This window comes from Dendropsophus ebraccatus, chromosome 1, assembly GCF_027789765.1.
Source record: "Dendropsophus ebraccatus isolate aDenEbr1 chromosome 1, aDenEbr1.pat, whole genome shotgun sequence".
In the NCBI taxonomy this organism is placed as follows: Eukaryota; Metazoa; Chordata; class Amphibia; order Anura; family Hylidae; genus Dendropsophus; species Dendropsophus ebraccatus.
Genome location: NC_091454.1, coordinates 97069440 through 97213618, shown reverse-complemented (window position 1 = coordinate 97213618; position 144179 = coordinate 97069440). Strand labels below are relative to the sequence as shown.

General features: G+C 42.6%; 4 protein-coding genes across 8 annotated transcripts; 3 read left to right on the top strand and 1 right to left on the bottom strand.

Annotated features, from left to right (window-relative positions):
• Positions 1–63662: 63662 nt before the first annotated feature.
• Positions 63663–65666, top strand: LOC138775587 (G-protein coupled receptor 61-like). The gene has a single exon (XM_069955978.1). It carries the CDS (start codon positions 63877–63879, stop codon positions 65302–65304), a length of 1428 nt encoding a protein of 475 aa, XP_069812079.1. The 5' UTR covers positions 63663–63876; the 3' UTR covers positions 65305–65666.
• A 5024-nt stretch (positions 65667–70690) lies between these two features.
• Positions 70691–123615, bottom strand: RPAP3 (RNA polymerase II associated protein 3). 3 transcript variants are annotated; one of them, XM_069975837.1, is made up of 17 exons: positions 123480–123615; positions 106290–106455; positions 104264–104407; positions 102368–102493; positions 99318–99445; positions 99107–99228; positions 96198–96268; positions 94866–95012; positions 92031–92158; positions 89435–89556; positions 85038–85108; positions 84457–84570; positions 81004–81233; positions 75558–75738; positions 73800–73897; positions 71969–72069; positions 70691–70985 (listed from the first exon to the last, which is right to left on the bottom strand). In XM_069975837.1, the coding sequence occupies exons 1-17, from the start codon at positions 123536–123538 to the stop codon at positions 70900–70902; spliced, it is 2094 nt and encodes a 697-aa protein (XP_069831938.1). In that variant the 5' UTR covers positions 123539–123615; the 3' UTR covers positions 70691–70899. The 3 variants fall into 3 exon arrangements, with proteins under 3 accessions (XP_069831938.1, XP_069831959.1, XP_069831950.1); XM_069975858.1 differs by lacking the exon at positions 123480–123615 and adding an exon at positions 108617–108707; XM_069975849.1 differs by lacking the exon at positions 123480–123615 and adding an exon at positions 107554–107641.
• LOC138796018 (mitochondrial inner membrane protease ATP23 homolog) lies at positions 107748–113199 on the top strand. Of its 2 annotated transcripts, none has more exons than XM_069975901.1 (6): positions 107748–107836; positions 108371–108416; positions 108646–108727; positions 110208–110345; positions 111566–111649; positions 112834–113199. In XM_069975901.1, the coding sequence occupies exons 1-6, from the start codon at positions 107803–107805 to the stop codon at positions 113035–113037; spliced, it is 588 nt and encodes a 195-aa protein (XP_069832002.1). In that variant the 5' UTR covers positions 107748–107802; the 3' UTR covers positions 113038–113199. The 2 variants fall into 2 exon arrangements, with proteins under 2 accessions (XP_069832002.1, XP_069831995.1); XM_069975894.1 differs by lacking the exon at positions 107748–107836 and adding an exon at positions 107955–108178.
• Positions 123616–134367: 10752 nt separating the features above from the next.
• LOC138796011 (mitochondrial inner membrane protease ATP23 homolog) lies at positions 134368–143688 on the top strand. Of its 2 annotated transcripts, XM_069975871.1 has the most exons (7): positions 134368–134697; positions 136511–136556; positions 137686–137767; positions 139413–139550; positions 140611–140694; positions 141301–141324; positions 143463–143688. In XM_069975871.1, the coding sequence occupies exons 1-7, from the start codon at positions 134547–134549 to the stop codon at positions 143664–143666; spliced, it is 729 nt and encodes a 242-aa protein (XP_069831972.1). In that variant the 5' UTR covers positions 134368–134546; the 3' UTR covers positions 143667–143688. The 2 variants fall into 2 exon arrangements, with proteins under 2 accessions (XP_069831972.1, XP_069831983.1); XM_069975882.1 differs by lacking the exon at positions 141301–141324 and having other exon boundaries at positions 134371–134697.
• The last annotated feature ends 491 nt before the right edge of the window (positions 143689–144179 follow it).

Below are 144179 nucleotides of genomic sequence, written 5' to 3'. Positions count from 1 at the left end.
GCCAATTAGCATTTTCAGTGCAGATTTTTACGAAGAAGTTTCTGAGTGCCAGGTGCGTTTGCAGAGCCCCTGTAGTGTCAGAAGAATAGAACCCCAGCAAAAGTCACCCCATTTAGGAAAGTACACCCCTGAAAGAATTCATCTTGGGGTGCAGTGAGCGGTTTGACCCCACAGGTATTAGAGGAAAGTATTCAAAATAAGACAGTAAAAATGAAAAACTCGAATTTTTCCAATAATATGTTTGTTTAGTTAAAAATGTCTTAATTTCACGAGGAACAGGAGAGAAAACGTACCCCAAAATCTGTAACGCAGGTTCTCCTGAGTACAACGGTACCCCATATGTGGGCATAAACCACTGTATGGGCACACAGCAGGGCTCAGAAGGAAGGGAGCGCCAATTTGCTGGAGCAAAACCGCAGCTAGTAATAGTTATTAGAATAGCGCAGTTACTAAAATACAATAAAAAATGAGATTACAGGTAATGTGGGGTGGTCACGGGCAACCTGGGGTGGTCACGGGCAACCTGGGGTGGTCACGGGCAACCTGGGGTGGTTATGGGCAACCTGGGGTGGTTATGGGCAACCTGGGGTGGTTACAGAGAATCTGGGGTGGTTACGGGCAACGTGGGGTGGTTACGGGCAACGCGGGGTGGTTATGGGCAACGTGGGGTGGTAACGGGCAAAGTGGGGTGGTAACGGATAAACTGAAGTGCTTATAGGTAATCTGGGATGGATACCTGTAATTTGGGGTCGTTACAGGCAATCTGGCGTGGTTACGGGCAATCTGGAGAGGGTCACTGGCAATTTGGGGTGGTTAGAGGCAACGTGCGGTGGTTATAGGCAATGTGCGGTGGTTATAGGCAACGTGCGGTGGTTAGGGGCAACGTGTGGTGGTCAGGGGCAACTTGCCGTGGTCAGGGGCAACTTGCCGTGGTCAGGGGCAACGTGCGGTGGTCAGGGGCAACGTGCGGTGGTCAGGGGCAACGTGCGGTGGTCAGGGGCAACGTGCGGTGGTCAGGGGCAACGTGCGGTGGTTAAGGGCAACGTGCGGTGGTTAGGGGCAACGTGCGGTGGTCAGGGGCAACGTGCGGTGGTCAGGGGCAACCTGCGGTGGTCAGGGGCAACGTGCGGTGGTTAGAGGCAACGTGCGGTGGTTAGGGGCAACGTGCGGTGGTTAGGGGCAACGTGCGGTGGTTAGAGGCAGCGTGCGGTGGTCAGAGGCAGCGTGCGGTGGTTAGAGGCAACGTGCGGTGGTCAGAGGCAGCGTGTGGTGGTCAATGGCAACGTGCGGTGGTCAGAGGCAGCGTGCGGTGGTCAGGGGCAACGTGCCGTGGTCAGAGGCAACGTGCGGTGGTCAGAGGCAACGTGCGGTGGTCAGAGGCAGCGTGCGGTAGTTACGGGCAATCTGGAGGGGGTCACTGGCAATTTGGGGTGGTTACGGTCAAGATGTGGTGGTTATGGGCAACGTGCGGTGGTTACATGTAATCTGGCGTGTTTACGGGCTACCTGCAGCGGTTACGGGCAAACTGGGGCGGATACGGGCAACCTGCGGTGGTTACGGTTAATCTGGGAGTAAACCGCAATTATTACTATAATAAAAAGTGTTTTATTTTGTTTGTATGTTTTTCACTTTTTCACATTTACACTTTTTCACTTGTTCTTTTTTCACTTTCATTTTCACTGTATTACTATGATTACTGTGATATTTTCTATCACAGTAATCATAGTTTAGTGACAGAGACCAAATTGGTCTCTGTCACTTTAAATTTTCAGAGCTAACTGCTTCTGACGTGCATGCGCACATCAGAAGCAGTCAGGACTTCGAGGAGGACGGAGCTCCAGGATCCGGTGAGTATATGGGGAAGGGGGGGTGACTGGGGGACGGGGGTGACTGGGGGGGTGGGGGGGAACTTGGGGGGGGGGCACGGTGACACTTTTTATCCCCTGTCACCAATGATTTATGGTGACAGGGGATAAAAAGTGCCGGGCAGCACTGGGAACAGGCGATCGGCGGTATATAGTATATACCGCCGATCGCCTGCTCCGGGACCACACGGGGGGGTCCCCGATCACTGCCCCATGCTCTCCGCTACCTCCGGTGGCGGAGAGCATGGGGCTTTGATCATTATTTTATATCCATCCCTGTGAACAAACATCGCAGGGATGGGGGCGGCCATCTTGGATCTGATGGCCGCCCGGGTACGGGGATCTGGGGTCTGATCGGGGGGCTGATCTGGGGTCTGAGGGGACATTTTTCATCTCCCCCCACCGTGGATTCACGGTGGGGGGAGATGAAAGCTCTCGGCGGCGCCGGTAATTCCCGGTACCGGAGATCACCGCTATAACGGTAATAGCGGTGATCTCCGGTATCGGGGGACAAGGGGAGGGGGCCGGGGGACATACTAGTTGTGGCGGTGGGGGGAGGCAACGTGCTGCAGCCTCCCCCCGCCGCCCGATCGCCCGATCTCCCCATAGACGCTGCGGTCGCATTGACCGCGGCGTTTATGGGGTTAACTGCCCGGGGGGAGCGCGGCTCCCCTCCGGGCAGAGGCAGCAGGGGGATGCTGTGTGACATAGCATCCTCCTGCTGCCCGATCTTCTATAGGGACAGCGGGGGGAGGCAGGGAAGCCATGACGTTCCTGGAACGTCATGTTGCGGGAACTACCTGCTTTACATGACGTTCCAGGAACGTCATTTTGCGGCAAGGGGTTAAGAGTGACTTGGGTACCGACCCCTTTAAGAGCGGCTTGGGTACTGTCCCTTTAAAAGCGACTTGGGTACCACCCCTTTAAGAGCAGCTTGGGTACCGTCCCTTTAAGAGCGGCTTGGGTACTGTCCCCTCAGCTCTGCTACTTTACTGACTGAACACTGCTTCTTATAATGGTAAAGATCATTGCTCAGTTACCATGACAATCTTACTCATGTCAGTGAGACAAAATCGTTAAGGACCTTCCATCTTCTACATCTTCTATTGGCCAATAGTGGACATGTGACTGTGTGAATGTTGTGATACAGTAAATTGCCTGACAAGACCTTAGAGTTCCTATTGGCTGCTATATTTCAGCTATTTGCATATGTGCTGTGATTGGCTGTCAGTGTTTAGAGTGTGGCCATTATTTCCAATGGGCCATTATTTTCTATGGGAAATAAGAGGTCTTTAAACGTACATTTCTTAAAAACAACAAATACGATCGAAACGAAAAGTAGATAGCACACCTCACACCACCGAGGGCTTTAAAACGCAGTTTGAACGGAGTCTGTGCGGTTTGGGCTGTATTAATCGCAGAAAAATGGCTGGAAGAAGAAACGGAAGAAGAATACGGATTACAATATAGTGCTTTTTCAAGCACTATAATTATGTTGAGTTGAGAACGCCCCTTTAAAGGAACCAAAAACCAATCACAGGATATGCCATTATATGTTGATGAACAGATACCAAAGCTAAATTGTAGCTTATCAGCATTTTAAATATTTCAATATTTTAGAATATTTTACATGACTTTTGCTTAAATATAATGGAACGTTAGACTGTAAATTTGTTATTTTTGCCATTTTTTATACTAAAGAGAACCAATCATGGCCAATTTTACTTATTTATTTTTTTAAATTCCTCCATTTCATTTAAATCTCAATTTTATTATTATTTGTAAATATAGTTAATTAATTTTGTGGCCCCGTTAATTTATTCACCTTTCCTTTACTGTCTTGCGCTGGCTCTTTTCAAAAGAGTCGGTGCGAGACAGGAAACTCCCGAGATCACTGTGTATTATCTATTGTCCCCGTTCTTCTTATCTATTCATGAAGATATAGACTGCCTTTCCAGTCTGTATCTTATACTTTACTTAATCCTCTGTTTTGGTGAAGTGAGGCCGGGCGCCACCATCTTGATGGCGTCATTTGTGTTCCAGTTCTGCAATGCAAGTGACATCACCAAGATAGCGACGCCCAGCCATACTGCACCGAAACAGAGGATTAAGTAAAGTATAAGATACAGACTGAAAAGGCAGTCTGTATCTTAATGAAGTCTATTTATGAAGATAAAGACTGTCTTAGCAGTCTGTATCTTATGCGTTACCTAATCCTCTGTGACGTTACAGTTAGGCTGGGCACCACTATCTTGATGACGTCACTTGCATTCCAGCGCTGGAACGCAAGTGACGTCATCAAGATGGTGGCGCCTGGCCTTACTGTGCCAGTACAGAGGGTTAGGTAAAGTAAAAGATACAGACTGCCTCTTCGTGAACAGACTTAGGGAGAGATAAACTTTTATAATAGGGACAGTCAAATTTAGATGATAGGTTCTCTTTGGGGGAGATTTATCAAAGGGTGTAAAATTTGACTGGTGCAAACTGCCCACAGCAACCAATCACAGCTCAGCTTCCAGTTCTGGTGAAAGGAAATCTGAGCTGTGATTGGTTGCTGTGGGCAGTTTGCACCAGTCTAAATTTTATACCCTTTGATAAATCTCCCCCTTTAAGTATAATCTTTAAGTACAATCAATACCAACATTTTCCACGTTTACTAAGCAGCTTTTAAATGATGTGGTAAGTATGTGCACCATCCTGACAGATGCTGAAGCTTGAGGAGAGCAGCCATACCAACCTAAACTAGTCATAGTATAATGAAAATACAAGATGAGGAAACAATTAATGAAGAATACATTTAGCTATTGCTTCATACATCGAAAGTAGCATTAGCAATTAACTGAAGACCTTGCATGTGCATTCTGTAATTACTTTTTCCATCTTAGTGACCTGCTGTGTGGAGGAATAATTTAGGTGAGAATGAATAATGCATGTTATAGCTAATGCGTTTACACAAAAAATAGACATATAGTAATAATGCCATGTAGCACAACACAATAAAGCACAAAATAAACAAATCTGTAGGTACAGCATTTTTAAAGATTAGTCATACACTAGCCTGGTGATCTCTATGGGTTTAGCTTTTGAACCACTGGCAGCTGCAGTAAGAATATAACATTAGATGGTCATCCATTCAGTTAAAATGCTAACTATCTCATACTATCTCTAATGGTCCTTTTACCTGGCCCGACATGGGACTATGCAAGTACACAAACAAGATCGTCACTCTTGCAGTGCCTTACATGACACAATCAAGGAGTCAGGCCATTCAAATGATCCTTGTATCGTTAATGCAGCCATGGAAACTGACAGAACTGATATGCATATATCTGTGCTGTCAGTATCCAAATCCCTTAAGCAGTGCATACGGTACATACCTAGTGCACTGCTGTGTGATGGCAGCCTCCAGCTGGGACGGGACAGTGGGATGTCGGATCACACAGCAGAGCACTAGGTAAGTATGCACTGCACGATTGATCTGGAAACTCAGATATGTCTTAGCCAATTACTGACTGAGACAGGCCAGCACCGCTGCCAGTGATTGGCTTGGCAGGCTGCCACTCCCCAGACAAGTGGAACTGCCTGGTCAGCCAATCAGTGATTGACCGAGACGAGACAGCGCCACAGACAGCCAATAAATTATTTTGGCACATAATGGGGCTTGGAAATGTGCAGTTATTGCTGCCCAGCACCAGGTGAGAGATTTGATAAAGCCCCTCTTTGCTTTAGTGGTTTCCCATATTTAGGCTAGGTTCATGTTTAATAATAATGGCCGTTGTTTGCACAATAAGGCTGGGTTCACACTACGTATATTTCAGTCAGTATTGTGGTCCTCATATTGCAACCAAAACCAGGAGTGGATTAAAAACACAAAAAGGATCTGTTCCCACAATGGTGAAATTGAGTGGATGGCCGCCATATAACAGTAAATAACTGCCATTATTTCAATATAACAGCCGTTATTTTAAAATAACAGCAAATATTTGCCATTAAATGGCGGCCATCCACTCAATTTCAACATTGTGTGAACAGATCCTTTCTGTGTTTTTAATCCACTCCTGGTTTTGGTTGCAATATGAGGACCACAATACTGACTGAAATATACGTAGTGTGAACACAGCCTAATGGCGGTTTTTATGAAATATGGCAGTTGTTTTTTTATATAGTGTGAACCTAGCTTTAAAATGTACATGTTGTTTCAGGTGACTTCTTAGGATAAGTTGCCGTGTGTACATGAAAAGCAGCACCATCTAACCATAATTAATCCTGTAGATGACATTGTTCTGCAGATTTATATCTGTAGTTTTCAGTACCATCAGAAATAGTGGGCAGAGCCTAATCAGGTGTCAGGTGTGTACTTTATAACAAGAGAAGGAGCCTTGAGATTGGGGTAGATAAGTACTCACCCTGAAGATGGTACAAGGTTTAATGATATTGCGGGCCGGGCTGTAGTCTTTTTTTTTTTAGCCCTTTGCTGCCATCATTTGTCTGCCACACATCTCCTTTTATGCCAGCTCCCTGTTTTTATCATCTTCTGTTTCAATAATTACTGCCCTTTATTTTTCACTTATGTAACCCACTCAGTAGAGATTAGCGAACCTCGAGCATGCTCGGGTCCATCCGAACTCGCTTTGTATATTTTTTTTCCGGAGACTTCCTGCATGTATTCTTCATGAGTTTGTTCTACCCTATGTCCAGGCTGGACCTGAGTAATCAGAGACACAGTAAGGACCCAAGAAAGGTGCCTGATATTGGTGAAGCATAGTTCGGATGTCTAGTCATTTGCTGGCACTGTTATGCTAACAAAACGGCAGACTGCTTTGGTAATTGTCTGACTTTATAGACCTGTGGCAATGGGACTGAATAAAATATCTGAATTTAATAAGGAGATTTGTTCCAATACGTTTTCTATATAGTATATGTTGGCTTTATCCTAAATTCTTATGTTGTTTCCAATTTTTGTGTTTTGTCTTCATTTTATATAATTGGACATAAATCCTCTTGCCACCCTACCTTTGCATAATGAATGCACAAATCATATGCAATCTCAGTCCAATTACGTGGAGGCAATATTTAATATCATGTTGAAGATAAAACTAACTCTGTGATGCAAAAAAAGAGAAATGAAAATAAAAACATACAGGCTTTGAATGATTTAGACCCAACATGACTTTTATCCTGCGACATTTCCCAGTGCCCTATAATGTCTAAATAATTTGATGTATTTTGGGAATATCAGCTAAATTGGTCAAATATAAATACACAGGAGACACAGAAAGCCTCAGATAAATATAGAGATTTAAAGACATTTATTTGACCTGTGACTAAAAAAGATTCGAACTAGAAGACAATTTATCATTCAGTTGACATAATTCTCTTTAATTTTAAAAATGTCGCTTTGTAATATTTCCCTTATCAGACATATCTATTATAGCAGCCACATTGCCCATAGGAATTTGTAGACTGTAAATTACTCAGTGTTGGACTAGGGTACCTAGGGCCCACCAATAGGATTCTTTTAACAGCAGCTCAAATAAGATGTCTTCCCCGATAAGCACGTACAGAAAAAAAGATTAAAAGTAAAGAAAAGAAAGTAAACTCAACTTACAATGAAACAAAAAAAAAAAAACACATGCATTGTATCTGGTTTAAATTAGTAAAAAATATATAAATGATACTTTCGGTTAAAGTCTGTGGTCGGTGAAATGTTATGTATTATCTTCTAGGTTACCTTTAGTAGATTTTATATACTAGCAATTTAATTATACTTGAATGTAAAAGACTGCCTCAGAAAATGTGTTTTCCTGTTAACTATAATAGGATCATTATTCATTTTATTGTATATTATGTGACATTTAATATAGATGAGAGTTTTTAAGCTCTTATAATAAATGATTTGTCTTAGTTCCTCATGAATACATTACATTACAAAGTAATACATGGTCTAAATAAAAATCTATCTTAGTAATTGCAATAGTATGCAATGTTGCACTTGATAGGTTAGTACTGATGCAAGATTTTCAAATTCATCCTTTCTCATCTTTTCGACTCAAAGTAGAGGTTACCAGAGGTAAAAAGGACCAGGGAGTGGTAAGTTTTTTTTCTTTGTTTTCTCTTTGTTTTGCTCTGGTTTGACGTCTGGATTTGTTTATGGTCTCAGGCCTCCTTTTTTGGGGGGGAGGGAGGATGTAAGAGGGTTTGGGGCTGGTATGTATATTTTGTTTTTGGTGTGTTGTTTGCATGTATTTTGGGGTTTGGTCTAGGGTCTGTATTTATTTGTCTGGTCTGGTGTCTGAATTATTTTTGGCACCTGATCTGGGGTTTGAATCCAGACCTGACTGGGGGCGGGGGTATGTCTGAATTTACATCGCCATCTAGTCAAAGGTATGAATTAATGTTCTGGTCTGGGGCTGCTCTGAAAACTGACTGTGCCACTGTGCACCCTCCTTGTTAGATTCCACACATTATTAGATAGAAGGAGAATACACAAACCGTAGCCACCAATCTGGATTGGAAAAGACTGGGAATCTACCAGCTATTAGAGGAAGAATGCCAATAAAAGACCCTCCTTCACCAAATTTATGGGTGGTAGTTTTAGCAATAAAGTCACATTCTTGACTTTTTATCTAAATACAACTCTGATCTAGTAAATTCTAATAGGATCTGTAGAAGTTTCAATAGTTGAGTAGCTTTGTCTCTAGCTTTTTATTTGTTTTACTAATTATATAGTAGTTTTACTAATTTTACTAATTTGGAATCACAGAAGAATCATAAAATGACAACAAGACAGGGCAGATTATACAGAAAGGAAAATGGGCAGCCAAACAGATTAAAACTGTAATAGAAATTTGCATATTACTAACTATGATTGGGTGTAGCAGGTAATAAATATTATATCTATGTATACATGTAGCAAACAAAAATTTTTGTTGTTGTTTTTAATATGCAATCTGGAGGAACACAGGGATGCATTCTGTTTTGAAAAAAAATAGCAGAATATTGTTACTTGTCTCTTTCCCCTACTGTTACGATCAAAAGTGTGCATACATTTAAATTTCTACATACAATGAGAACATGAACGAGGCTAACAGGAAACAGAAGGCAGTAAATAAAGGTATTTACACCATGGGGCAAATTTATCAAACTTGCGCTAGTGGTGTACCCCACGGAAAAGGTGCTGAATCTTACCTTATCTATGGCGTATGCCAGTTGTAACCCCCCTTGTCTGATGGGCAGGTAGGTGGGGCATGGGAAGGCAGCTAGGAGACATGGCCTCTCTTCCCACATAATTTATCAAGGTTTTGCAGGTGTAAACCATGCAAAAATCTACACCTTCTCCATAGCAGGTATAGATTTTTATGCAAGCCCTGCAACAGAAGCAAGGCTTGGCCAGCTTTACTCAAAGATGTGCGTTATTGTTGAGCTGACTCGTAGATATTCGTGTTTGTTTATTTAGTTTGAATGTGAAAAAGAAAAATACAGTGAAATACATGGGAATACATGGGAACCTGAACTTTAGGACACAAACATGGCTGTAAAATGGGTTTAGAAAGGCTGCAAATGCATCCAAAATGTGGGTTAACAGAAATAGCTAATTAATATTAAATTTAAACTTTAAACTGACATCTTTATTCAATTTTTCAGCAGTTTCTGACTGTAATTTTTTAGTTTACTTTAAAATAAATTATGAAATTTACATTGAAATTGAATTTGAGGTTTGATGGGACAATGAGCACCTGGGTGTTCATATGCCTACTGTACGTCCTCCTCTGACTTGCTGCCCTAACAACAACCTCACTGAGTGACAACTGTTCTTACAGGTAACTGGGATAGGAGGCCAGGAATCCTGGATAAAGAGGGCCTAATGCACACCCTCAGAAACATTATGGTTAGGGCCTGGTGGTGAACCTTCTTATAATTCATGGTGAGGACTTGTTGGTGAACCTCCTCATTATTCATGACGAGAGCCTGGTGTCATCCTCTTAAATTCTTGGGGATAGGGATGAATAAATAACAATACAGTCTTCCTAAGAACACACTTTCAATCTTTTAACCATATACCAGTATCCATGAGAGGGCAAGTATGCCAGTGAAAACTTGGAACTAAAAGTCAATATCCATGCAAAATATGATAAATATTTGTGAAGGATCCAAAGAAGTTTGATGGCAGATTATTATTTTTTTTTAAATGTCAAATTGTATTCAAATTCCAATTTTCGTTTTTTTACAACCTTAATTTAAGATATGGGGGGAAGATTTATCAAACGTGGTGTAAAGTGAAACTGGCTCAGTTGCCCCTAGCAACCAATCAGATTCCACCTAAAGAGTCTGTGAGGAATGAAAGGTGGAATCTGATTGGTTGCTAGGGGCAACTGAGCCAGTTTCACTTTACACCATGTTTGATAAATCTCCCCCATAGTTTTAAAATGGAACCTCTTAAATATGGAGCATAGAAGAAAACTGAAAAAGACCAATATAAAAATACTTCTTGTCAGCCTTGGCAGGCAAGCCAGGCCCTAGAGAAAACCCTCCCCCAGAGGAGACACTTATATGAGGGGGGATAACATTAAAGCCCCTTTAAGAAGTGTTACAGACACTCCAGTTGTTCGATGCAGAAAACAAGTAACATCATCTTCTGCCATTAAAATGCTTAGACACATTTATCTTAAATCTCAAATGGAATTGATGTGGCAATACTGTCAAGTGGTAGACACATAATAAAAAGAGAAAAATATCTAGATATAAGACATCAATTCAGCCAAGACAGATACAAGTTTGTCGTCACAAATTTATATAAACTCTGGTTCCCTTAATGTAAGAAAGACTGTTCTGTGTTATTAATAATCTAGCCAAGGCTTAGAAAAGTTTGAGGTCACTAGCCAAATTAGACAAGTGGGTCCCACCTCTTTGTCATTAGCTCAGCTGTGTATTCTTGCGCAATATACTGTTTATTTGTAATAAACATGACAAGAATATGTAAGTGGCTCCCAACTGTTTTCCGTCAGCCCAGCTGTGTTAAAGTTATGCAGCATAGACTTTTTTTGGCAATACACTTAAAAAAAATTATTACTGGCCCCTGACTATTGACAATAAGCACAATTGTGGTTCGATTTAAAAAAGAACCCTTTCATTTTTTTGTAAACTGAGAACCAAATAATGTTACTGCCCTCCAACCTTTAACAATAAGTGCAATTTTGTTTCAATTTACAATGTTGCATGGCTGGGATTGCCAGGGCAAAGGTAAGGCGTACAATCTTGCTGTCAGCTCAGCAGCCTTTCAATAAACTTTATTTCTGAACAACGAACAGATGCATGAATAGACTTGTTACTGTTTGTGTATCAGTTTGTGTGCATGAACATGTGATTTTGTGTAGAAACTCGAACTTGCCAGTTTGAGTTTGCTCATCTCTAGTGTGTGCCTCTTATTAATCTGTAAATCTTGCCAGGTAAATGGGACGGGGCTTTATTTAAGACTAGGGTATAAGTACAAAAGTCTTAATAAATCTCCCCCTATATGAATGAAAGTATTTTCAGTTTCATTGCCACAGGTGTAAGAAAATCAAGCAGATACCAATGCCGCCTTGTTAGCGCTCGCAAGGTAAGTGCTCTTTAGCATGAAACAGTTGTCACTGGATGATGTGCTGGCATCTGCAGCAGTAACTGTGTAGGTGTATGCTCCATGAACAATAAAAACAATATTTTATCTAAATGCTGAGTGCCCCTCATTTTTTTCCTACCTTAGCATTTACAAGCATTTGTGAAGGAATTGATTATTCTTGGAGGTCTCTGAATTTAAGCGTAGTACTGTAATAGAATAGAACCACTGTAACAAGTCAGTTCCTGAAATGTCATTCCTCATTAATCGTCCACCATCACCTGTGAGTGGTATTATGGAAAGTGGAAGCATTTAGGAAATACCACAACTTCACGTTACAGTAACAGTCAGTGCCAAACAGTCAGCTTGTGAATTGTATTCTAGTCAAGAAAATTCCAGTAATATAACACCTTTACAGCTTGCTACACAAAGCTTTAAAAGACAATAAAGACTGTCAAGATAGGGTCTTAGATAAATACGCAGTGGGTGTAAGTCTCGATCAGATTTTATAGCTAGAGCATTGTCTCCAGAAACCAATGTTCTTCTTGTCTGTAAAAGTTTGTAATGTGCTTTTCATCTATTATTGCTTTTATTGAGATCCATTACATCTAAACCTCCAAAATCACAGAGGCTAAGTTTAGTTTAAAGTTTTGTTTGAATAAAATCAATTCTTGACTCTGAATTACCTTATTTTCCATTATAAAACTCCATGTGTAATGATTGCATATTATGGCAGAATCAGCTTCTAAGAGCTTGTCGGCCTCGAAATAAAGGTGGGATGAAGTCCAGGCAAATTCTTCTCTCAATTTCTTAGCAAACGTTACTATATACCTGGTAATATATGTGAATATAACACTATGGGGGACATTTATTAAGCAAAAAATGCATATTTTTCGGCGGAAAATGGCCATATGCGAATAAATTTATTCACAAATGGCCGTTTTCCGAATACATATTCACATCTGGCCCTTTTCCACCCGGTATGTGGGGGGGGGGGGGGGGTGTTACAGGGGCGTGGACTGAGGGTCTGCTTAATTCATCATGTTTTTTTGCAAAAAAATTATCAGAAAACTTACTCCAGCTCTGAGCTGGCGTAGGTTTCCTCAGCACACACACTGGTGCGCACTGGATTTATGTGGAGGCAGTGCGCCTCTACATAAATCTCAGTACTGTCAGAGCTGCGGGGACATTTTTAAGTTCTGCACAGAATACGCTGGACTAAAAAATGTCATCTATGTTCAAAACACTAATACTCCATATTAACTGCCTTGTAGGTTTGTACCCCTTAGGCCAGGTTTCTACATATGCGTTCTAAATGCAATCTGAGCATCACATTCTAAACCCATATTAAACAGATTAAGCGCTGCGGAATCTGTTGGCGCTATACAAATAAATTTATTATTATTATTATATATGGACACTAAAGAAAAACGTCACCCAAACTGAGTGCTATTTATTACTGAACGCTTAGAACTGACCACCCTCTCCATATTAGTGTGTATACAGATAACTGTCAAGCACAGTAGCACTATCTGCAGGACTCTGAAACCAAGGTTAGGCTATGTTCACCCAACGTTTTTCCAGCTCCATTTAAAATGACGTCCGTTATTTTGAGTAAAAAATAACGAACGTCATTTAGCTGTCTGGCCTCCACTTAGTGCAATGACTGGTGTTTGCTCATTATTTACTTTGGAGTTACTAATTGGACTTTGAGTGTGTCTTAATTGAAAAGTCCATTGAATTTAATAGTAAAAACGGAGAAAGAACGGTGGAAAAAAAGTGTGTGTGAACAACTAATAAAAAACGTCCACTGTTTGCAAAAGACGTCTGAAAATAATGATCATGTTTATTATTTTGACATCCGCGGCAAAAACGTCCGTTATTTAATACATTGTGTGCATTGGACGTCCGTCTTTCCATTGATTTCACTGCATTACCATTGCTGTCAGTTTAAATCGCAGCAAAAACAGACATTATTTTAAATATCAAAATCGGCCACCTTTTCTCTATTTTTGACGTTGTGTGAACATAGCAATAAGCAGGAATGTAAATAAATTAAATGGTATACTGAATCTTGTTTCACAAAACGTTACTGAATAATATCTGTTTAGCCCCTGCTCAATAGCATGTTGCTCACATATCAGATTGAATTCTCTGTGTGACATACCCCAAGCCTTTGCTATCTTTATCAATAAAGTGTTCTTGTTTAAATGACAGATGAGAAGTTTCTATCTAAGGAGCTGGGACGGAGAGCACAAAAAATTGCCAAAACAGCCAAACTTGAGCAGCTACACTAGTGGGACAATTACAGAGTAGCAATTTTTTTCAACAGATGCTATTGTTACAGTGTCAAAAATTGGAAAATTACTGACTTAAAAAAATGTCAATCATTCAATTTCCACTATGGACAGCAGTGGACATTGGTGTATCATAAAAGTGTCATAAAATCGGAAAGCTTTCTAATAAAAACATTTCACACGTTCTAATAGAAGATGTTTCTGATGATTGGAGAATGTCCAATGTTAAACCCATCCACAAGAAGGGTAGTAGAGAAGAGGCAAGAAACTACAGGTCAGTAAGCTTGACATCTGTATTAATAAAATGATAGAAAAGAAGATATTGATAACCTAAAAAGATTGTGATAAACCCAAACCAGCATGGCCTTACTGTGGTATCCAATATACAGTATAAGGTATGGAGGAAAAATACTTTGTCACCAGATAGCTGTCATCATGGTTCCGACGATCGCCCAAACACTCATTAGATGCAGGGCGAATAAAACTCCCACTGGGGGAGATTTATAAAACTGGTGTAAAGTAGAATAATCTTAGTTGCCCCTAGCAACTAATCAGATTCCACTTTTCATTCCTCACAGATTGTTTGGAAAACGAAAGGTTGAATTTGATTGGTTGCTAGGGGCAACTTAGACAATTCTGCTTTACACCAGTTTGATGAATCTCCCACACTGCCTTCATGACTTCAGTTTCATTTATTTGGAACATTAATGCAGCATATTAACAAAGCTCACAGCTGATGTAGACATCAAACTCGGACGCCCAGGCACATCCTCACCTCCATCCTCGGACGTTTTGTAGGCAAAGACTACTCCTTTCTCATGTGCAGGCAGATCATGTCAAACTGATCACATTGATTTCTTTGATTATGTCACAAAAGTGCTGGATATGGTGGATATCGCCTATCTGGTTGCCGATAAATTGCTAAAAAAGAAGTTAGTGAATATTGAACTTAAGATGTAACTGTCATTATAACTTTTAAATTCTAAATAAACAGGGGATGTAAAATAAAACATGTTTGTAATTTACAGGTTGTTGTTTTTTTTTATCATGTTTTATAACAAAGCTGTACCTACTTGTATCCAGGTCCAGTCTCCTAAGGGCAGCTTTTTAGTCTTTTGCTGGACCTGGATACAAGTATAGCTTTGTTTTAAAGCATGATAAAAAAAATATATTTAATGTGAATGGCAAACATGCTTTATTTCACATACCCTGTTTAGATTTTGAAATATATTATGACAGTGCCCATTTAATCCCTGGAAAGTTCAGTGGATTTGTGGTTGGCTGAACAGTAAATATCAGGGGGTTGTTAGTAATGGAGTGTATTCTGAGCAGAGTTGTGTGCCACAAAGATATGTTTTGGGTCCTGTTCATTTTAATATGTTTGTAAGTGACATAGGAGAAGGTTTGGTAGGTAATGTTTGTTTGTCTGTTTGCTGATGACACAGAAGTGTGCAATATGGTTGATATTCCTGGAGGTGTCTGTAATATGGAAAATGATTTTGCTTTGCTAGATAAGTGGTATAAACAATGAAAACTGCAATTCAATGTTTCCAAATGTAAAGTAATGCACTTGGGGAGGAGGAATCCTCTATTCCGGTATCCTATCAGCAGTTTTGTGTTGGCAAAGACTTCAGAAGAGAAGGATTTAGGGTTAGTGATTTCTGACAGCCTTAAAGTGGGTTATCAGTGCAACCAGGCAGTAGGGAATGCAAATTGTATGCTGGGCTGTATAGCTAGAGGTATAGCCAGGAAAAAGAGGGAGATTCTGATCCCACTGTATTGAGCTCCAGTGAGACCACATCTGTATACTGTGCCCAGTTTAGAAGACCTTATGTACGAACAGATATTGATAAAATAGACTGGGTCCAAAGACAGGCTCCAAAAAAAGACTTAAGGATCTTAATCTGTATAGTCTACAGGAAATAAGGCAAAAGAGGACATGATCGAAACCTTTAAATAAGTTCCAAAATGATTATGCTGCTGAAAATTTTATATTATTTTAGGAATTTACCTATTCCATTACCAAAAACTCTTCTGCGTCATCTTCAGAAAATTCTTATGAGTTTTGTGTGGCACCGCCAGAAGGCAAGAATATCTGAACAGATTCTTTGCCACCGAAGGATGGAGGGTTAGGTTGCCCTAATGTGCTGAAAACATGTGGCAATTTTAGACCAATGAAAATCCCTATGGTTGATGGATCAAACCAAACAGTGGGTGAATATAGAGAGAAATATAGCTAATGTCACACCCCACCAACCCCACCCCACCTTATCATTGGTTGGGTGGTTTACACTGTTTGCAAATAGTAACCAAGAGCCTCATTATTTTTGTGGTAATTTTTTTTAGCAGTTGTGAGGCTGCTTTTAACTATTTTCCTGTCTGTATTGGGTCTGTATCTTGCCATTGCAGTGAGCTGTTGCATTTTTGTGTTTTTGCAATTTCAGCCATAGCAATGTGCTCCTGCCTAGTGTGAATGGTGTTCTAAGAGAGCTGACCAAAAAAGGTAAATCTACCTGAACTGAATTTAACCTTAACTTAATGACCTAATGAACCATATTTGGTATCGCTGCATGTGAAATTGCCCGAACTATTAAATTATCCCATTCCTGATCTTATATGGAAAATGACATAAGTACAAAAAAAATCCAAAGTGCAAAATTGCACATTTTTTGTTGCATCAAATCCAGAAAAATTGTAATAAAAAGTGATCAAAAAGTTGCATATATGCACACAAGGTACCGATGGGAAGTACAAACCATGGCTCAAAAAATGACATCTCACATAGCCCCATAGATCAAATAATAAAAGCGTTCTAAGCATAGTCATAGAGCAATTTAGTTTTTTAGTTTTTTAGCATTTAGTTTTTTAAAAAAAGATTTAAATTTTTTAAAAGCCATCAAATAAAATAAATGTTATGCAGGTTGCCTATCATTGTAATTGTACTGACTTAGGGAACATATATTACATGTCAGTTTTACCATAGGGTGAACAGCGTAAGCACAAAAACCCTGCATATTTTAGGTAAAAAAATATGCTATGGCCTTTTAAACACGAGGATTTGAAAAATTAAAATTGGCTTAGACCTCCGGGCAAAATTTATTTTTTAATACATTATTACATAAGGAAAGTTAGACAAATCCCTAATATACACTAGTTATGGGAAATGAACATATAGTGCTATTTCCCTCAATTTAGTAGATCAGGCAGGCTCAATTTCTATAAAAAAAAATGTGACTTCACGTCTCAAGTGTATGTTTCGGCAGGGTCCAGCAGGGGGATCATGTTGAAGTATAGAATTAAAATAGAAGTCTATGTAGTCTCTGCCTCCCTCCCTTCCCATGCTGCCCATTGCTTGCAATGTCTCCTCTCCCCTGATTTATCTACATAGTTGTCTATTTAATTCTCTACTTCTACATGCGCCCTGACGGAACATACACTTGGGGAGGCATTTATTAAGTCCGGCGTTTTTTACGCCGGACGTAAAAATGCCCCCGCAGCTCCGGCGCTACGGAGATTTATGTAGAGGCGGACTGCCTCTACATAAATCCCGTGCACGCCGTTGCGCACCGCCGAAAACCTACGCCAGCTGAGGACTGGAGTAGGTTTTCGGCGTACATTTTGGCGGAACGGATGATAAATGGCGCGGACTCTGAGTCCACGCCCTCCGTTCCGCCCACTCTCCGCCCCTTTTCAGCCCCCTTTCCGCCCCCTGGCGTACTCGGCGGAAAGTGCCGATTTGCGAATATTTTATTCGCAAATCCGCCATTTTTGCTTAAAAAAAGACGCAAATCGGCACTTTCCGCCGAAAATCATCCATTCGCCGGATGATACATGTGGCCCATGATATGTGTTGTCAACTTTTTTACAGAAATTGAGCCTGCCTGATCTACTAAATTGAGGGAAATAGCCCTATATGTACAGTACAGACCAAAAGTTTGGACACACCTTCTCATTCAAAGAGATTTCTGTATTTTCATGACTATGAAAATTGTAGATTCACACTGAAGGCATCAAAACTATGAATTAACACGTGGAATTATATATTTAACAAAAAAGTGTGAAACAACTGAAAATATGTCTTCTATTCTATGTCTAATATTCTAGGTTCTTCAAAGTAGCTGCCTTTTGCTTTGATTCCTGCTTTGCACACTCTTGGCATTCTCTTGATGATCTTCAGGAGGTAGTCACCGGAAATGGTTTTCACTTCACTGGTGTGCCCTGTCAGGTGTAATAAGTGGGATTTCTTGCCTTAAAAATGGGGTTGGGACCATCAGTTGTGTTGTTCAGAAGTCAGGTGGATACACAGCTGATAGTTCGACTGAATAGACTGTTAGAATTTGTATTATGGCAAGAAAAAAGCAGCTAAGTAAAGAAAAATGAGTGGCCATGATTACTTTAAGAAATTAAGGTCAGTCAGTCCGAAAAATTAGGAAAACTGTGAAAAAGCAGTTGCAAAAACCATCAAGCTCTACAAAGAAACTGGCTGACATAAGCACTGCCCCAGGAAAGGAAGACCAAGAGTCACCTTTGCTGCTGAGGAGAAGTTCACCCGAGTCACCAGCTTCAGATATCGCAGGTTACCAGCAGCTCAGATTAGAAACCAGGTCAATGCCACACAGAGTTCTAGCATGAGACACATCCCTACAACAACTGGTAAGAGGACCTTCATGGTAATATAGCTGCTAGGAAACCTCTGCTAAGGACAGGCAACAAGCAGAAGAGACCTGTTTGGGCTAAAGAACACAAGGAATGGACATTAGACCATTGGAAATCTGTGCTTTGGTCTGATGAGTCAAAATTTGAGATCTTTGGTTCCAACAACCGTGTCTTTGTGCGACGCAGAAAAGGTGAACGGATGGACTCTACATGCCTGGTTGCCACCGTGAAGCATGGAGCAGGAGGTGTGATGGTGTGGGGGTGTTTTGCTGGTGACACTGTTGGGAATTTATTCAAAATTTAAGGCATACTGAACCAGTATGGTTACCACAGCATATTGCAGCAGCATGCTATTCCATTCAGTTTGTGTTTAGTTAGACCATCATTTATTTTCCAAGAATATAAGACATATTTTCAGTTATTTCACAATTTCTGTTAAGTATATAATTCCACATGTGTTAATTCATAGTTTTGATGCCTTCAGTGTGAATCTACAATTTTCATTGTCATGAAAATAAAGAAAACTCTTTGAATGGGAAGGTGTGTCCAAACTTTTGGTCTGTACTGAACATTTCCCATAATTAATGTATATTAGGGGTTTGTCTAACTTTCCTTATGTAATAACATGTTAAAATACATTTTGCCAGGAGGTCCCCTTTAAGGGGTTAAACATGCCTTGAATAAACATATATCTATGCTAAGGTAATAAGAAACTAAATCTAGATGGACCAGGTGTTCTTTTTCTGCCAACAATCATCTATGTTTCTGAAGACTGCTAATCATAGCTGTTAATCATATGTAAGAGGAGGGACTTGAAAAGCTTGCAAAGAGCTCTATGCACAGACGAACCTGCCACTTTGACACTTGCAGTTACTTTGACCAGCCTTTATCTAGCTTTCTCACATTCCATATAAGGCCAAGTTCACACAACGTAAGTTCCGTACTAATCACGTCCGTAATTGGTACAGAACTTACGTTGTGCTGCAGGCCGAGGGAATCCTGGCCGGAGTGTATACACATGGTATACACTCCTGCCGGGATCCCAAGCGGTGCCGTAGAAAACTGCAGTACCCGCTGGGATGATCTTTTCTAAGACCGGCCGTTCCGCGACCCACCCGGGTCACGGAACGGGCGGTCTCATACTACGTGTGAACATAGCCTAAGGCTGTATATTTGTTGAGACAAGTGTATGATGGTGAATGATTTCCGTACAAGAGCCTTTTTCTAATTGATAAGGATCCATGCATCAATTTGCTGGGCATCATATGGTTGCCTCTGCAACTGTACTGCTCAGCATGGAATCTGCCCCTATGCTAAAGCTGAAAATCGCATTAAACAAAAACATTTGAGGTACACAATAAGCACTTTTCAGATACCAAATAAATTTAAGTGTTCTCTTAATTTATTTAGCCGTGTACTTTCCTCCTTTGAAAAAAAAGTTAAACTTTAAAGATGTTACTTTTTTTTTATTTTGGTTTGAATATTATGTACCTCAAAATCTCGATTCCTTGATTCCTATCTGGTTTATTGGCTGCCTCACTTCCTTTATTCTAAAACAAATCCTTTTTGCTGGCTATATAAAACATCTTACATAACCATCATAAAGCCATTCACACTTGATGTCAAAACATTTTCTCTGAGAATTTTGAACACCTTGTCACTTGTCTTGCCATAAGGATAAACTGCAAGGATAATTCTCCCTAGTTTTAGAAGTGTTTAAAGGGTATGCTGTTATTGTGCACACAATACAGTAAATTCATACAAATTGTTTGTACTTTCTCAACAAATTGACAATTGAATAAATATGGCACATAGAAAAGATCAATGTGTTCTCTTTCTTCTTTCTCCGAACGCTGTCTTCATAGAACTGTCACAAAGAGCTTCATTAGTCACTTCTGTGCCACAACCTGTCTTTTCCTGTCAACAATAGGAAATCCTATTTTTAGCTAACAAGCTATTGACCTTTTTTAACCTGCATGAATGTCAAGTTATCCACCTGAGTGATTAATCTAATGTTGCTTAACAAGCCATTCAAGATAATGTACATGGGTTTCAGAAAATGATTCTTAAATAAATGATTTTCATTCTCTTCTTTCACACTAAGGAGATATTAGAATTTATTATTTTGTGGAGGGGTTGTTTTATAAACTTGCCAACAGTACTACTAAAGACAGTTTGAAGTCCATATATCTTTTCAAAGCTTTAATGGGAGTCCAGAATTCGAAAACTGCTTTTCTCATTTATTCAGGTCTTCGTAGAACTGCTCAAAAACTGCATGATCTAAAAAGGTGTGTTACGTAAATGCTCGCTATGACATACAGATATGTCATGGTACGTTTAGGGGTTAATACAACGTGTCCCCTTGTTAACGTATTATACATTGTGCCCCCATAATATACTATACTTTCTCTTTAATAAAATATAATGTGTTGAGCCCCCTGTCTGACTTTAATATCACCTGTCCCACTTCTATGCTGTCCACTGCAGACACTGGTCTGGCATCTGCTCATCGTGCCTGGCTGCTACGAAGGATGCGTGATAGGTATTTATGTTGCCTCCATCTCACACAGGGAGTGCCAAGTAGCGATGCAGCAAGTTAGAAGCTTTAAGTGACCGAGGTGCTGTGTGTGCCATGGAATAAAGCTGCTTCAAGAGGCATGTGTACTGGGGGAAGGCTAGCACAACTCAAGCCTTGCACCTAAGGCAAATGCCCCCTTTCCCATGCCCCTGTTGAAGGGGCTATCCAGCGCAAAAACATGGCCACTTTCTTCCAGAGACAGACCCACTTTTGTCTCCAGCTTGGGCGGGGTTTTGCTGCTCAGTTCCATTGAAGTGAATAGAGCTGAATTGCAAACGGCACCTGAGCTGGAGACAAGAGTCGTGTTGTCTCTGAAAGAAAGTGTCCATGTTTTTTTAGCACTGGATAACCCCTTTAAGCACACAGTCAAGACAACACAGGAGTGGCTTGGGGCTACTCAGTGAATGCCTATTAGTGGTCAGCCTTGACTTGTACCCAATTTAGCATCTCTGGAGAGACTTAAAATGGTTGAGCCCTGCCTTGTACCAAATTGGACATCTCGGGAGAGACCTAAAATGGTTGTCCACCAAAGGTTCTCCAACCAAACAAGCTTAAAAGGATATAAAGAGAAAAATGGCTGAAAATCCCCAAATTCAGGTGTGCAAACCTTGTGGCACCATACCCAAGAAAACTGGAGGCTGTAATCGCTGTCAATTGTGCTTCAACTAAGAAAAGAGTCTGAATATTTATGTTAATGCAATATTTTTCTTTAAGAAATTACCTAAGACTTCTAACTTTGTATTTTTACTTTTTCATTACAGTGGTACCATCGGTTCTCAAACAGCTTGGAACTCAAACTGTATTTTCAAGGAAAGTTTGCTTTGGTTCTCAAACTCTTGCTTGGTTCTCAAACACTTTTCGGGCTCCCAGTCTTGAAGTACTCGGTATTTAAACGTGTTTGTGAGTGTGGATTGTGGGTTATACCTGTGAGTTTAGCACTGGTGAGGCTTCACATACAGAACAGTACAGTATAAGACTGCTGGAGTGCATATACAGTACAGTAGTAGTCAATGTCAATGGGCATTTTTGGGCAGAAAGTAGATCTGCGGCAAAAAATACTGCTCTGAAATTCTGCAGTGTAAACAACAGAGTGGAAATCCTACTGAACACAAAGGGACATTGCTTTGTTCATATTTTACAGGAGGAATTTCAAGCTGAAATAAGAGCGGATTCCTCTTCAATTCCTCACCTATTCCTCAGTGTGCACATACCCTAATAGGAGAAGGACTGCAGCTATATTAGTGGTAGTATTACAGAATTTAGGTTCAAGAGGCAGAAAGAGCTATTACAGTAAAAAAGGCAAAATTTTATAGTGACAAAAATGCTAACCCTCAGGCAGGGCATTTAACTTTTACCATATCTGTTACGGCCGCGGCCATCTCTCCAGCCCTGCAGGGCAACTTGCGGCTCCTCTACCCCACTCTCGACACACCCTCGGAGGCTCACTTGGATTAGGGCCAGTGCACCCTTGATTGGCTGCAGCCTGCAGCCTTTCATTATTTAAACCCTGGCTTCACCTGGCTCTCCTTTTGGAGACTTTGCTATTGCAATCTTACATACAACCTTACGTGGTACCGTGATTCCAGTCCGTGGTCCCTGCCCTCTGTGACTGTAACCCAAGTTACAGCCATAAGTTCTGGTGCAATCCAGCTGTCCTGCCTACGTGTCTCCTGCTGCACCTCGCCCACCGCCACTAGCAAACAAAGCCAGGGGTAACGACCTGGGGATGCCTGCTGCAAGTCCAGCCCACCTTGCAGTGGGCGCTGGTGAAAAACAGCAGCCTCTTAGACCCTGCTTCCTGGTTTGGCTTATGCGATCACTATCAGTGGTACAGCAGGTCCGCGACTACAGCCATTAAAATATCTGACACGTTACAACATTGAAGCTGTCAGTAGCAGATGGTAGTTGACTGTTTTGGTGGATGAGAGTTGTAAAATGATGCTTATTTTCAGGACAGCAGTGGACATTGTTGAATCAGTGCAGCAAAATAAAGTTTTCTCCCTGGACAGCAGTGGATGTTGGTGGATCAACGATGTACACTTACGTTTTCTCCCAGGACAGCAGTAAACATTTCAAAATGGCAGCACCATTGAGGCAATCTAATTTACCCAGAGGGGCCTAGAACAGACACCTGGAAGTGGCAGCACCAGCACTGGCACTTTTTTTTAGACCCAAAGCGGCTTGGCACAAAGACCTGGAGGTGGAAGCTGCAGCAGACTAGGTTATAAGGGTAAGAAGTAATGTAACAGAGAGGTCTTTTCACAGGCCTCCGTCTGAATTATCTCTCTATTCTTTTATTGTAGGGGTCCGCCGTAGAGGTTGCGAGGGGGCTGCACCTTGGTGGTTAATTGTGGTACTTGTAATTACCCTGGGGCTCTCTCTATTAATGCTGTCTGAGATGTTGGTGGAGTCACCCTTGATGTTGGTGAGGTGCAGAGTAAAACAGAAATTTTTCATGAAAAAATGATAAAATTTGCATTTATCTTATTTTTCTGCAGTCAGCATGCAGGTTTAATCATGTGATGGAAATGGATTTGTATTTGGAAGGAGGAAAAATCTCAGTCTTTCCTTTACGACCTGTTTAAAGTCTGTTTCTGGCTTTGAAAATCTGTCAAATAAATCTGTCTGTGTAAACGCACTATTAGGCTGAGCCTGATCAGCTTCTGTAGCTGTAACACAGGAGGCCTTGGGAAAGCCTCCCAACCATGGGGGCTGTGCAATTGTTTCGCCCAGGTTTGATGGGGGGAGGGAGGATTCTTTTTTCATTCAGCACTATAGGTGCTGTGATCCTGCAATCGTTTCATCCCAGTCACGTACGTTAACGTCCATCTGCCAGATTAGGACATGCCAGTACCTGATTTTACAGCATGGGGTAAGTAAAATACCAATAAAGTGCATTTCATGTAAACACACACACAACAAGAAGTGCGTATAAATCACTCAAATAAAATATACAGCATGAAGGCAATAAAATACCATCAAGTATTATAAATTAGATATTTTAATACAATAAAAACACAATTAAAACTGTACATATACAGTGGTACCTTGGTTTAAGAGTAACTTGGATTTAAAGTGTTTTGCAAGAAGAGCACACATGTTTTCAAAATTGTAACTTGGTTTAAAGTGACTGTACCACCAGGCCAAGGCTGAAGCACTGGAGGTGGGCCGACCCACCCTTAGTGGGAAGAAACTCCAGCCCCTCCATCTCTTTGGTTTAAGAGCTCCCTGTACTGGGTGGGAGGGGCATTGTCTGCATAGCGGGGTCTACACCACTGTACTCTGACCCAGGACCTATTCCTCACCTTCCAAATCATAGCAGATCCACTTGAGGTTGGGGCTTACATCAGGGGACAGGACAGTGGGGGTAATCTCTTCATAACTGTAAACCCCTCTCTCTCCCTGGACAGAGAGTGCTGCATTTATGTGCCCACATATTCCTTGCTCATTCCTTCATACTTCCTGCAGTTTCTGTCAGCCCTTGTGTTTCCCATCCTCTCCATTCCTTCTATAATGTGCCTGCACTTACACTCAGCCATTCACACTGCTGTATATAAAGCTTCTGTCACTGTTATACTGCACAGCTCTGTGATTGTTACTTCCTAATTGGTCCATGCAGAACACATACACCTTCCCCAATTCATGTCATGTGACCGCACAGACCTCTAACAGCAGCCCTGCTTCTCTATTCTAGCCTGTTGTACTACGCTACTGCATTGTGGGTATCTGCATCTCCATTCTGTATCTACAAACTGCTGCAGTTTTTTCAGGTTTATGCACTTACTATACATTATACACCACATGCTGATTGCGATACTGTACAGTCACTCTTAATATCACATATTCAGATGTTTCTCATTGTTTGTTTCATCTGTTCTTCATGTTACTCAGAACAAAAAATCATTATTTTTGGGATGTGAATTGTCTTCACAATTGTCTGCATATTAGTGATTTCTTAGGGGAAAATTTGGTTTGGTTTAAGAGTGATTTGGATTACAAGCATGGTCCTAGAACGAATTATGCTCATAATCCAAGGCACCACTGTAATACATTAGTTACAAAATAGGAGGGCTCTGACTTAATTTGGGATACTCTTTAACCCTTAGAGGACCAGGCCAATTTCCATTTTTGCATTTACGTTTTTTCCTCCTTGTGCTTAAAAGGCCATAGCACTTGCATTTTTTCACCTAGAAACCCACATGAGCCCTTATTTTTTGCATCACTAATTGTACTTTGCAATGACAGGCTGAATTTTTTCATAAAGTACACTGCGAAACCAGAAAAAAATTCAAAGTGTTGTGAAATTGAAAAAAAAAATGCATTTCTTTTATTTGGGGTTTTTTCGTTTATACACCGACTTGTTATATATGTTCCTCAAGTCGTTACGATTACAACGATTTGTAACATGTATAACTTTCATTGTATCTGATGGCCTGTAAAAAATTCAAACCATTGTTAACAAATATATGTTCCTAAAAATCGCTACATTCCCAGGCTTATACTGCTTTTATCCTTTGGTCTATAGTGCTGTGTCAGGTGTCATTTTTTGCGCCATGATGTGTTCTTTCTGCCGTGCCGGGATCAGTGCCATTACGGCACTGACCCCGGACGAGGTAAGATGTGTGGATCGCTCCTCCTGGACGAGCGATCCTCCCCACTAGACACCAGGGAACGGCTGCATCAAGTAATCGGATGCAGCTGTCAACTTTGACAGCTGCATCCGATTACTGTATTAGCCGCGGTCCTGGGCTACGAGCGGCACCCGGGACCACGGAGGTTCAGAGCGCGGGTGCCGCTCTGAACGCATGGAGGCGGCCATGGGCGTACGGGTACGTCCAGGGTTGCCTAGGGGTTAAAGTGTCATGGTCGTTTTTTTTTTTTGCAGAAATCAAATCTCTCATCCACTGCTCATTATCAGGAAATCTCAACTGGTTTACATCAGTCGGACCCTGTCTGTTCTATGGAGAGGGGAGGGGGGAGGAGGAAGAAAGGAGATTAGTCGGCAGCAAAGAGCAGAGAACAAAATCTACATAGCTGTAAATGTGTGAAGGCCTTATTCAGAGGTCAGAGAGATCAGTGCTGTCAGCCTGGTGATGTAGCTGTAAATTAACTCTTTGTTGTCCCGTTTTGGTGTCTCATCTCCCTCCACCCCTCCCCTCTCCATAGAAAACAATGAAGACGGAGGGGGGGGGGGCGGGAGAGATTCAAACTGCTTTTTCATGATAAAAATGCATTTTTTTGGATAATAAAGCTAATTACAAAGTTTCTTAAAATTGCCTGTACTATTGATTTCTGCAAAAAAAAAAGTTGAAACGACAGTGACACTTTAAGTCTTTTGTATGGCACTTGTGAATCAGCGTCCATTTAAATACAGAGCATTCAACAAAGTAAAAGTACAGATTTGACTGCCATTATGGTGAAATTGAGCTCATAAAGTAAACCTGAACAAAAACTATATATCCCCCTAAAACAAGGACAGATTGTCTGCTGAATATATAGTCTAAGGACTAGGCACAAATTCTTAAAAAGAATCTTTTAGCACCCTGGCCCTACCTATGGTGCTGACAGTGTGCTGTAGCTGGAAGTCCTCCTGTAAACATGGTACCTTTTGTCTCTGCAGTGGATTATGCAAAATCAGGTCTTCTACTGTAATAAACAGTCAAAGAGGACTTGTGGCCCAGCATTTGTGCCACACCCTGCACGCCTCACCCCCCCCCCCCCCCCCCTTCCTCTTATTCTGAATAATCAATGCTGTCTGGCCTCCTGCTCACTCATGCTGTCACCCAGTGTCTGCCAACAAAGGAGTGATCTGCAGTCAGATATAGTTGAACCACCTAACCTGTTTTGGAGCTGATTGCAGAAAAAGGGAGGAGGAAAAAGGGTGAGGTGTGCCAGAGTGCAGTACAATCGCTGAGCCACAACTCCTCTTTGACTTTTCATTACAGTAGCAGACCAGAGATTGTGCATAATCGACTCCACAGATAAATGACCAAAATTGACCATGCTGACAAGAGGACTTCAAGCTACAGCACACTGTCAGCACCTCAGGTAGGCCCAGGGTGGTGACAGATTCCTTGTAAACTTTACTCTGTATTTAACTGTTGAACCAACTGATCGTGGTCCTAAGTAAAGGCACATTAGCGTTAACGTTACAGCTATCACGGTAAATTTTTAATGGGCAATACTGCCCACAGTGGGTTACTTTTTGGCCAGACACTTGTGGGTCTCTGGGATGAAGGACCAAACCATGGCTATGTCCTATTCTGGCCTCCCCTTACCCTCTTAATAAAGAGGGCATGTTTGTACTACTGCCTCTTGGGGATGATCATCCACTGACTAGCTGGCATCCTTGTTGAACCGGATCACCGGGGCAATCCGTAAGCCCCCCATGGAGTTGGCCTCTATGATGGTGTGGGTTGAAAAATCATAACCTGTTTGTGAGGATGACACCCAAAATGGTCTTGTGGAGGGTGTCACAGTAGAAGTAACCACTGCCTCAGTTGTACTCACAGCCACAGTGGAAGTGGTAGTATATTTTGATTTCTGGACTGGTGTGGCCGCAGTGGAGAGTGGAGTTCTCCCAATAATTGGTTTCAGGTGCAGACCCTCTAGTGATGGGAGTAATGCTAAGGACGTCCGATTTGGATCCTCCTCCCCCACTTTTCTGATGTTGTTGAGAAGGAAGGTCCAAGAGGTATCACCCAAGGACATGATACGGCTGCTGCCCACCATCCTTGTGGATGGTATAGAAGTATACGCCACCTCTTCTCCTGATTTTAGATTGTGGAGATTCTAAGGCAGGTAATCCCACATTACTGCGCTCTGACTCACAAACAGCATTCCCTTATGTTCTTATCTTCTAGGATCCTGTAACCTCTTAGCAGGTTGAAGCCCACCACCAATGCTTCTCTTCTTTCTGGAGGAGTTTCACCTGCCTCTGGTGTTAACGGGCATCTCCTCACCTCCCACTCCTGTTGTTTCTTTGTCTTGTCAAACTGCAAAGGTTCATGGATGGCCCCACAGGGCTGGGCTTAGGGAGCTGTACAGGTTTCAGTCTTTGTCCTTAAACAGCCATTGTGGAATGACCGGTGCTTCTGGACTCATGGTTGGCCTCATAGCAAGTACCTCATATTTTTTAGATGATGCCTCCGCTTGCTCCATCAGGTCTCCCAAACTGGATGATACGGCCGCGTTATGGGTAGAGGAGATGGAGGAGAAGGTACACGACTCACTTGAGATGCCTCTACTCTCAGGGTTGAACTCTCAGGGAGTTGAACAGATTTCAAGCATTCCTCGTCCCCAAACGGCCATTGTGAGATGACTGATGCTTCTGGCCTTAGCATGACAGTGGTCGACCTCATAATGGGCTTCTCCGATATTAAGGCCGATGCCTTTGCTTTCTCCATCAGGTTGCCCCAACTGGATGACAAGGCCCTGCTTTGGGTAGAGGAGCTGGAGGAGAAGTTACACGCCTCAGTTGAGATGGCTGAAATACCTTTGGGGGTGTCGGGTGTGGCTTGTGCAGGAGTGGCCTCACGGTGCTGCTCTCTGTTTGCCATGCTGACTGCAAATGATGAGCTCTCTCCTCCCAGTAAAGCAAGGCTACGGTTTTACATTGGGGCATCAGGCTCCCCTAAAATGGTAGCACTGAGTGGACTCTGAATATTTCAGACACCGAGTGGCAGATAGTTTGGTTCCGGGCTTGGTAAACTTTTGTTCCCTTGAGGAGAGCCAGGTCTTGCTTCTTCCTGTTCTTTGGACAACCCTGCTACACTATATTGAAGGGCAGTGGCCGTGAATAGGGGGAGGCATTGAGCTTCACGAACACTAATAAAAGGAATTAGGGATAACCACATGCTTATTCCACTGTCCTAAAACATCTTAAAACGTTTTAAAACACCTTTTTTTTCTAAAGGTTCAATCGAACTTGGTCAAAAATTTGGTTCATTAACCTCATCTTTCCACAATTCATTAAATCTTCTCTCCTACAGTTGTGCTAAACATCTGTGGAGAAAATGAAATATATTTATAGATATCCTCTGTAACATGTTGAAAACTTACAACACTGCCCTTCACCTAACTAACCCAGCCTATTTTAGCATCCTGATGTCCACAATATCTTATAACCCAAAATGACTGTTTGATACTTTCTACTCCCTTCCTAAAACTAAAGTCCTCAAATCTCAGTGCTGAAGACCTCAATTTTAAATTTCACAGCAAGTTCTCCATCCTTCCTTCACCTTTTGTTCACTTTTTTGTTTTGACATATCTATATTCTTTCTTCTTACTCTAATAAGAACTAGTGCCCTGAATCTCTCACACCAAGTCCAACCTCCCTCTTCTCTGGCTGTCACTTCTCACTTAGCTAAAATATGTAACCTTTTGTATTGTTCTGACAGCTATCCCTCTTCTTTTATACCCTTCATGTTACACAGCTAATTTTCCTTTATGTGCTTTCATTGTTTTCTCGTTGCTTTTTAAAAGCCATAACGCTTTTATTCTTCCATCTACAGACCCACATGAGGTCTTTTTCTTGGCTAGATCAATTGTACTTGTGTAGTGACACATTAATGTTTCCTTTATCTTAAAATAAATACATTATTAATTGTTTTTCAGTATTTTATTGAATGTTTTTATGTGGTTCAATGTCTGGTAAATCAGTACATTGACAAAAATACCCAAATCATGTAGCTGCTTGTTTTTTTTTTTTTACTATAAAAAAAATTACTAACATTTTTTTAAAATGTGCCTAAAATTTCCATATTGAGCTGGTAGAGAAGAATTTCTTGTTGGTACCACATCTGTCTATACAGTATATGATTTTGTGTTTACATTAAGCGCTGCGGAATCTGTTGGCGCTATACAAATAAATAAATATATTATATTGCACTTTTTCTGGGCTGAATTTTGGACTTTGGCATATTTTTTGCTCTTATGCTTTTGACCATGCAGAATCAGGAATATGATAGTGTAGACAATTCTGCATGCAGCATTATCGATTTCTTTTAAATTTTTATATTTGAAAATGCAAAAAGGGAGGTGATTACAATTTTTACTATGGATAGAATTTTTTATATTCAAAAATATGTTTAGATTTCTTTTTAACCTTTTTTATTCCCCATAGGGGACTTGTATTGGGAATCATTTTATTGCATTTTCACAGATATGTACAGCATTAATCTAATACATCAGTGCTCTATTGGTATAGCCTGCCAACCTACCAGAGGCCAAGCTTATTGCAGGAAGCCGATTCATCCATTCTCAGAAATGGCAATTCTGCAACTTTTGAGGGGAAAGATCACCTTTATGCTATTCATTGTGTGATAAAACTAACACAGTATCTTTATTTTCCAGATCAGTATACGTACAGCAATAAAAGGCGATGTTCACACTATGTATTCTTTATGACAAGAATGGCTGTTGTTGCCAATTAAAACAACAGCCGTTTACATCATTAAAATAAATTGAAACAACGACCTGTCAATTATTTCTGGCTGTTGTTTCCAAACTCCCACAGAGTGTGTCTGTCTTGCGGCCGTAGTGTGAGAATAAAGGCTGAATTGATTCTGTCATACCCAGGGCCGGACTGGCCATAAGGTTCTTCTGGCAAATGCCAGAAGGGATGGTGGCCTCCGGGAGTCGGTCCCGTGCTCCTCCTGACCTGGCGACTCCTTTCCCCTACCGTAGGGAAAAGGAGTCACTGGGCCAGGAGAAAGATGGGATCGACCCAAAACGCTCCAGTCAGCCCCCGGATGGTACGCAGAAGCCTGGGGTATCCCGTCCTATCCCCGGGCAGCGCGCACATCAGAAAGCTTTGTGATGCGCAAGCTGCCCGGAGATAGGACAGGACACCCCAGGCAGCCGCGCATCATCCGGGGACCAGACAGAGCCTGCAGGAGGAGAGAGGCTCGACGCGGGAGAAGGTTGTTAGGTGAGTTGTATTTTTCCCCCCCTTTGTATCTGCTTTGCACAGAGGGGAGAGGGGGGGGCCATATATAAAGAGGAGAGAGGGGGGCATCTGTAAGGGGGGAGAGAGGGGGCCATCTATAAAGGGGGAGAGGGGGCCATCTGTAAGGGGGAGAGAGGGCCATCTATAAAGGGGCGGAGAGGGGGACATCTATAAAAAGGGGAGAGTGGGCCATCTATAAGGGAGGGAGGGGGTCCATCTATAAGGGAGGGAGGGGGTCCATCTATAAGGGAGGGAGGGGGTCCATCTATAGGGGGGAAGGGGGCCATCTATAAGGGAAGGAGGGGGGTCCATCTATAAGGGAGGGAGGGGGGTCCATCTATAAGGGAGGGAGGGAGGGGGTCCATCTATAAGGGAGGGAGGGAGGGAGGGGGTCCATCTATAAGGGAGGGAGGGAGGGGGTCCATCTATAAGGGAGGGAGGGAGGGGGTCCATCTATAAGGGAGGGAGGGGGGTCCATCTATAAGGGAGGGAGGGAGGGGGTCCATCTATAAGGGAGGGAGAGAGGGGGTCCATCTATAAGGGAGGGAGGGAGGGGGTCCATCTATAAGGGAGGGAGGGGGTCCATCTATAAGGGAGGGAGGGAGGGAGGGAGGGGGTCCATCTATAAGGGAGGGAGGGGGTCCATCTATAAGGGAGGGAGGGGGTCCATCTATAAGGGAGGGAGGGAGGGGGTCCATCTATAAGGGAGGGAGGGAGGGAGGGGGTCCATCTATAAGGGAGGGAGGGAGGGGGTCCATCTATAAGGCAGGGAGGTGGGGCCATCTATAAGCAGGGGCACCATGGGGGAGAGGGACCATCTATAAGGGGGGCAACAGAGGGGCAGAGGGGGCCATCTATAAGGGGGAGCAACATAGGGGGAGCGGGGGCATTTATAAAGGGGACAACACAGGAAGGCCTTCTATAAGGGAGACAACACAGGGGGGCCTTCTATAAGGGGGACAACATAGGTAGCCATCTATAAGGGGGACAACACAGGTGTAGCCATCTATAAGGGGAACAACATAAGAGGGCCATCTATAGAGGGGGCATGTATAAGGAGGACAACACAAGGGGGCCATCTATAAGGGGGACAACATAAGGGGGCCATCTATAATGGGGAATGCACGTGGGGACGTGTATAATAAGGCATGAATAGAGGGGGGCATCTACTATAGTGGACTACACAGAGGGGCCATCTATAAGGAGGAGCTACAGAGAAGAGGGCTATCTACAATAAGGGAAGCACAGAGGGTGCCATCTACTTTAGGGGGGACAACACAGAGTTGATGCACTTGGGGCCATCTATATGGTATTAGTTAGTATGTGGTGGTATTAGTCAGTATGTGGTGGTATTAGTCAGTATGCAGTGGTATTACTCAGAATGTGGGGGTATTAGTCAGTGTGCGGCGGTATTAGTCAGTATGTGGTGATATTAGTCAGTATGTGGTGGTGGTGTTAAACTCAGCACAGTGACCGAGGCCGGAAGCAGTCTGTCTCTGTACACTGTGTAGTGGTGATGACCTGTAACTGCAACTCAGCTACACAGTACAGAGACAGAAGCTTCTGACCCTATTGACTGTGTTATTATCTGTAATTCCAGTCATGGCCGTAATGATACAACATGTAGCCATGCTGCACTAACAACATCGTCTCATAACTTTTCACCGCACGGCGAGTGGGCCTGTGTGCTCTGAAATGCCAGGGCTGATTTTCAGTCCCAGTCCGGCCCTCGTCATACCCATATTGCCGCCAGATTGCAATGATTTTAAAATAATGTTCATCCGGCCAATAATGCAGTATGGGCCAGATGAACGTGTAAAACAGTGACCGTTGTTTGACACTGCAAATAACGTCTACGTCAAACAACGGGCACTGTTTTTACTTAATGTGAACATAGACTAATATTGTTTTTCTTATGTTTCAGAAAAAAGACAATAGCAATGCATGTCCTCATTCCGACCTTATAACTGTTTATTATTCCATCCATGGAGCTTTGTGAGGGCCCAAATGTTTTTTTGTACCATTCTGAGGTATATTTTATTTTACATTGTTTGCAGTTCAGAAAAATTGTGTTGAAGAAGGAAGCAAAATGTATTTTGCATACTAATGCCCAGGGAATTGTAGGGTTAAATGACTGAATTGACTTGAGCATATTCCTTTAAATCATAAGAAAAGTTGTGTTTTTAAATTTTACTACTTTGTAACACCCACTCAGCCACGTCACAGGAGAGGTTTATTTAACCACTGATGCCACTGAGTGGTGGAGTCTGAAGCAGCATATCCGAAACAGCTGTCACTCATTTAAGTCTGTGCCTGGTGTTCCTGCATGCGTTGATGTCATTTACATGTCTTTGAATAAAATAATCACTTCAAATTGAGTGCTCTGCCTAATTTTCTATACCTTGGATTGCAAATGAATGGTTGTCCTATTGGCATAAAAGCACCACTTGAAGTATTGTTTAAGAGGCCCATAGAGTAAAATATCAGCATGAACAAGTCCAGCCGAGGGGTAGTGCCGAACGTTCAGTCTATATGAACCGAATCTTGCTTGCAGATATGGGACTTTTTTGATTACTTTTTTAAAAAATTTTCTGGATGGGATGTGACCAAAAATCTGTAATTTTGCACTTTAGTGTGTTTTTCGCTTACGCTGTTTACCACATGGAATTAGAAATATTATCATTTAATAGTTCTGGCAATTCTGTATGTGGCAATAGCAAATATATATACTGTGTATATATATATATATATATATATATATATATATACAGCCTACCTGAGTATTGCTGCTGACCATGTCCATCCCTTTATGACCACAATGTACCCAACATCTGATGGCTACTTTCAGCAGGATAATGTGCCATGTCATAAAGCTAGAATCATCTCAGACTGGTTTCTTGAACATGACAATGAGTTCACTGTACTCAAATGGCCTCCACAGTCACCAGATCTCAATCCAATAGAGCATCTTTGGGATGTGGTGGAACGGGAGATTCGCATCATGGATGTGCAGCCGACAAATCTGCGGCAACTGTGTGATGCCATCATGTCAATATGGACCAAAATCTCTGAGGAATGCTTCCAGGACCTTGTTGTATCTATGCCACGAAGAATTGAGGCAGTTCTGAAGGCAAAAGGGGGTCCAACCTGTTACTAGCATGGTGTACCTAATAAAGTGGCCGGTGAGTGTATATATATATATACAGTTATATATATGTTATATATGTTATGAAAGGGGATTTTTTTTAACCCCCAGGGGTTTTCTGTGAGCAGTATTCAGCATATTTACTGCTCTGATCTATGTTATCTGTGCTTGATTGCTAGAGGCTTTTAAGGCTATGTTCACACATATTATTTCTCCGTCAGTCTTCCGGTCAGTCATTTTTCTACCAAAACCAGGAGTGGACTGAAAACACAGAAGCTGTAAATCTTTCCATTATAATTTTGCCCTGTCAGTTCCACTCCTGATTTTAGTATTTCTGTCAGTCTTTATTCAACTATATGTGAACATAACCTGAAGGTAGCCTCTAGCAATCATGGATCCATTACCAGCTTTGGAGCATCACTAAGGCCCCAAGTGGTAAGAATAACTGATCCCCCACTTGACCGGCATTTAAATGTTCCCCAGCTGCCAGCAATTAGCGGGGCAGTACACAGAGAGCGCTCCCAGAACATCCTGAGTCATTAACCCATAGCTGCACCAGGACGTTATTTAACGTCCTCGTGCCGCTATGGGAGTTCAGAGGGGGGTCGCGCGGCGACCACCCTCTGAACTGCCGCGATCCCGGGTGCCGCGTGTAGCCCGGGCTCGCGGCTATTAGCGGGCACGGTCCGATCGCCGTGCCCGCTAATTAAGTACTTAGAAGCAGCTGTCAAAGTTGACAGCTGCTTCTAAATACTTGCGGTTACACATCCCTGGTGGTCTAGTGGGGGGATCGCCCCCCTGCGGCGCGATTGCGGGGGGGCGATCCCTGCATCCATACCGGGCCGGGGTCTGCTCCGTAATGGCGCTGATCCCGGCTCGGCATTCTATTGCTTTTGGCTGCAGCAGCCAAAAGTAATAGAACACCGATCTCATGGATTCATGCAGTATAACTATACTGCATGGATCTCTATGAGAGATCAGAGTGCATATACTAGAAGCCCCCCAGGGGGGCTTCTAGTATATGTCTAAAGTAAAAGAAAAAAGTATTTTTAATAACACAAAACCCCCTCCCCTAATAAAAGTCTGAATCACCCCCCTTTCCCCATTTTATAAATAAAAATAAATAAATAAATTAATAAACAAACATGTTTGCTATCGCCGCGTGCGTAATCGCCCGAACTATTAATTAATCACATTCCTGATCTCACACGGTAAACGGCGTCAGCGCAAAAAAATCCCAAAGTGCAAAATTGCGCATTTTTGGTCGCATCAAATCCAGAATAATTGTAATAAAAAGCGATCAAAAAGTCATATATGCGCAATCAAGGTACCGATAGAAAGATCACATCATGGCGCAAAAAATGACACCTCACACAGACCCATAGACCAAAGGATAAAAGCGCTATAAGCCCGGGAATGGAGCGATTTTAAGGAACGTATATTGGTTAACAACGGTTTGAATTTTATACAGGCCATCAGATACAATATAAGTTATACATGTTACATATCGTTTTAATCGTAACGACTTGAGGAACATGCATAACAAGTCAGTTTTACCCCAGGGCGAATGGCGTAAAAACACATTTCCCCCAAATAAAAGAAATGCGTTTTTTTTTTTCAATTTCACCACACATATAATTTTTTTCTGGTTTCCCGGCACATTTTAGGCAAAAATTACATCTGCCTTAGCAAAGTACAATTAGTTGCGCAAAAAATAAGGGCTCATTTGGGTCTCTAGGTGGAAAAATGCAGGCGCTATGGCCTTATATACACGAGGAGGGAAAAACGAAAACGCAAAAATGAAAACTGGCTGTGTCCCCTAAGGGTTAAGGGAGACTTACTAAGCATTCTTATCCTCTGTATTGTAAACAAAGATGATGATTATTATTATCACGTTAAAGAGAAAACTACTACAGATATGACCAAGTTACATGACCACTAGAGCTAGGGTAGCAATTAGAACTGCAAACAACTGGAAAAACACATACATACACACACACAGATAACAGATCCACATAAGCCCCTAAGCCACTGTAGTGAAACACATCCAAATTAACTCTACTGAATTAGATATTACAGGGGTTGTCTATCGAAAATATTTTTCTTTCAAATCAACTGGTGGCAGGAAGTTATATAGATTTGTAATTTACTTCTATTAAAAAAAAACTCTCAAGTCTTCCCATACTTATCAGCTGCTGTATGTCATGCAGGAAATGTTTTATTTTCAGTCTGACACAGTGCTCTCAGAGAGCACTGTGACAGTCTGAAAATAAAAATACTTCCTGCATGACACATAGTAGCTAATAAGTATGGGAAGACTGGAGATTTTTTAATAGAAGTAAATTTCAAATCTATATAACTTTCTGACACCAGTAAAATTGAAAGAAAGATTTCCGCTGGCTAACGCCTTTAAAGTAAGTTACATTACCAAAATTCTACAATTTTGTCTGTTGAACTATTAGCCTATATCCACCTTTCCTTTGGACATATTTCTGCTGTTTTTAGTACTAATAATAACTTAAATAATAATTTAAACATATTTATATATTTACCTTCTTGTCATGTGGGCATATGTTAAAATTTACCTTACTTTACCTTCTTGTCATTTGGGCATATGTTAAAATTAGTATGTCATTTTGCCATTTCACATTGACATCATGATAACTGACTGATAACCTGTAAATTACAAAGTTTGGCTTAATGCTGGGCTAATCTCAGATATTTATTTTATATAGTCAAACAACCAAATTATGAAAACAGATTTTGGATTAATAATTAAAAGTATTTCATTGTTATTGCCAATGTTTTTGTAGTATGAAATCACAGAAACAACTGTCATCTGAAAGTCCTAAAGTAAAACAAATTGGTTAAGATACTGCCACCTACTGGCTGTTATTTTTTTATAGTATAATGCTTTTCTATAGTGATGTATCATACAGTTTTATGTCATTTTGTAGGAAATTTGTGTTTTTTTCCAAAAACCTTTTATATAACCTTTTTATATTGTAAATATATTCTCTTGATACATACTTGGTAAATATGGAGGCATTCTTTTTTTTTTACATTCATAAGTTTGCATGAAAAATATCTTTGGCATAAACTAGTACAACAAAGTGTACTGTGCCCCTCTATGTATTATTTATACAGTTGCCAACTACCAGTACACAGTAAATAAATACCACCATCAGTGAGAGGAACTCTCTAGAGAAGGAGAGGCTTTCTATGGGACTGCCCAAATAATTATTACTGGACAACCCCTTTAACAGCTACATTTCTCCTTACTTGCCCTATTTACAGCCCCCATGAGCTTCTATGGCTACGCACCTCTTCCGATTTACAGTAGCAACAAACAGGAAGGTCATATTGACTGCCACATCCTCACATACTTAGGCAAGGTTGCACAGGGGACCATTGGGAAAATGATTCGATCAAGCACTTTCCATGAAACATCAATCTTTTCTTTTAATGCAGGTTGAAAACAGGACATCACTTCACACCTTGACGTTACACACCACTAGGTTCTGGTGAAGTGTTTACAGGGGAACCCCACCCTGCTCTTATCTGCATGCTTTTCTTTGTCAGTAGCAGGACCAGGTTTCAGCAGTCTCTTGGGCGACAGAGCCTTAAAGTGAATGTAGCATCAGGCCCGGGCTGAGCACATTTCAGAAAAACGCCATGGTGTTTTTGTTTTTTTTTTCTGCAAAAACCTCAGTGGAGAGTCTTACATATATGACATTTTTTAGGGGTGGCATTTTTCTTTCAGGGTCTTAAATATACTGCTTTGTCTTGGCTTAGTGTTTGCCAGTATAAAATGGGTCACACAATCCCCTCACCCCCTCCCTTATTACCCCAGTACCCACTGCAGGGGTACTGGGAAGAGCCAGGGATTTTAACTGGGCTCTAGGTTATGGAAATAGGTGGAACTCTACACACATGTTTTAAATGAATTAAAAATCATCTCCAACATCTTCCTTCTTAACCAGAGCCAATAAATGGCCAATAAATGGCGGAGCGAGGACATTACTGGAGCCGCTGATTGGATGAACATGAGACTTGTGCAGTGTCAGCTTAGCAGATCAGTGGCTGCAGCAGATAACCGCCTAAGCCACACACGAAAAGAAGTGTGAGGGCACTTTAAGGCTGTGTTCGCACACTGCAATTTCGGTAATGAATCATTTCAATGGAATATTGCATAATTTTATTGCAGTACTGCATCATATTTGTAAAGATACTGCAATACTGCAACAGTACTCCAATAAAACTCCAATGTGTGTGAACATAGCCTAAATCTTTGCACTGAAAGAACAGCTGACATGCTCAATTAAAAAGTGCAGTGCAGCTCACCTTGTACTGTACTGCTTTATTTGCAGATAGTGGATAACATTTGTTAAAATGTCATCCATTAGGCTTCTACTATATACTGTGTTTGCAATGTTTTTGCAAACTCATTTAGCAAACTTGCCTCCTTCTCCTGAGATGCCTGCCCTTTCCCTCCTATTCTTTACAGTTCAGGTTACCAACCACCACTCCGCTCAAACAGCAGTGTTCTGGCTTGTCTATAGAGAGCTATAGTATACATTTATATGTATATTATACACTATACACAGCTCACCCCTATACATACACACTAAGGGGGAGATTTATCAAACATGGTGTAAAGTGAAACTGGCTCAGTTGCCCCTAGCAACCAATCAGATTCCACTTTTCATTTCTCACAGACTCTTTAGAAAATGAAAGGTGGAATCTGATTGGTTGCTAGGGGCAACTGAGGCAGCTGTACTTTACACCATGTTTGATAAATCTCCCCCTATATCTGTGTATACATACCAAGCAGACCACTGCTTTTAGAGCAGAATAGTGGTTGGTAACCAAGACAGTCAACTAAGCTGTCAACAATGGAAAGAAAGGAGCACAAATATCAAGAGAAGAAGGCGAATGTGCTAAATTAATGTATTTGTAAATCCTACAAGTGTAACCATGTTAGTTGAAATGGGAATACACTGAATAAAAACTACTGAATAGAAAAATGAAATGTACTTGTGTAATTGTGTTTTCTCTTTCACATGTATTATTTTTTTTATTCTTGATGCAGCTGCTTTGTCCTAACTGCAGGACATTCAGCTGACAATGCGATTTCTTTCCAGGAGATGGCAGCATTGTACTGAAAACAAAACAGAAATGATATTAGTACGCTTTCCTATACACATAACTTGATTTTTAAGAAAATAATTTTAATACATTTATAATTTGTTTAAAGCGAATGTACCATCAGCCGATCAGCCAGGCAGGAACTGGGCAGCATTTAAAAAAAAAAAAAAAAGGAAAAGCGATGCCGGGATCCCTGTGTCGGCATTGATCTGCTCATGTAAAAAAAATTATCTACCTAGTGGTACATTCGCTTTAATGAAATTTAATGAAAAAAAGGTTGCAATGCCTGAAGGTGTTATCCAGGGACCAAACAAGGTCCTACCTGTTTGGCTCACTGGCCCTCAATTTTAAGGTGGTGGTGAATGTCAGAAACCTTACTTGAAAGCAGTTATAGGAGTTATATTAACCCCTTAAGGACCACGAGCGTACATTTACACCACTGCTGCCTGGGCCTTAAGGCAGGAGGACGTAAATGTATGCTTTGCCGCTGCCGGGCTATGGAGCGGGCTCACGAGCTGAGCTTGCCGCATAGCGGGTAGGGACCGGCTGCTATCTGCAGCCAGGCCCTCACCCTCAATGGCAGGCGACCACGATCCCACAGCCACCGAACGCAGCAATCGCGCCAAGACCGCAGCGTTTAAGTGTAAGTGACCGGAGCATCTCTGGTCACTTACCGATCGGGACCCCCGCAGCGTGTCTGCGGGGGTCCTGATCGCACTGCCTGACTGCCGGAGGTCTAATCCTTATCTCCATGCAGTCCAATCTTCTGATAGAGTCTGCCACAGGCAGGCTCTATCAGAAGATCACAGATTACACTGATCCCTGCTATTGCATAGCAGAAAGCGGTAAAAAAATGGAGGGATTGCTTTTAAATTAATTTTTATGTATACATTTTTTTTTACTAATACAAACAAGAGATCATGGTGCAAAAAATCATGCCCATAAGACCCCGTAGGTGAAAATATAAAATTGCTATAAGAGTCACAGTAGGGCTAATAAAATTAGGGCTAATTAAAACGTTAGAAAACCTAGTAAATAAGCATATTGATGCCAGTTTTACCGTAAAGTGCATCACGTAAACATGGAAGCTCCCCCCCAAATTTGCGGAATCACATTTTTTTACTCAAATTCACCCCATAAATGATATTTTGGGAGTTCCGTCATTAATTTTATGGCAGATTGAAATTACAAAGTACATCTGTTTCTGAAGAAAAAAAAGCCCTCACATGGCCCTGTAGGTGGAAAAATGAAAGAGTTATGGGTCTTAGAAGGCAAAAGGAAAAAATGAAAACGCAAAAGTGACAATTGGCCCGTTCCTTAGGGTCATTTAAGGCCTGTTCCTTAAGGGGTTAATCACATAAAACAACCTAGTATTCTGTGTTTGCAACCCTGGCCACATCTAGCATCTGCAACCAGTCCTTTTTTTTTCCACCTAAGTACCCCTTTGTTTCAGAATGGAGTACTCTTTTAAGGGGTTAATTCAGATCAGATCACCAGTTAGTATTGCAAAACCAAAAATGTAAATGTACTATAATGTTTTTAACTAGCAGGAGCCTGCATAAAGGTAACAGTGAATTTTCAGGTTATTTCAAGCACGTTTTTTAGGCTACTTAAAGGTATACGGGTGGAACCACACTAGGTGCAAAAAAAAATGCAAACCTTGGTCAGGAAAATATGAAACACCATACTGCCATGGTGTTTTGTATTTGCAGTTATTTTGGGCAATTTGGTGCTCCTTGGTAGTTTTGCAGAAGTGCAGAATGCTCTGCCCTTTTTTCTCCATAGACTTCCTTAGGTGGTAAAAAATAGCCAAAAAAAAACACCATATCTTTACTAAGGATTCGTGGACCGAAAAGTACCCATTGATTTCAATGGACCCTTTTACACATCCGTAGTTGCTAGAAATCCATAAAAAGGTAATGAACCCGGATCACAAATCCACCTATTTTAATTAATAGGTCTGTGGAAATGCAAATGTTACTGATACACATATGTAATCCTGGCCGTAGTGGAGGTCCGCAATTACGGACAGGATTACTGATGTACCTAATGAAAGTCCTAGTGAGCAATACAGTCTTTGTTCTGTTAATTTCAGACCTAGGGTTAAATGGGTTATTCAGGATTAGAGAAGGTAAACACAGCAACACTTCTGTCCTTAGGTTGTGTGTTTCTGCAAAACCACACCCAAACCGAGGAGAGTCTGTTTTTGGAGGAAAGTGGCCATGTTTTTCTAAGCTTAGACAACCCCTTCAAGGCTGTATTACAAGGACCAACTTGTGGAGTGGATGTCTGGCTGTGGTTTTCCCTTGTCATGTCAGAATACTCGCAACTGAGTTAGACTTAGACACAATAGGGGCCACCCTCCTATTTCCCTACTTGTGTCCTAATTCTCACAATTCTCAGTGGGACATCTTCTGAGACTCACAAATGAGGCTCCATGGACCCCTTTTTTGCATATTTACATTTTTCAGGGGGCTATGTATCAATGGAGTCTCTTGAGTGAGTACTCCATTGGATTTTTTTGCTGATCTCCTTGAGCTCAGTGATTGTTGTGTTTTGCTAAGCTAGTGTCAATCTGCTAGATTGACGAGAGATGTTTGCTCGCTTATCTGCTAATCACTGGCTCTATTGCACAGATTTGTCAGATAATCTCCCTGTGTAATAGGGCCTTTAGTTCTAACTAGAAATGAGTAAATTTACAGTATGTTTGGTCGAACCTGATCACTTGGCTGTTGAATCCCACTGCCTTATTTACTGCAATTTCGCTCATCTCTAGTTCTAACCCAGCTGTAGGTTGCAGATCTCTCCAGGTAAACTGGCATCCAGGATCTGCAGAAGAGCAGTATCCACACTCTACTGCTTTCAACACACACTTCAACAACCTAGATGAGTTTTTTCAATCACTCTGCACCTAAATACCCTATAAGGGTACATTCACACTGCGTAATCCGGGCAGAGACATCAAGAGGATTCCGCCGGGTGGCCTCCGCTTGAAGTTTCATAAACTCAATATTTGCTGGTGGATTCCGCCATCCGCCCAAAGAATTGACCCTTACATGGCGAGATAATTTGCCAAATCAGGAAGATATCTCTCTGTGTAGTAGAGCTTTTAGCATACCAGTAAATTGTCGGCCGCACATCTCTCAGCAGTCGATGGCTGATTAAAGCAAAGGGCTGCAGGAACATCACTAGGGATGTAAGTGCAGACCTGGCCATGCAATTATCAAGCTGTGTAATAAGCTTGGCATGCAAGCATTGCTGTAGCAATTCGGCCTTTAGGGGGAATTAACCTTTTATCAAGAACCCCTTGTTGTTTCTTGCTAGATTAATCACATCAAGCCACTACAATATATCCACTACTCACAAAAAATTAAGAATATTTGGCTTGCAGGTGAAATTTCAGGATGAGCCTAAAATGCACTCTAACTTTTACATGTGAACTTAATGTGACCTTCTCTAAACTTTTGAATGGAATGAAGGAAAAAGGGAGAAAAGGAGGGTGGTACAAGCGGGGTTAAAGAGGGGGAAAATATAACAGACTCTCACCTTTAAACCCCTTGGGCTCCATGCATATCACCCCTCTAATACTGTACTGTAGTGGAAAAAAGGCTGTATCTCCTGTAGCGGTGCTGCTTAGCAAAGAATCCAAAGCGCATGCATAAAAATGAATGCACATTTATTGTGTTTAAAAAACACAATTAAATTCATAAAAACAATAAAAAGGTGAAAAAAATAGGAGATAATGCGTTTCGGGATCTCGCATCCCTTCATCCAATCTGTAGGCATGTGTTGAAGTGATTATATTTATAGATAGCTAAATGTTTCAAAACGGGCACCAAGACTGCTTCTAGAAAGGAGACTGCTCCTTTGAGAGGCGGTCACGTGACTAATAGAGATGATCGAACATTGGAAAATCTTAGGTTCTATAGAGCTCGAACCTTGTCAAACCTTCCGCATTTGATTCCCGATGCCTTCCTGGTCCGTGGAGAAGGAGGAGACAGCCCGGGTACGCCTGGAATTCTGGGATTCAGCCTATTACTTAGGCTGAATCCCTGAATTCCAGGCGGTACCCGGGCTGTTAAAATTGAGTGGATGGCTGCCATTTAATAGCAAATAATTAATGTTATTTTAAAACAACATCCAATATTTGCCATTAAATGACGGCCATCCGCTCAATGTCAACAGTGTGAGAACATAGCCTTTCTATGTTTTCAATCCACTTCTGGTATTGGTTGCAAAATACTGACCAAAATACTGAGCAAAAATACTGTGTGTTAACTAGAGATGAGCGAATCAGCCGGATTTCTGGTTCATATGAATCAGAAATCTCGGCGGCTGACTCCCGCTGCCTGCTCCCTTCGTGCAGCGGGTGGATACATCGTAAGGAACGCCTGGAAAACTGGGATACAGCCTGGCATTTCCAGGCGTTCCTTACGATGTATCCACCCGCTGCACGGAGGGAACAGACAGCGGGAGTCAGCCGCCAAGATTTCAGAAGAGCATATCTCACACAGTGGGATTAGATACACAGCTCCTAGTGTCTATGCAAAGCATGCAAAAATTCTCCAGACCCTTTTTAGTTTTTTTTTTTTACATGTATATTGTGACCTTGTGCTACAATTAAGCCCTAGATGTTATATGTACTTGTATTCATATTTTTACAGACATAACACCCCCCCCCCCCCCAACCAGTCCATCTTAGACCCAAACTTTTATGCTGCTCTAAAGTTAAATTGGATATGAAGAAATATCCTGCAAAAAATTAAACTAACAAACCGCTCTAGTTCCTAATGTAAGAAGTGTTGAGACTCATTTAGTCATTCTATTTAATCTTTAAAGTCTTGGCTTAAACAAACTATAAAGTAAATGTTTAAGTAGTAGACCAATACATTATTTAGTAAAGCATATCCATTAGGGAAAAATGCATCAATTCCTGGTAAAGAAGGTTAAGTAAACTGTGACTGTAGAACATGGATTGGCTTTTATCGTAGTTATGCCCAAATTTAATCTGCACCTTTCCCCACAGCATTTCAGGAAAAGAAGCAATATTGACTGAAATGTCGCCTTATTTATAATTATCAATAGATAAGCAGAAAAATTGGAAACCCATCCCCAAGTGATTCAAGATTCTTAACTGCTTTAAAACTGTACCTGTCATAAAAAACTTTTACCACATTAAAGATACATACTGTGATTGAGAAAGCAGGGATAATAATAATAAACCATACCTGTCTTTTCTTTGGAGGGTCTGGTTGTTACTGAAAACAGTTTTTTCTCTCCTGCATTAGCACAATCAACTTGAGCAGGATCTTGCATAGTTAATTGAGAACCACCCAGATGAACATCCTCCTCTATGGACTTCTAACTAACATCATTGCTCTTTTCCAACCATCCTTTAAGGGGTACATGGGGCAAACTTAAAAAAAAACAAAAAAACAGGGGCCAGGGGGTGGTAGAAACATAACAATCAAATGATACTAGCCCATTCTGATGCTCATGCAGCCACAGCACTATGGCTTATGGTCCCTAGCTGGTATCTCCCAATTCCTGTGTCATTACGACCCCACCAGAACCACCAGCTCAGCCAGTAAGTGACTGCAGAGGTGCATTCTGAGGGAATGATTAACTCCCGAAACATGTTATTGCTGTTAATATATGTATTTTACTGGTTTTTAATACCAATAAATCAGCTTATTCATTTTACTACTGCCTTCTATGGAGAATATTCTGGCAGCATCAAGAATACAGTCTCCTTTTTTCCTCTGAATCTTCAAAGCAGGCCCACACATGGGAGCATTTCGCTATATGGATGAAATGACGATATAGTCAGCAGCCATCTCAATACATTGTAAGTCACCCCTAGTCTTGGAGTTATATATTCATAAACCCCAAGGGGCTTTCAGATGCAAGTCCATCTACACTATTCATATCTAGTCTTTCTCACATGAGAATATAGGTTGCCATCCTCCGTGAATTTTTCTCTCCTACATCTAGTGTCAGGGAAGGATAGGAAGGCACAAGGACAGGTGAGCCCTGAAGCTGGCACCCGCCCCACTGGTTCTACCTACTTGCCCCAGATGCCCTAGATGGCAAACGGACAACTGGACGGCAGTCCCTGTACTTACTAAGGTGCAACACGAAACAAACAAGACAGACACACACAATAAGAGAGAGGTCAGAATTCCGGGTCAATAACAGTCGAGCGGCGAGGTACAAACACAAGTCCAAAGGGTAGTCAGAAATACAAGCCAGAGGGTCAGGCAGAAAAGATTGCGAGGTCAAGAAAACACTAGGGATACTAGGCTCTATCGCAGGCAAGGACTTAGACACAGGGGAAGGAACTTATATAGCCCGGAGTCCCAGCCCCCTAACACCATTGGAGCTGAGACTCCAGGCTAACACAGAGCGATGTATATGACTGGAGCCTACTGCTGTCAGTCACCATCCCTAACGCCGCTCAGCTGGGGAAGAATGAGCCCCAGCCGCGGCTAGCAGTGGGTGTTCCCAGCAGGCTGACTGCCAGGGACCCTGCCGACATGCCCCTAGCAACCAGCCCTGCACTAAGGATGCCGTCGGCGTCTCCTGAGCCTGGCCGCGCGCACCCACAGAGTGAGAGCCGGGAAAGCGGCGGCGCGCCCCTAGCAACCGGCCCCGCACGTCACCAGGGACGCCAGCGGCTCTGCTCAGAGTCCGGCCGCGCGCTCCGGCAGAGCCAGGAGCCGAGCGCGCGGCCCGGACCCTAACATCTAGTTTGGGAAATTACTACAGGAAAATGTCCTTTTGCAGAGTGTTCCATGAGTAACGTATGGACCCACATGCATTATCTTGCTTGCTGGTATATATGTGGTAAAATAAAAAAATAAATAATCAAAGAACAATCTTAAAGTTACTCTGTACCCACAATCTGACCCCCAAAATCACTTGTACCTTCGGATAGCTGCTTTTAATCCAAGATCTGTCCTGTGGTCCGTTCAGCAGGTGATGCAGTTATTGTCCTAAAAAAAAACTTTTAAATTTGAAGCCTGTGCAAAACGGGAGTATCTGTGCCCTAACTTTGCACCACCCCTCCGTCCCTCATCCCCACCCTCTTCATCATTAGGAATGCCACTGAAACATTTTCTCCATGCTGAACATTGCACGGGGCCTCAACGATCCAGCCCATGTGCCGGGCTGCCACAGGTGGGGTATAGGAGGCAATCTGCCTGGAGCATTCCTAATGATGAAGAGGGTGGGGAGGAGGGACGGAGGGGTTGTGCAAAGTTAGGGCACAGATACTCCCATTTGGCATGGGGCTTCAAGTTTATGGCTCGGTTCACACGTTGTAAGAGTGCGGCTGTATGTGCGGCTGTAATTGTGCGGCGGTATTTTTGATGGTTCGTGTGTATGCTGGGAAGTATAGGATATGCGGCTGCACAGTGCACACTATCTCTGAATCTACGGCCCTATCGTAAACGGACCCGTAAAAAATGAACAAGACCATTGTTTGCGGCTGGACATGCGGCCGTGGATTGACAGGCGGTCCGTACGGAGTACTTCAAAAATAGCCGGCAATGATGCCGAATGCCGATGCCTCTAATAGTTAATATATTAAATTAATCAAAGACATTTTCTTTGTAATCAAGACACTTTCGTTGGTCAAAAATTTATTTCTAACGAATCCATCATTTTGCAATTAAATATACTGTTAAAAAAAATAGATATATAAATAAATGTATATTTATCTATATATTTATTTTTTGACAGTATATTGAATTGCACAATGATGGATTCCTTAGAATTAAATTATTGACCAACGAAACTGAATTTATTTCCAAGAAAATGTGTTTTCTTAATTAACCCTTAGGGGACACAGCCAGTTTTCATTTTTGCGTTTTCGTTTTTCCCTCCTCGTGTATATAAGGCCATAGCGCCTGCATTTTTCCACCTAGAGACCCAAATGAGCCCTTATTTTTTGCGCAACTAATTGTACTTTGCTAAGGCAGATGTAATTTTTGCCTAAAATGTGCCGGGAAACCAGAAAAAAATTATATGTGTGGTGAAATTGAAAAAAAAAACGCATTTCTTTTATTTGGGGGAAATGTGTTTTTACGCCATTCGCCCTGGGGTAAAACTGACTTGTTATGCATGTTCCTCAAGTCGTTACGATTAAAACGATATGTAACATGTATAACTTATATTGTATCTGATGGCCTGTATAAAATTCAAACCGTTGTTAACCAATATACGTTCCTTAAAATCGCTCCATTCCCGGGCTTATAGCGCTTTTATCCTTTGGTCTATGGGTCTGTGTGAGGTGTCATTTTTTGCGCCATGATGTGATCTTTCTATCGGTACCTTGATTGCGCATATATGACTTTTTGATCGCTTTTTATTACAATTATTCTGGATTTGATGCGACCAAAAATGCGCAATTTTGCACTTTGGGATTTTTTTGTGCTGACGCCGTTTACCGTGTGAGATCAGGAATGTGATTAATTAATAGTTCGGGCGATTACGCACGCGGTGATAGCAAACATGTTTGTTTATTAATTTATTTATTTATTTTTATTTATAAAATGGGGAAAGGGGGGTGATTCAGACTTTTATTAGGGGAGGGGGTTTTGTGTTATTAAAAATACTTTTTTCTTTTACTTTAGACATATACTAGAAGCCCCCCTGGGGGGCTTCTAGTATATGCACTCTGATCTCTCATAGAGATCCATGCAGTATAGTTATACTGCATGAATCCATGAGATCGGTGTTCTATTACTTTTGGCTGCTGCAGCCAAAAGCAATAGAATGCCGAGCCGGGATCAGCGCCATTACGGAGCAGACCCCGGCCCGGTATGGATGCAGGGATCGCCCCCCCGCAATCGCGCCGCAGGGGGGCGATCCCCCCACTAGACCACCAGGGATGTGTAACCGCAAGTATTTAGAAGCAGCTGTCAACTTTGACAGCTGCTTCTAAGTACTTAATTAGCGGGCACGGCGATCGGACCGTGCCCGCTAATAGCCGCGAGCCCGGGCTACTCGCGGCACCCGGGATCGCGGCAGTTCAGAGGGTGGTCGCCGCGCGACCCCCCTCTGAACTCCCATAGCGGCACGAGGACGTTAAATAACGTCCTGGTGCAGCTATGGGTTAAATATTAATTAGTACAGGAAGCTCTATAAGCCGGTAATTCATATGCCGGCAATAGAGCATTCTGTACTAATCATCACTTTACTTTAATGAAAACATCAAATGTTTCTTCTAATTATGTTATGACAATAACATTATTAGAAGAAACATTTAGAATTATATGTGCGCTCAGCTGATTGGCTGTTCGGCTGAGCGCACATATAATTAGCCGGTCCGCAGTACAGTGACTTCATTGTGCTGCGGACCAGCGAAGAGGACACATCGGGGTGAGTATAGAGCTCTCCCCACCCCCTCCCCGACACTGCACCCCTCCCAGCAAGGAAGGGGGGGTCAGTTAACCCCTTCCTTGCTGGGATGGGTGCAGTCTGACATCAGTCTGGCCCCCCGGGGGTTAAGGGGGATGCAATACATCCTCCCTTAACCCCTTGGGGGTCAGACTGTAAGCAGCGATCTGTAAAGATGCTGCATACTGTAAGGAGCACAACACCGCTCACAATGATGGGTGTTGTGCTCCTGTTTGTGTTTTTTTTGTGTGTTTCTCCCTTTTTGTTTTTCAGATATCGGTATCCTGGGGATTACGTCGGATTCCATGGACTACGTCGATGACCAGCGGTTGTTCTTTGAATTTTTTAAATAAAATGGTCAATGAGGGGTGTGGGGGTGTTTTTATTTGAATAAAAAAAATTTTAAACTTGTGTCTTGTCTTTATTTCTTTACTTTTTAGACTTAGTAGTGGAAGCCATCTAATAGACGGAATCCATTACTAAGTTGGGGCCTAGTGTTAGCCGGTATAAAATGGCTAACACTAACCCCCTATTATTACCCCAGTACCCAATGCCACCAGGGGTACTGGGAAGAGCCGGGTGCCAGTGGTCCCGGAGCGTCAAAATTGGCGCTCCTGGACCGGGCGGCAGCAGGCTGGTAATATTTAGGCTGGGGAGGGCCTAAACCAATGGCTCTTCCCACCCTGGTGTTACCAGGCTGCTGTCGTTTGGTTTTTAACCCGGCTGGTTATAAAAATAGGGGGGACCCTATGCGTTTTTTTTTAAAAAATAAATAAATAATTAAAAAAAAACGCATAGGGTCCCCCCTATTTGTATAACCAGCCGGGATAAAAACCAAACGACAGCAGCCTGGTAACACCAGGGTGGGAAGAGCCATTGTTTTAGGCCCTCCCCAGCCTAAATCTTACCAGCCTGCTGCCGCCCGGTCCAGGAGCGCCAATTTTGACGCTCCGGGACCACTGGCACCCGGCTCTTCCCAGTACCCCTGGTGGCATTGGGTACTGGGGTAATAATAGGGGGTTAGTGTTAGCCATTTTATACCGGCTAACACTAGGCCCCAACTTAGTAATGGATTCCGTCTATTAGACGGCTTCCACTACTAAGTCTAAAAAGTAAAGAAATAAAGACAAGACACAAGTTTAAAAAATTTTTTATTCAAATAAAAACACCCCCACACCCCTCATTGACCATTTTATTTAAAAAATTCAAAGAACAACCGCTGGTCATCGACGTAGTCCATGGAATCCGACGTAATCCCCAGGATACCGATATCTGAAAAACAAAAAGGGAGAAACACACAAAAAAAACACAAACAGGAGCACAACACCCATCATTGTGTGCGGTGTTGTGCTCCTTACAGTATGCACCATCTTTACAGATCGCTGCTTACAGTCTGACCCCCAAGGGGTTAAGGGAGGATGTATTGCATCCCCCTTAACCCCCGGGGGGCCAGACTGATGTCAGACTGCACCCATCCCAGCAAGGAAGGGGTTAACTGACCCCCCTTCCTTGCTGGGAGGGGTGCAGTGCTGGGGAGGGATTGGGGAGAGCTCTATACTCACCCCGATGTGTCCTCTTCACTGGTCCGCAGCACAATGAAGTCACTGTACTGCGGACCGGCTTATTATATGTGCGCTCAGCCGAACAGCCAATCAGCTGAGCGCACATATAATTCTAAATGTTTCTTCTAATAATGTTATTGTCACAACATAATTAGAAGAAACATTTGATGTTTTGAGTAAAGCAAAGTGATGATTAGTACAGAATGCTCTATTGCCGGGAATATGAATTACCGGCTTATAGAGCTTCCTGTACTAATTAATTTTTTAATTAAGAAAACACATTTTCGTTTAAATAAATACAGTTTCTTTGTTCAATAATTTAATTCTAACGAATCCATCATTGTGCAATTCAATATACTGTCAAAAAATAAATATATATATAAATATACATTTATTTATATATATATTTATTTTAACAGTATATTTAATTGCAAAATGATGGAATCGTTTACATTTAATTATTGAACAATAAAAGGGACTTTATTAGACAGAAAATGTGTTTTATTAATTCAATATATTAACCATGAGAGACATCGGCTATAGTGCAGAGGATCGCAAACCCCGGTAATAGCAATTCATGTAAACTGTTTCCCTGCTTTCCCAGATGCATCCAGAGGTGTTTGCATCACTTTCTTAACATTTTATTTGTTATTTTTAGTTGAACCAGATTTCCAAGTAAATGACCGTATGTTTTGAGCCGCATGTCTATTTTTTCCCACGGCCGGAGTTTCACCCGCACTTTTACAGCCGCATAAAAAATACAGCCGCACAGTTACAGCGTGTGAACCCAGCCTAAGGGTGCGTTCACACCTACAGGATCCGCAGCGGATTTTCATGCTGCTAGTTTGCAGCAAAATCAGCCCCCCACCCCCGCACGCCTGATTGCTGCCCCCCCCCCCGATCGCCGCCCCGGCCCCGAGCATACATCACCTGCTCGGGCCGTGGCTGTGTGATGCTCCCGTCTCCCCTCGCTGCCCATCAGCATCAGTGCTGCCGTACAGGGGAGCCAGAAGCGTCACACAGCCACGGCCCGAGCAGGTGATGTATGCTCGGGGTCGGGGCTGCGATCAGGCGTGTGGGGGGGCCAGGGCGGCGATCGGCACCCTAAAAGTATTTCTTTTAGGACAATAACTGCACCACCTGCGGAACGGACTGCAGGACAGATCTTGGATTAAAAGCAGCTATCCGAAGGTACAAGTGGTTTGGGGGGGTCAGATTGTGGGTACAGAGTCGCTTTAATTTCTTCATGACACAACCCAAAATAGCCTAAATGACCAGGCCCATTTTTATTTTTGCATTTTCCTTTGCCTTTTAAGAACTATAGGGCTTTTATTTCTCCATCTACAAGGCCATGTAAGGATTTTTTTTTCAGGAACCAGCGTACTTTGTTATGGCGCCTTTCAATCTATCATAAAATGTAGAAAGGAACCCTAAAAATATAATAATAATAATAATTGTTATAATATTGTTATTAATAATATGGGGTGGAATAGGAAAAAATGCAATTTTGTAACTTTTGAGGGGTTCCCATGTGTGCGTAATGCATTTTACAGTAAAACTGACATGTTATCTCTATTCTATACAAGTCTGAATACAAAGATTTGCATGTTTTCATAGCTTTTCTAATGTTTTACTATTTTCTTTTTTACAGTATATCCGCAGCAGATCCGCTACAGATTTGATGCTGTGTTCAGTTAATTAGATTAACCCCTTAGTGACCACCGATACGGCTTTTTACGGCGGTCACTAAGGGTCCTTATTCTGCTGCCATCAGCTTTTTACGGCGATGGCAGAGAATAAGGCTGCGGGCCGGGACGGCCCCCACCCCATCCCCGCCGCTATTAACGTTATAGCGGCGGCCGTCGGTAAAGGGGATTACCGGTGCCGCCGCCGCCTTTAATCTCCCCCCGGCGGGGAGAGATGAAATAAGTGTATATCAGACCCCAGATCAGACCCCCCTAATGCCCCGATAACTAACCCCCCTCCCCCGGCGGCCATCATTTCCAAGATGGCCGCCGCCATCCCTGCGAACAAACGATGTTTGTTCGCAGGGATGGAAAAGTTTAAATGAATGAAAGCCCCATGCTCTCCGCCACCGGAGGTAGCGGAGAGCATGGGGCAGTCATCGGGGACCCCCCTGTGGGGTCCCGGTACAAGCGATCAGCGGTGTATACTATATACCGCTGATCGCTTGTGCCACGTGCATCCCGGCACTTTTTATCCCCTGTCACCATAAATGATTGGTGACAGGGGATAAAAAGTAATGTCCCCCCACCCCCCCAGTCACCCCCCGTCCCCCAGTCACCCCCCCCTTCCCCTTATACGTTACCTGATCCTGGAGCTCCTTCCTCTTCGGCGTCCTGGCTGGTTGTGAAGTGCGCATGCGCTTCACAACCAGCCAACTCTGGAAAATTTAAAGTGACAGAGACCAATTTGGTCTCTGTCACTGAACTATGATAGAAAATATCACAGTAATCATAGTAATACAGTGAAAATGAATGTATAAAGTACAAAAAGTGACAAACATACAAAAAATAAAACACACACTTTTTATTATAGTAATAATTGCAGTTTACTCCCAAATTACCCCTAACCCCCCCAGATTACCCGTAACCAACGCACGTTGCCCGTAACCACTGCACATTGCCCGTAACCACCCTAAATTGCCAGTGACCCCCTCCAGATTGCCCGTAACCACCCCAAATTACATGTACCCACCCCAGATTACCTATAAGCACTTCAGTTTATCAGTAACAATCCCAGATTGTCTGTAACCCTTCCAGGTTGCACATAACCCCCCAGGTTTCCCGTAATCACGCCAGATTACATGTAACCCCCGTACGTTGCCTCTGACCATGCCACGATGCCTCTGACCACTGCACCTTGCCTCTGACCACCGCACGTTGCCTCTGACCACCGCACGTTGCCTCTGACCACGCCACGATGCCTCTGACCACGCCACAATGCCTCTGGCCACGCCACGGTGCCTCTGACCACGCCACGTTGCCTCTGACCACCCCAAATTGCCAATGACCCCCTCCAGATTGCGGTGCCCAGGCCAGATTACAGGTATCCACCCCAGATTGCCTATAAGAACTTCAGTTTATCCGTAACCACCATCCGTATCCCACGTTGCCCGTAACCACCCCAGATTGTCTGTAAGCACTGCAGGTTGTCCGTAACCACCCCACGTTTCCCGTAACCACCCCAAATTGTCTGTAAGCACTGCAGGTTGCCCGTAACCACCCCACGTAGCCCGTATCCACCACAGATTGTCTGTAAGCACTGCAGGTTGTCTGTAACCACCCTACGTTGCCCGTATCCACCCCAGATTGTCTGTAAGCACTGCAGGTTGCCCGTAACCACCCCACGTTTCCCGTAACCACCCCAGATTGTCTGTAAGCACTGCAGGTTGCCCGTAACCACCCCATGTTGCCCGTATCCACCCCAGATTGTCTGTAAACACTGCAGGTTGCCCGTAACCACCCCAGATTGTCTGTAAGCACAGCAGGTTGCCCGTTACCACCCCACGTTGCCTGTAACCAGCGCACGTCGCCTCTGACCACGCCACGTCGCCTCTGACCACCGCAGGTTGCCTCTGACCACCGCAGGTTTCCTCCGACCACCGCAGGTTGCCTCTGACCACTGCATGTTGCCTCTGACCACCCCAAATTGCCAATGACCCCCTCCAGATTGCGGTAACCATGCCAGATTACAGGTACCCACCCGAGATTACCTATAAGCACTTCAGTTTATCCGTAACCACCCCACATTGCCCGTAACCACCCCACGTTGCCCGTAACCACCCCAGATTGTCTGTAAGCACTGCAGGTTGCCCGTAACCACCCCAGATTATCTGTAAGCACTGCAGGTTACCCGTAACCACTCCACGTTGCCTGTAACCACCCCAGGTTGCCGTAACCACAGCAGGTTGCCCGTGACCACCCCATGTTGTCCGTAACCACCCCAGATTACCTGTAACCACCTTAGGTTGCCCATAACCACCCCAGACTGTCCGTAACCACCCCACATTACCTGTAATCTCATTTTTGTATTTTATTTTAGTAACTGCGCTATTCTAATAACTATTACTAGCTGCGGTTTTGCTCCAGTAAATTGGCACTCCTTCCCTTCTGAGCCCTGCTGTGTGCCCATACAGTGGTTTATGCCCACATATGGGGTACCGTTGTACTCAGGAGAACCTGCGTTACAGATTTTGGGGTACGTTTTCTCTCCTGTTCCTCGTCAAATTGAGAAATTTCAAACTAAACCAACATATTATTGGAAAAATTCGAGTTTTTCATTTTTACTGGCCAATTTTGAATACTTTCCTCTAATATCTGTGGGGTCAAAATGGTCACCACACCCCAAGATGAATTCTTTGAGGGGTGCACTTTCCAAAATGGGGTGACTTTTGTGGGGAATCTATTCTGCTGACACTATAGGGGCGCTGCAAACGCACCTGGCGCTCAGAAACTTCTTCAGAAAAATCTGCACTGAAAATGCTAATTGGCGCTCCTTCCCTTCTGAGCCTGGCTGTGTGCCCATACAGTGGTTTACACCCACATATGGGGTACCCTAGTACTCAGGAAAACTCAGAATAAAGAAGACATATTGGTAATGTGACTTAGTCAATATTTTATGTGTTACGACTTTCTTTTTTTAGAAGCAGAGAATTTCAAAGTTCATAAAATGCAAATTTTTTTAATTTTTCATGATATTTTGATGTTTTTCACAAAAAACACACAAAGTAGTGACCAAATTTTGCCACTAACATAAAGTGCCATATGTGACGAAAAAACAATCTCAGAATCGCTAGCATACGTTAAAGCATCACTGAGCTATAAGAGCATAAAGTGAGACAGGTCAGATTTTGAAAAATTAGCCTGGTCATTAAGGCCCAAACTAGCTGCAGCACGAAGGGGTTAAATCTGCTGCGGATTCGGTAAGTGTGAACCTACCCTTAAACGTTGCAATCGCTGCTGTCTGTCATTAACAGTGAGGACCCAGCTGTTATGAAGCAAGGTCAGCTCCTGAGTAGCTTCATAGCACATTATGGCATACGGGTAAGGCATGGGTCTGGTCACAGAATTCTATGAACACCATGTTATGGATCTGTATCAAACATGCACATGAGGCCTCTCACTATTCATTCTTCACTCACCGTGGTGTTGACCGAGCAGGGTTACATTGTGATAGAGATGCTGTTTTATTTTCTGATATGTCAGTAAATCTTTCTGAAGCACAAAACAATGTGTCATGTGTAGAAAGAGAAAAAGGAAAAATAATTTAATGTGATTCTTAGCTAGTAACAATTCCAATAGTGTTCTGATTACACATGTTACATTCTTTGTGCAATATTATAAGGATGTTGCCTAGAGACCAACTGCATTACACAGCTAACAAATAATAAGTTACTTTTTCACTTGTATAGATTTACTAGAAATCACACTGAAGAGTACGCAATGGCACATCATTTATCCCCTGCATAGTTGTTGCCTGTTATTTTCGTTTTATCTTTTCATCTACTTTTAAAGGAGAAGTCTGGCAAAAATTTTGTATTGTATTGCCACCCAAAAGTTATAGAAATCACCAATATACACTTATTACGGGAAATGCACATAAAGTGCTTTTTTCCCTGCAATTACTACTGCATCAAGGGTTCACTTCCTGGATAAAATGGTGATGTCACGACCCGACTCCCAGAGCTGTGCAGGCTGTGGCTGCTGGAGAGGATGATGGCAGAGGGACACTGAGGGACACAGGGCACTGGAGGGACACTGAGCATCCCTCTGTTATCATCCTCTCCAGCAGCCACAGCCCGCACAGCTCTGGGAGTCGGGACATGACATCACCGTGTTATCCAGGAAGTGAAGCCTTGATGCAGTAGTAAGTGCAGGGGAAAAGCACTTTATAAGCATTTCCTGTAATGTAAGTGTATATTGGTGATTCGTATAACTTTTAGGGGCCAATACAATACTTTAATAAAAAATTTTGCCCGACTTTTCCTTTAAGAACATCTACTTTTAAGACCAAATGAAAATGATATGTGATATGGAGAAGGAATTATTTCCTTTTCAGATTTTTTTGACGTTTGTTATTTTTTAGGATTTATACAATGAATAAGACTGATCTAAAATTAGCTTTGCTTTATAACTTGTTAAAAGTTACTTGTTAAGGGTGCGTTCACACCTACAGGATCTGCAGCAGATCTGCAGCAGATTTGATGCTGTGTTCAGTTATTTAAATGAAATCTGCTGCAGAAAATCAGCTGCAGATCCTGTAGGTGTGAACGCACCATAACTTTATAACTTGTTAAAAGTAACTTTCAAAATCTGCGTGAATCCACGGTGGGGGGAGATGAAAAATGTCCCCTCAGACCCCAGATCAGCCCCCCGATCAGACCCCAGATCCCCGTACCCGGGTGGCCATCAGATCCAAGATGGCCGCCCCCATCCCTGCGATGTTTGTTCGCAGGGATGGAAATAAAATAATGATCAAAGCCCCATGCTCTGGGGCAGTGATCGGGGACCCCCCCGTGTGGTCCCGGAGCAGGCGATCGGCGGTATATACTATATACCGCCGATCGCCTGTTCCCAGTGCTGCCGGCACTTTTTATCCCCTGTCACCATAAATCATTGGTGACAGGGGATAAAAAGTGTTACAGTGTCGCCCCCCACCCCCCCTGTCACCCCCGTCCCCCAGTCACCCCCCCTTCCCCATATACTCACCGGATCCACGGAGCTCCTTCCTCCTCGACGTCCTGGCTGGCAACCACCGCACGTTGCCCGTAACCACCGCACACTGCCTCTAACCACCCCACGTCGCCTCTAACCACCGCACACTGCCTCTAACCACCGCACGTTGCCTCTAACCACCGCACGTCGCCTCTGACCACCGCACGTCGCCTCTAACCACCCCACGTCGCCTCTAACCACCCCACGTCGCCTCTAACCACCCCACGTCGCCTCTAACCACCGCACGTCGCCTCTAACCACCGCACTTCGCCTCTGACCACCGCACTTCGCCTCTGACCATCGCACCTTGCCTCTGACCACCGCACGTCGCCTCTAACCACCGCACGTCGCCTCTAACCACCGCACGTCGCCTCTGACGACAGCACGTTGCCTCTTACCACCTCAGGTTGCCTCTGACCACCGCACGTTGCCTCTTACCACCTCAGGTTGCCTCTAATCACCGCACGTTGCCTCTAATCACCGCACGTTGCCTCTGACCACCGCACGTTGCCTCTGACCACCTCAGGTTGCCTCTAACCACCGCATGTTGCCTCTAATCACCGCACGTTGCCTCTGACCACCGCACGTTGCCTCTGACCACCGCACGTTGCCTCTAACCACCGCACGTTGCCTCTAACCACTGCACGTTGCCACTGACGACAGCACGTTGCCTCTAACCACTGCACGTTGCCTCTGACCACCGCACATTGCCTCTGACCACTGCATGTTGCCTCTGACCACCGCACGTTGCCTCTAACCACCGCACGTTGCCTCTGACGACAGCACGTTGCCTCTAACCACTGCACGTTGCCTCTGACCACCGCACGTTGCCTCTGACCACCGCACGTTGCCTCTGACCACCGCACGTTGCCCCTGACCACCCCACGTTGCCCCTGACCACCGCACGTTGCCCGTAACCACTGCACGTTGCCCGTAACCACCGCACGTTGCCTCTAACCACCCCAAATTGCCAATGACCCCCTCCAGATTGCCCATAACTACGCCAGATTGCCGTAACCAACCCAAATTACATATAAGCACTTTAGTTTATCCGTAACCAACCCAGATTGTCCATAACCACCTCACGTTGGCCGTAACCACAGCAGGTTGCCTGTAATCACCTCAAGATTACCCGTAACCACAGCAGGTTGCCTGTAATCATCTCAAGATTACCCGTAACCACAGCAGGTTGCCCATCAACACCCCAGGTTGCCCGTAAACCACCCCGCATTACCTTAATCTCATTTTTTTATTGTATTTTAGTAACTGCGCTGTTCTAATAACCATTACTAGCTGAGGTTTTGCTCCAGCAAATTGGCGCTCCCTTCCTTCTGAGCCCTGCTGTGTGCCCATACAGTGGTTTATGCCCACATATGGGGTACTGTTCTACTCAGGAGAACCTGCGTTACAGATTTTGGGGTGAATTTTTTCTCTTATTCCTCGTGAAATTTAGAAATTTTAAACTAAACCAACATATTATTGGAAAAATTCGAGTTTTTCATTTTTAATGGCCAATTTTGAATACTTTCCTCTAATACCTGTGGGGTCAAAATGCTCACCACACCCCAAGATGAATTCTCTGAAGGGTGCACTTTCTAAAATGGGGGGAATTATGTTTTTTTTTCACTCCGCTGACACTACAGGGGCTCTGCAAATACACCTGGCGCTCAGAAACTTCTTCAGCAAAATCTGCACTGAAAATGCTAATTGGCGCTCCCTTCCTTCTGAGCCCCGCTGTGTGCCCATAGAGTGGATTATGCCCACATATGGGGTACCGTTGTACTCAGGAGAACCTGCTTTACAGATTTAGGGGTGAATTTTCTCCCCTGTTCCTCGTGAAATTGAGAAATTTCAAACTAAAGGAACATATTATTGGAAAAATTCGAGTTTTTCATTTTTACTGTCTACTTTTGAATACTTTCCTCTAATACCTGTGGGGTCAAAATGGTCACCACACCCCAAGATGAATTCTCTGAGGGGTGCACTTTCCAAAATAGGGTGACTTATGGTGAGATTTTACTCCGCTGGCACTACAGGGGCTCTGCAAACGCACCTGGCGCTCAGAAACTTCTTCAGAAAAATCTGCACTGAAAATGCTAATTGGCGCTCCTTTCCTTCTGAGCCCGGCTGTGTGCCCATACAGTGGTTTATGCCCACGTATGGGGTACCGTTGTACTCAGGAGAACCTGAATTACAGATTGTGGGGTGAATGTTCTCTCCTGTTCCTCGTGAAATTTAGAAATTTCTAACTAAGCAAACATATTATTGGAAAAATTCGAGTTTTTCATTTTTACTCTCTACTTTTTATTACTTTCCTCTAATACCTGTGAGGTCAAAATGCTCACCACACCCCAAAATGAATTCTTTGAGGGGTGTACTTTCCAAAATGGAGTGACTTATGGGGAGATTTTACTCCGCTGGCACTACAGGGGCTCTGCAAACGCACCTGGCGCTCAGAAACTTCTTCAGCAAAATCTGCACTGAAAATGCTAATTGGCGCTCCTTCCCTTCTGAGCCCGGCTGTGTGCCCATACAGTGGTTTATACCGACATAGGGGGTACCGTTCTACTCAGGAGAACCTGCGTTACAGATTTTGGGGTACTTTTTTTTCTCCTGTTCCTTGTGAAATTGAGAAATTTCAAACTAAACTAACATATTATTGGAAAAATTCAGGTTTTTCATTTTAACTGTCTAATTCTGAATACTTTCCTCTAATACCTGTGGGGTCAAAATGGTCACCACACACTAAGATGTATTCTTTGAGGGGTATACTTTCGAAAATGGGGTGACTTATGGGGGGGTTTCTCTCTGCTGACACTACAGGTGCACTGCAAACACACCTGGCGCTCTGAAACTTCTTCAGCAAAATCTGCATTAAAAAAGCTAATTGGCGCTCCCTTCCTTCTGAGCCCCGCTGTGTGCTCATACAGTGGTTTACGCCCACATCTGGGGTACCGTTGTATTCAGAAGAACCTGCGTTACAAATTTTGGGGAGCTTTTTTTCTCATGTTCCTTTTGAAAATTAGAAACTTTAATCTAAACGTATATATTATTGGAAAATTTAAATTTTCAATTTTTTTACGGCCTAATGGTGAACACTTTCCTCCAGCCCCTGTAGGGTTAAAATGCTCATTATACCCCTAGATTAATTCTTTAAGGTGTCTAGTTTCCAAAATGGGGTCACTTATGGGGGTTTCCAGTATACAAGCCTCCTAAATCCATTTAAAAAAAGAACTGGTCCCTAAAAAAAATCCATTTTGGACATTTCATGAAAATTTGATATATTGCTAATAAATTTCAAAGTCCCATAACACCTTAAAAAAGTAAAATATGTTTACCAAATTATGCCAGAATAAAGAAGACATATTGATAATGTGATTTAGTAACTAATTTATGTGCTATGACTTCCTTTTTTAAGAAGCAGAGAATTTCAAAGTTCATAAAATGCAAATTTTTCAAATTTTTCATGATATTTTGATGTTTTTCACAAAAAAAACACAAAGTAGTGACCAAATTTTGCCACTAACATAAAGTGCCATATGTGACGAAAAAACAATCTCAGAATCGCTAGCATACTTTAAAGCATCACTGAGCTATAAGCGCATAAAGTGAGACAGGTCAGATTTTAAAAAATTAGCTTGGTCATTAAAGCCAAAACAGGCTTTAGAGGCAAGGGGTTAAAGAGGTTGTCAAATATTTTTTTCTTATTGGAAAAGGGAATAATTTGTAATCTGTCCTTTTTCCTTAGTTGTTTCCTCTGGGCCTCCTCTGTTTTTGGATTTTTTACTTTTTGGATTTATGTTTGTTTTTTTATTTGCACACATAAAGAACTTGCAGGTCACAGGGGTCAGCAGTGACATCACAGCTCTGCAAGCCTGTAGCTCCACCCCTCCTCTCTGAATCTAGCTCCACCCACTTTACCCATAGAAAGGAATATCTGTATTACTACAAGTGTCCTTTAAGCAGTATGGTGGCTCAGTGTCTGCCAATTACCCATATTATTATCAAATAAACTAGTTTTTTTTATCGTCTCTGTTGTAGGACTACAAACCCCAGCACACATGTACATGATAGGAGTTGTAGTCCTGGATTACAGATACACTACAGTAGCCATCCTACAGTTGGGCAGGGTCTCAATGAGCCAGGATTCTGCTGCAAGTTTACCTCAGCAAGAAATAGAATGGTGAGTGACATGAGGTGAAGTATTATCTCTCCTCTCCATATTACAGAGAGTAGCAGCACTGCCCTAACACTGTACAGCTTTACAGTACAATAGTAACAATAGAGGGGGAGATTTATCAACGCCTGTGCAGAGGAACAGGGGAGCAGTTGCCCTCAGCAACCAATCAGATTGCTTTTTTTCATTTTTAAAAAGGCCTCTAAAAATGAAACTTAGAATCTGACTGGTTGCTATGGGCAACTGTTTCCCTGTTCCTCTGCACAAGTTTGATAAATCACCCCCATAGTTCTTTTATTTATATAGGTCCAACCTATTCTGCAGTGCTGTATATAGTCACTCATATAGATTATGAATACAGTAATACCTCGGTTTTCGAACGCTTTGGAACTCGAACTGCTTGGTTTTTCGAACGTTTTTGCGAGCGTGGATGGTGGGTTGTACCTGGCGAGTTAAGCAGTGGTGCGGCTTCACATACAGTACAGTGCTGTATAAGATTGCTGGAGTGCATATACAGTGCAGTAGTAGTACAGTCAGTGCACCACCATCTCCCATCCTGTACTGTATAAAACTGCTGGAGTGTATATACAGTGCAGTAGTAGTACAGCCAGTGCACCACCATCTCCCATCCTGTACTGTATAAGACTGTTGGAGTGCATATACAGTGCAGTAGTAGTACAGGCAGTGCACCACCATCTCCCATACATTACAGTGCTTGGATGGGGGGGGACGCTATACAGTAAAGGATGGGTGAGGAGTTGGTGACTACTGTACTATAATTGTGGTTCTGATGAACATTTCTTATGTTTAATGTCCTGTACAGTATAGTGCTGTAGTGATCCACACCCGATGTCAGGAGGTCCAGTACTGTCACCTACATAACAACCTTCTTTTTTTTAACCTTTATCATTTCAGGAAGGCACATAGGGGAGGTAATAATTTATAATATATAATTAATGAGGTATAATAAACTTCAACCCCCTTCCCCCTTAATGAGGAAAATGTACCGTACCCCCTTAAAACACTATGCCCCCTAATTTGAAATAATGCACTGCGACACCTATTAATACACTGCCCCTCCTTCAATAAAGTACAATTAGTAGCGGATTATAATAGCTTCATTTCAGGCGGTAGCCCGGGGCCCTGAGCTTCTAAGGGGCCCACGGCCCCCCAGACTTATGGTCAGTCATGATTTGCATAAAAATCGCTGCTTTTTACAGCAATTTTGCACAAATCAGCGCAAAACTGCATTCAGAAGACAATGCAGTAACATTAGAGAATATATTGAAGGACCTTATCATGTGACAATGATGTCACCACAGGTCCTTTACAGGCTGCATTATGGAGAAAAAGACTTAGTGTCGCCATAGTTTCAATGGGTTGGGGGGGGGGCAAGCTTGGTGAACAGCCCGGGGCCCATAGTAAGGTTAATCCGCCCCTGAGTACAATGCAGCACTGTACCCTCTCTATGTAATGTATGTTTATCTATGTAATCTGTGCTTGATTGCTAAGGGCTGCTGAAGGCAGCTTCTAGAGGTATTCAAGCAAGAACCAGCGTCAGAGCGTCCCTGAGGCCGGTAAATATAACTAAATGGCTTCCTGCAATCCCATTATGGAAGCCAATCTTCCCAATAGACCACCATGGGGGTAGTATTACTATATGGGGAGGTTGCACATCAGGATGGCATTATTACTATATGGGGAGGGTGCACAGCAGGGGGGCATTATTACTATATGGGAAGGGTGCACATCAAAGGGAATTATTACTATATGGGAAGGGTGCACATCAGAGGGAATTATTACTATATGGGAAGGGTGCACATCAGAGGGAATTATTACTATATGGGGAGGGTGCACATCAGGGGAGCATAATTACTTTATTGGGAGGGTGCAGATCAGGGGGCATTATTAATAAATGGGAAGGGTGCACAGCAGGGAGTAATATTACTATGTGGGGGACACAGCAGGGGATCCTTTATACAGGGGCAACCCAAATAACCCACCAAACAGCGGAATTACTATTACTACTCTATGGGAACCTATAGGTGGTAAAGAGGAAAGAAAGCTACTGGAAAAGTGCAGAGCCTAAGATGTTGTCCGACAGGTTGTTAAGAAATGAATTGTAGCCAGAAGAAATTGTCCTGGTGGTCTGGGCCAGATGGGGAGGAAAAGGGAAAGTGAATTCCTCAGGTCATTGAAGAGGTCACCTGTATTATGTGAAACACTATTTGGTAGGGGTGCCCTGAGGTGAGAAAGGCTTGGGATACACTGCACTATGTGGACAGGGACTGATCTGAGGGATGGCAAATCTCTGTCCACTGCTGCGGAGTATGTCTGCGCTATATGAATAAAGGAATTATATATATATATATATATATATATATATATATATATATATATATATATATATATATATATATATAGCGCAGATTGTGGACCCCTGCACTCATAGTGCAATGAGCGTGTGTGGTCACCATGGCGATCTGTGATCGGTCCCGGCCGACACTTCATAGCTTTCCTCATATGTGTCCCCAGCAGTGACTCCCCGGGGGCCACAGTCCATGTGGGGAGAGTCCGGGTCAGTTCCTGTCACCTGACGTCAAGTGTGATGAGATAGAGGAGTCGTCCTCCTCTGGCAGCGCCGGTGCAGCAGGCAGCACTCCCCCCGTCCACGCCTGCGGGGGGGAGGCTGCAGATAGCGGATCGTTACAGGTACGGCATTGGTAGCCGGATGCCGAGGGGATGCGTCCTCCTTCAGGTGAGGGATGCTGCGGGGGAGTCAGGCAGAGATGACCGATGCCAGTAACGGCAGATCTCTGCTCTACTGGATCGCTCCCCTGGTAACAGGGCCGGGGATGGAGGATCCGTGTGCAAACGGCAGCGGTAACTGCTCGTCCGGCTCGCTGGCCCCGCTGGGCGCCGCTGCACAGGGCACCGTCCCCCGGTACCTCGGGCTGCTGCTCATGCTGCTGCTGGACGTGGTGGCCGTGGCCGGGAATGTGGCAGTGGCGGCGGTCATCCTGAAGACACCGAGGCTCCGCAAATTCCTCTTCGTGGTGCACCTGTGTATCATAGACACCCTGGCTGCCGTCACCGTCATGCCGCTGGGCATGGTGGCCAGCTGGGGTCGGGTGGCTTTCGGTGAGTCCCTGTGCCAAGCCTACATCTCCCTGGAGGTGTGCCTGAGCAGCGCGTCCATCCTCACCGTGTCTGCCATCAACATCGAGCGCTACTACTACATCGTGCACCCCATGAGGTACGAGGTGAAGATGACCTTGGGGCTGGCCGTGTCCGTGCTGCTCTGCATCTGGGTGCAGGCGTCCCTCACCTCCACCGTGCCCTTCCTCGGGCAGCATGTGGGCAGCGCGGAGCCCGCCAATGGCAGCCTGGTCAATGCCACTCGCTGCTCGCTGCAGAGGAATGCGGGAGGACACAAGAAAGTGTTCGTGACCTTCTTTGTCTTGGTCTATTTCGTCTTGCCTCTTGTCATCATACTGACAGTCTATTGCAGTGTGTTCAAAGTGGCCAGGATAGCTGCCATGCAGCATGGACCCCTACCCTCCTGGGCAGCCAGCCCTCGCCAGAGATCCAACTCTACTGGCAGCCAGACCAATATTGTGCCAGGGCACAGGTCCCACCGGGGCTCACCGGACAGGACATTGGGGGGTGCCAAGGCCGCCTTCACCCTGATGATCATAGGCGGACAGTTTGTTATGTGCTGGTTCCCATACTTTGTCTATCATGTTCACAATGCTCTAGGCAATAGTCCCTATAAAGGGTCAGGCAGCAAGTGGGAGAACATAGTCAAGTGGCTGGCCTACACCTCCTTTGCTGTCAACCCATTCTTCTATGGCTGTCTCAACCGGCAGATCAGAAGTGAGCTGGCCAGGATCCCCAAATGTTTCCTGAAACAGTCCCTGGATGAGCAGCTAGGCCTGTCCAGCCATGAGGGCTCCATGGAGGAGAACTTCCTCCAGTTCCTCCAAAGAACTAGCTGTGTGGTGGAGAGGAGGAACAGCTTCCCCACTTCTTCCACTTCCAGACTGCTGGTCAATCAGAGTACGCTGAGTTTCCGAATCCCGGGGCAGATATTGGAGGAAACCCCAGAGTTACTGGAACACGACTCAAGCGAAGGTTTTAAAAGTCTGCAGATGTGCCCCAGGCAGGCTAACAGTATAGGGGCAGCTAAGTGAACATCCCTCCCATGACCCACTTAACCTAGATTTCTTATATCATATATTGTAATATATTGAATGATCTTCTCTTTTTGCAACCTCTGTAGGCAAAACAAGGTTGCGGAGATGATCACAGAGTTGGGTCTCTAATGTTTACTGTAAAGGCACAAGCACTTTTTTATATTAAGTACAGACGCTCGTCAGTATATGCCATGGATGCAGCCATAGGACTACTTGCAGTGGGGTTTTGTTCTAGATGCGTTTGATGGCAAATTCTGTATAATTTCCTGACATTCAGTATAATGTGTTGCTACGTTTCACCTTTCCAACCTTTTGTGCAGTTGTTTATATAACGCCTATGGGCAGTGATTCTCCTTTGCAAGCTCTAAATAGATTCTAAGCACAAAACAGCAATAAAAATTGCAACTAAATAAAATGTATTTTAGTGTGAGCTGGTAATGTGTTTATGCTCTATGATTGTTTTAACCAGAAAGGAAGAGGGGTATATGGCAAGCACAGGGATCACAACTTTAGCATTGCTGACTGCTGGAAGGGTTAAATGGTTATAAGCGTAAAAAATGGTGACATTCCTGAAGGCTTTAAGGATCCATTTACACAGAAAGATTATCTGACAGATTTTCTGCCAAAGATCTGAAGCCAAAGCCAGAAACAGACTATAAACAGAGATCAGGTCATAAAGGAAAGCCTGAGATTTCTTCTCTTTTCAAATCCATTCCTGGCTTTGGCTTCAAATCTTTGGCAGATAATCTTTCTGTGTAAATGGACCCTAATGGGTTGATTATCGGCTGAATGAGCTTTCCTAGCAAACACTCCTCCCAGATAATCGGCCTGTGTAAAATGCCAGGAATCAGCTGATGAATTGGAAAATGTTGGTTCTCCAGCTGATCACATCTTTGGTGTGGTCTATAAAATTATTGCTACGTGAGTCACATCGTCTTGTGTGAACAAGGGATGTGCTGCTGACCATGATGACATGAAGGACCCCATTAAGCAATTGGACCTTGTGGTAAAGCTGTAATTTCATTAGGGTTAATGTAGTGCCCAGGCCTTCCGGGAGCTCACTGCATCATAGTTCACTACAAAGCTGTGAGCATTCCATTCACAGGGACATGTTCAGACTGATATGCGACCGTGTGGGACCAAGTTTTACAGACTGAACACAGCCTACCAGTATTGGGTGAAGAAAACATTACTAACTGCCACTGAACCAGTGTTTGCATACAAACCTATATGAAATGGAAGGCTTATTAATGTAAAGTTATAAGTACGATTTTGTTTGAAGCATCAGTATAAATTGTGCCACATTTAAAATAAGTACACCTAAAGGGATTATCCAGCGCTAAAAAAAACATGGCCACTTTCTTCCAGAGACAGTCCCACTCTTGTCTCCAACTTGGGTAGGGTTTTGCTGCTCAGTTCCATTGAAGTGAATGGAGCTTAATTGCAAACCGCACCTTAACTGGACACAAGAGTCATGTTGTCTCATTCCACAATCTTACAAAAGGTTTGGCCATAAGACATCTCTCCTGTCCTTGTTTTTCCCATACACATGAATTTTTGGCATGACAACCAAGTGTTCCCTATAGGAAAGGTTAAGCTCTGGCTGCAACTTATTTCTTTCAGAAAAAAGGGGTAGAACAGTGATTTTCCATTATGCCCAACCCCTTATCTTGGGAGAGCATTATAACAACAGCCAAACCCGCTGCTATTGCGCAAAAAAAAAAAATGCTATGAATTTACACAATTCTACAGATGTATGGCATTGATAAGCTCCCCCCATAGGGAAGAACTTATCACAGTCTACACCTGATGCAAAGTGGCAAAAATTTAGTACCTCCTGTCACTGTCTGACCCATCCCGGTCATTTTCCTTGTCTGATGGAGTTCTAGCCCTGTGCAGTTATCCCGGCGATCTAGAGTCTGCCTCAGGTAGACTATGGGAAGATTGCAGATTTATCTGATCAGTGGTGTGCAGTGGGATAGCATTGACCAGTGTTAGCAATCTAATGATTGCATGTAAGCAAGGAGCGAATATACAGTGTTAGCAAAGCGCTTTGCTACAATTATCCATAGGCTTCTCAGCTTGCTGCCTTTGATTGATGCTCCCAGTGTCTGGAAAAGTTGGATGCTGTTGTGGGAAGAGTTTCCCAGGAGGGCATCCAGCTTTTCCAGGCACTCGGAGTAGAGATCAATGGCAAAGTGTAGTAAAGCACTTAGCTAACACTGTCAATTTGCTAACCTCTACTTGTAATAGTCTCCCAGGGGGGCTTAAAAAGTTTAAAAATAAAATTACATAGCACACCCCCAAATAAAAGTGAAAATCACTTACCCCTTCCCACCAATTTTACAAATAAAACATGTAGAAATAAACATATTATATATTATAGCGTGTGCAACGGTCCAATCTATTAGTATATACCAATACTATTTCTATACAGTGACTGGCTTAAAGAGGAAAAAAGCTGATTTTTTTTTTTTTTAATCAAGATCAAGTAATCAAGATCTCCCATCTACACAAATCTGATAATAAAAACTAGAGATTGTGGCACAAAAACTGATGCCCCAACCAGCCCTGTAGGTGGAAAAATAAAGCGCTATGGCTCTTAGAAGGTGAAAAAGAAAAAACAAAAATGCATTAAGGCCAAAATAGGCGGCAGAGGGGAGGGGTTGTTTCATGAAAGACAATGGCCCAGACTTTTCAAATTATGTAAAATAGAAACTTGTATAAACCCACATCAACCAATCACAGCTCAGCTTTTATTTTCCAGAGCTGTGATTGGTTGCTATGGGCAGGTTACACCAGTTTCTATTTCACATCATTTGAGAAATCTGGATCATTGTTTGCTTTTCATCTATAGCTACTGATTAAAAATTCTGTTTCTGTTATGAGACATTGATGTCAGTGGTAGTGCCCCCTGCAGCTTCTTATTCTGCTGATTTCTAGTGCTGCCTTCTGACCAGTTGCATTGATACCTTTGTGCATTTGTATATCATATACTTCCTTTATGCACTTCCATAAGACTGTATATGTAAAGTGAGGGAAAATAGTACTACACAGAAATCCATAGAAACATATTACATATGAGAGAAAACGATCTATGTGTAGTATCTATTTCTTTATCTAATAAGAAATAAGGATAAATTGTGGCAACACTGAAAAAGAGAATTCAGGGAAACTACAGCACAGCACTATTTATTACTGTGATCTCTACAGCTGTATGCAAGGGACAACTTTCTATATAGGTGAATGGTAGGAGACAGGAAAAGTGAGCTGAAGAAAGTCTGGAGTTACTAAGTGCATTGTGCAAAGTACTCAGTAGCTTCCTGTAGACATGCTCACATGAGCCCACCCACAGAAGGCGAAGACACCAGAGCTGCAGCGAGGTGAAGAAATAAGAAACAAGGAGTGAAAATGACACTGTTAATGTGCATCCCTCCATAATGTGACCTATGTGTCAGAATGTTTTTTTATGCATTAGGCTGCGGGCACACAGACTGAACATGTCTCTGTGAAGGAGACTCACAGTATCATAGTGAATTATAATGCAGTAAGCTTTCAAACGACCACACCACTACCCTACTGAGATGACAGGCTTGTCAATTCTGTAGGGTAGTGCTCTGGCCGCTCAGGAGGGATCAGGTAATGGCTACCCATACAAGTATATTGAGAGAGACAGATGCAAACAGAGAGACTGCAAAGATACTATGCAAGCGCTTACACTATTAAGTCATGTTCTCACAGTGTAAGACGCTGGGCTGTCACAGAACTTCAGAACCTCAGATGATCTTAACCGCTGCTGAATTCGGAAGCGGGCACATCCGTGTGCGCCCGCATCCGAATTACCCGCTGCTCACAATGGAGTGTAAGGCCGGAGCCGCATGTTCCACTGTGTGAACTGACAGGGTTTTCTTCAGGTGCTATTCACTGAATAGCGTCCGCAGAAAACTGACATGTCAGTTTCTTGCAGCGCTGCTAGGGATCCCGGCCAGAGTGTATACACTCTGGCCTGGATTCCCTAAGCGGCAGCACCAATTAAGTACTGTAGTAGTCACGGCCATTATCAACAATGGCCGTGATCACTTCAGTACTTATGTAGTGTTAACATGGCCATCACACCCAGGCTCAGGAATGGCTGTTTGGCCAATTAGTGACTGAGGCAGGACACTGCTGCAGTTACTGATTAGATAAGCAGTTACTTTCAGCAGGTCTTGACGTACCAGGAAGCCAGGAGAAAATTATGTCCACCAGCAGTCAATGTGTAATGAGAACGGCTCTGTGGGGGCACAGAGACGGGTAAGTATACATTCCTCATTACATTCCTCCCACCCCCTGCCTGCTCCAGATATTTTGTTTTGCCTGGACTTCATCAAGTTTTCCTCCTAGCTTTAGCATCTTGTTAACCTAATTATTACTGCTCATTTAGTGGAAGTTTAAAGGAAAAAAAAAAAAAGTCATAAACAAATATACAAATGAAAATTTTATTTGTACATGTCAGTTATATTTGTCCAGGTATCTTGCGTAGTTTCCTCTTAAGGGTATAAACCCACACACCGTATACGCAGCTTATTTACTGCTGCGATACGCAGCAAATACGCAACAAACACGCAGCAGATTAGATCTAAATAACTGGACACAGCATCAAATCTGCACCACCAAATCTGCTGCGTTTTTGCTGCGTATCTGCTGTGTATACGGTGTGTGGGTTTGTACCCCAAGGGTCTATTCACTCGTACAAGATCTGTAGCAGATTTAATGCTGTGTTCAATCATTTAGTTACATTGATATCTGCAGCAAATCTTGTATGTGTAAATGGATCCTAAAGAAGTTATCCAGCTTTTTCAAATGAATGGAATCCTCAGGAAGGACCATCAATATTAGATAAATGGGGAACTAGCACCTTAGATGATCATGGGGTGCTATATAGTTTCTTCAGTTATTACCCACATTTGTACCTATACAGCTGTACTAAGTGTTAGTTTAAAGGACAACTCCGGTGAAAAGTTTTTACCCAGTAATTGAAACATTACAAAGTTATATAACTTTGTACTATGCTTTAATCACCTATCTGCCCCCTTCCCTATCTTTTCCCCCTCAGTCCCCCACCAGGAAGTGAAGTAAACTCAGTCTTATCTAATGACTGTTGACCTCAAGCTGCTCTGTGGCAGTCATTTTGTGACAATGACATTATGAAGAGAGAAACTGGTCTAAGCCCTGTTAGGCCAACCTCCCTTTGTCAGATGTCTCAGGTTGCTCAGCTCTGATTGGCTGAGCAAGATGTAAGCCATCTAACAGTTCTACAGAGTCAGTTAGACATCACAGGAGACAAAGTGCATCATGGGAAAGCCCAAACCAGGAAGTAAAAAAAAAAAAATGAAGACACCAATTGAAGCTTCAGATCAGTTTTTTTTTTATCAGTGCCGGAGTTGTCCTTTAAGTACTGCAGTTCTCTCCAATTCCTTGTAAAAACAGGTACAAGAGTTGGTAAACATTGAGGAGGCTAAGGAGACTCCCCTATATCAAATGACTGTTTCAAATGTCCATTTAATATACTGTATATACACTGTTTTTAGTTTTTTCCTGTCTGTATTTTACTCAGAGGCCATATTTCTTCTTCAGAGCTGCATATGTATCATTAGTCTTCTTTGCCTTTTCTATGTAAGCAAATAAGGCACGAACATCTGGAAAGAAAAAAGCCAAATTACATTATTCTCTAAAGAAATTTTGCATCTATAGTGCTAATTTATACATGTAGGTATTCTAGATATATACCAGTCATAATTTTTGTCTAAAAATTTTGGCTGTGATTTTGGATCAGTTGATCATGCGGAGTCTTTCAAAGTGAAAGACAAACATGATGCCAAATCAGTGAAAATACTCTCTGCACTTTGTAATAGAAATGATGAGTGAAAGTCTGTGTGACAGGTTTCCTTCAACAACGTTTTTAGTAAAGTTAAAATATTTTTTTTTGCATGGTGAATACCATAAAAAAATTTTAAAAATCACAGAAGTGCTGTTTTTCATTAAAAGGTTCTCTAGTGCCCCAATTTTTTTTTTGTTCAGGCTCAATCTGGCAAAAAAAATAAATAAATAAAATATTACACTCACACTGCCTGATCCCCAGTGCTCATCGCTTCCTGCTTTTGCACAAGGCAATTCCTACCCTGCAATCAGTGGCTAAGGTGGTCACCATTATGGCACTGACTGCCTGAGCAAGTATTTTCTGCATGTTGAGGTGTCAGCAGAAAACCAGTGTTGTCCAGACAGTGTAGGGCAGCAGCGACTGGGGATCAGGAATAGAGTATAACTTTTTTTTTATTTTTATGCCAGTTAAAGATCAGACAGCTTCTCTAATAAATAAGAAAAAGTAAACTAAGAGCTAATCAATAAATTAAATGAACACAAGAATAGTGTCACAAAAAATGATTCCTGATGTTACCATAAATATAACAAACCACAGAAAAGTTAAAATGTTATTGATACTGTACAATACAATGTTAAAAAAAAAACACACCTGTGAATTGCTGTTTTTTCTCCACCCCACACAAAGTTAATATGTTATAAATGGCAATCAAATTATAATATAATTATTGACACAAATAAAGCCCCCCCCCTAATTAATTGTGATCTTCAAATTCGGACATGAAATTAAACTACAACATACCTTCTTTTTCTGAATTTGACAAAAACATTACTGCCATATCAAACCTTCTAAGCTCAGAAAATATTTTTAAAATTTCCAGCACAAGATCAGCATCTTCATTCCTAGGGGGGGAAAAAAGAAAACCAAAAAATCTACCAATTCCCATTTTTGCTATGCATGCTGCAAATCTTTGCTAATAATTTATTATTTATTAAAATACTGGTGTGGATAAGTATGTCATAGTAGAGTAGCTAAAGAGAATGTCATTCTTGTTGGTATTCACTCAAAGTTAATGGAAAATCCACTTGTTCATGTTCGTGCTAGGCTAAACATGGAGACTGTGTGCTGCTATGCGGATCAATACCAATGACAACTAAAGCACTGCACTGTGCATACCATCAGCGCAGTCAATCTTTAGCTGCTTATTCCAATACACTTGAACAGGGAAACAGCTCTTGGCCAATGCTCTGAGCCAATATCCACATGGGGTACCAATGCTATGGTGGGTCTACTAAATGGAGAAAAATTTAAATAGGCACTGTTGCAAAAAATATTTTATAAGAAATCAACAGGTGTTGTGATCACAAGCAGCTTCATAATATTCTCGCTTTATTTATTTATTTTTAAGTGTAATATGTTGAAATCAACATTATACATCCTGTCAAAATGTGATCCAAGATCCCTAGGTGAGGCTTCCCATTTCCAGCAGTTGGGCACTCTTCCCACCCGGGAGATGGAGCCCAACTGCCTTGAAGCCTTGCCTTGATGACACTGTCCATCAACTAAATGAAAAGAGAGAGGATCTATGCTGAGAAAGCATATAATAGTGACATATGTGGTTTTCAGCATTTTGAAGTCTGCAGTGTGCGATTGGCAGTGCCAGAGATTGGTCAAGCATATTCATTAGGTGCTGCTCCCCCTGGCCATGACAATGATAGGGAGAATACTAAACGTAGGAGACAGCACTTCTTGTGAAAAAAACGTGATTTTTTAATTCACATTAGACGCATATAAAATCATGTTTTTTCACAAGAAGTGCTGTCTTCTACGTTTTTGGATTGAAGCCGAACGGAAGGGTCCTGTGCTGTGAAACGTGCACTCCATCTAAACATTCTTGATTTTTTTCTTTACTTTTTCCAGTGCTGTCCCAGTTTGATTTTTTATAATGATAGGGAGAAGTCTGTCAATAATCAGACTTTAATTTCCATACATATTAGCACGAGTGACACACCATTGAAAACAGTGTGCTTATCACATTTTTCTGCTCCCACTGGGGGCAGATTATCCAGCCTTTAAAAGGGGTACTACAGAGATTTTTATTTTTAGAAATCAACTGGTATCAGAAAATCTGCTGTATTTCCTAGAGGAAGTGGAGTTTTCTTTCCATTCTGACAGGATGCTGCCACCTCTGTCTGTGACAGGAACTGTCCACAGCAGTAGCAAATCCCCCTACAAAACTTCTTTATTCTGGAGTTAGCAGCAGAGAGCACTGTGTCAACTGGAAAGAATACACCACTTCTTTTAAAAGGGGAACTATTAATCTAACCAGCTGATAGCCCCCAATAGCGCCCTGGACAATGAAGAGGAAAGTATGTGTCTTACCTTCCTCCTCGGCACCGGTCCCATGCTGTTAGAACCACAGTCCCATCCTCACAGCCTCATCCAGCCCACCCGCTCTGGCTGATAAGTACTGGAAGACTTGAAATTCTAGAAGTAATTTACAAATCTGTATACCTTTTTGACACTTGTTGATTTGAAAAAGAAAAAATACTCTGGAGTACCCCTTTAAGCAGAATTCATAAGCAACAATCAAACTTATACTTCTAAGCATAAACCACTTTTTAATACTTACTCAATGTATTTAAGTCGTAGAATTTTTATTATTTCATTGAAGACTTCTGGATCTAAAGCTTTATGAAACAATTTGATGTATAGGGATGGCTCAATTTGCTAAAAATTTAAAAACAAATAAAAATGTTACTTTAAATTCCTATATCCTCATATTAAAGTGGTAGTCTGGAAGAAGAAAATCATCTCATGTCTTCTGCTCTCCAGCGCTTATTTCTGCTGTTCCCCTGTCTCTGAAGTATACCTTCTGGGATGCCATGGGGTGGGTGAGAGTCTTGATCATTGTGTGTGGCCAAACCAGGCTGCAATGTTCAATAGGTGCATGAGATGTGGCAAAAGCGGAAGTAGGAGCCAGGGAGAAAAGACATAAGAAGTTATCTGCTCCCTGGAAAACACCTTCCTGCTCGTTTTATTAGAAGAAGCCTTAGCTATCATTTATATACTTATACCTTAGAGAATATGGTCATAAATTAAAAACAATGAAAATACTCAAAGCATATCTGTCTTTTTTAAAAAGTGATTATATAATGTGATTGATGCACTGCTACTTTTTATTCCCTGCATACAGCAGTAGATGCACTGATATTTACACAAAGGGCAGTTGTCCTGAAGTAATGAAAAGGTTTGTACACAAAAAAAAAAATTATAGAAAAATTACTGGATGCTTAAAAAATGGGGAAGTGAAAAAACAAAACAATTATCTAAACCCCTAACACTGAGGATACTATAAAAAAAAAGTCATAAAAATTTGGCCCTATGTATGACACACAAAAAGAGACAAAAGTTATTTAAATGGACTCTGTCAATAGGTTTATGCTGCCGTAAATGACGGCAAGGTAAACTAGTGACAGAAATGCTGAACAGATCTCCTAATATGCAAGAGAATAGGATTCTTGCCACACCCCTCCTCCTGCTGATTGACAGTTGACTGTCTATACATAGCATGGATAGATAACTGCCAATCAGCAGCTGGTGGGCGGAGTTTTCTGCTTCTCATGAATATTCAGGACTACTGGGCTCATGGACATAATGGAGAGGACTACTTATTGTCCATGTTATTAAGGAGGATCTTTCAGAATCAGCTGCACAGAATAGTGTAAGTGATACATCATTCTGTTCAGCTTCTCTGTCACTACTTCATGCTACCCTGATATAGGAAAATATAAACCTGCTGACAGAGTCTCTTTAAAGGGGTTATCCAGCGCTACAAAAACATGGCCACTTTCCCCCTACTGTTGTCTCCAGTTTGGGTGGGATTTTGAAACTCAGTTCCATTGAAGTAAATGGAGCCTAATTGCAAACTGCACCTTAACTGGAGACAACAGTAGGGGGAAAAGTGGCCATGTTTTTGTAGCGCTGGATAACCCCTTTAAATAACCCAGCATGAACAAATTTGACAGCTTGTACTACATGTACACTAAATAAAGAAAATATGTCTGGCTATGAACAGGGGCAACTGGTCCAGTGAGGAACTGGTTAAACCAAGTAATGCAAGATTTTGTTTCCACCCCTGCATTAAATGTGACATATATACACAGCTTGACAAAGACCCAGCTTCGGGTCGAAAGGTTGCACCTTTGTACCCCAACGTGTGAATAAATTCATGTTTGCTCTAAACGGATGCTGTAGGAATCCTCCTTTTCCATATGTACACAGTTGAGAAAACATGTCTACCGTCCTCCAAAACTTTAAAATATCAACACTTTCAAGCTTTGCATAGTTTGTTGGAAAAAAAACAAAACAAAACAAAGATAGTTCTTACTTTCAGGTAAGCATATAACATATCTGTGTTCCCTTTCATTCTTCTTAGATCAGACTCAAGTTGAAATGAATTTGCAGGAACTGCTGGAACATCGCATTCTACTGATGCAGATAATGCAGGCTGATCATTTTCCACTATTGATGGTCTGGTCAGAGTTGGAATGCTATTATTGATGTTATTCCTGAATAAAAGCAAAAGTAACATTTTATACTGCAACAACAGTGCATCATCATCATCATTATCCTTTATGGTTAGACAACTCTGGTAACTGGGCCTATTTCATATTCTATAATTAACATCTGGCACTTACTTGTGCTACAACTGCTTGTTCTTACTATTATATATTAATGGTTTTGACATGAGAATGTTGCATACATATAAAATGTGAACTGGGGTTTGTATATTTATTTATATTTAGATTTATTGTATTTTATTTTTAGCTATCTGGAGATTTGTGAAGTAGCATGCTGTGGATTCCTATGCATGACGGGGTTAAAGAGGAGGAATAAAAAATAAATATGGAAAGGAATAAATATACTAAGGTCATAGAAATAGAGATAGGATAATATGAGATCCATGACTACGTTACTGTAGCACTTATTAATTATAGCACTTTCATGCACAGTCACTTTTGAATGATATATTATATACTGCACTTTATAACAATATAATCATGATTAGAATAGAATTTATTTTGGTTGTATTTTTATTTATTTTTTGTATGTGGATTTTTTGATTATGCAGTGAAAAAGTATATGCACAGCTTGCACTTTTTGAGTATCGCACTATAATTCATCTACATGTTTACATTGATATAAAATATTATTGCACTTCATTTATATTTATATTTAGGTTTTCTTTCTTTGGATGTAATTTATAGAAGACGCGTCAGATTTACCTATACAGCAGTGTGTAAATACATGGCCTCCTAATAGTGTATAACGAGTACTTTCCGTGTACGCAGGTCTCGGGAGAATTAGGCACAGACGCCCTTCCGACATGGCCTCAATAGTTCGCTGTGCGCCTGCGTTCCACCAGCGGGCCTGCATATCAGTGACATAGGCTGGGAGGAAGTAGCGTGAATTCTGGCCCTTCCTGTGACCTGCGTCGCTGCCCGGAAGGAATACTCAACCACACCATAAATAGCGTGAGATACAGGAGTTAGACACGCCCCTTACTAAAGCAATCTTATGCGAAACGTGCATCGGGGGTTACGGACGCCAGACTCCACTATGGGTAAGCGATACTTGTATTCTTGGTAGACATTCTTCAGTTTACACCAGTCTGTGTTTACAGCCCTGAGGCCATGTGGATACACTACATGTGCTGATATTTATATTCTTAAGACGCTTTAATATCGACTTTAATCTGTCTGTCTTTACTGGATCCTTTTTGCACCACAATATGTTGAGATTTTTAATCATGTTAATAAAAATTATGTAATTTTTAAACGAACAGCTTTGCATTGTGTACTTGTTTTATAGGAAGGCTATCATATGGTATATCTTTGGACAGAGTAAGGTGTGGTTAATTAACTCTGCCCGGCAGAGACCAAGAGAATGATTTAAATGTCCAATGTCCATATAGCAACTAGTAATTGGTGTATACACTGCTGATAAAATAAAGGGAACACTAGGGGTCCTATTACAGGAGCCGACTACGGCTGTCATCTTATTAAACGAGCACCGATCTGCTAGATCGGCGCTTGTTTACTTGACCTATTAGATGGCCCGATAATTGTGCAGCAAGGGCTGCATGGACATTGTTAGCGATGTCCATGCAATCCTTGCCCAAACACCTGTTACCTTACCTCTCACCGCTCTTCTCTCCTGTGCTCTGCAGCTTCCCTGTCCCGGCTGCAACAGCGTCAGCTGACAGGGTGCTCTGCCAATCACAGGACAAACAGCTGCAGCCTGTGATTGGCTGAGCGGCCTGTCAGTTGACAGGACGCTCAGACTCTGCAGTTGCCGGGACCAAGAAGCTGCAGAGCACAGGAGAGACAACCGGGAGCTGGGAGAGGTAAGGCATCAGGTGTTTGGACACTTGTCGGTCGCGCATCGCTATAACATGTATCAATGCACGGTCGGCGCCCAACGATTTTAGGTCCAAACCTAAACCAATGATCAGCCAATGATCGTTTCATCGTTGTTTCTATTACACAAAGCAATAAATCAGTCGAATGAGCCTAATTTGGCCAATTATCGCTCCGTGTAATAGCGTCCTAAATGACCACATCCTACATCTCAATGAATGAAATATTTCAAGTGCAAATTCTCATTGATTACATAGTGTACCTCAGCAACTTCTGTGGGTTGTAGACACTGCCTCATGCTACCTCTAGAGCTGAGAGTATTGGCAAAATGCAAAAGTGACCAAAACAACTGGCGAAAGGGATGTGAACAGAGAATTGGTCTATGGTCACCACCTGCAGAATCTCTCCTTTATAGGGGTTGTCTTGCTTACTGCCTGCCTATCATTTCTACCTGTTGTCTGTTACATTTGCAATCATTTGATTACAATCATGGTCGGATGGCAAGTACAAAGTAACTTATTAATATTTCTGTATGGTCTCTATTTTTGGGAGAACCCATTAACAATCCATGGCTATAATTACAAAAAGCAGGCATGCAATTTGGAGACATGGCTTGACACTATAAGCCGACCTCTATACATCAATAAAGCTATGGACTGAGGGTAAAAATTAGTGTGCAAGGCCTTCATAAGCACTTAAGAGAGAAAGGAGGGGTAAGCCGCTGTCAGACTTCTCCGACAATAAAATGACTAGGAGTAGCTGAAATCCAACATACTGAAAATGGTGGTTTTGGACAACATTCTTTTTTCACTGTGTATATGGGCCATTAGTAAATTTCCTCCACTTTATTTGCAGGTGACAAAACCACTTAGAAAAGAAGAGTTTATTTTTTTTAAAGTGTTATTCACTGAAAGACTTTAGATGGCAATATTAATCTATATGGAAGAGAACAATAAGTTATTATATACATGAATTGTAAGAGAAATAGCTGTAGAGCTGCAATAAATTAAAAATAATCACTCCTGTGGATTGTCTGAATTATGTATAGAGGCTAAAAGTGGAGTAGATATTCAAAGACCATAGAATAATGTCAGATTTCTGGTAAACAAGCCATGCTTTTCATAAGGTACATCTGATACTGCATGTAAAGCAATAATAACATATTCATTTATAATAACTTCTTCTATGTAAAATCATAATAGACGTCTTCGATAAAATCTAAATGCAGCACTCGGCCCTGCAATTTCTAAAGCTATTGTGTCTAATAAAAGCGCAGTCTTTTTCATTAAAAAAGGGGCATTCCTGAACTTCAAAGCAAAATCACAGACTACACAGCAGCAGAACTGCATTTAATTAAATGGATGATCCATGTGAATGACTTTCAAGTTGTTCTATTGTAGCAATTACACAAAGCACTACAAATTCAGAGACAAAAATAGGGTTCTAAAAATATTCTCATTCAATGAAGAAAGGGCGAAGGAGAAAAAAATGACACAAATTATAGCAATATTCTCTCTATGGCCTGCCCACAAAAATAAATGGCAATCCAGCATCATGGCTTATAATAGCCTAATATTTATTACTTGGAAATCTAAAAATATAATCAAAATAAAGCAAGAGGCATGTATTTAATTATCCAAAGTTATATAAAAAAAATATGCCAGCTAGTTTACAGAGATTGACATCTGAGGAAAATCCAATCAGTCTTTAGGGTACAAACCCACACACCGTATATGCAGCATATTTTCTGCTGCGATACACAACAGATACGCAGTAGATTAGATCTAAATAACTGAACACAGCATCAAATCTGCACCATCAAATCTGCTGCAGATCTGCTGCGTATCTGCTGCGTATACGCTGTGTGTGTTTGTACACACCGTACAAACTATGTACCTATGACCAAACTATGTACCTATGACTATGTACCCGGCGCCGCCGCTGCCTTTTATCTCCCCCCACCGTGAATTTTCAAACTAAATGAACATATTATTGGAAAAATTCAGTTTTTTCATTTTTACTGTCTAATTTTGAATACTTTCCTCTATTACCTGTGGGGTCAAAATGCTCATCCTACCCCAAGATGAATTCTTTAAAGGGGTGTACTTTCGAAAATTGTGTGACTTATGGGGGGATTTTACTCCGCTGGCACTATAGGGGCACTGCAAATGCACGTGGCGCTCAGAAACTTCTTCAGCAAAATCTGCATTGAAAAAGCTAATTGGCGCTCCTTCCCTTCTGAGCCCTGCTGTGTGCCCATACAGTGAATTATGCCCACATATGGGGTACCATTGTACTCAGGAGAACCTGTGTTAGTAATTTTGGGGTGCTTTTTTTCTCATGCTACTTTTGAAAATGAGAAACTTTAATCTAAACGTATATATTATAGGAAATTTAAAGTTTTCCATTTTTTTTTTTCAGCCCAATGGTGAATACATTCCTCCAGCCCCTGTAGGGTCAAAATGCCCCAAAATGCCCAACATTATAACCCAATATTAATTCTTTAAGGTGTGTAGTTTCCAAAATGGGGTCACTTATGGGGGTTTCCAGTATACAAGCCTCCTAAATCCATTTAAAAAAAGAACTGGTCCCTAAAAAAAAAATCAGTTTTGGAAACTTTCACGAAAATTATGCCAGAATAAAGAAGACATATTGGTAAGGTGATTTAGTAACTAATTTATGTGATACGACTTCCTTTTTTTAGAAGCAAGAATTTCAAAGTTCATAAAATGCAAATTTTTTAAATTTTTCATGATATTTGGATGTTTTTCACAAAAAACACACAAAGTAGTGACCAAATTTTGCCAGTAACATAAAGTGCCATATGTTACAAAAAAGCAACCTTTAGAATCACTAACATACGTTAAAGCATCACTGAACTATAAGCGCATAAAGTGAGACAAGTCAGAATTTGAAAAATTAGCTTGGTCATTAAGGCCAAAACAGGTTTTAGAGGCATTTTTTCCCCTTCAGAGCCACATGAGCCCTCGTTTTTTGCAACACCAATTATCATAAAACATACTTCAAAACAGAATTTTATTTTCATTGCATGGTGAAATTGAGAAAAAAAAAAAAACACACTTTTTCATTAGGGGAGGGGGGGGGGGGGGGGGGGGTGTTCTGGTTTACACCATGTGCCCTACGGTTAAACTGACATGTTATCTATATTCCTCACTCCACCGACCTCTCTCCCTTCATGCAGCATTTAAGAGACCCTATTGCCTTAGGAAGGTCCATAGCGGACCGAAACGTTGCACCTGGTCTCAGCTCTTATATTTTCTATGTATGGTCGGAGTAAAATACCGTATATCATTTTGCTAAAAAATAAACTTTTCACTTATTCTTGCAATATCAAGTGCCGTGGTTTTCTCCTATACATCTATATTCCTCAAGTCAAGATTTATAAGGACTTACTGTGTTCTTGGTAAGTCACTAATTTCCTCAATCTTTAACATCTTTGCACTGGGAGCTTCTGGATGAATGGGAGCAGGTTCTTTAGAATTCAAGTCTTCTTTACCTTTTGCGGGTCCTTCAGGTTGTATTAGGACACTTACATTATCAACATTAGAAGATTTAGTCAAAACATCCACTGGAATTAGTAACTCGCCTCCAATCTCTTCAATGTCCATCCTCCTCAAAGGTTTCTAAAATAATAAAATATTTAACATATGGCAGTATACCTATATTTAATATGTACAGACAGGATCTAGGTCAGAGTCAGGTAACTAGAAGTAGTACAATAATGGTTACCCAACCAAACTGCTTTACAAGGTCTGTTCAAAGGGAGTCGGTCAGGAGTTGTATACTGCCTGCACCATGGGCAGAAAAAACACTAACAGACTCCCTTATTACTGACAACAAATTTTAGACTGAGTCATGATAACTAAACAAGTGTGATAACACTATTTTAGGATTTCAGAAAGAAGAATTCTTAGAACGGTAAGAAACACTAAAATATTCTCATATTACGGCTGACTTGCGATGTGTAGAGCTGTACTGTCTATTAGAAAATAATAATTTTAATAGTTAAAGCGACTCTGTACCCACAATCTGACCCCACCCCAAACCACTTGTACCTTCGGATAGCTGCTTTTAATCCATGATCTGTCCTGTGGGACGTTCGGCAGGTAATGCAGTTATTGTCCTAAAAAAATACTTTTAAACTTGAAGTCCGTGCCAAATGGGGGTATCTGTTAGAGACGAGCGAACTGCTCGGACTTTGGGTCCGAAAGCAGTTCGCTCTCTCATCATACCTTTGATCCCTGCCGCATACTTGCGCTCACTGGAATATGCGGCCAGAATATTCCAGAGAATCCCTGTTGAATTCCCTGGAATATCCTGGCCGTATATTCGCGGGAACGCAACTATGCGGCCGGGATCAAAGGCATGCCGAGAGAGCGCCGATGCAGTCGGACCAAAAGTCCGACGATCTGCTCATCTCTAGTATCTGTGCCCTAACTTTGCACCACCCCTCTGTCCCTCTTCATCATTTGGAATGCCAGTGAAACATTTTCTCTTTGCTGAACATTGTACAGGTCCTTAACGATCCAGCCCATGTGCTGGGCTAAATAGGTGGGGAATAGGAGGCAATCTACCTGGAGCATTCCTAATGATGAAGAGGGTGGGGAGAAGGGACGGAGGGGTGGTGCAAAGTTAGGGCACAGATACTCCCGTAGGGCACAGGGCTTTAAGTTTAAAAGTATTTTTTTACCACAATAACTGCATTACCTGCTGAACGGGCCCCAGGACAGATCTTGGATTAAAAGCAGCTATTCGAAAGTACAAGTGGTTTGGGTGGGTCAGATTGTGGGTACAGAGTCGCTTAATCTAAGCTCAGGTCTGTGTTAGTTCATTTTTTACTAGCTTAAAGCGAATGTACCACTTGACTTTTTTCCGATGGCCAGTTTCTTGATATGAAAATAGGACCACTCTGTGCACTGAAGGCGAACCTTGCTCCCCCAGTGTACCAATATCCCTTTCCTTCGGTAACACAGCCAGACATGATCCTGAATGAGGCGCGTCAGCGACAGGAGGACATATCGGTATTCTGGGGGGTGCCGGGCCCACCTGCAGTGGATGGAGCAGCCCTATTTGAATGTAAAGAAACAAGTGCAGATGGCAGGAAGCGGGTGTCAATTTCAAAGATTTGTAAGTAGAGGATCTGAAAGGTCTTCAGCATGGTATTCAGCATTTATCTATAACATGCATTAAGCACTTTTCTATTAAAAGAAAGCATAGCCTTCTTTTGTTCTGATCAACAACCAAAACTGAACATCGAGGAAAGAATGAAAACTGTTTTAGACATAAGCTGTCCGATTTGCCCATAGCAACCAATCACAGCTCAGCTTTCATACCTTAGCTCTTGTGAAATAAAAGTGGTGATTGGTTGCTATAAGTCTCAGTTTTTATTTATTTCCCCATATAATTGGAATCTACCTCTCACAAGGCTTTACTTTCCCTTAGATCATCATAAAATGCATGTATGGAAAAGTGGCTTTATTACCACTAAAGTGCTGCTTTCATTTCTACAAATATCATTTCTGATATATGGTTCAGACATCAAGGTAGGAGATCAAACAGCATCCAGAAAATGTGAAACCTTCAAGCTTTTATTAAATCATCAACAGCATACATGCAATGTTTTAACCAGAATTCGTCTTTGTCAAGCACGTCAAAAGTTTGCATCACACTGATTCAGTCCTGAGACCTGCAGGGAGGGATCTTGAGTTATAGCTTGGAAAAGGTGCAACAGTGCACTCCACACCCCGGCCAGCCACCTGTTATGGGGACACATGGTGGCACATTATAGGGGGGGCTGTAGCTGTCACTGTTATGGGGACACATGGTGGCACATTATAGGGGGGGCTGTAGCTGTCACTGTTATGGGGACACATGGTGGCACATTATAGGGGGGCTGTAGCTGGCACTGTTATAGGGACAATATGACTGGCACATTAAAGGGGGGCTGTAGCTGGCACTGTTATGGGGACACTATGACTGGCACATTATAGGGGGACTGTAGCTGGCATTGTTATGGGGACACTATGACTGGCACATTATAGGGGGACTGTAGCTGGCATTGTTATGAAAGCACATGGTGGCTCATTATAAGGGGGCTGTGAGGAAACTTTGGTAATCGTTATCGGAGAGGGGCCACTCTCCCTCTCCTCACTACACGGCGGCGGGCACTTATCATGGCTGTAGTGTCATACAGATCCTGACCGGGGACACGGACCTTCCCTTCTCTGACACATCTGGCGGGAGGTTAGGGGGTCCCAGCACAGACAGCACATAGGAGACCTCCTCAAACCTGTGCAGTGCTCAGAGCTCAGATGGGGAGATAGTAAAATACTGCAAGTACCGTCCTGGCAAAGTTGAGACCGGTTAACCAATGCCAGAGATGGTATCAGTATTTTTACGGTATATCGCCCAGCCCTAACAGTATCGCATTATGGAGTAAATGAGTGATAAACTACCACTGAAAACATGTAGATTAAAACTTAAACAATTTCATTAGAAATGCATTAAAAACGTGGTCTAAAATATTCTCAATAATCTCAATGTAGGTCAATAAATAAGATAAGATACGGCACTATATAAATAACGTAGTGTGTTTCACAATTTGTGTAATGACACACTATACCCCTGACAAAAATCTCTTGAATAAAGTATGGTGGCACCTATCTGCCACCCCAGTCTCAAATAAATAAAGTAAATGAATGATAAACAGAATAAGTGATAAACATCTCATTTACATATGATGTATAAATGGTACAATTCCGTTAATAAATAAGAACACACACACAGAGATCATCACTAGTAAGATTATGTAAACATTTACTTATTACTAAGTAGGCATGCACTTACAGTTGACCTAAGCTGTGGAGGTTTCTCTATTGCTGTAACAACATGTCTTTTGTGAAGATCGTTATTTTCGTCTGCAGACTGGTGATTTGGATTTACAGTTTTTTCACTAAGTTCCTAGGCAAACATAAAAAGAGGGATACAAATATGTATCAATATTTTTGTATTGATAATATTCTTTAAGTTACTTCCTCTGTTTTTGTTATTGTGATTTTATAGTTCTTACGTATAGCAGATTATCGCTAACAACGGTTACTAAGATTTGATCAGCCCACGAGCAAGCAAATGCTTAATGGTGACACAAACCATACAGTGATTGTTTGTGTGGCCCAAGCCGGAGATGATTAGTTGGGTCTTACAAATACACAGTAAGCAAGCCCCAATCTCACTGATTGGCCCTTGTCTGTGGCCATATGTGGCCAAATATTGTGCTGTGTAAAAGGGCCCTTAGTTTAACCATATGTTAAAACACAAATCACAATGTCACCATGTATTATTCTTGTGATGCTTAGTTATTTCCACAGATAATACAGTGTTCAACACTAATGCACAGCAACCATGTTGTAGTGCATCACTTAACACACCTGAGAAATTTTGGCCAGTTCGGATATTGCTTGCTTGTTTCCAGGTTCAAGCTTTAAAACCATCTCAAAATCTACAAAAAGAAAATAGCATTTTAAATGTGTATTCCCATCTCAACAGTTATGTCACAAACACTGGACAATACACCTATCTTGAGATCCAATGCCCAATTGTGGTGGCCAGAGATGGTCTGGAGGCCAAAAACAGCCACATGGGCTATTTTATACATTTTGGTAGTGCAAACAGCCAGGGCTGTGGAGTCGGTAAGCCACAGCTCCGACTCCAACTCCTGAATTTTATCAGGACCGACTCCCGACTCCGACTCCTTCATAAATGGCCAGTCATATACCAGGGGAGTTATTTATCACACTGGCTCAGCAGCTTCTCCCTAATGTCCTACATGATCCTGGAGCGACTTCTGAGGGAATAAAGGAATACTGTATATAAAGCAGATTCTGCTCTGTGTGTGCAGTGGATGCAGCCAGTCTCCAGCCTCCATGTCCTGAACTACTCACAACTAGACTAGATGGAGCAGGTGATCTTTTCCTGCTTACAATCTTCTATGTTTCTAACTAAATATTCACGATACATAAGAAACACTGCTAACAATGCCATATAGAGGTCAGCCATAGTGATATACAGGGGGTCAGCCATAGTGATATAAAGAGGGGTTACACATAGTGATATAGTGGTCACACAGTGATGTAGAAGGTCACTGTGGGGGCACGCAATAGCACGTACACACACACACAGCCAGCTGCAGCCATAGCATACACACACACCCACACAGCCTGCTGCAGCCATAGCACGCACACACACACAGCCTGCTGCAGCCATAGTGTGCACACACACATACACACAGCCTGCTGCAGCCATATTGCGCGCGCGCACGCGCACGCACACGCACACACACACACACACACACACACCTGCAGCCATTGAACACTGAAGAAAAACACACAATCTTCTCCCAGAGAGAAAACACCACACTGAGGACAGAGGTTACTGCTACACTACTTATGCCTTCTCCTCCTCCTCTATATTACACAGGATATCTTCATATTACACTGCCGCTCATATACAGTAATCCAGCATTCTGGTAGAGAACAGCACAGACCTCCCCCCCACACAATGGACTCTTCCAGCTCAGAAACAAACTGCCAAATAGCGACTGACAACTTTTCCCCGACCACCCTTATCTAATAGGGCCAATGTCCTATTACTGATATATTGCCCGACAACCTTTATGTAATAGTTTATTCTATTCAGTCTATTAGAATGTTGCTCATAATATATATTCATGAGCAAAACTTGTAAAATTCATATCAAAATTCAATTCTACATTTTTTAAAGATTTTTTTAAAGCTGGAGTCGGAACATTTTTTTCCGACTCCAACTACGACTCCAACTCCAGCCAAAACTAGCTCCAACTCTGACCCCACGACTCAGACTCCACAGCCCTGCAAACAGCTTACCAATGCAACTACATTAAATAGACTAGGAGAAAATTAAAAATGAAAATCTAACAAAAAAAAAGCCAAAAAACAACCTTCTATTTTTGTTTAACCTTTATGCCTACATACTTTATTCTAAATATTCCTGACAATAGTATGTAACATCATATACCCAGTTACCCAGTGTGATCAGGCAACCTACAGGGGTCTCTCAAAGACTAAGGGCTGTCTGATCTTCTTGGAAATCCTGGTGAATTCATCTATAAGATTGTAAGGTGGAAGTTTGGTTTAAAACACACAGGGGTAAATTCATTGTCCAGTGCATACAGTGTCAAGGAAAAATATTTGCATAGGGAGAGGCTCTTAATTACAGGACAGATGCATTCTCGGTTATGTACTGTACATACTGGCTGTGCATTAATGGTTTAAAGGCAGTTTATTACAGGCATACTCTGTAAATAAATACTATTCAATTAAATATGAAAAATGTTTATTAGGTCTGATTCCACAATTAATAAGCTCTGTTTGGGGGCTTTTTTTGGGGGGGGTTGTCTGGCTGGTCTGGGGTCTACTGTCCTGTGGAGTGGAGGGGGGGGGGAGAGAGAGGGGGCAGCCGCACTACAAGTGCCACCAGCCCCATCCTAAGCGCTGTGGACGGGGCTGATGGCACTTCTGATAGGGGTAGTTTGGGGGGTTTTAAGTGGTGGGGGTGTTTACTTGGGGGCTGCTGGCACGGGGGCAGCTGCACCACAAGTGCCAGCAGCCCCATCCTATGTGCCGTGGATGGGGCTGCTGGCACTTGTGATAGTTATTCTTACTATGGAATTTCTCCATACACTGCGCCCCTGCTGGACGCTTCATAGGACTTACACCCAGCCCTGCTCTGGTTCGGTTCGTGACGTCACTGGTTTTTAGAAAAATTGAAGTCTGCCAGATCTACTAAATTGAGGGAAATAGCACTTAATATGCATTTCCCATAATTAGTGTATATTAGAGATTTGTCTAACTTTCCATAAGTAATAACATATCAAAAAAATAGTTTTGGCCGGACTTCTCCTTTAAATGATGATTATGTATTATCTGTAAATATTCCGGAATAGGCACATCCCCTTTAGCCAATTTAAAAGGCTTATAAGCAACGCTACCTACGACAACAAGGTTCTGCACACCGGTTTAAGACCAAAGGCTACCCAAATGAGATTGTACAGTCAGCTTTTTGAAGGGGCATTCAATCACACACAAAATGAATGCCTTATTTTTAAAACGGAGTGACATATCATTGGAGAAAAATACCATTAAATATCATAACATCTTGTAATGTTAACTACAACATCAACTTGGGTGTTTTGGGGTGAAAATACTGGTTCATTTTGGTAAACTTTCTTGAGGTCGTATTTCCAAACAGGCCAAGGTTGACATACCTCTAAACAAAGACCCTCAAGAACCTCTTAGCAACTAGTAAACTTTCGGAAGTGAGGAAATCAGGAGAAAAAGCTGTTACAAATGTTTTTTTTTCCCCCTCTGATTTAAAAGGGTGTTTTACATGAAAAGACAGAACTTCTAACTGCTGCTTGAATTAGACATTCCTGCTGAGTGGAATGTCTAAGTCAACAGTGCCGTTGTGGACGGAGCTAAGGGGCGCTAATGCTGCGAGGCCACGCCCACTTAATACAATCTACAGTTGATAAAAGGACACTTTTTACTTGAACAAGCACCATGACGTACGATATAAAATAAGGTATGAAAAACACTAAATTTACCCTTTACACCTGTGTAGAGATGTCAGAATGCACAAAGGGGGTGACTCACTTTAATTCTACTTTCTTTTCATCTCATGCAATTTTATACTCTTCCTGACACACCTGCAACACCACACAGCTTATATAGCTATGCCCAATGCCCCTACCAATAAATATTCCCCCATTGAAACCCTGTGAGGTCTGACATGTTACGCCTAAATTTATGAACAGTTTATCAAAACTACATGACTGCATTATGTTTAATATGCACACACACACACACACACACACACACTCTTCCCCCCCCCCCAAATCTCTTTTTTTGGGTGGTTCTTTAAGATGACTTTCTGCATTTGTCTTGTATAATTTCCTTTTTTAAATCTAAACAGGGAATATCTGTAGCTTAGAAATGCATTTTTTTCACAGAGACTGGAAAAAGCAACCATATATCATATCCCTGTCATGCTGCCTAAACAACAACAGTTCCCAGTGATTCTTGTCTATCCCACTGGTCTTAAAGCGACTCTGTACCCACAATCTGACCCACCCCAAACCACTTGTACCTTCGGATAGCTGCTTTTAATCCAAGATCTGTCCTGCGGTCCGTTCTGCAGGTGATGCAGTTATTGTCCTAAAAAAAATACTTTTAAATTTGAAGCCTGTGCCAAACGGGAGTATCTGTGCCCTAACTTTGCCTCCCCACCCTCTTCAGCATTAGGAATGCCAGTGAAACATTTTCTCTATGCGGAACATTGCACAGGTCCTTAATGATCCAGCCCATGTTCCGGGCTGCCAGAGTGAGAAATAGGAGGCAATCTGCCTGGAGCATTCCTAATGATGAAGAGGATGGGGAGGAGGGACGGAGGGGTGGTGCAAAGTTAGGGCACAGATACTCCCGTTTGGCACAGGCTTCAAATTTAAAAGTAGTTTTTTAGGACAATAACTGCATCACCTGCCGAACGGACCCAGGACAGATCTTGGATTAAAAGCAGGTATCCGAAGGTACAAGTGGTTTAGGGGGGGTCAGATTGTGGGTACAGAGTCATTTTAATTGATAGATCTCTCCCTATACCCAAACAGGGGAAAAAATTATTAATCATGGCTGATGGGCTAGTGAGAAGCCACTGGAGACCAACCCAATGATCTGTAGTTAAGGCAGCATGAAAGTTAGGACAGGTCCCCTTTAAACATTAAAAACAACTTCACCTTCTTTTGCTTCCCTCAATTTCCCAAGCATCATTCTTGCAGTCCCTCTTCTAGCAAAAGCTTTTCCATATGAAGTATCTAAAGCTATTGCATGTGTACAGTCATCTTCCGCTTCTTGGTATCTAAAAGAAACAAAATCTAATTAATTTATTTAGTATATTATTTTTGAGTCTTGTGTTGAAAAACTTTAGTCTTATAAATGAAAAGAGAATATTCTGTTTTAAACTGGAGCAGAGAAGAAAATATTTTTAGCACAAAATGAAAAGAATATTGATTCATAACCATTAACCTTCTTCTGACCTTTTTCCTGTACATTCACATTCTTAAATGTCACTCTGTTTGCACAAAGGTCTCTAAAGGAATTACATAAAGAGACCTCAGCGATAGATGAACAGACTAGTTAGTGGCTGAAAAAGACCTTGGGGGAGATTTAGAAAGCCGTCTTACAGTAGGAATGTCCATTGGGGCCCATACCAACTAATCACAGCTCAGCTTTCAAAAATTCATGACTCTGGTAAAAAATGAAAGCTGAGCTGTGATTGGTTGCTATGGACAGCAAAAAATATTCCTACTGTAAGACTGCTTGATAAATCTTCCCCTTGACCATGAGGTACATTCTCTTTAATTTGACCCAGGGATAGAACAGCGTCGTCACGGGGAAGCCGGTGCCACAGTCCGTTTTTTGAACTGCGGGCCTGTTCCCGTGTATGGCGCCGTTCTATACACGGGCATCGGGCCGGGGCTGAAGCACAGGAGGCGGGCTGGCCCGCCTCCCAGTGGGAGGGGATTCCCTACCCTCTAAAACACGGCTCCATTAGAATCAATGGAGCCGCGTCATAGAGGGGAGGGGGATTGCTCCCACTGTGGGCGGGCCGGCCCGCCTCCTGTGCTACAGCCCTGGCCCGGTGCCTGTGGATAGAATGGCACTGTACATGGGAACCGAGCCGCGGTTCGAAAAACGGACAGTGGCACCGGCTTCTCTGTGACGGCGCCGTTCTATCCCTGGGTCAGATTAAAGAGGATGTACCTAATGCTCTTTAATAAACAGAAGTTGACAGAATCAAACTAACATTTACATTCTATAATACGTGGGCATCTAAAGTGCATTCACGATTATTCTAAGCTTGCCAATGTTTGGACGCCCCATAAAAAATTAATAAAGCTTTGGACAGTGCATTCGGGGGGACAATTTTTCACTGTTCTCGTGATTGGTGGTGGTCCCAACAGCAGTCGAACCTTCAATGTTCAACTTATGTTACAGAAATAATCAATTAAAATGGGGGGGGGAGGGGGATCTGTTTTATTTAGCTCTGTGATCTGTGAAAAACCATCTGTGACTGCATTCGTCTTGAAATCCATGTCTGTTTTTTCTGCGGATCTGTTAAAATTGTATAGTGCTAATTATAATAAAGCAATCAGTGCCTTGATCAGGGTCCGCACTAGATCATGTCCTATTGTTTCAGGGCACGGATTGCAGATCCATAAAAACTTGGATCGTGCAAGTAGCCCAATACAATTAAAGGGTCCAAAAACTGGGCAACTTTGTGGAATGTGTGAAAGTGAAAGTTTTAAAATCTGCTTCCATTTTGCTTATATTTTTATAAAACACCTAAAGGTTAAATAAACTTTTAAAATAGAATTTTGAATACTTTGTGTGTTGATAGTAAAAGATAGGAAGGAAACATTCAGAAGCAGGAACAGTTGTATTTTTTTTTTTATTCTACCTTGAGCTATTTTAAAGAAAAAGGAAAAACAATTCTCCAGACAAACACAGAGAACTCTGAAGAAAAGAATTCCAGGGCAGACAGGGAGTGGTAATAAAGAAAGAAGCTATACTTACCCGTCCCCGTGTCCCTGCAGCCGCAGTGCCACCACGGGCCTCCAGTTTCTCACAGCTTCCAGTGTCATCACACGGCAAGAACTCCCTGCTGAGTGGAATGTCTAAGCCAGGTCATGGCCTCACAGGACTGGGAGCTAAAGGAGGCTGGTGGGGTCAATGAGCAGTGGCGCTGGGCTGCTGAGGGATGGCTAAGTATAGCTTTCTTTTTTTTGTGCCCACCTATATAGAGGCAGAAGCTACATTTATTTACTTTTTTGAAACATGCTTTTACATAGCACTACTAATCAAGCAGCCAGGCTGCACAAACATTTGCGGCATGAATATATTGTAATTGGACATACATCTTCTTTTTAGACACATGTGTGGCCAATAACAGTCATGTTTACGGTGGTACAAAAGATCAAATCAGCCTATAAGCGGGCTTTTGTCTAGGAATGTCCGTTAGTCATTATAGGCCTGCGTAAAAGGGCCTTTGAAGGTATGTCACTAATATGTAGGGCCTATGAGCCCATATGGTAGTTAGATATCTTATCCTATAGTTGAATGGAGTGGCAACATGTATACCCCACTATTGCTTCATTCAGCACCAATTCTTGCAAATGTGAGGGATCCCAGCAATAGGACCCCAGTAGACAAACACTTATGAATTATCCTGACAATATTCTTGCTAATATCCTGCCAACATTTTCATTTCAAAGAGCATATTACATTTAGTTGGAAAGAGTATATAATATTTGGGAGAAAAATTATCCTTACTTCTGAATTTTCAGGTAGGCCATGGCTCGATTTGCTGGTAAGAGTGCATTTGTGCTATCTGCAGCAATTCCTTGCGTGTAGCACTCAATTGCAAGTTCATACTTTCCTTCTTTAAAGTAAGCATTTCCCTGTACCAATAAAAATATAACATAAATTTTAACATTAGCACATTGATGATGTAAGTCTTTCATTAATGTGTATCCCAAAGGTATAATACTGGACTAATATAGGGTCAGTGTGCAGTACATTCGAAGACACTGGACTTGCTGTCAGGCCTGCAGCACACATCCCTGTTGGTTTTGTGGTCTGCAAAACCATGCACCTGTAATGCACAGACAGCACAGTAATGTAATGCATGGGCTTCCAGCAATCACAGACCATAAAACCAACAGAATTTTTAAGAGCCCGTATTGCAAAATATAGTTTGTAGAATAGCATGTCCATTCTTTTTGCGGTCCAGGGTACAGGTACATACACGGAATCCAAGGTCATGTACAGTGACCCATAGAATACTATGGGTCAGATACTGTCTGCAACTGTGGACAGTATGTAGACTGTAAATTACAGCATGTGCAAGGGCCTCTATGCTTGTGAATTTAACTTCTAAGGCTTTGTAAAACTGAATATTATCTTGCTGGAAATAGCAATTAGAATGAATGGATGGACAGTGACCATCAATGCAAACACATATTAACAACAATAATTTAAAGGCTGTTAAACAACTCTCAGATTGTATTATTGGGGGCTAATGTGGGTGGAAAGATAAATCATACAGTTACCCCAAGAAGACAAAACATAATAGAGAAGTCTGCTATCATGGGATGACTCTACAATGTAATCTAATGACAGAGGGCCAGCCACTGAATGGGTAACACTACTAATACCCCAGAGGAGCCAAAGTAAAGAGGGCTAGAGAAGTGAGAATAACCAGCACTAGGTAAGTTTACGTCTCTATCTTACTCTTTAACCCCACCCACCTCCTTTTTCTAGACTTAAAGAGGACATATCATCTACATGAACGTCAGTAAACATTACCCAATCGATGCTGCCTCCTGGTTTTTAGCAATGCTTGTCTCACGATCGTAACGACAACCTCCCCCCACCCACCCTTGCTGATAAGCTGTTCAGAGAAGCACATGCAGTGTATTGCAGCCTAGTCCCATTCAATAATTACATAAGCATAGGTCATCCACCCTATGATGTTGGAAAAAACTCTAATGCACATCTCTTAGAAGTCATCCAAAAACCTGCTAATAATAAAAGTATTGCCCCGAGGGCCCTTCCTCTATCATGGCAGCACACAACTTTCTTATCAACTACAGTGCCACATGAAACAGGCATCCGATCTTGTGATCCAGGAAAATCACGCCACAGGCCACACACATTGATAGTTATGGTTGGGCCCTTCCCTCTTCTTCCTACTGCCTATTAACATGGGCTCTCTTTAACTCCCTACTTCTCCTATTGCTCAGCATCAGGGAGTAAGTGGGTGAGCTCTTTGCTCTTCTTAGTTTTTTCTATAGTTGCTGTGGCATAAGGAGTGCAGTACCACTACTGGAGTCAGTTTTGTGGGAAGGAACAGTTGATGAGACAGATCAGGATGCCCAGAAAGGGCAAGTAACATATAAAATGGAAGAAGCCGATAAACAACAGTTGCACAACCCATGGAAGAGGGGAAATGTGGCTGCTGGAATGGAAGTTATGGAAGGCACAGAAAGGAGAGAACAAAACCTCTATACAAAACCATGACTCCGACCTCTGGAAAGGGTGTACTGTGGCTATTGGAGTGGAAAAGCAGATACAAAGTGCAATGGAGCAGGACATCTTCGCTGGACACAATAGGGGACATTTATCAAGACTGGCATAAAAAAAAGCCCCTCCACCTTTTCCCCAGATTTACTAAGAGGTGTGCGCCTCTTAGAAGAGCCTGCTGGCCCTGGGCCAGGTGCAGGCATTGTGCAATAATCTACACCTGCTCTGTTTCCAGGCTTCAACTTTGATAAATTAGGTGCAGGAGGAGGCCACGCCTTTATCTTCACCTTGCCACGCACCCCCCTTTCCCCCTGCCCTTCAGGTGAGCGGGGGTTACGATTGGCATACACCAGGGAGAAGGCACAGATTCTTGATATAGGGACTAGATGGTAGTATAAAGTACACTGCACATGCAGGATCACCCGCTGGGACACCTGGCACTAATGGTAGGGTTACAAGCACTTAGAGTGCAGAACCATTAATCATGCGATGAGTAAATGGTGATGAAGGACAGCAGGCAGAGCACTAATTGGTTTCCTTAGTGGGTTCTTGCCAACATGGCAGACAGCACTGATAGCCCCCCCTGATCATGTACTTCTACCAAAGTCAATTACTCATATAATGAGACAAATAGGTTACAGGAGAGTTTCAGGAGAGAAAGCTGTTGACTGACAGTTATGTTTTGTTTATGGCAAGTGTTCGACTTTTGGCCCCCTAGTGGTAGCAGTGTATACTCACTTGGCCCATAACTTTAAAAAAAAAAGTGTTTTACAGGGATTTTATCGGAAATCTCTCTTTATAATATAGCACTTGGGAATTTTAGGCCATTTAGAATATAAAATTGCATTTCAAGAAGTTTAAGGAATTAAAAATATGACAAATAAAAACATATATGAAAAAATAAGCAAGTAGTATCCCGCTCACCAGCCCTCTGTAACAGCCCTCTGAGACCTGCACGGCTTGATGCACTTTTACTGGGATGCATTTTGTTATATGCTTGAAAGACAACATAATAAAAATCTAATGGTTTTATAGGACAAGCTGGAGTCATTCCTTTAATGTTTATCAGTAATAAAAACATACCAGATCTTTCTGTACAATAGCTTTTTGTTTCAGTTGTTGGGCTTCTATGTGTTTTTTTTCTTCTTCATCTACTTCCAAAACTTTCTCCTGAATGTTTTCCCTAATGTCTTCTTTTTCCTGTAATGTACTACTGGATGACTGTAGTTCCTAAAATACATATAAATAGCTGATTACAGAAAAAGATGATATAATCTGGCATTGTCACTAAACACAGAACATATTATAGTAATTATCAGCAGAGTAACACGTTTACCTAAAATAAATGTGTATATGCATGTGTTAATGTATGTGCAGACACTGAATATAATATCTAACATTTATGATGACTTTGTGGTAAATCTAGCAGTAATACAACTGAAATGAATCCTCAGTGATTGCACAGTGCAACCACACTCTTTCTGTTTTATATTACTGTCAGAGCAGAAGGGCACATATGTTTCCCTCTGCTTGGGTGTGCTCACTAAATGTTGAGGTGCACTTTAACACACAGCCAGAACTGCATGATAAAAACTGTACGCAGTTTTACTGCATATTGATGTGGCTTTGCAGTTTTAATGAGATTTGTGCTAGCTGCAGAACCATGATAAAACTGATTTAGGGCTGTGCAGGACATTTCTTGGCCACACAGCAATACACAACAGGAAACACAGTAGAACAATTCCAGCATTTACCATTGCTCGATAGCAGACTTCACTTTATTGAATGCAGATCATATTGCAGATCAAACAATGGTAGTGCTGGAATTGTTCTACTGTGTTTCCTATGACTGCGCTTATCAGGGTGCAGTCTGTCAGCTTTTGTCATAAATTCCACATAGACTCTTAACAAGTGCAGAATACAAAGAATATCTGGATCCTACCTACCCAGAGGTTTTTTTTAAAGCCTAGGCTTGGAAGAGGCATGTCTGTTTAGTGTAGGGTCCAATCTAATGAGGTGGTTTTGGGCTAGCAGGTTCAGACAATCTGATCAATCTGTGTGCAAATAACCTCTGATTTCTGATTACATTAAACATTAGTTGGAATGAATTTAAAATAATCCACATACTCAGTCTTAGGGTTCCTTCACACAGGCTGATCATCATTAATGAGAATTCCTAGAAATGCTTCCTTACACAATAATCGTTCTGTGTAAAGAACCCAAAGATTGGCAGATGAACGAGCATCGTCTGATTAAAGGTTTTGTGTATGAGCACCAACTGATCAGCTCTTGTTTGCCGTCTACCATCAGGTCCTATAAAAGGGCTCTTAGTGTATAACTTAGAGATTGTAGAGTGCAGCTGTTTTTTATGTACCACAGAATACAGAGAATTGAGGATAGTAAAAAAAAAATTACCAGGGCTATTTTCTTTAGCTCATTGGTGGCTTCAAAATTGTTTGGCTCTATTTCCAGGACCTTTTCATAATCTAGGCAGAAAATAGAACAATTGGTTGAATAAAATAACACTATTACAAAAATGTCATTTCTATTAGCACATTTGAAGAAGCCAGTTATATCAGGGACAGCTCCCGAAAGCACATCTTTGAATAGTAGAGACCTATCCTGTACAATACAGCCATGGAAACAGAATACATTTGTATTTTCCCTAGAAAGAAAAAAACAATTGGAAATACAGCTCTAGCACATTTTAATCATGTCGCTGCCATATAAGAAAACATAAAACATGGTATGCTCACCTCTCTGCGATCCCCCAGTGTCCCATGCGGTCACTGATGTCCCCTGCTGTCTGTAGCTGCTGTTACCTCCGAGACAAGCTTGTCTCAGGAGTGACAGCCCATTCAGCCAATCACTGGCCGCTGCGCTGTCCTGTCTCAGTGATTGGCTGGGCGGGCTGTCACTCTCGGAAGTAATGTAAGCTACTGACAACAGGAGACACCAACGACATTGGGACACTTGGGGTTCTCACAGAGGTAACGATAACAGGTTTGTTATGCTTTCTTATATGGCAGCAACATGTTAAAAACGTGATAACGTGATAACCCCTCAGGTAACCAATGCTTTCACCTAAAACTAGTGTCCACTTTTGCAGTGCTCTGAAATTCTTGCACAAAGCACAGTGCTCTGAACATGTTATTCTACAAAGCATAAAAAATAAAAATATACTTTTCCATAGGAAGTTAACCCTTTAAGGACATGGCCCATTTTCGTTTTTACGTTTTCGGTTTTTCCTCCTTGTGTTTAAAAGGTCATAGCACTTGCATTTTTCCACCTAAAAACCCCCATGACCCCTTATTTTTTGCGTCACTAATTGTACTTTGCAATTACAGGCTGAATTTTTGCATAAAGTACACTGCGAAACCAGAAAAAAATTCGAAGTGTGGTGAAATTGAAAAAAAAAACGCATTTCTTTTATTTGGGGGAAATGTGTTTTTACGCCATTCACCCTGGGGTAAAACTGACTTGTTATGCATGTTCCTCAAGTCGTTACGATTAAAACGATATATAACATGTATAACTTATATTGTATCTGATGGCCTGTAAAAAATTCAAACCGTTGTTAACCAATATACGTTCCTTAAAATCGCTCCATTCCCAGGCTTATAGCGCTTTTATCCTTTGGTCTATGGGGCTGTGCGAGGTGTCATTTTTTGCGCCATGATGTGATCTTTCTATCGGTACCTTGATTGCCCATATACGTCTTTTTGATCGCTTTTTATTACATTTTTTCTGGATTTGATGCGACCAAAAATGCGCAATTTTGCACTTTGGGATTTTTTTGCGCTGACGCCGTTTACCGTACGAGATCAGGAATGTGATTAATTAATAGTTCGGGCGATTACGCACGCGGCGATAGCAAACATGTTTATTTATTTATTTATTTGTTTACTTTTATTTAAAACCTGGGAAAAGGGGGGTGATTCAGACTTTTATTAGGGGAGGGGGCTTTTTACTATTAACAACACTTTTTTTTTTTTTTTTACACATATACTAGAAGCCCCCATGGGGGACTTCTAGTATATACACTTGGATCTCTCATTGAGATCTCTGCAGCATAGATATGCTGCAGAGATCCATGAGATCGGCACTCGTTTGCTTTCGGCTGCTGCAGCCGGAAGTAAACGAGTGCCGAGCCGAGGACGGCGCCATCTTGGACGCGTCCCCGGCCGGCATCAGTAACGGAGATCGCTCCTCCGGGACAAGGTCCCGGAGGAGCGATCTCCCCCACTAGACACCAGGGAAACGTTGCCTCCGGTAATCGGAGGCAGCTGTCAACTTTGACAGCTGCCTCCGATTAGCTAATTAGCGGGCACGGCGATCAGACCGTGCCCGCTAATAGCGGCGGTCCCGGGCTACACGCGGCACCCGGGATCGCGGCACTTCAAAGCGGGGCCGCCGCGCGGCCCCGCTTTGAAGTGCAAGTGAGGACATAGGACGTACCGGTACGTCCTATGTCCTTAAGAGGTTAAAGTGTCACTGTCGTGAATTTTTTTTTTTGCAGAAATCAATAGTCCAGGCGATTTTAAGAAACTTTGTAATTGGGTTTATTAGCTGAAAAATGCATTTTTATCATGAAAAAGCAGTTTGAAGCTCTCCCCCCTGTCTTCATTGTTCTCCTATGGAGAGAGCTAAAGAAAAGACCAAAACAGGACAACAAAGAGTTAATCTACAAATCCCTCACGGGATATCTCCTGTGACAGTCACCAGTGACCTGTCTGAGCTCGGATTACAGCTGTCACCCAGCTCTGTGCCTGTAATCCTCTGTTATCTGCTTTCTGCTGCCGGCTAACTCCCTCCTTCCTCCTCCCCCCTCCCCTCTCCCTAGAACAGACAGAGTACGTCTCCTGCAACAAGTCACAATTTTCTGATTTTTCAGAGTGGATGAAAAAGAGGAAGGAGGGGGGGGAACTGGGAAAAGGCTTTTTACATGCAGATAATGGCAGATTTGGCTAATAAACCCAATTACAAAGTTTCTTAAAATCGCCTGGACTATTGATTTCTGCAAAAAAAATAAAAATACGACAGTGACTCTAAGTTTTACATATCCTTAAAAGGCAACAGGTCCAGCTTTCCAACAGTCAGCACAGTATTAATCACTGGCCCCATTATAAGCTATTCTGTCACATACAACTCAGCAAGAACAAATGGCATATGATAAAAAATACAGTATCCTGCAGACGTTACTGCACAAAAAATGCTATTCTCCATTTTTCCCCAGTATTAAATCTATTGGATGACAGCTCAAAAACAAGTACTGCTGATTTTGTCATTTTTGTACAAAAACATCTTTTGTGTAAGAGAACAACCTTCCTTTGCTCCTTGGAAATTCTTTAATGCTACACGACAGGCTCCTCTGCGTGCATACGCTTTCCAGTAATTGCGGTTTAAAGCAATAGCCAGATTGCAGTCTGATTCAGCAACAGAATACCTATAAAATATGGAGGGAAACATTTTTCACTTTTGTAAAATCATGAATCAGTTTGGCTAGGAAAAACACCACCATGACAAAACACTTACTTCTTTAACCTAAAGAAAGCTGAAGCTCGATTTGTAGGCAAGACCACATTATAGGGATCGGCATTCATGCCCTTTGTGTAGCACTGCACAGCTTCATCAAATTTCCCAGCTTTAAAATGATTATTTCCCTGAAGTAAAAATGAATATTTATTATTTAAGACATGATTCTATCTGAATGCAAACTTTTAATTTTTTGTTATTTAAATAAACCACTACAATATTTTTATGCTGTAAATTAGTACTGTAACTCACTACTTTTTGCAATCTGTTATTACAGATGAAAAAATAGATTGAAAAATGGATACATCTGTGTGCATCAATTATTTATTTTTTTTCCATTGACTTTCATTATAAAAGTTAAAAAAAAAAAAAAGATCAAAAAGGCATCAGTTTTTTTTTTAACATACACAAGAAGTTGACCGAATGTTTGTGTATGTTAACCCTTAGAGGACCCGGCCAATTTCAATTTTTGCGTTTTCGTTTTTCCCTCCTTGTGCTTAAAAGGCCATAGCACTTGCATTTTTTCACGTAGAAACCCACATAAGCCCTTATTTTTTGCGCCACTAATTGTACTTTGCAATGACAGGCTGAATTTTTTCATAAAGGACACTGCGAAACCAGAAAAAAATTCAATGTGTGGTGAAAATGAAACAAAAAACGCATTTCTTTAATTTGGGGGATTTTTGTTTTTACGCTGTTCGGTAAAACTGACTTGTTATATATGTTTCTCAAGTCGTTACAATTACAACGATATATAACATGTATAACTTTCATTGTATCTGATGGCCTGTAAAAAATTCAAACCATTGTTGACAAATATATGTTCCTTAAAATCGCTCTATTCCCAGGCTTATAGCGCTTTTATCCTTTGGTCTATGGGGCTGTGTGAGGTGTAATTTTTTGCGCCATGATGTGTTCTTTCTATTAACACCTTGATACCTCATATGCGACTCACCTTGATACCTCATATGCGACTTTTTGATCGCTTTTTATTACAATTTTTCTGGATTTGATGTGACCAAAAATGCGCAATTTTGCACTTTGGGATTTTTTTGCGCTTACGCAGTTTACCTGCGAGATCAGTAATGTGATTAATAGTTTGGGCGATTATGCATGCGGCAATAACAAACATGTTTGTTTATTTATTTATTTGTTTTTAATTTATAACATGGGAAAAGGGGGGTGATTTAGACTTTTATTAGGGGAGGGGGCTTTTTATTGATAATTTTTTTTTTTTTTTACACTTATACCAGAAGCCCCCCTGGTGACTTCTAGTATAAGTACTCTGATCTCTCATTGAGATCTATGCTGCATAGATATGCAGCATAGATCGATGAGATAGGCACATTGATTGCTTCTGGCTGCTGCAGCCGGAAGCAATCGAGTGCCGAGTCGGGATCAGCGCCATTACGGCGCTGACCCCGGTAGGAGTAAGAACATCCCGGAGGATGTCCCGGAGGAGCGATACACCCCACTAGACACCAGTGATGGCTGCATTCAAGTAATCGGATGCAGCTGTCAACTTTGACAGCTGCATCCGATTACTTTATAAGCGGGCACGGCGATTGTACCGTGCCCTCTAATAGCCGCGGTCCCGGGCTTCAAGCGCCACCCGGGACCGCGGCTGTTCAGAGCGCGGCCCCGCTCTGAACACATGGAGGCGGCCCTGAATGTACGGGTACGTCCAGGGTCGCCTAAGGGTTAAAATAAATGCATGTTTTAATTTTTTAGATTTTTTTTAAATGGAAGACAATGGAAAAATTGATCAAAACAGATGCACACAAATGTATAAATTTTTTATCTGTTTTTCTTGGAGATATCCAAGTACAGCGCTGAGGTACCTTCATAGACATCGAATGGAGAAGCAATGCATATGACCGAGCGCCTCTCTATTCAGATGGGATATTTATGATCCCTGAGGGTCTCAGCCACTAACCACCTTGTACAGCAGCTCTACTTAAGGCAACAACTTAAACTTCACTTTGGCCAAGGAACAGAGCAGAAGTCTAAATGCTAGACCATGTTCACACAAGCAAAAAACACTCTGATTTTCATGCAGAATCTGTCTCAATGCCCACATTAAAATCCATGTGGGTTTGCCCTAAAAACCATCCCCTATTAATCAATAGGAAACGTGGTGGAAACTTTAAGTGCAGTTTTTGTTAGGGCAAACACAAAATTATAGTGAATTTCATTATTCAAAATATGCAAAAGAAAGGCCTGTGGAGCCTCATCAAAGAGTCTCGAAACACACGACTAGCCAGATATCCCTCCGGAAAGGACCCAGCCAAGGGGTGGCTCCTGTAAGGAAACTACCAAAACCACCATATTAAGTGGCCCTATAAGTCAATGTAATGACAAGGAAAAAAACCAAGGCCAGGTATCCATCCCATTCGGGGTGGAGCCACCCCTTGGCTGGGTCCTTCCCGGAGGGATATCTGGCTAGTCCTGTGTTTCGAGACTCTTTGATGAGGCTTCAGAGGCTTTTCTTTTGCATATTTATGTTTCCCAGGGGGCAATGCACCTAGCACTTCACTTCTTTGAGCGCTTTTACTAGCAGCCGGCAGTATTGTCGTTTGGCTGGTCTCCCTGAGATCAGCGATCTGTTTCTCTTATTATTCAAAATAGGCCACAGCTTCGGATCCAAATCCTGCACCGTCCCCAGCCCCTCCCCCCCAACAGTATGCGAGAATGCACAGCCGACAGGGAGCAGAAAGAGAGATGCCGGGGACCCGGAGAAGCCAAAGAGGCAAAGCCTCTACAGATTGGTGTGGAGGCAGGAACCAGACTTGGCAGAGGCTCCAGAAGCGGAGGCTGACACTGCAGGGATTACGGTAAGCAGGGCATTACTATGGTTTCCCTGGTCTCATACTTCCATTAAATGATCCTGGGAGAGGTGAAAAACCCACCTCCCATCAACTGCTCCCAAAGGACAGAAAACAGGAACTGGTGTTGGAGGAGCGTTAGATTGTTTTATGATACAGGGATCATGTTTTCTGTCAATGGGAGAAGGAAGTGGACCTCAAAATATACAAAATTGCGAAGTGTACCTTTTCCTTTTCTGCCAAGGCCTTTTCTGTATCAATTCTAATGCCATCTTCATCCCCAGAGTCAGACTCAGCAGACATTGATTCATTTGTGTTGTCCTCTTTATCAAGCTCTTGTAAAGCTTTATCCTAAACCACAGAAGGCATATGTATATATTATACATTTAGATTTCAAAACCTTGCATGCATATAATGATTTAAATGGATAGTTAAGCAAAGAAAAAATTCTTTAAAATCAACTGGTGCAAGAAAGTGCCAGAGATTTGTAATTTACTTCTATTAAAAATCTCAAGTCTTTCAGTACTTATCAGCTGCTGTATGTCCTGCAGGAAGTAGTGTATTTTTTCCAGTGTGGAGACCAGGGGAGGTTTTCTATGGGGATTTGCTACTGATCTGGACAGTTTCTGACACAGACAGAGGTGGCCGCAGAGAGCACTGTGTCATATTGGAAGATTATTTAATAGAAGTAAATTACAAATCTCTTGCACCAGTTGAAAACATTTCTTGCTGAACTACCCCTTTAATTTCAGATCTGTCCATCACCAAGAGAGCATGTAACATATTAATAATATACCAAAATACAAATAAATGACTGCAGTACTATTAAAGGGGTATTACCGACTTATCGATTTATCCAAGGCTTCCACTAAAGCACTGGGGAGCAAAATCTACCAACACTCCATTCATTTATCTATTGCAACACCAAATAGAACTGCTGCATTCAGAAATCCCATTCTCAATAATGCATGGGGTCCAGCGGATGGACCACCTGCGATGAGACACATCTCCAATTCTGTGGATAAGGAATAAATGTTGAATGATGGAAAACCCCATGAAAAGAAGTTATCCCACAATGGCAAACCTTTCTAAAAGTTCTCTGTTGCTGAACTGACACGGCTGCGTCAATACAGGATGACGGAGCCTTAACTGTTCAAGAGCTCATGGCATCATAATAAATTATGAAGTCGGGAGTTCTGTAAGAGTTCCAGAGTTCAGTTTGTGATATACAGTCAGCTTCCAGTAAATTCCTAGTAGACACTCAAACAAAGAAATGTAGGACTGCCAGGCAGAGTCTGCTGGAGTGCAAGTCCCTCTTAGGCTATGTTCCTAACGTCTTTTTTGACTGTTTCATGTCCATCTTTTTGGACAGACGTCAATTTGGTGCCAAAATTCAGGTGTATTATGCAGTAAACAGACGTAATTCAAATAATATCCAGTCTTTTGGCCCCCAAAATGACAGCCATACAAAAAGGCAGCTGTAAAACGGCCAAGAAAAGATTACAGTGGTAGCTTTGCATTTTGGGTCATTGTGTGAGTGGCTTCCCACTCCAAGGATAAGGAGACTTTTGTTACCTTTGATATATATACAGTAATACTTGCATGGAGTAGAAAATGCATTTATTCTATAGTACAAAGAGTCAAACAGGCTTTCCTGAACTCTGGAAATACATCAAGCTGTAAAATTTCCTTCCTCCCCCCTTGCAGGTAATAATCAAGCAGTGAGAGGGGGCGGAGACATTCCAGCTATTCAGGAGCTTGGAAAAGCCTCTTTACACTAGAAATAAAAACATTTCTTTACATCTTGGAAGCATAGCTGGATATATGAAAGATAACATGTGTCTCCATGACTTAACAGCATCTATCAGTGTCAGCAGTTTAGAAAATGAATAACAGCGGACAGGTTCCCCTAAAGAGGTTATCCAGCCTGTAAAAACTGATGGCCTACTGAAAGGGAATAGCCAATAATATTAGGTCAGTGGTGGTCCAAACCCCCTGCATTCTACCCCTATTAGCTATTTGAAGGGGCAGCAAAAAAAAGTTTAAATGTACTAATCCACTTTTCAAATGTGTAAAGAAAAATGTAAACCAACAAGTACTGCATGTATTACAGTGACATACCACATCAAGCTGGTCCCAGTAGCTGTAGTCATGTAATTTTCTTTTGGGGTTTTTGTTCTCTTCATTTTTCTTAGCTTCTGTAGACACTTTACTTCTGCTCTTTTTCTTCTTTCTATAGTCTTTATTTCTAATTGGTGGCAGTACCTGAATAAAATGTATTTACATAACAAGATATGACAAAAACAAATCATGGTCACAGCGGATGGCTCAGTTACTTAGGCCCCCTGCACATAGAGAAAAACAGGCGGAATTCTGCCAGCCTCCGTGTCATAATGACACTCTATGGGAGGCTCACGTGCCTCCTCTCTCCGCGCTAAAGAATGAACATGACCATTCTTCAGTGCGGAGAGATGCTGAGAGAGGAGGTACGCGAGATTCCCATAGACTGTCATTATGACACGGAGGCTGGCAGAATTCCGCCTGTTTTTCTCTATGTGCACAGAGCCTTAGTGTGGAGAGGAGAGAAAAAAAAAAAAAGACTTTTCTATACCCTTACTGGCAATTGGAGAGATCCCAAGATACACATTTAGCCCTGTTACTACCATAAACCCTCAGATGTATGCCATAAAAGCTCCAGTAATGCACATAAATGTCTATAGGCTTCCACTACAGAAAGAGGCTAAAAGAGGTCCTTTTGGCACTAAATTGGTTGGTATAATATAAAAGAAAGTATATGCAATAATGTAGTAGACTGTGCGATTCCATATACCTATATCCAGTTAGAAAGTGTATATATTTAGCGGAAGCAATAACAGCCCATGGGTGCACAGTATGGCATCTGTTATGTGGTCAAGTGAGCCTGCAGGAACATGAAAAAGTGATGGTTCTTCAAAGAACGTCAGTAAGCCAGTGGGCCCTAAGAAGCTGCCAATGCACATTATACTACCAGAATGACCAGGCAAAGAAGAGTTGTCCCCTGCATGGCACTAGCAGATTGTTCACCACTAGTTTGTACATCTGTAATGGGGTTGGCTAAAATAAAAGGCTGCAAGTAGCATGGCATTCCTCTGCCTGACTAATGCACCATAATATGTCCTGGTAGCAGGAACAATTCTGAGCACAAATTTATTTACTGTACGCTAGGTGACTACTAGGGGAACTATTCAATACATTATAGGTATCGGTCCATTCGAACCCAGGCATGGGGCTTTTAATTACCGGTGGCTGAAGAAGTTGGATGCAGCCCTAGAGAGCCCTGGAAAACATGGATATAGCCTTTAGCTGTATACATGTTTCCAGGCAGTCTTAGGGCTGCATCCAACTTCTTTAGCCACCAGTGATTAAATGCTGCACGCCTGGGTTCGGACAGATCGGAGCATGCTCGAGTTGTGCCCATCTCTACCTACTGGAAAAACTACAGAATTTTTACAGGGCATGTATCCATGGAGGTTTTAAAATGTTGCCCTAGTCTTTCAATTCTGCTGCTATAATGTGACTAGGTATGTTGCGCTTTCCAATGAGACCCCTGATAGGTATTAGAAATAAAATTCAGTTTAAAGGGGTTGTCCAGCGAAAAACTTTTTCTTTCAAATCAACTGGTGCCAGAAAGTTATATAGATTTTTAATTTACTTCTATTAAAAAATCTCAAGTCTTCCCATACTTATAAGCTACTAAATGTCCTGCAGGAAATGTTTTATTTTCAGTCTGACACAGTGCTCTCTGCTGACATCTCAGGCTGAGACAGGAACTCTGTCTCAGGTTTTCTATGAATCCCCATAGAAAACCTCTCTTGCTCTGGACAGTTCCTGTCTTGGCCAGAGATGTCAGCAGAGAGCACTGTGTCAGACTGAAAATGAAAGAAAAAGTTTTTCGCTGGACAACCCCTTTAAACAGATTTTTAAATAGAAGTAAATAAAAAAATCTATATAACTTTCTGACACCAGTTGATTTGAAAGAAAAAGATTTTCGCTGGACAAACCCTTTAAGAAAAGGTGACTTTAGGAATGTCTTAGGAGAAAAGAGTGCATGGTTTGGGTTTTGGTACAACAAAGACTGCTGCATGTCATGTACTAGAGAAACTCCTACCTCTGCATCTGTGGCTGTCTGGTTACTCAGCTTGGCATCTTTTTGTTTTATATCCTTTTCCCAGCTTTCCAGCTCTCTCATAAAGTCCTGCAGTTCCTCTGCATTCTGCTTCATTTGTAACTGCAATTCCAATGCTTTGTTTGGAGAAGACATGGTGGAGATGTGCCTTAAAAATAAACATGTATGCACGTTATCCACACCCATATCTTCCACCTGACAGAACTGTCTAGAATCCAAAATTATCTGACTACATAGGATATTTAGTTCAGTTATTACAAGGAATCATTTAGGACTATCATATCATCCATACTGTGTTAGCAAGGACATTAGAAGAGAAGGATTTAGGGGTAGAGACAGTATTATTTGTGCCTGCTAGGAGGACAGTGTAATAATCCTCATCTCTATAGATCTCTAAATAAGCTACCAATCAGGGAGGCTGAGCAGTCATCAAATCCATTATAGAACAAATATGTGTGACAGGAGCAATATAATCATCACTAACCCTAATGGGGAACGCATTGAGAGCACAGGAACACATGGAATTTCCAAGGGGGTCACCATGAGATCATACTGAAGGAAAATATATATATACGGGGGGAGGGTCTGAGAAGTTCCTGAATTTGTCCCCTTCCAGTTGGAATTGAAAAATTTATTTGGTATGCTATGAAAGCTTGATATCTTTTTATGTAATGCTGTAAGTATCAGATGTTTACCTTTCTTACAACTATTTTCAGGTAGTACTTGAGATGGCAGAAGCAAAAGCAAATTTTTGTCTGTGGAGTTACGGTCATCATTAAGTTTTTGGTTCTCTGGGAAAAGTCTGCAAAGGACAATCACACTAGCAGAAGAGTGTCCTTCCTACAGAACTGTCAAAACCAGAGCTTCTCATTTCAAGATTGCACATTCCACCATTGGAGATAAGCCCCACAGCGGGCGCCCCCCAAATTTAACAGATCCAGCAACAAGCTTGTGCATTTCAATTAAAACTGCAATAGGGCCAAGTCAGGAACATTTCAGCCCCCCCCCCCCCCCCCCCCCCCCCCCCCCCCCCCCCTTCATCATAAATTGGGTGACTAGCTCCATAACAAAAAAACAATAAAAAAAACATAAAACATACAGAAAGACTGAACAAATTAATTCTTTACAGTTTGGAGGAAAGGATTAAAAGGGGTGAAATTATTTTAAATATGTTATACTAAATTCTTAATTGCCCAGAATACAGAACTATGTGCACCGCATCATCAGGCCCTGGACAACCCCTCACCGTCTATAGAGATCAGAACACACAAAGCCTGGCATGCCAATTCTCCAGCCACTTGGAAGCTCCAGTCCTCCAGCTTCACCTAGAAGCCCAGGACACATGCATGTCACTTACCTTCAGCCCCGTACTCAGTCGCTCTCTACTATCACTTCCCATTCACTCACTCCCGGCATGCTCCGCGCCCACACGGTAGCCATAGAGACCAACGTCGCCATAGCCTCGCCTACATCACAGCAACAACAAATTCCAGTAATGATTGATAACGCAAGTGTACTTTACCCTACAGGTAGACAAATAACATAGAAAACGTCTATTATGTACGGAGAATATGTGTAGTTTTATGTTGCCCAAAATAAAAATGGCTGAAAGTATTCTGCGTCAGTTAGAACGTCATGGCGTCATGTGCAGACGTCCCAAGATGGCCGCTTCCTGTTCAGATTCTGGTAGGATTGTAAGATAATAAAGTGAAGGTGAAAGGGGATACAAATGGAGAAAGACATGTCGGCGCATAGAGAGGATGCCTATCCCGAGTATACGGAGAGGCGGAGCTGGGACGGCAAGGGGGGAGGCCTAGAGGCCGAAGCCAACCAGAGGTGCCGGGGGATGCTGCAGATCACCATGGAGAGGAGTAGGTGGCCCTCATCTTATACTAGTCACCACACCCTGCTGGCCGGCTATATTATATGTCTATCACCATGTGTCCCATTGGAGTCTATAAACCGGTGTGCACGTGTTTTATGTCTGGTAATATATAAGCATATGTATTATGTATGAATATATATATAAGACTGACTTTCCCATATTTCTTATTGCTCACCAGGTCCCTATGCCAAGCTTCTTCTAGATGCCATGAAGCAGTCTGGCTGGTAAGGGTCCCTTATAAATGTACTAGGAGGTATCACCAATGAAGTGACACCATAGAGGTTGGCATCATCATGTCCTTGTGAACATAGTCAACATGCTTTGTTCTTTTAGGGTCACTATAATTCTCTCCACATTTCCACCTTTTTGTGATGTGATCCTATATCTTGGTGACTGGTTCACTTTGATGGTTGTAGTAACATACCTGTAGTGAAAGGGTGTTCTCTTTTTCAGCACAATTTCCAGACACAGACATTTTTCCTGTGAGGATTGTGATGGATCAGTAAGTGGAGGCTTTGATGCCGATACATCTGAAGTAAGTGAACAGCATAAAAAATGGTTGTTTTTATAGGTTATTGTGCTCAAGCTGTTGTCAAAAAATTTAAATATATAGATATATAAATGTATTCTTGCCTTTCTCAGCTGCCACTGTCCTTGCTGAGCCCTGGTCCTGCTGCGCATCACTTCTAGGGTCGACAGGTGGAATTGCCCACTCAATGGCTACAGTGGTGTCCTGCCTCAGCTGCTGAGTGGGCATGACAAGTATTGACCCCAACCCCAGAAGTGCTTTACAGTGGGGCTGGGTTAGTTCTGAATGGTGGTAGCTGGGGGAATGAGAAAGGCAAATACAGTGGTGCCTTGCATTACTAGCATAATTTGTTCCGGGATCGTGCTTGTAATCCAAATCCACTTTTAAACCAAAGCAAATTTTCCCATAAGAAATCATAGACATGCAGACAATTGGTTCCACACCCCAAAAATAATGATTTATTATTCTGAATAACATGTAAAACAAATGACACAAACATTCAGAAACAGCAGAATGTGATATTATAAGTTACTGTGCAGTAATGGGGAGGATGGGAAACACAAGGGCTGACAGAGACTGCAGGGAGCATGAAGGAATGAGCAGGGCAGATGTGACCACATACATGCAGTACTCTCTGTCCGGGGAGAGAGGGGTTACAGCTATGGAGAGATTACCTCCACAGTCCTGTCCCCTGATGTAAGCCCCAGCCGGAAGTGGATCTGCTATGATATAGAAAGTGTATGAGACTTCCTTGGTCAGAGTACAGGGCTGTAGACCACGCTGTGCAGACCATGCCCCTTCCCCAGTACAGGGAGCTCTTAAACTGAGTCACAATTTTGCAAAACTGTGAGCTCTTAAACCAAGGTACCACTGTATATTGTGGTGGGTTTTATTCTGTTTGATGGCAGCCTGAGCACAAAAAGTAAGAAGTTCTGTCAATAAACACCCCTTGTTTATATCACTTCCCTACTCTGTGTTTATGAATCTGAGATAAAGAGAGAAGTTTTCTGGGAGATGGTGAGTGTTGTGGTCTATATTGTGTGTGTGTGTGTGTGTGTATGTATATATGTGTCTATCTTCTAGAAAACTCATTTTTAAAATGTATGTTATGTTCTATAGGGACTTAGATCCCTGGCCCAGAGTCTGTCTGTCTGCTTCTGCTGGCATTTGAGTAAAAAAGATCTTTTATTCCGGTGGCACTAAGAGCATCCCTGGGACATGGCTAAGAAGCAGAAAGGAAGAAAGAGGCGCTTTCTAGGAACCGTGCTGCCAGAATAAAAGGTCTTCTTTTTTGTGCAAATATCAGCGCCAATAGACAAAACAACCCTGGAACGGGACGTGAATTAATAGTGACAATGCGTTGGGAACATCAGTGTGGGGGGAAGGGAGGGGGGTACAGATTTACTTTAAATAAAACCGGAAAATACAGTTCATTTTAGGTGTCAATTCAGATGTCCTAATAACATATTTTTTGCCCTGCTTCTAGATTGTGCTGTGTCAGAATAACATCCACAGTCAGTCACATATGAACCGCGTGGTGACACATGAGCTGATCCATGCGTTTGACCACTGTCGTGCACATGTAGACTGGTTTAATAACGTTCGCCATTTAGCATGCTCTGAGGTAAGAATATTACATATGTTAGGGAGGTGGCTTTATACTTCTAATGTATTTATACTGATCTAGGGTCACACAATGTTTCTTGCACTTTCCACAGAGGATCACTTTGACCATGCACCTGTGTTAAAGCAGTCATACTGGAAGTGCAGTGACACTTTTAAACCAAAAAAGCAACACTAATGTTAGACAGAGCTTATGTCGCTGCCTATTAATAAAAAAACTGGCTGTAGGAAGATTATTCATTGTGATTCCTGTAGTGCCAGCTATATTATATAACTATCTCCACGTACCCCATTGGAGTCAATAAACTGGTGTGAGCGTGTCTCATGCCTAGCAATATATAAGCATATGTGTTATATTTTGAGGCTATGTTCACACAACGTACAGTATCAGACCAGCCGTTCCGTGACCCCGGCCGGTCTTAAGTACCGGCCGGATGATCCGTTCGGCCACAGAGCTCTGATGCGGGCGCATCAGAGCTTCCCATGGCACACAGTGAAGCAAGCGGCCGGAGCCACTCGCTTCACTGTGTGAACTGACAGGTCTTTCTGCGGCCGGAACTCACTGAATTCCGGCCGCAGAAAACTGACATGTCAGTTATTTTCGGCCCTGTATGGGATCCCGGCCGGAGCGTATACGATGTGTATACGCTCTGGCCAGGATCCCTTATCAGATAAGGTTATGTTGCGCTCCGCAAAAAGTACAGCCGTTGTTGCTGATGGCAACAACGGCCGTACTTTTACGTAGTGTGAACATAGCCTAAGACTGGTGCTGACGTTCCCATATTTCTAACAGACAATCAGACAAAGCCCGACTGATCACGTGACAAAGAGCCAGGAGAATACGCGAATCTCTCCTGGCTCTGTGTCACATGATCAGTCTGACTCCATCTGATTGCCTATGTAAGTCTATGGAGCCTGGCTGATATCACGTGACACAGAGCAGGGAGTTGACGCGCTTCAGCACAGTCCTCTCCCCGCTCGTTCTCATGGTCATTACGGGTCTGCACACCCAGACCCGAACTGATCCAAACTTTTGACATGTCAAAAGTTTTTCTCAATGATTGGTACACATGCATACTTTAGTAATGAAATGACCCAAAGATTGCATTTGGGCAAAGTTTAAAGATCGGAAGCTCATTTCAAGACTACTTTAACAATATGTCTATGCTAAACTAGTACTGTTTGGTATTCTTGCAATTTACAATTTGTCTTCTGCCATAGATCAGAGCTGCCAATCTCAGCGGAGACTGCTCACTTAGTAATGAAATTAGCCGGTTTAATTTTGGCTTGAAGCAACATCATCAGGTAAGTCCTAAATTTATGGTTTGTATATGTGATGTTTGTTAAACCATAGATGAATGGATCCATCCAGATATCTTAACAACTTGCTGACCATTTACTGACTTAATGTAAATGTATCACTAGGTACATTGCTTTGTGTTTTTTTACATTAACAGACCAGCGCCGTCACTGGGATGGCAGTGGCACGGTCTATTTTTGAACCGCTGTCTGGTTCCCGTGCACTGGCCTGGCATGAAGCAATGGAGGTGGGCCCACTGGCCCCCCAGTATGACCCTCTCCCCTCCCTGTGTGACGCTGCTGCATTGATCTCAATGGAGCCGCGTCACAGAGGCAAGGGGGTTTAGTTACACTGGGGGCTGCATCCAGTGCTTCGTGCCGGTGCTCGGGAATAGACAGGCGCCGTTCATGGGAACTGGGTGGCAATTCAAAAAGGGGACCCCGTCAACAGCAAAAAACTTAAAGCCATGTACCTAGTGGCGGTAACAAGTAGTACTAACCGTCCAGGTGGCCATAAACTGCAGAGTTTACAATGGCACAGAGACAGTGCTACGTCAAAAGTGGGGAGACAGAGAAAACAGGGAAGATTTATTACCACCAATGCCTTCCAGATTTCTAAGTTGACCGTAAGGATGCCGGGAGCCCCCGAAAGCAGCAGGTTAAGGGGGCTGGCAATTACATACTCACAGCAAGATGAAAATTCTGCTGCAAGTATGTAATCCTATTCAAAATGACAGTGGTTAGAATATTTCGCTGCAGTACTCACAGCTTGGAATCCGCTGCGATTCGCTACGTGTTAAGGCACCCGAAAAGAGTATCTAGGCTGATTGCTTAAGCAGGAACTTCATTTTATTATATCAGGAGAATGTTATGTATGGTGCACCTCAAGCATAAAGAAAAGTCCTAAGACTAAGCTACTTGTAAAGCCCCCAGAGTTCCTTTTAGTTCTTACGTACCATTTAGTAGTTTTTCTAGCAACATGTGTTGTAACAAACCTACGCAATAGTTTTTAATTCTGATAAATTAAGCCAAAATAAAAGGAGTGTAAGGGACAAATATTTTGTTTTTAAAGCATTTTATGATTTCTTTTCCTTTAAAAATCTGTTTTGATGCTGTTTAAAACTTGTAAATAAGAAATATGATGGTGATTTTTGATCTAACTTGATTGCTCCTTATTTCTTCCCTACCAGGCTTGTGTAAGAAACCGTGCTCTTCGCTCTATATTGGCTGTCAGACAGATAAGTCGGGAGGCAGCAGAAAAGGCTGTAGATGATGTGTTTCAGTTATGTTTTAATGACCATGAGCCGTTTGGTCGAATCCCTCATTGTAAGAGGGATGCTGAAATGGCATACAGAGATTTTAAAAAACGAGAAAGATATTATGCAAATCTTTGACCTACATAAAAATCCTATTTCAGATGGACTTTTGCTATATAATTGTAATTATGCATCATAATTGCACACATCAAATTAGATTTTCTATTTTTTTTGCAGCACAACAAAGCCTCACTACTTATAATGGAAAATAGTATGTCTCATAATGTTTGTGTGTTTATTGTATGCTTTTTTTAAATTTTATATTTAATTCTTTGATTTATAAAATTGATTTGTTTTGTGAGTATTCTATAAGACAACATTTATTTCGAGGAGGTTTTATTTGGCCTTCAGAAAGCAGTGTTGCACAGTGTTTGCTAAGAGTTCATTTAGACAGAATGATTATCTGCCAAAGATTTGAAGCCAAAGCCAATAATAGACTATAAACAGAGATCAGGTCATAAAGAAAAGCCTAATATTTCTCCCCTTTTTCTAATCCATTCCTGGCTTTGGCTTCAAATCTTTGGCAGCTAGTCTGTCAGATAATCTCTCTGTGTAAATGGACCCTTAGGGGCCTATTCCACAGAGCGATAATTATTGATTATCACTCCGTGGAATAGAGAGAACGATCAGCCGATGATCGTGTCATCGGCTGATCGTTCATTTAGGTTCAAACCTAAAATCATCGTGCACCCATTGCGCATCGCTGCGTGGAATAGCAATACATGGCGGGCGACCGACGATTCCATAAGCACCATACATTACCTAACCATGTTGCAGGGCTTCTCCTGTGCTCCTCTTCCACCAGGTCCCTCGCACAGCAACTTCGGTGCGGCCTGTTAGCTGACAGACCGCTCAGCCAATAAATGGCCAGGACCACCGCGGCCAGTGATTGGCTGTGCCCTCTGTCAGCTCAGACAGGCCGCACTGAAGCGGCTGCGCGCGGGACCGGGAGGAAGAAGGAGCACAGGAGAAGCCCTGCAACATGGTTAGGTAATGTATGGTGTTTAAACAAGGGCTGCAAGGACAACGGTAATAATGTCCCTGCGCCCTCGCTAAACGATTATGGAATAGGCCCAGTAAACCAGTTTACATTATTGATCGGGCCCTGGTCAGCCCTTGGAAAAGGACCCTTACTCTGGTCTGTGGATTGAATTCATAGTAATAAAATTAAATCAAAAGCCGGCAGAGCTAAGTTCTGCCATTGGTCCCTAGTGGATACAGAGAGTACATTACACTAAGGGTAGCTTCGAACACACCGTATCACAGTGAATTTTCAGATTTGATGTAAATAACTGAACACAGCATTAAATCTGCTACAGATCTGCTGCACATCGGTCGTGTGTGTTAGCACCCTAAAAGAAAGGTTCTGGACATACCATATTCTCCTGCCCTGAGTGCACATAGCAGCAGTTCTGATGGCCACTGGTCCCCTCTGCTTATGGCTGCTTATTTGCTAGGTTGTGGCAAGGGAGTATAGTAAGGACTAGTCCACTTTGGTCCACTTTGTCTTCACTTCTTTGTTCTCCCCTCCCTTCTGAGGCAGAGGTCATATGATCTCTGTCTCTTCTGTTTCCAGGCAAGCTGTAACACCTCATCTGTAACTCCCGCCCACCACTGACATCACACAGTGATCGCCTGTCGAGGGCTGGAAAACTGCCTCTCCTGAGTAGGAAAGGAGACTCTTGTTTCATATCTCTCTTTCTCTAATCCATCTATATAGATAAATACTGTGTTTACTGTGCAATGCAGAAGCAGATTTAGCCAGTGGTGGGCAGATACTGAAAGACAGGGGCCAGTTCCTGGCAATTGGTTTTGAGGTGCAATGCATGCTGGCAGGTGATGTAAAAGTTTGAATCTGGGGCTAGAAGCAGTGTAGAGAAATGGGAAAGGTGTCAAACAGTTGGTAGGGGATCGGTGAGTGCACCTATATGATTTTTTGAACATTTTATTTTTTATTGGACTCCCCTCATTGTGACTGCAGGGGTCCCAATCTGTTTCCCTGACAGTCTGCTGCCCCAGGCAGACTCTACTTACAGAATGCCAATCTCACTGATCAGTGCTTGCAATAACATAGCTTTGATCAGTGTAAAAACAATTTAATGATTTCTTATAAAAGTTCCCTAGGGGGGACTTAAAAAAGTTAAAAAAAATAATTAATTTTAAGTGTTTTAAAAAAAATATTACAATGCTTCGCCACAATGATATTTGAAATATCCTCCTTTTCCTATTATAGAAATAATATGTAAAAAATAAACATGATTGGTATTGTAGTGTGCGAAATTGTCCAAACTATTCAAATATAATCATCTGGTTCACACATAGTGAACAGAGTAAGCAAAAAGAAGGGGAGGAATTCCATGATTGCTTTTTATACTGGACATTTTTTCCCCTAATATATGTGACAAAAAAACAGCAATCAAGAATTCCCATCTACATAAAAAAAACCATAGATCATGGTGGAAAACAAGTCCTATAGATGGAAAAGTAAGTTATGGCTTTACAAAGGTGAGAAGAAATTAATATAGAGTACTGCTTCAGTGTGAAGCAAAAATTATTATGTTAATTTGTTTTCCCTGAGACCCATTGGCATCACAACGTATGGGGTTAATTCGCCCCTGCGAGCCCCTGGGACGAAGGAATTTTAATGAATATAATTAGCATAAGCTTTTAATCCCCTCCTACGGATGTATAAATAGGCCCCGCCTCCCCTCGTCATCAGTCAAATAACAAGAACCCAATAAGGGAGGGAGCCTTGTGATGCCAATGGGTCTCAGGGAAAACAAATTAACATAATAATTTTTGCTTCCCTATCATCCCATTGGCATCATAACGTATGGGGAACTAGCAAGAAATCCCCAAGGGTGGGTCATTCCAGAACAGCGGCAGTGGCAGACCTTTCAGCCCAGCTGGAAGCGACCGCTCTTGTGGAGTGTGCCTTCGTAAATTCTGGAGGAGACTTGTCTGCCGATGAATAACACAATGCAATTGTATCACAAATCCAATGTGATATAGAGGGCTTTGAAGCTTTCTTCCCCTTATTTCTTCCAGAAAATAAGACAAGTAGATTTTCATCCTTACGCCAATCCGCTACTCTAGACAAATAAATTTTAATTGTTCTAGAGACGTCTAAGAGCGACAGATCGACCTCATCCTGGGACTGGCTTGTTGGAGAAAATACTGGAAGGACCACCTGGTCATTAAGATTCACAAATGAAGGTACCTTAGGTAGGAACCCTGGCAGGAATCTAAGGGTCACCTCGTCCTCTGCAAACACAACATAAGGGGGAGAAGATCCGAGAGCTTGAAGCTCCCCTACCCGTTTGGCCGATGTTACTGCTAACAGCAGAGCACATTTAAAAGTAAGAAACTTCAAGTCTATCTCCTCCAATGGTTCAAATGGAGGGAGACAAAGGCGTCTCAAGACGAACGAAAGGTCCCATGGATCCACCTGTTTTGTTATCCTAGGCCTTAACCTTGTTATGGCCTTAACAAAATTCTTTACTTCCAGCAACTGGAATAGTCTGCAATTTAAATGCGCTAACAGGGCTGCAATTTGGACCTTGATGGACCCTGGCATCAGCCCTTTGTCAAAGCCTTCCTGAAAAAACTCCAACAATTGAGGTGTAGAAGGATCCTGACTATTAATTTGCCTCGCAGAACACCATAATTGAAAAATGTTCCATATACGGCCATATGATTTGTTAGTGGCGTCACTACAAGCATGAGCGAGTGTATTCAATACCCTCTCAGAAAATTGTTCTGGTTCTAATACGATCCCCTCAGTCTCCATGCCGTGAGGCTGAGGCTGGCTAGGTCCTGGCAAAGGTGATGTCCTTGCGAGATTAGATCCGGATTCAATGGTAGTCTCCAGAATTCCCCCCTGCTCATATTCATGAGCAGGGTGAACCAGGCTCTCTTCGGCCAGAAGGGTGTGATGATGATCACTGATGCCTGGTCCAACCTGATCTTCATGAGAACCCTCGGAATCATGGAGATTGGGGGAAAGATGCAAGCCAGATGAAAGTTCCATTGAATTGACATTGCATCCACGATTGACGGATTGTCCGTTGTATACAGGGAACAAAAATTCCTCAGTTTGGCATTTTCTGCTGATGCCATTAGATCTATCTGAGGAAGTCCCCATTTCCGGGTCAGCTGAATGAACACTGTTCTCGACAGTGACCATTCCCCCGGAACCGTCAATCCCCGACTCAGCCTGTCTGCCTGAGTGTTGTGGATGCCTCTGATGTGCATGGCAGTTAATCTGGACACTCTGGGTTCCGCCCATCTGAAGATGCATTCCACTTCTCTGAGAAGTAGAGATGATCTCGTACCTCCCTGCTTGTTGATGTATGCCACACAAGCAGTGTTGTCCGTCCTGATCCTCACAGCCTTTTGAGTTAACATTGGAGAGAAATGTAGAAGAGCTAGATATATAGCTCTGAGTTCTCGGAACGTTTGAAGGGAGTAATGACTCCTGCTTGTTCCATACTCCCGAAACCATCTTCTCCTCTACTTGAGCACCCCAACCTGTGCCTGTGATCCAATCTGGCTCGATTATAGAAGCTCCATGTTTTATTTGTCTCCACTAGGGATGTCACGATACCAGAATTTTGAGTTCGATACCAATACCAACTTTTTTATTTCGATACTCAATACCATTTCGATACTTGATTCAATATAATGCTGTTTTCTGATTCCCATAACTTTTAAAATCTTTCAGCCGGTAGGGCTGTCTGAGAGTCTTTTTTTAGTGCGCAGTGATTTGCAGCTTTGATTGGTACCGTGTTTGCATATATGACTTTTTTGGTGCAAACACTGTGTACTGTGCGAGATTGGGAAGGTAGTATGGCTGACACACAGTATAGTATGTTGGGGGTAGTAGTTGTATGGCTGACACACAGTATAGTATGTTGGGGGTAGTAGTTGTATGGCTGACACACAGTATAGTATGTTGGGGGTAGTAGTTGTATGGCTGACACACAGTATAGTATGTTCGGGATAATGTATGGCTGACTCACAGTATAGTAGGTTGGGGGGTAGTAGTAGTATGGCAGATGCACAGTATAGTAGGTTGGGGGTAGTAGTAGTATGGCAGATGCACAGTATTGTAGGTTGGGGGTAGTAGTAGTATGGGAGATGCACAGTATAGTAGGTTGGGGGTAGTAGTAGTATGGCAGATGCACAGTATAGTAGGTTGGGGGTAGTAGTAGTATGGCAGATGCACAGTATAGTAGGTTGGGGGTAGTAGTAGTATGGTAGATGCACAGTATAGTATGATGGGGGTAGTAGTAGTATGGCAGATGCACAGTATAGTAGGTTGGGGGTAGTAGTAGTATGGCAGATGCACAGTATAGTAGGTTGGGGGTAGTAGTATGGCAAATGCACAGTATAGTATGATGGGGGTAGTAGTAGTATGGCAGTTGCACAGTATAGTAGGTTGGGGGTAGTAGTATGGCAAATGCACAGTATAGTATGATGGGGGTAGTAGTAGTATGGCAGTTGCACAGTATAGTAGGTTGGGGGTAGTAGTAGTATGGCAGATGCACAGTATAGTAGGTTGGGGGTAGTAGTATGGCAAATGCACAGTATAGTATGATGGGGGTAGTAGTAGTATGGCGGTTGCACAGTATAGTAGGTTGGGGGTAGTAGTAGTATGGCAGATGCACAGTATAGTAGGTTGGAGGTAGTAGTAGTATGGCAAATGCACAGTATAGTATGATGGGGATAGTAGTAGTATGGCAGATGCACAGTATAGTAGGTTGGGGGTAGTAGTATGGCTGACACATAAAACAAGTAAAGTATATTGGGGGTAGTAGTAGTATGGCTGACACATAGCTATACAACTACTATCCCCAACATACTATACTAGTGCTGACCCACTAGTAGTGGAGCAGAACCCTCACCTCCTGCTCCATGCTGCCCGGTCCCGGCATCATTCCCCCCTCCCTCCTCGTTGTGACTCCCAGCCCCCACACCACACAGGCCGCAGCCTCCTCACTACGAGACAATCTCTAAAGCCATCGGCTGAGGCGCACGGAGCGGCTCGGATGCTGCTGACACAGTGGCATCTACACAGTTAAATAGCCGGTGTAACTGTGTAGATGCCGCTGTGAAGTGTCAGCACTCAGCAGCATCCGAGCTGCTCCGTACGCCGCAGCCGATTGCTTTGGAGATTGTCCCGTAGTGAGGAGGCTGCGGTCTGTGTGCGGGGGCTGGGAGTCACAACGGAGCACAGCCCAGTATAAATACCGCTCCATTAGTGACAGCGGCATGCCGTACCCGGACGGCCCGCGCAGGTTGCAGACCAGGGGTCGGCCAGTGGGAAGTGTGGGGTTAACCCCCGGCCGTGACACATGTGCTGTGGCACGCTGGCTCACTAACCTGCTTGACCGGGCAGCATGGAGATGGAGCAGAAGTTGGTGAGCCGCGTGGGGGAGAGAGATGATACCGGGACCAGGCAGCATGGAGAAGGAGTTGGTGAGCCGCGCGGGGGGTGGGGAGCACACAGAGAACACGGCCGGCGCTCAGATAGCCGCCGGCCGTGTTCTCTGCACTATACTCTTATGTTAAGCTGCGCTATTGCACATCTTAACATAAAGTATCGATACCAGGAAATCCTGGTACCGAACCGTTTTTTTGCCCCGAATATCGATATTAGTATTGATATTTCGGTGCATCGTGCATCACTAGTCTCCACCAGGTTAGAGACTGCCTGGTCTCGGTGGATAACACATGAAGTGTGTCCAGATCTTCTATCCTGCGATTCCATGACTTCAGGACTTCCTGTTGTAGGTACCTCATGTGCCACAGTGCCCAAGGTACCGCATCTGCAGCTGAAGAGAGGAGCCCCAAGAACCTCATTAGAGTCCGAAGAGATATCTGTCGAGGCGGATTAGAAATTGGGCCCCTCTCTGGATACGAATCACCCTGGGTGTTGAGAGGAATAATTTCATTTGCATGGAGTCTATTACAAATCCTAGAAATGTTTTTGTTGTGGACGGAACAAGATCCGACTTTTCCTGGTTGATTAGCCATCCCAATTGAAGAAGTATGTCCAAGACATAATTCAACTGAGCAATCAGAAGAGTCTGAGTCTGGGCCATAATCAACCAGTCGTCTAGGTAGGGAATGATCTTTATTCCCTGTAATCTGAACAGCACCATGACGGCTGATACAATCTTTGTAAATACAAATGGGGCTGAGGTTATTCCGAAGGGAAGGACCTTGAACTGCAGGTGCCTTACCTCTCCCTGTAGCTGAGTCGCTATACGCAGATATTTTCTGTGTGCTGGTAAAATGGGAACATGGAGATACGCATCTTGTAGCTCTATGGATACCATAAAGTCCCCCTGCTGTAGGAGGATCTTTACTGACTTTATGTTCTCCATGCGGAACTTTTTCTTGGTCATAAACTGATTTAGATACCATAGATCTATAATGAGCCTCCACTTTCCGGATGGCTTCGGAACGAGAAAAACTGGAGAATACACTCCCAAACCGATCTCCGATCGAGGTACATCCTCTAAAGCTTCTACTTTCAGGAGATGAAGAATTTCTTCTTCTAGAACTGGATGCTTTTCCTGACCTAGGTATCTTGATACCAGAAACCTTGGGGGAGGAAGAGGAGACAAAGGAAGCACATAACCGCAACAGATAATGCTTACAATCCAGGTGTCCTTTATTAGATTTTCCCAACTTGACAGAAAATGAGTTAGGCGCCCCCCCACAGGTATATCTCTGGCGTCAGAAATCAGGCTTTTTTGAGGAATCCTTATTCTGCTGTTTTCCTCCTCCTCTTTTATTGTAGTATCTACCCTTGTTTCTGACCTGGTACCTACTTTTTCCTCTGAGGGGATTTTCCCCTACGAAAGGAACTACGAGGTCTGTAGGAACCATTACTGGATGTTAATGGAAGAGACTTCCCCCTTCTTGTCGGATAATTCCTCCATCAGTTTGTCCAGTTCTGGACCAAAAAGTCTGCCGGGCTGGAATTCCATATTACACAATTGGAACTTGGAGTTGGAGTCACCTGCCCAAGGTTTTAACCAAAGGGCCCGGCGACCAGCAGTAGATAAAGCCATACATTTTGAAGCTAGCCTTGTCTCCTGTGATGCAGCATCACAGAGAAAGTTAATGGCCATATTAACTTTCTTAAAAGAACGTAGGACCTTGTCCCTGTTCACACCGGCTTCCAGGTTTTCCTGGACTTTAGCCAACCACCTTCTACCAACCACCGTATAAGACCTCTTAAAGGCCACCTCCACCCTTCTGTCCATAGGATCTTTTAGATTAGATCCATCCTCTGCTGGTAATACTGTATTCTTGGACAGTTTAGCAATAGCTGTATCAACCTTAGGGGGTTCGTTCCATTCCTTAGATTGGTCCTCCTTGAGGACGTATAAGGTTTTAAATTTTTTGCTCAAGACCGGAGCTTTTTCCGGCTTCTTCCACTCAGCTTGAAGCATTGTCATACATGTTTCTCCCACAAAAAAGCCCTAGGCTTTTTTGTAGGAGAGGCACCTCCTTCCTCAGGGTGAATTTCAGCCTGAACGGCCCTACGTAACTTATAAATGCTATCCATAGGAAAATAACTCCTAAATGTTTCCTTTTCATCCTCAGATGGAGATGAAGATTCTGAAGAAGAAGACTTTACTTCACCAATCACCGTAAATGCTGATACCTAGAGCAGAAAGGGGTGGCTTTTAGCTGAGGAGAGCAATCTGTACCCAGTCCCACATTATAATACTTACAGGCTGGGAAACAGGGAGAAATGCTGTGCTTGGATTTCTTTCTCTGAGAAGAATAGTGTGAATCTCTACTAGAGAAAGCTTTCCCTACATAGTCCTTTACCCAAACTACCACGTCCTGCACATCAGGCTCTTTAGTGTTTTTTGGGCGACATGAAACACAACGCACTGTAATATACACTCACCGGCCACTTTATTAGGTACACCTGTCCCACTGCACGTTACCACTTAATTTCTAATCAGCCAATCACATGGCGGCAACTCAGTGCATTTAGGCATGTAGACATGGTCAAGACAATCTCCTGCAGTTCAAACCGAGCATCAGTATGGGGAAGAAAGGTGATTTGAGTGCCTTTGAACGTGGCATGGTTGTTGGTGCCAGAAGGGCTGGTCTGAGTATTTCAGAAACTGCTGATCTACTGGGATTTTCACGCACAACCATCTCTAGGGTTTACAGAAAATGGTCCGAAAAAGAAAAAACATCCAATGAGTGGCAGTTCTGTGGGCGGAAATGCCTTGTTGATGCCAGAGGTCAGAGGAGAATGGGCAGACTAGTTCCAGCTGATAGAAAGGCAACAGTGACTCAAATAGCCAACCGTTACAACCAAGGTAGGCAGAAGAGCATCTCTGAACGCACAGTACCTCCAACTTTGAGGCAGATGGGCTACAGCAGCAGAAGACCACACCGGGTGCCACTCCTTTCAGCTAAGAACAGGAAACTGAGGCTACAATTTGCACAAGCTCATCGAAATTGGACAGTAGAAGATTGGAAAAACGTTGCCTGGTCTGATGAGTCTCGATTTCTGCTGCGACATTCGGATGGTAGGGTCAGAATTTGGCGTCAACAACATGAAAGCATGGATCCATCCTGCCTTGTATTAACGGTTCAGGCTGGTGGTGGTGTCATGGTATGGGGAATATTTTCTTGGCACTCTTTGGGCCCCTTGGTACCAATTGAGCATTGTTGCAACGCCACAGCCTACCTGAGTATTGTTGCTGACCATGTCCATCCCTTTATGACCACAATGTACCCAACATCTGATGGCTACTTTCAGCAGGATAATGTGCCATGTCATAAAGCTAGAATCATCTCAGACTTGTTTCTTGAACATGACAATGAGTTCACTGTACTCAAATGGCCTCCATAGTCACCAGATCTCAATCCAATAGAGCATCTTTGGGATGTGGTGGAACGGGAGATTCGCATCATGGATGTGCGGCCGACAAATCTGCGGCAACTGTGTGATGCCATCATGTCAATATGGACCAAAATCTCTGAGGAATGCTTCCATCACCTTATTGAATCTATGCCACGAAGAATTGAGGCAGTTCTGAAGGCAAAAGGGGTCCAACCCGTTTCTAGCATGGTGTACCTAATAAAGTGGCCGGTGAGTGTATATAAACACCATGTAAGTATATATATAAAAAAAGGAACCTTATCTTGCTAGAAGGTTTAAGGCGTACAGTATTCATAGCCATCAGGTAAAGGAGTTTTGCATTCAGCACGCGTAAAGTGTTTGCGTTTTACGTCTTACTTTATATAATAACTCATACTCCTGTATATATACATAACAGGCCTAGCCTGTAATACAACTTGTACTGAGCAAAAATGTCCACAAGATGGCAGCAGAGTACAGAAAAAACAACATGATTTACTATGCACCTGGTGCAGCTGATAGATAATCACTGGCTGGATCCGATGCAAGGAGCACAGAAGAATAGCTGAATAACAGACCTACTACTTGGACTCTCAAAAGAGAACTAACTTACCCACAGGCGGCGTCTAAATACTCTATCCGGCGTGCGGACCCGGCCGGTGGTGATGTCATCGCGCAGCGCCGTCGATGACGCAGACCCCGGAAGTCATCCGGTCCGGTGAACCGCAAGACCGCAGCCGCCGTGCGGGTCACCGCAAACATGCCCGATGCATGAAAGCAAGTGGTGGAAGGAGTCGCTCCGAGCTGATCCCATACCTGAAAAGAAAGAGATTAAGGTAGGAGGGGGACAAGGTCCCCTGGGGCTTAACAGAGTGATGAAGAAAAAAAGACTGATGATGAGGGGAGGCGGGGCCTATTTATACATCCGTAGGAGGGGATTAAAAGCTTATGCTAGTTATCTATATCATAAAAATCAAAGTCTGTCTGTCTGTCTGTCTGTCCTCTATAGACTTCCAAACGCCTGAACCGTTTGACCCCAAATTTGGCACACAGATACATTGGGTGCCCGGAAAGGTTATTGCGAAGGTCCCGTCCCCGCCAGATGTACAGGAGGGGAGGGGGAGGGGAAAGAGTGCTCCATAGAGATGAATGGGAAAATCTCCTCACTGCAAACACAGGTGATATAATTAGCTGCAGCAGACACTGCAGTTGGAGCCTTAGCAACCAATAGGATTACTGCTTTCATTTTCACAGGGAGCAATGGTTGCTAGGGAAGCTGCCTCACAACATCCACAGTAATAACTGGTAGACCCCCTCCTCCATCTATACAGTACATATATATACAGGACCCCCTACTCCATCTATACAGTACATGTATACAGGACCCCCTACTCCATCTATACAGTACATGTATACAGGACCCCCTACTCCATCTATACAGTACATGTATCTACAGGACCCCCTACTCCATCTATACAGTACATGTATACAGGGCCCCCTACTCCATCTATACAGTACATGTATATACAGGACCCCCTACTCCATCTATACAGTACATGTATATACAGGACCCCCTACTCCATCCATACAGTATATGTATATACAGGACCCCCTACTCCATCTATACAGTACATGTATATACAGGGCCCCCTACTCCATCTATACAGTACATGTATATACAGGACCCCCTACTCCATCTATACAGTACATGTATATACAGGACCCCCTACTCCATCTATACAGTACATGTATATACAGGACCCCCTACTCCATCTATACAGTACATGTATATACAGGACCCCCTACTCCATCTATACAGTACATGTATATACAGGGCCCCCTACTCCATCTATACAGTACATGTATATACAGGGCCCCCTACTCCATCTATACAGTACATGTATATACAGGGCCCCCTACTCCATCTATACAGTACATGTATATACAGGACCCCCTACTCCATCTATACAGTACATGTATATACAGGACCCCCTACTCCATCTATACAGTACATGTATATACAGGACCCCCTACTCCATCTATACAGTACATGTATATACAGGACCCCCTACTCCATCTATACAGTACATGTATATACAGGACCCCCTACTCCATCTATACAGTACATGTATATACAGGACCCCCTACTCCATCTATACAGTACATGTATATACAGGACCCCCTACTCCATCTATACAGTACATGTATATACAGGACCCCCTACTCCATCCATACAGTATATGTATATACAGGGCCCCCTACTCCATCTATACAGTATATGTATATACAGGGCCCCCTACTCCATCTATACAGTACATGTATCCAGGACTCCCTACTCCATCTATACAGTACATGTATCCAGGACCCCCTACTCCATCTATACAGTACATGTATATACAGGGCCCCCTACTCCATCTATACAGTACATGTATATACAGGACCCCCTACTCCATCTATACAGTACATGTATCCAGGACCCCCTACTCCATCTATACAGTACATGTATATACAGGGCCCCCTACTCCATCCATACAGTACATGTATACACAGGGCACAATAGGTATACCAAACTGTGACTGGGTAACACTGCCATACCAGACCTGACCAATACCGCCATACTGTGCTGGATAACACTGTCATACCAGACCTGACCAATACCGCCATACTGTGACTGGATAATACTGCCATACCAGACCTGACCAATACCGGCAAACTGACTGGGTAACACCGCCACACCAGACCTGACCAATACCGCCATACTGTGACTGGATAACACTATCATATCAGACCTGACCAATACTGCCATACTGTGACTGGATAACACCGCTATACCAGACCTGACCAATACCACCATACCGTGACTGGATAACACCGCCACACCAGACCTGACCAATACCACCATACTGTGACTGGATAACACCGCCATACCAGACATGACCAATACCGACACACTGTGACTGAATAACACTGCCCTACAGGTAAATACAACCCTGCAGGTATACAGGACACTACAGGTATACAGGACCCCAAAACTATACACTACAGGTGCACGAGACCTCCTCAAAACTATATACTACAGGTATACAGGAGCCTAAACTTTACACTACAGGTATACAGGACCCCAAAACTATATACTACAGGTATACAGGACCTCCACCAACTATATACTTCAGGTATACAGGACCTCCACCAACTATATACTTCAGGTATACAGGACCTCCACCAACTATATACTACAGGTATACAGGACCTCCACCAACTATATACTACAGGTATACAGGACCCCAAACTATACACTACAGGTATACAGGACCCCAAAACTATACACTACAGGTATACAGGAACTCCACCAACTATATACTACAGGTATACAGGACCTCAAAACTATACACTACAGGTATACAGGACCTACACCAACTCTATAATACAGGTATACAGCACCTTCACCAACTCTATACTACAAGTATACAGGACCCCAAATATACTACAGGTATAAAGGAACTCCACCAGCTATATACTACAGGTATATAGGACCCCAAACTATACACTACAGGTATACAGGACCTCCACCAACTCTATACTATAGTTATACAGGACCCTCAAACTATTTACTACAGGTATACAGGACCCCCGAACTATATACTACAGGTATACAAGACCTCCACCAATTATACACTACAGGTATCCAGGACCCTCAAACTATAAACTACAGGTATACAAGACCTCCACCAACTATACATTACAGGTATACAGCACCAACTATATACTACAGGTATACAGGACTCCCGAACTATACAGTACAGGTATACAGGACCTTCACCAACTGTACAGTGCAGGTATACAGGACCTCTCAACTATACACTACAGGTATACAGCCCCCCCCAAATACACACTACAGGTATACAGGAACCCCCCCCAACTATACACTATAGGTATACAGCCCCCTCAACTATGCACTACAGATATGCGAGACCCCTAAAAACTATACATTGTGGGTATATAGAACCCCTCCAACTATGCACTACAGGTATACACTAATTCCACTGATTAACTCAGATGAAACAATACCTTTAGCTTGGCCTCCTGGGCACGTTAGAACAAATCTAATTAACACACTGACACTTTATACCCGGGCAGCGCTGGGTACATTTTCTAGTCTATATCATAAAAATCAAAGTCTGTCTGTCTGTCTGTCCTCCATAGACTTCCAAACGCCTGAACCGTTTGACCCCAAATTTGGCACACAGATACATTGGGTGCCCGGGAAGGTTATTGCGAAGGTCCCGTCCCCGCCAGATGTACAGGAGGGGAGGGGGAGGGGAAAGAGAGGCGCCCCATAGAGATGAATGGGAAAATCTCCTCACTGCAAACACAGGTGATATAATTAGCTGCAGCAGACACGGCAGTTGGAGCCTTAGCAACCAATAGGATTATTGCTCTCATTTTCACAGGGAGTTGTGGTTGCTAGGGAAGCTGCCTCACAACATCCACAGTAATAACTGGTAGACCCCCTACTCCATCTATACAGTACATGTATATACAGGGCCCCCTACTCCATCTATACAGTACATGTATATACAGGGCCCCCTACTCCATCTATACAGTACATGTATATACAGGACCCCCTACTCCATCTATACAGTACATGTATATACAGGACCCCCTACTCCATCTATACAGTACATGTATATACAGGACCTCCTACTCCATCTATACAGTACATGTATATACAGGGCCCCCTACTCCATCTATACAGTACATGTATATACAGGACCCCCTACTCCATCTATACAGTACATGGAGTAGGGGGTCCTGTATATACATGTACTGTATAGATGGAGTAGGAGGTCCTGTATATACATGTACTGTATGGATGGAGTAGGGGGCCCTGTATATACATGTACTGTATAGATGGAGTAGGGGGTCCTGTATATACATGTACTGCATAGATGGAGTAGGGGGTCCTGTATATACATCTATACAGTACATGTATATACAGGGCCCCCTACTCCATCCATACAGTACATGTATATACAGGGCCCCCTACTCCATCCATACAGTACATGTATATACAGGGCCCCCTACTCCATCCATACAGTACATGCAGGGCCGGTTTTAGACTAGATGTGGCCCTGGGCAAAGTTGAAGGTGGGGCCCCAAATGCTGAAATATTTTAGCAACAATTTAAGGTCCCCATACATGTTACTCTTTTGTTGGTGGTACCTGTTGCTCCTGGTGGGTTTGGCCATCAGCGTAAGGTGTATGGGGCTCTCTGGACAGTCCTCTGACAGATGATATCAGTGGACATAGAAGGTCAAGCTTGATGGAAAATCAATGCCCAACCTCTTTGTTCTCAGAGAGATAAGCCGCCATCAGATCTGTATGGCTATGGCTTTCCCCTCTCATAGAGAACACAGGAACACTCAGATGTGCCAAATTTCTGTGTATGGGGAGGACGGGACCGGATGGGACAGATAATTGTCAGCTGAAGGATTGTTCAGCCAGCAGTTATTGGAAGCGTACGGCCACTTTTAAGGCCGTATTACACGGCCTGATATTCTGCAGAAGTGAGCGCCAATCTGGTAGAATGGAGCTCGGTTAGAGAGCCTACTACATGGCTCTTTTATGATGCAGCAAAAGCTATGGAGGAGATTTATCAAACTGGTGTAAAGATGAATTGGCTCAGTTGCCCCTAGCAACCAATTAGATTCCACCATCTTAGAATGTGAGTAATGAATGGTGGAATCTGATTGGTTGCTAGGGGCAACGGAGCCAGTTTCACTTTACACCATGTTTGATAAATCTCCCCCTATGTGTATATATACAGTATATCATTAGTGATGTGTGTGCAATCCTTGCTGTATAAAGTAAACAATAAAGATATATACTACCTGATCACGTTCCCCGGTGCCCTCAGGCCTTGTCTGTGATATATACTACCTGATCATGTTCCCCAGTGTCCTCACAGAGCGATAGCGTCCTGATTCTGACTATTTTCGCTCCATGTATTAGGCCCCTTACTCAGTTCAGAAGGTTACATGCCGGGACTGCCGCTATATGCCAGGACTGCCCCTACATGTCAGGACTGCCACTATATGCCTGGACTGCCCCTACATGTCAGGACTGCCCATACATTCTGGGACTGCCGCTACATGCCAGGACTGCCCCTACATGTCAGGACTGCCGCTACATTCTGGGACTGCCGCTACATGCCGGGACTGCCACTACATGTCAGGACTGCCCCTACATTCTGGGACTGCCGCTACATGTAAGGACTGCCCCTAAATGCCAGGACTGCCACTACATTCTGGGACTGCCGCTACATGCCAGGACTGCCGCTAGTGGTGTAAACACAAGAACTATTTATATGAATTGCTTTTAAAAAATAAAATAAAAAAATCACTAGTAATCAGGACCAAATATTACCTCCATACCGTTATTGAAGAAAACGTTACTATATATAGGCCAATATTACCACCATAAAGTGACCGCCCCATAATGACTCTATATATACACTATATACAGACCAATATTACTGCCATAGAGTGACCACTGCATGACTCTATATACACTATATACAGACCAATATTACCGCTATAGACTTTCCACTGTATAATGAATGACTCTTTATACCCTGTATACAGACCAATATTATGTGGCTGTCACTCTATGGCTGTACTTTTGGTCTGTATATAGTGTATATATAGAGTCATTATGTGGTGGTCACTGTATGGCGGTAATATTGGTCTGTATATAGTGTCATTATGTGGTAGTCAATCTATGGCAGTAATGACTATATATACACTATATACAGAACAATATTAATGCCAAAGAGTGACCACTGCATAATGACACTTTATACAGACCAATATTACCGCCATAGAGTGACCGCCACATAACTCTATATACACACTATATACAGACCAATATTACCGCCATAGATTGACCATCACATAATGACCCTATATACACTATATACAGACCAATATTACCGCCATAGACTGACCGCCACATAATGCATAATGACTCTGTATCCAGACCAATATTATGTGGCTGTCACTCTATGGCTGTACTATTGGTCTGTATATAGTGTATATAGTCATTATATGGTGGTCACTGTATCGCAGTAATATTGGTCTGTATATAGTGTCATTATGTGGCAGTCAATCTATGGCAGTAATGACTATATATACACTATATAGAGACCAATATTACCGCCATACAGTGACCACCACCTAAGGACTGAATACCACCTTATTATTTTTCTCAATAAAATACACCGTATTGCCTTATATACATAGGAGCTGCAGCCAATCAGCGGCCTCAGTGGTCATCGGCAGAAATGACATAGGACTGATGAGGCCAGAGAACTGCTGCAGCTCCTGTATACAGTCTATTCACCTCAACACTTGGGAGTCAGCAGTGCTAACTCACACACTAATATATATATATATATATATATATATATATATATATATAATCTATATACACTCACACATCCATGAAAACACATTATACAGATACAAACCATCCAGTCCATACACTATACACAGGACATGTAACACACACTGCATTCATCCATTATACACTTACATTCATACACATTACACACTACATATACAGTATACTTACTCTGTCTAGCATGCTGGGTGTAGTGGTGAATCCCCCTCATGTACCATGCAGCAGGCTGTCATCCTCTCCTCCATCGTCCCGACAGCTCCACACCAGAGGAGGAAGTCACGTGCAGTAAGAGGAGCTGGAGGGAGGGGGAGCTACACACACACGGAGCAGACACCAAGCAGCGCCCTGCAGCCTCTGCGTGACCCCTGATAGCAGCAGCCGGGGATCACTGCCAGACGCTGCAGGACGCTCTCCTACTGGAACTGCGGTAGGGGGCCCCTGGGGGATGGGGGCCCTGGGCATTTGCCCTGCTTGCCCCCCCCTAACGCCGGCCCTGAGTACATGTATATACAGGGCCCCCTACTCCATCCATACAGTACATGTGTATATACAGGGCCCCCTACTCCATCCATACAGTACATGTATATACAGGACCCCCTACTCCATCCATACAGTACATGTATATACAGGACCCCCTACTCCATCTATACAGTACATGTATATACAGGACCTCCTACTCCATCTATACAGTACATGTATATACAGGGCCCCCTACTCCATCTATACAGTACATGTATATACAGGGCCCCCTACTCCATCTATACAGTACATGTATATACAGGACCCCCTACTCCATCTATACAGTACATGTATATACAGGACCTCCTACTCCATCTATACAGTACATGGAGTAGGGGGTCATGTATATACATGTACTGTATAGATGGAGTAGGAGGTCCTGTATATACATGTACTGTATGGATGGAGTAGGGGGCCCTGTATATACATGTACTGTATAGATGGAGTAGGGGGTCCTGTATATACATGTACTGCATAGATGGAGTAGGGGGTCCTGTATATACATCTATACAGTACATGTATATACAGGACCCCCTACTCCATCTATACAGTACATGTATATACAGGGCCCCCTACTCCATCCATACAGTACATGTATATACAGGGCCCCCTACTCCATCCATACAGTACATGTATATACAGGGCCCCCTACTCCATCCATACAGTACATGTATATACAGGGCCCCCTACTCCATCCATACAGTACATGTATATACAGGACCCCCTACTCCATCTACACAGTACATGTATATACAGGGCCCCCTACTCCATCTACACAGTACATGTATATACAGAACCCCCTACTCCATCCATACAGTACATGTATATACAGGGCACAACAGGTATACCAAACTGTGACTGGGTAACACTGCTACACCAGACCTGACCAATACCGCCATACTATGACTGGTAACACCTCCACACCAGACCTGACCAATACCGCCATACTGTGACTGGATAACACTGTCATACCAGACCTGACCAATACCGCCATACTGTGACTGGATAACACTGTCATATAAGACCTGACCAATACCGCCATACTGTGAATGGATAACACCGCCACAACAGACCTGACCAATACCGCTATACTGTGCTGGATAACACTGTCATACCAGACCTGACCAATACCGCCATACTGTGACTGGATAACACTGCCATACCAGACCTGACCAATACCGCCATATTGTGACTGGATAACACCGCTATACCAGACCTGACCAATACCACCATACCGTGACTGGATAACACCGCCACACCAAACCTGACCAATACCGCCATACTGTGACTAGATAACACCCCCATACCAGACATGACCAATACCGACACACTGTGACTGAATAACACTGCCATACGGGTAAATACAACCCTGCAGGTTTACAGGACACTACAGGTATACAGGACCCCAAAACTATACACTACAAGTGCACGGGACCTCCACAAAACTATATACTACAGGTATACAGGACCCCAAACTTTACACTACAGGTATACAGGACCCCAAAACTATATACTACAGGTATACAGGACCTCAAAACCATACACTACAGGTATACAGGACCTACACCAACTCTATAATACAGGTATACAGCACCTTCACCAACTCTATACTACAAGTATACAGGACCCCAAATATACTACAGGTATAAAGGAACTCCACCAGCTATATACTACAGGTATATAGGACCCCAAACTATACACTACAGGTATACAGGACCTCCACCAACTCTATACTATAGTTATACAGGACCCTCAAACTATTTACTACAGGTATACAGGACCCCCGAACTATATACTACAGGTATACAAGACCTCCACCAATTATACACTACAGGTATCCAGGACCCTCAAACTATAAACTACAGGTATACAAGACCTCCACCAACTATACATTACAGGTATACAGCACCAACTATATACTACAGGTATACAGGACCCCCGAACTATACAGTACAGGTATACAGGACCTTCACCAACTGTACACTGCAGGTATACAGGACCTCCCTCAACTATACACTATAGGTATACAGCCCCCCCAACTATGCACTACAGATATGCGAGACCCCTAAAAACTATACATTGTGGGTATAAAGAACCCCTCCAACTATGCACTACAGGTATACACTAATTCCACTGATTAACTCAGATAAAACAATACCTTTAGCTTGGCCTCCTGGGCACCTTAGAACAAATCTAATTAACACACTGACACTTTATACCCGGGCAGCGCCGGGTACATTTTCTAGTATTCATTAAAATTCCTTAGTCCCAGGGGCTCGCAGGGGCGAATTAACCCCATACGTTGTGATGTCAATGGGACGATAGGGAACATATGTGCATCAAGGACCATTGGACATGAAGGGGTTAAATATTATTGAAGTAGCTTGGTGCTAATGGCTAAGGCCCCGTTCCCACTGAGCAAAGCTAGCGGAATTCCGCGACGGAATTGTCCGCTGCGGAATGCCGTTAGCCTCCCGCTCATAATGGGACTCTATGGGAGGCGCGCGCTCCTGCCCTGTCCGCGCTGAAGAATGAACATGTTCATTCTTCAGCGCGTATAGAGCAGCAGCGCGCGCCTCCCATAGAGTCCCATTATGAGCGGGAGGCTAACGGCATTCCGCGGCGGACAATTCCGTCGCGGAATTCCGCTAGCTTTGCTCAGTGGGAACGGGGCCTAACATCCAGCATATCTTAATAGAAGTAGTGTCCATATTTTTAGGGATTATAAAACACATACTGGAGTTACAAAAACACAGCATTTTTTTTCTAAAATAGTACCACACCTGTATCTATAAATAATGGTGCCATAGACACCATTCTATGACCGGGGGATTCCGCATTCCGCTGAAAGGACTGACATGTCTATTCTTTCAGTGAAACGCAGAATTGGCCTGGCCATAGAATGGTGTGTATGGAGCCGACAGATATGTGTGCCGCAGTGAACGGGTACAAGCCCCGGAATCAGCCGGAACTTATCTGGGTGGATTCCGTAGTGTAAACCTACTCAAGGCAGGATTCACACCACAATCATTTCTATTGTTCTGCTTCGTCTTAGGCCCCTTTCACACCTCCGCTGATTCTGTCCATAGCTGTATGTCTGCGGCTACAGGCAGAATGCAGACCCGTCTATGGCCCCATACACACATCCATACATGCTACAGATGTTTGTTGGGGCCAGGATCCGTATAGCAAAAACCCCTATGTGTGAACCCTGCCTGTGTGTCCCGGTAATACTGAGGGGATGGCATGTTATATAGGAGAAGCACTGTGGTCAATGCAGTGTGGATAATGCTGGAAAGCAATTCCCAGGACATCCAAGTCACACAGCAAGAACGTCTCCAAGAATCACGACTCTCTATCTCCACCTGCTGGCAGTCCTGCTCAGTGTCATAAGGTTGTCATGGCAACCTGTAACCTTCTACACGAGCCGTTGTGCGTCTTGTCATTAGACAGCAGCAGGCATGCGCAGCCTCGCCGACTCTATCCACTCCTCTTGTATGATGTGGTCGCTGTCCTGTTCTTATTCAGGTCCTTGTGCCTGCTGTTCTCTGTCGCCATCTGACCAAATCAAAGATGGCCGCCAGGCAGAGCCGACGTCATATTGGTGCGCCTGAAGGTCAGGGCTGCACGCTGTGACAGCTGCATAGTGGTTGTGTGTGGCGCGGGGTTAGACTGTTGTAGGTGACGGGAATACTTGCCCATGGAGGAAGATAAATCTGCAAAAGATGAGCACGGCTACCACCTGTTCCCTCAGAGAGATCCCCGCAATCCGAGGCCCCCGTCATTTGCATCCAAGCTATACGGGTTAAATATCAGGTGTAAGGCGAGGCTAAAGATTGCCATGGAAACAAGTAGGTGTCAGGGATGAGGCTTTCCGGGGTCTTTTATTTAATATGGAGGAAGCTATATTATGTCTTCTGCTCCAGGTAGCCAGGTCTGCTGTCTTGTTGCAGAACCATAACTCCCAATATGCCTGGACAGTGACACACTGCTGGGGGTTGTGGCTCTGGTTGGGGACACAGCTTTATACATAGCTGACTGTATGAGTGGTGTCCAGGTATTGGATAGCTGTATGACCACCAGTACATGGCAGCTCCCTGGATAGTGGATTTAGACACTACCCTCCACTATCCAGGGAGCTGCCATGGCGGAGAAGGCTTTGGGAGGGAACCTGTCAGCAGGAAAAACATTACAGCGACACCATGCCTCTCCTGATAAGTGCAGTGGGTAAGTATGGCGGCTTTGTGGCCTGATCACAGTCATACCATGGCTAGTTCTGTGGAGCTGCCCACACAGATGAGATAGTTGAGGCTCATGAAGATACAGCGCTTGCCGGTTTAAAAGTTGACTTTCTTAACATACTGTGGTTGGGCTGTACTCTCAGGGTAGAACACATGATCAGATGACATATTGTAAGGTGCTGGTGGGTTTATAATGTTTTTGCTGCTGACAGATTCCTTTAAATGGATTAAGATTACAAAATGTGGTTGCTTTAATCCAAAACAGGACTGTTGTCCTCAGCTTGTCCACACATCACATGTGGACAGGTATATGGCACTGTTGTTGCAAGAAGGCAGGCATGTTTTATCCAATCCTGAAAACCCCCATTAAAGCCAGGTTCACATGTAGCGTATCCAAAGCGGATTTCACACTGCCAGTTCACAGCGTGATACCTTCCCATTCACTTCAATGGGATGACATACTGACAGTAATGTTGTCATCCCACTGCCAATATGTCAAAGTCAGCACCCTTAACCCCCTGCGACCTGTTTACATACTTTACAGGGTCCCCACTCCGGCTTGCTTCAGGGTCTCCCGGCACTCAGCCAATCAGGGCGCTGCCGCACCTTAACGCACTAATTGGCTGGTTGACGCTGGGCTTAAGGGGGCGCTGACTTTGACAGCATGAAATCCGCTACAGATTCACTACGTGTGAACCTGGCCTAACGGACACCCTGAGAACACATGGCATCACAGCAGGTCTTTTTAATAGTTATGGAAACTGGAGAGAAAGGAACGGCTGCACATCCCATCTATTGCTGATACTAATGCCGCTAGGCCTATATTAAAAATCAACACCAGAGTGTCTGTATATGATTTGATCAAGCCATAATAGCCCCGTGTACCAACGTGCAGGTCCTCTGGTTCACATGGGTCCCTACGCTAACATTAGACCTTGTTCACACTTGGATTTACGGGGGTCTCTGGGTATTGGTCCTGTGACAGTGGGGTTGCAGGGCCGTTCTATGGCCTCCTTTCCCTGGTTGTGCACGCTTTGCGGGGGTGGCAGTCACTGACTGACACTGTGGTGAGTTAGTGTAGGGACCCATGTGAGCCAGGAGACCTGCACGCTGGTACATGGGGCAATATGATTTGATCAAATTATATACCAACATCCTGGAGTTGGTTTTTAAATGTAGCTGAGAAGCATAAGTATCAGCCATAGGTGTGAGGTGCAGCGCTATTTTCTCTTCTTGTCCGGTTTTTAATAGTTATGCGACCACTGTGAAAAGCAACATAGGTATGTTTAAATTGGCTTAGATGCTAATTGACACTCTAATATTGTTTATTCACATTAAACGGGAGCGCTTTTAGACGAAGACAGATGAAACCATTAAATTCAGTGTAAATGTTTTCAAATATTTGTCTTGTCTTCCCTACTAGGTCCACATGTCAAATTACTTTTAGCTGCCATGAGTCAAGCTGGATGGTAAGTTTCTTAAGTTCTTAAATTAATTGGTGGGCTTGTTCTCACTACAATTTGTGCTTCTAATGCTCTGTTTACACGGAACGATAATTCGCCCGATCGTACGATTAACTTTTTTAAAGTAACAATTTTTTTTTAAATAGCAATTAGCGTTTAGATGGAACAATATATCGTACAGAAAAATCATTTTGCGATCGCTTAAGCCTATCTCACACATAGGTTAAATCGGTGAACGACTGTTTACACAGAACGATCTGCGAATTTTTTGCGAACAACGATTTAAGAACATGTTGTAAGATCAAAATGAACGATTTCTCGCTTGTGGTTTGATCGTTTGCTGCGTTTACACGTACGATTATCGTTCGAATGCGATCGTTATCGTGCAAATTCGAACGATATGCCTTCCATGTAAACGCAGTATAAGGCTTGGATATATCTTGAGTATAGTAGCTAGTGACTACATTCGGGTCATTTTCTGAGTGTACTTGAGTTTTACCTCAGACTGAAAACGTGCTTCACAGAGCATATCGATCCGTGCCACAAAGTCAGGTCCGCACTAGGACCTGTGGTTTTTTTTTTGCAGCACGTGAGATCATGGCTCCGTACGGATGTGTGAACGGGGGCCATTCAAATATATTAGCCCTATGTTTTTTCTCAACAATTAGCCCTATGTTTTGCCTGCAGTTGCACGTCTGTAACTACTGACCGAACCACGAATGTGTGAATAGGACCTAACTATGCTTGGGGCTATTAAAAATAATAGGGCCAATGCCCATTCGAACAGGCATCGTGTCATTTTGACAGTTTCCTGATGTGTCTGTGTCTCAGAGGCACAATTCATGGTGTGGACTCTTATACATAAAAAAAAAAAAAAAAAAAAAATGAAAAAAAAGTTGCTGCTATGGGATATCAACACTTTAATTATTGTGGATTTTTTGTTGTATGGATGGATGTGAGGATGTGTCACTGACATAGTAAAATAATTAAGTGTTGTCAAGGTCTTGTCAGAATATGATGCTCACTGTTGATATTTAACGATCCTTGCATTAATTTCTTTAATCATCTTACAGTTAAGGTTCAGATAGGACTGAGCCTTAGGACTGACATTAAAGGGCACTTGCTTTTTTTTCAGCACAGCATACATGGATAGACATTTTGCATGTGAGGAATGCGATGGACAAGTGGGAGGAGGGTTTGATTCTTCTACCTCTGAGGTAATTCAAGCATGAATCTATTTCTCATGCAAAAACACTTTTTTTAATGTGCATCATACTTTCTTTTCTTTTCATCTTTTTTTTTTTTTTTTTTTTTTTTTTTATGAAACCCGATGTATGGAAAAGAGCTGCAGAATGCACTTAAAATGAATCTGTCAACTGCAATTCGGGTCCCAAACTGCTGAGGCTGTTAGGTCAAGAAGACCCATGGTACCATGCATATATCTGTTGGTGCTTCCATAACATGAAAATAGCCTTTATTCTGCAGTGCAGAGAATCAAAGAGGCTTTCTCAGGCCCCTGTATTGATGCTACCTGGAATGCCTCCTCACTCCCCCTCCCATCCATGCCTTCTTGATTGACAGCTAGAAGCTGTCCTCCAAGCAGGGGAAGGGATGGAAGGGGTAACGAGGAGGCATTCTAGGCAGCAGCACTACAGGGGCCTGGGAAAGCTTACCCGTCCCTGCATTGCCGTTTCACCACTCCCGGACCCCTGCCAGCCTCCTACAGCTCTTGCTTCTGCCATGTTAAGACCTGGCTCTGGAATTCTCACTCAGCCATTCAGTGACTGGGGCAGGACATAGAAGCAGTCACTCACTGCAGGCCCTTCCTGATGGGGAGAGCTGATGACACAGTGCTGCGAGGGGCATGGGGATGGGTAAGTATTGGTTCTTTATTATGGTTCCACACTCCCTGCCTGCAGTATATTTTTTGTTTTGGCTGGACTTCTGTAAGGAGGCACAGATGAATATACATATACTATGTGTCTCCTTAGTCTAACAGCTATCCTACAGCATTGTCCACAGTTTCGGACCTGAATTGCAGCTGACAGCTTTACTTCAGGAGTATGTTGACGCACACCCTACTGATGAAAGTGAAGAGTACTTTCGGTTATTGGGGGCTTGTGCATATGTTATGTTTCAGAAGCTAGCTGAGTAATTAAAAAACATTGTAGGAGTTGTCCGGCATGGGACTTTTTTTTTTTTTTTACTATATGCCTGTGAAGGGGGTAACTAAAAATAATAGTTCCTGCTGTTCAGTGTCATGTTGTTTCAGGCCCGCCCAACCAATCTGTGGCTGCAGCTCTGTCCTGCCTCAGTTGCTGATTGGCTAAAGGGGCATGTATTGTCACAACCCCTGAAACCTAGAAGTAGCTGCACAGTGAGGATGGAGCCGTGAGATACGAGTGGTGAAGTGTAGTTTATTATTTTCAATCACCCCCTCCCCAGGCATATGGGAAAAAAGTCCCTTGCCGCCAGACAACACCTTTAACTTATCTTGAATTAACCCCTTTCTGCCCCATGAAGTTACCTCATAGGTCCTGCTGGGACATGTAAAGCTGGACTTGCATTATACGAAATGAGTACTGGCTGCCATCAGCAGCCGATGCTTACCACCTGTGAGTGGCATCAGAGATTATCCTGATGCAGGTCGTTTAATACTTTAGCATCTGTCAGGGTTCCACTGCGTGGCACTCATTATGTGATGGCTCAAATTACACTTTGGAAATCTGAGCTCGGTGGTGGTGGTGTTTTTTTTTTTTTTTTTTTTTCCATTTATTTTACTATTCTTTTTTTTTTTTTTTTAGGTTCAGCATGCATTATGTTTTTACAGCCTCATGTTTTGTTTTTTGTTTTTTTTTTTAGATTGTAATATGTCAGAATAATATTAATGATCAAACGACCATGAACAAAATGCTCTCACACGAATTGATCCATGCTTATGATCATTGTCGCGCACAAGTAGATTTTTTGACCAACATTCGACATTTAGCCTGCACTGAGGTATGCGTTCATTTTCAGATTGTAATATTTCAGTGACATATTGTGGGGTTTTTTTTGTTACTATTATGCTGAAGTTAAAGACTAGGTTCATAAAATCATTTTTCATGCATAATTTGGGTCAGGATACCGGTGTAGTCTGTACCCAAATGCATGTGAAATACACCAACAATCCATGTCATGTTGTAAATGTATCTAACTTTTGTCTCATACAGATGGCAGTCAATCACAGCTCTTATTCCTCACAATGAACTGTAATAGGTTGCTGTCTTGTCTGAGAGAAAAATCAGACTCTGGGCCATTGTGTTTCTGATATACTGATTTGAAATACATGTTGTATAGAAAAAGAGGACAAGATGTGTCACTTCATGGATATGTATTTACTATTAACCTATCAAGTATTGGTACAAATAAAATCTTTCTTTTAGCAGAAGCAGTCTGTCATGGATTGCTTTTATGGGAAGTTCCTTCTCTTGTGTCACAGCTAAGAGGCTGTAGACTTTCTTTCTTTTTTTTTTTTTTCTTCCTTTTTTTAATTAAATAATTCCTATGGGCCCTTATACATATCTGTAATTGTACTTATCTGCTTTTGGTCCACAATCTACTCCATAGGATCAATGGGGATCTGTGAAATATGAACATCTTACATTGCAATGTTGCGTTTTTAGTTTGTGTTTTTGGGACACAAAAAAATATTAACACTTACTGATTACTGATTTTTGATTACTGATGTTTGAATGTGGCCTTATAGTGTTAATATTCTTCTGTGCATTTATATTGCTCTCTCATGCTTGTTATAGGACTCCTTGCTGTCACTTTGATTCCTTTTCCAAATATCCACCTAATGTCTTATGGGCTGTGTAATTGCACATTAGTTGGATGTTCTACAGGACAATCGAAAAACAGTGTTTCATCATCTACACATGAGCATTTATTTTAAATAATTCTAAATATTCTTTGCCTGATGTAACAGTCATACTTATAAAATGTGGGACTACCTTTTAAAGCATATTAAAATAATATGGTATTTTTTTTAATAATTCCTAATCCTATTACACTTTAGATTCGAGCGGCCAGTCTTAGTGGAGATTGCTCTCTTTCCAATGAAATGTCCCGATTACAATTTGGTATTAAGCAACATCATCAGGTAGGTAAAGCATGTCACGGTGCAGTCTTCTAAACCTCTATGTGCAGATGCAGCTGCCAATGGAATTTCAGGTTGCTGTTGAAACGTCCTAAGCATCTGTGTGCTCCATGCACAAATCCTAGTCTTCGTAGGATGCTTAGGGTGTTTCCATAACAACCTGAAAGTCTATTGGCAGTTGTGTCTACATGCAGAAGTTTAGAAGACTGAACCATGATGTTTCCCTTTTATGGCATTTATGTGTTTTATCAAAGAACATACATTTTTTGCAATAATTTATTTAACTGGTCACTTACGTGTCTTCTGATCACTGCAGTCTTCACTAAATATGGTATAGCAGACACATTAATCCTGTGTAACACATACATGGATTAACAGATTCAGACTACATATGCTGTCAGCCAGGTCACCTTAAGCCTCACATTGACTTCTGTCATTCATGTGTGTCCATGTGTTTAGTATGCAGAACTTTTTTTATTTTTTATTTACTGCAACCCCTGTCAATGTCTTTGCAGGAGACACTTTTACATTCGGCATCACGTTTGTGGTGTATATGCTTGTTGTTTTTTTGTTTGTTCTCACTGCACTGCACTGTTCTCACTGCTTTAGGCCTCCAAACTTTACTCAAGACAGGTAGGATCCAGATTTGCTCTGCTTTGCTGAGGACCTTTTACATGTTAGTCTTATCGTACTATGAACATAACACATTCAACAAATAATATTTTTATACTTCATGGTAAAATGTACGGTGTCATTATTTACAAAGTACAGTTGGTACCATGACAAAGCAAGAATACAGTGGGGAAAAAATTTATTTAGTCAGCCACCAGTTGTGCAAATTGGACCTCAACTATGAGAGTCAAAATTAGAAAACAAATCCAGAAAATCACATTGTCTGATTTAGAAAAAATGTATTTGCAAATTATGGTGGAAAATAAGTATTTGGTCAATAACAAAAGTTCAACTCAATACTTTGTTCTATATCCTTTGTTGCCAATGACGAACATTTTCTGTCTTTACCAAGTCTTCTTGAGGTTGGCACACACTGTTGTTGGTATGTTGGCCCATACCTCCATGCAGATCTCCTCTAGAGCAGTGATGTTTTGGGGCTTTCACTGGGCAACACGGACTTTCAACTCCCTCCAAAGGTTTTCTATAGGGTTGAGATCTGCAGACTGGCTAGGCCACTCCAGGACCTTGAAATGCTTCTTATGAAGCCACTCCTTCGTTGCCCTGGCGGTGTGCTTGGGATCATTGTCATGCTGGAAGACCCAGCCGCCTTTCATCTTCAATGCTCTTGCTAATGGAAGGAGGTTTGCAGTCAAAATCTCACGATACTTGGCCCCATGCATTCTTTCATGTACACTGATCATTTGTCCTGGTCCCTTTGCAGAGGAACAGCCCCTAAGCACAATGTTGCCACCCCAATGCTTCACAGTAGGTATTGTGTTCATTGGATGCAACTCCTCATTCTTTCACCTCCAGACGAGTTGGGTTTCTACCAGACAGTTTTACTTTGGTTTTATCTGACCATATGACCTTCTCCAAATTCTCTTCTGGATCATCTAAATGCTCTCTAGCAAACTAAAAACTGACCTGGGCTTGTATTTGCTCAAGCAGGGTCACACATCTAGCACTTCAGGATCTGAGTCCCTGGCGGCGTAGTGTGTTACTGATAGTAGCCTTTGTTAAGTTAAACCCATCTCTCTGCAGGTCATTCACTAGGTCCCCTCGTGTTGTTTTGGGATCTTTGCTCATCGTTCTTGTGATCATTTTGACCCTACAGGGGTCATGCATGGAGCCCCAAATCGAGGGAGATTATCAGTGGTCTTGTATGTCTTCCATTTTCTAATTATTGCTCCCACAGTTGATTTCGTCACACCAAGCTACTTGCCTATTGCAGACTCGGTCTTCTTAGCCTGGTGCAGGGCTACAATTTTATTTCTGGTGTCCTTCGACAACTCTTTGTTCTTCACTATAGTGGAGCTTGGGGTATGACTGTTTGAGGTTGTGGACAGGTGTACTTTATACTGATAGCAAGTTCAAACAGGAGCCATTACTACAGGTAATGAGTGGAGGACAGGGGACCCTCTTAAAGAAGAAGTTACAACTCTGAGAAAGCCAGAAATCTTGTTTGTAGGTGACCAAATAAATTTTCTGGATTTGTTTTTTCATTTTTTTTTGTTATAGTTGAGGTCTACCTATGATTTCAATTACAGGCCTCTCTCATCTTTTTAAGTGGGAGAACTTGCACAATAGGTGACTGACTAAATACTTTTCCCCCCACTGTATATGTGGCTCTGTAAATGGATAAATGAACGTGTTATGGCTCTTACAAAGTGAGGGGGAAATAACGTTAATACAAGAATGAAAATGTATCTAGTTCTAAAGGGATTAACTAGCCGTGCACATATAGTGTATTTCACAACTACAGCCATGACTGCATATGTAAAAACACAAAAAAGACTGCATAACTGCTATATGTACTTATTTAAAATTGAAGCTTTGTAAGTTTTATACCTTATTTTGCTGACTGTAACTTTGCTTACAGGATTGCATAACATGTCCAACCCAGGGGATGGCAAACATTATTATTATTATGTATATTTACTATGCATTACACATTATTATGTCAAAGTAATGATACCAACTAAAGATAAAAGCTTTTAATTGTATTTTTTTTCCTGATGTTACGTTCTGTTGGTGCATGTGTAGTTGTTTAAATATTTTATGCACAGCTATAGCTTTGTTTGTATTTATTTCTTTAATAGACTTGTGTGCGAGACCGTGCAGTTCGCTCCATTATGGCTGCAAGGAAATTTAGTCGAAAGACTGCAGAAAAAGCTGTAGATGAAGTGTTTGATTCATGTTTTAATGACCGAGAACCATTTGGTCGCATTCCTCATAACACAGCTGAAGCAAATATGGCCTACAAAGAGTTTCGAAATCGTGGAAGATATTATGCAAATATATGAAATAAATAACATATTAAAAGTACGTGAGGCTCTATTATTCTCTAAGGGTTAAGATAGGCCAGCAAATTGTGACATCATTTTTGGATGATGAGGACACAGCCTTTTATCCTGTCTGTCTCTGTTAAGCTATTTGCACACAATGTGAGCTTCAAGAAAAGAAATCTGTTTACAGGCAAAATAAGGGTCCTATTCCACCGGACGAATATCGTTTACATAATCGTTAACGATTAACGATCTCAGACGACCGCTATTGCGAAAGACCTGAAAACGTTCACTCATTTTCATGGAACGATAATCGTTACTTATGATCGTAATTACGATAGTTTTTCTTCGCTATTTATTCGCTATTGCGTTCTTATCTATTGCGAAAGACCGAACGATGTCTTATTCAATGCGAACGATTTGCGAACGAGCAACGATAAAAATAGGTCCAGGTCTTATAAAGCGATCAACGATTTCTCGTTCGGTCGTTAATCGTTAACTGCATTTCAACCGAACGATTATCGTTTAGAT

Coding starts and splice junctions, on each gene's coding strand:
- LOC138775587 (XM_069955978.1), top strand. CDS start 63,877: ATGCTGCGGGGGAGTCAGGCAGAGATGACCGATGCCAGTAACGGCAGA.
- LOC138796018 (XM_069975894.1), top strand. CDS start 108,037: ATGGAGAAAGACATGTCGGCGCATAGAGAGGATGCCTATCCCGAGTAT. Junction 108,417..108,645: donor GCCATGAAGCAGTCTGGCTG/GTAAGGGTCCCT, acceptor TCTCTTTTTCAG/CACAATTTCCAGACACAGAC. Junction 110,346..111,565: donor GCCATTTAGCATGCTCTGAG/GTAAGAATATTA, acceptor CTTCTGCCATAG/ATCAGAGCTGCCAATCTCAG.
- RPAP3 (XM_069975837.1), bottom strand. CDS start 123,538: ATGACATCACCACCGGCCGGGTCCGCACGCCGGATAGAGTATTTAGAC. Junction 81,234..84,456: donor CTCCACAGCTTAGGTCAACT/GTAAGTGCATGC, acceptor TTATTATTTTAG/AAACCTTTGAGGAGGATGGA. Junction 75,739..81,003: donor AGTGACTTACCAAGAACACA/GTAAGTCCTTAT, acceptor GCTTTTATTCAG/GAATAACATCAATAATAGCA.
- LOC138796011 (XM_069975871.1), top strand. CDS start 134,547: ATGGAGGAAGATAAATCTGCAAAAGATGAGCACGGCTACCACCTGTTC. Junction 134,698..136,510: donor AAAGATTGCCATGGAAACAA/GTAGGTGTCAGG, acceptor CTTCCCTACTAG/GTCCACATGTCAAATTACTT. Junction 136,557..137,685: donor GCCATGAGTCAAGCTGGATG/GTAAGTTTCTTA, acceptor CTTTTTTTTCAG/CACAGCATACATGGATAGAC.